This window comes from Metopolophium dirhodum, chromosome 3 (assembly GCF_019925205.1).
Source record: "Metopolophium dirhodum isolate CAU chromosome 3, ASM1992520v1, whole genome shotgun sequence".
Classification (NCBI taxonomy): domain Eukaryota; kingdom Metazoa; phylum Arthropoda; class Insecta; order Hemiptera; family Aphididae; genus Metopolophium; species Metopolophium dirhodum.
This window is the reverse complement of record NC_083562.1, coordinates 7542809-7686987: the sequence shown is the minus strand read 5'-3', so window position 1 is coordinate 7686987 and position 144179 is coordinate 7542809. Positions and strand designations below refer to the sequence as shown.

Sequence of the window (144179 nt, the reverse complement as noted above, 5' to 3'; positions counted from 1 at the left end):
AACAGAGTTTTTGTTCATTATACAAGCAATATAACAATCATGTATCAAATACATAATGCCTTTATTACTAATATAGAAAATAACTGTCACACATGTTTTAACTATATATAGTTTATTAGGCCTTATTTTTCCCATGTAAAAAAAAATAATAATAATTACAACTAATTTATTTATATGACTATTGTAAAAATTAACATTTATTTTAGATTTTCAGAAGGTATAGGATTATTAGTTTTATAAGGGTGTGTATTTTCTCGGTTTTAAATGGTAACATTTCTCTAAAAGTTTCTTTCTCGTCCATTAAGAAGTTGATACTATAACCTACATTAGAAAGATAATTTTGCGAATCCTCATAGTTTTGGTGGCAATTTAGATATGGTAAAAGATTGATAAATCCAAGAAAAAACCTTTAAACATTTAGGTTTGAAGTAGGTATAATTAATAATGTATTCAATATTCAAATAAATTATGTCTCCGTTTTTTTTTTTTGGCGAAAACAGCAAAAAAAAAAACTGTAATTTACTCTGATGTATAGAAAGTTTCAAGTTTCCAAGTGTACCTCATTATATAAGTAGGGTACTTTAATGGATGTGTTAAATTTGAATCCAACGATAACTCATTGTATAATAAGAAAAATGATTCTGAGCGGAGACGGTGTATATTATTATGTAAAGATATTTTATAATTTTTTCAAATTACTATAAGTAACTCTTCTATTAGTAATACCGTATATTTAAACTAATTTTGCCGTAAAAACATTATTTACAATAATGTTACTGTAGAATGGTGTGAGTGGATTCGTGATATTAATAGTTTCAAATCAGTCCAAATATTTTGGATATTATTAATAAAATATTATTTTCATTGTAGAAAATGGTTAAATAAATTACAGTAAAATGTTTCAAGGTTTTATATTTACAATTTATTTAATTAATACCTACAATATAACTAAAATCATTATTTCTTTTATTCTTTTCAATTTCGTAAAAAATTAACGTCAAATGCCTATAAAAATGTTGCATATATATTTTCAATACTTATGAGGAACCTTGTATTACATTTTAAAGCATTTTTACTAAGAAATCAAGTTTACCAAGTGCTTACATAAATATTTGTCGAAAATGTCAAGTCCCTATAGTCACTATAATAAATAGTTATTCTTTTTTGAATGACAACAGAGTCGATTTTGTTGATAACTACATGCATAGTGTTGCATATTAACATGCCCGTTTTCCGCCTTTGCAGCCATTTATTAAGAATGGTGCTACTAACAAATTTCTTACTTTTAAACTTCTCGAAAACTACGTTAACATTTTAAGATAAAAGCCTATTTTCTACTACAAAATGTGATGACAGTCACAAAACAAATGAAAAATAAAAAATCACATCACTGTGAATTCAATACATTCATAGGTCAAAATTTAAAACGGCGATGTAAGATCTAACTGTGAATATCGCTTATATTTTAACCAAATTTTGAACATTTTTAGTTAAGTTAAATCTACTCAAAATCTTTTTTTTTATAATTTAATGATTTTTTCATTTTTCTATTGTACTGGTCTACAATAATGTATAGACCTTTTAAATGTCCACTGAACTCCGCGTAGAGGTATCTCACGCTTTTTATATAATATGCAATACATACTTTATTATAATATCATATTAAATTTAAATAAACATCCATATTAGGTACTTACATATTTCCAATAAAAATTTAGCACTGTCTGATTCGTTTTAGCTAATAAATGTTTTCTAAAAATTTTTATAATTAAACATTCTAGATCATTGATTATATTATAGTTTTCTTTAATTTCTAATTTTTTTAAGGAACCTAAAAAATATTCATGAATAATTGACGTAACATACCTACCTACTTGCAACATATTATAACATTGTATGGGTACCGTGGTACCCATATATTCTAATGTATATATATGTTTATATATTTAATAAGACAATTGACTATATATGGCATGTGAAAACATATGTTACTTTCATTTTATTTTTTATATTACAACAGTCGGAACAATTAAATGCATTCTGTAAGTTCAATTTTAGTTTTCATATAGTTTTATGCGAATAAACATGGTGTTCAAATTAAAGTGATTGTACCTATTCATTTATTTAAATAAAAAAATATTTAAAAGTTGTCGAAATTGCAACGTTACTTTCTTGTGCAGAATATAATATTTCCTAATGCGTATTGCATTATTATTTTAAGTAAGTCGAGTATACACCATATACCATGAAAATATGAATGCATCTAGTATACGGTCTACAGCTCCACACGTTTTAAATTAATGATAAATTCCATTATACAATACTTTTTATATCAAAATGCTAAAATTGCACAATACGCATGCATTATGAATTATTAGTGGGTGACCAAAGAGAAAGTATGAAAAATAATCAAAACATATAATACAACTAACAAATAATGGAACAAATGAATATTCATAATATTGAAATTCAAATTGTTTTTATTATTATTTACCTCTGCATTTATTTAAATTTTTGGAATAGTAAAACTATAATGCAATACTCGAAATATAATAAAAAAAATGATTGACTAGGTATTGAACAAAGCGATGAATAAATTTAAATATACACACGTCCATATTTTATTACAGCGAGTTTTATTATTACATTTTTCATTGATTTCTTAGAGCTTAATATACCTACGTAATACACCTCTTGTAGCCTCTCATACACCAAGTAGTAGTAGATGTCATAGGCACGAGTATTTAATATTTTAATTATGGTAATTATTATGACTACCTACAGCGTGTATACCAATGTTTAATCAATTTTGTCTTTATGCTGTCATTGTGTATTTTTTTAAGATAATATATGATCACAGAGGATCCAGTTTTAAATGCCTACTATTTTAAATCACAGATAACTTTCCTCTAGGCTCTATAATGACCACCGCTGCAACATAATATTATAGGTAGGTCGAAGGTACACGATATAAACGAGCTTTGTGTAAGAGAGGGATACAACGTACAACACACCTCAAGTACCTCTTATACATAAATAATAATAATAATTTCTCGGGCGGTCACTTTAAGAATACTTATATATTATTATTTAATTTTCATTAGGCCGCCACAACTTCACTAATGACCCGGTTATGATTTAACCGGATTTAAAAACGAAACTGTGCAGTCCAATCGATTACGATTAATTCATGTTTGTAAACACTACCTAGGTACCTGCTGAAACACGAATACATTATTATTATTGTCATGCCATTCACATTTCATTTTTGTCAATCGATAAAAAACACATTAGTAAGTCTGTACTGTATGCATACAAACTGTCACCGCTGCTCTTGAGTTGCCCATAACGATATTATCATTCTACATATTCTGCAGCTTTATGTTATAAGGTTGCACTCCCACATATTATTATTACGGTAATAGTATTAAAAAAAAAACCTATTCTATATAATATAATATACTAGAGGTCTCTAGTATTATTATTGTTGTGATTATTATCGTGTTTATTATTAATATTATTTGACGTACATGTATATTATAATATTATATTCTTTAAACGTGAATACGGTGACTATAGATAGTAGCGCCTATACCTAAACCTATTTAGACTGTATGGAAATAAACATATTTTTACTGTATATATTTTTTTTAACGAAGGAAATTTGTCTATTTAATAATTTATTTCGACTTGTCATTTTAATCTTGAGCTATTACCGCCGAAATAAACGTATTCACGCTGCAGGGCGTGCCGGGCGTGCCACGGGTGCAATATAGGATTACCAAGATTTAGTCGATTTAGACCAAGGGCTCAGCTTACAAGTATAATACAGACAATTTATGGACATCAATTTATTTTGTAAACTTAATGTTTGAAATTAAAAGTCTTTATTTATATATTTTGTCCTAAGTCATAGTGTTAGGCACCTACATACGATATCATATTTAATAATATAATATATTATAAACATATTAGGTATGCATTCGAACAATGTGTTGTTCGAATGCATTCGAGTGATACAAAATCAATTTGAGAATTGTTATTTCTTTTCAAAGATATTATTCACTTATATAGGTTATAATATAATATTTGAAACTGCAACAAACTTTATTGGCCAAAAATATCAACAGACATAAAATAAATGGGTATTTACTTGTAGTTGGACGTTATTTTTCTGACCTAATCTAACCTAACCTTTCAAATAAAGTTGTATACTCGTTGTTACATTTATGTTAAATTATTTTTGTAAGTTATTAATTTGATGACACGACGTTACTTTTTATAACATCCTATATATGATGTACTGATATAGTCATACTCTATATTTTTCGAGGATTTTATCGCCATGTTAATTGTGTTAGCCTGCAAATTAGTTAACATAAGCAAATAAAACTGCGTGCGCGAGTTCTAATTTAATTTGTTACATTTGGTTTTTGTTAATTTGTGTAAATTTCCTTCATCACCGCACTATTCCTATCATACATCTTTAAAGTTCATAACGTTAATAAGAACCACCAGTGAGTTTTGAAAAGAACCCGATGGCATTTCGATGAGTGTATAATATATTGTTATCACCCTTTAGTATTCAACACGGTCGATATTCATCTCATATATGACATTAAACAGATTTGCATATATTCACACATCATAATATTATTAATCGAATATCATCCATACACTATACACTATACTATATTGTATACATAAATAAGCCTACTTTTTCGTTGTGATAATAATGCTTATGACTTAAGTTATAAAATATGCTTCAATTATACATTACAAACGTACAGAAAGTTCAAATTTAGAGATTGAAAATATAAGTTCTGGTAAACAAAAACAAACAATAGGAACTTATTCAGATTTATAAACTAATAAAACAAATAAATATTATATGTTTATGACAAATAAGTCCGCATTGTCGGAATAAAATATCTGATACTGTGATAGCCGATAGGTACGTTACGTAATCTGAACGTTAGTAAGTTGTATGATGAATCAAAAATGCAATATAGGTATCTAAAAATGAACGAGTATAAAGGGAATATTGAGTGATTTTTAAAGAGTGATGAATGCATGGAGTTCAACGGAGAGAGGACAGTCATTTTAAGACTCGACGAAGATCATAAATAACTACTTTCTTTGTAGTGGATTTAAAAAATAGAGGGGAGTAACACTTAACAAAACTTTTATAAAAAAAAGTGATGGTAATAACAAATTAGCCATAAACAAATTAAATCCACAATGATTGACGTAGGACACTAAACTAAAGAATATATATATATATGTATATATTTTAGATTCTGAGCGAAGCGATGAATGTATTGATTTTACAATGATGTGTGTTTTTTTTTATTTTTTTTTTTGTCTGTCATCACCTTTTAGGTCAGTAAAAAGCCTTGAATTTTCTTTAACAGTAACTTTTCTGATAGGAAAGTAAATATAGTTGGTACTTTGGAGGGTCAAAAGTATAAATTTTCGTTAAAAAGCGACATGAAAATAAAAAAAAAATTAAGGAAAAACGGGAATTTTTACGCAAAATCTGTTTTCGAGAAAATCGATTTTGGTTTTTGGTGTAACTCTAAAACAAATGACCGTAGGTACATGCAATTTTGACTGAATGTTTATATTAGCATTTTTTATACACCATAACATTTTCCAAATATTTTGACTTATTTTGAGCTATTTACAGACATTATCAGTTTCCATTTTTTTTAGTTTTTTTTTCTATAAATTTCAATAACATTTTATCTGGTGGGTAAAAAAGCTTGAAAATTTAATAGAAAGCTCCTAGGTTATTGTTTCAAAGGCTGATGAAAAATATTAAAAATCCTTGGTCACAGTTTTTATTTAAAAGCATTCAAAGTTCAAATATTGACAAAATACGGAAAAATCACGAAAATTAGCAAACTATTTTAAGTTGAGAATTCATAAAAATTTTTCGTTTTCAATCTATGATTTGAAATTGTAATACAAGATTATCCATAAGTTTATCTACCTTTATCAAAAAAAAAAAAATGTCTACAAGAAAGTCAAATTAAATTTTTATGAGCGTTTGAAATTCATATTGTTACAACATTTCACATTCACTCGATTTCTTGTGTAACGATTTTCTTATTTTGTTGTAATTAAAAAACGTATTACTGTAGATACTTGAAAATTTCACTGAATGTTAATATTAGCATTTTCTATACTCGATAAAATTTTGAAAATAATTTGACTCTTTGTGAGCTGTTTACTGTTTTTTTTTCTATAAATATCAATAACATTTTATTTGTTGGGTAGAAAAGCGTGAAAATTTTATGCAAGGCTCCTAATATATTGTTACAATAGTAGTTGAAAAATATTGAAAATACATAGGCACAATTTTTTTTTATAAGCATTTAAAATTCAAATTTAATATGTTATAATTATTTTGTAGTTAAAAATTTATAAAATGTTCAACTTTTGTAGCTAAGGATTGAAAATTTAAAACAAGGTTCCGCGTAAATAAGTAAATATATAAATTACTTTATTCATAATAATATCATCAAATATACTTAGTAATATCATAGGATGACTGACCGTTTTAGCTCAGAATCGTTTTTTTTATACAATGATACTATATCATTGAATTCAAATTTAACACCATCCATTACAGTGACCCACTTGTAACCAACTGTACAGCAAAGCAACATCCACTTACCCACCTTTTCGTAATTGCAGATAAGTGATAACATTTTCAGGTGGATTGTTTCAACACGAAGACAGGAGATTGCTGACGTGCAATCGTGTAATAGGGAAGAATATCCGACCAATAAGAATTTGAAGAGAGGGATTAATAATTATAAATTTAAATTAAATATGGATTAATTTTACTGTTTAATTTATTACTTTGAATTAACTATAGCTGTGCCTACTTAATAGTGTAGGTTTGGCGTGTAGAGAACCTAACATAACTTATTGTACAATGATACGAAATATGAGACAGACAAAGGAGAGAATGAGTGATGTGAATTAAGGGTGGATAGGTACTTGATTATATGCATAGAAATCGAAATATGGAGTCAGCTAGATGCTACCTGACTACATATAACATTTATATACAGAGCGATTTACCAATTATGCTCAGCCCCATTTTACTTCAATAATGCAGTTATTCAAAATCTGATTTTTGGTATTTTTAAATAGGTTTATTTAAAGACCATTTTGATTTTAAAATGTTGTGATTTTTTTTACCAGCTAAGGAGTACCATGTATTCTTGTGGATATTATTTTCATTTTTGAGAACCTCGCATTTCTACTGTAAATTATTTATTGGATAATTTTTCTAAAAATCTTGACGTATTAAAATAAAAACGGTTGATAGGTCCATGATAAAAAGTTATGAAGATATGAGGGCTGTGGGGATTTAAAATTTTTAGTAATTTATGTATATTAAACTATCAAAATATATAATTTGTAAAATGGTCCAAGTATACAAAATCCAATATGACATATATTATTTATTTTTGTAATATAATTTTTAAGGACTTTTATCTTTAGCATACACATTTAAATAACTTAGAAACTACTCGTTCGAATTTTGAATAAGGTACCTTTCTCAAAAAAAAATATCCACTAAATTATTTAGGGTAAAAAGGGGGGTTTTTATTTGAAAAAAATAAGTTTGATTCGCCATAGAACAGTTCTTAAACAGTAGAAAAAATCTCATAAACCTACATTTAAAAATTCCAAAAATCATTGTTTCAAAAATTGTTTATTAGAGGAAAATATGGTGGTAAACATGCTTGATGAATCATCATCCTGTATACATGTGTAAATGTGTTATACAAATCATTACCTATTGTTACATTTTAGACATATATTATTTACAATCATATTCATATGGACCCAGTGATTATAAATTCGATTAAACAAAAACGGTAATAATAGTAACTATAACTGATATAATTATAATTTCATTAAAATCCACAAAGAACAGTCGAACAGTATAATTACAGAGATAAGATACCAGTAGCACTGAAAAGTGTGCCAATTAATTTGTAACGAGGGTAATGAATTTGAATTCATTATCAATTATATTAAATTATATTTTGCCATAGCAAATAGCCAATTAGGTAGGTATCCCAATAAATTGGTAATTATATATTCGATATGCAGATTAATTTGTAATTTTATCTTGTTCGTCATTAGTTTGATTTCTTGAAATATAATTTTACGTGTGTCGAGTTAAATCCACTCCCCCCCCCCAATTCAAAATATTTCTAACCTTAATATTTTTAAATCTGTAATCAAATTTTTATATTTTTAACCCCTTTGTTACCTGGTTTTAATTGATTTCTACCATAGTCCTTGTCAATTTAATGAAATCGCTAATTACAATTTTTAACTTATCATACTCATTGTAACTATTTGTATCCGACTTTGCAGAATTTATTTTTAACTCTCATAGGTATATACTTATTATAATAACACACATTTTCGTGTATATCAAATAATATAAAATTATTGCACTGTTTGACAACATTTCTTACAATATTTAAATATATTATTGTAAAGTAAATATAAGCGGTAGGTAATATACAGCAATTTTCAAAAGATCATTTTATTTAATTATGTTTATAATATTGTTTTCAATCTAAAATGCAAGATTGTTTTATTGGAACTTACTTTGCACTCTGCTTAACTGATTTTTACAAACTTTTTGTTTAAGTATTTTAATACTTAGAACTTTTTCTGGTAAACACAATAGGACATTGTAATTTATTTTTAAATTTATACTTTAATATTGATCTTTTGTTAATGTCCACAATAAACTATATTATACTTCAATACTTTAAGAAAATAATTTAAGGAACAAAGTTTTATGTTTAATAAAAAGAAATGAAAAAGTAAAAAGAGAAAAATCGTATAGACTTCAGTGAATATATAATATATATTACGAGCATACGAGCTATCAATTTAAAATCTTAATTAGCATATTAAGTTGTAAGATTAAAAATATTTTTATACCCAACATTTATTTTTACTTTAAATTAATGTTACAATGAGGAAAAATGTATCTTAAATATACATTTTAATATTATTTTTTGTGATACTCTAAAGTTATTTAGATTAATAACAAAAATAACATCAAAATGAATAAATTGAATTAGTTTATTCAAAATATTTTTATAACAATCTTATTTTAGTTTAGAAATGTGTATAATAATTAGTAGGGGGACGGAGTGGACGTGTGGCCCAAGGAGTCGGTTGCGACGCGCACCGACGCCGGTTTGAACCCGGCCACGGGTGGCATTTTTCTTCGGGCAGTCACAGTGTCCGGAGAGAGATACCGCCATCCCCCACCCAGGCATGGCAGAAATCTACGGATGCCCAACTTGAAATTCTGCCAAACCTAAAAACGTGTTTCAACCAACCATTCCAACCGCCCCCTCCCCACCCCACTATAAAAACAACAAAACAGCTAATAGCCACTGTAATAAATGAATAACATAATAATAACTAATAATATATTAATTTATAATATACAAAAATATGTACACGAAACACATATATTAACACAGTTTTTTTTATGGATATTTTAAGTTCAAATTTAGACGAAATTAGAATTTAGATATTTAATCAAAGAATAACGATTTTAGTTATTTTGTTGTAATTTAAAAATCTTATTCTTGGGTACTTGACACTTTTAAAGTAAGTATATAATTATATTGTGTACACTATATACACATGGACATTTTCAAATGCAATATTTTTGACAAACATTATTTCAACCTAGATACTGCATTACTAATGTCTAATAGTAAAATAAATTACTTTAATATATCAATAATATTATAAAAGTAATATAGACCGACAGACTGTCTTCGTCTAGAATAGTGTTCGTATACCTACAATGATTTTATATCATTGAATTCTGTTATAATTTATAGTCTTATACATTTTTAACTTTAAAATAATTTAAATATTATTTTTATGATTATGCCAAATTAAAAAAAAATTGTAATTCAAATGTTTATAATAAAAGATTGTGACCATGTATTTTTGATAACTTTTATTACGATAAGAACGTGTTATGAGGAACCTTGTATAGACTTCTCAAGTTTATCAAGCCTATTATTACATCACACATAAATCGAAAAATACTAAACATTTCTAATGTTTATAAATCGTCCGAAAAGAACTTAAATATTTTTTTAAATTATATCATGTCTAGAAAATGATAGAGTAAATATTTGCTAAAAAATTCAAGTCTACAATTATTTTGTCTACAGATTTTGTCAAACACTGGATTTGGTTAAAAATTACCGTTTTTTTTGTTTTATTCAATAATTTTTGTAAATTCTAAAAATATTTTACTTTAAATTTCTCAAAATATACCAACTAGATTCATATTTCTACCAGAAACCGTCCTCAACATTTAAGATTGAAATATAAAATATACTGCTCCAAAAGTAGGTAAAAATCAATATTTATCGTTCCACTCAGAATCTACAATTGATTCCAAGTGTAATATATCGTTATGGTTTTGATGATTTTTTGTATAAAATAAAAATGACAAAAAATTGAATATAAAGAGGGAGATAGATATTTCAAGTGATGGTGCACGATTCAACTGTATGAAATGAATTGGAACTGCCGATTCAACTCGTCAGTCGCCACTTTTGTTATACTACACCTATTACCAAGTGTTTATAAAAACAATAAACATACGATATATTATAATATATTGTTTATACGTGTACCGAACATACATGTTATTATATTTATCCAACGGTGTTCTATAATAGTATATAAAGCCATGAACACTACCTACTTAGTAAATAATAAAGTGTAATATATAATTTATAAATAAATATAATGTAACATGATATATTATATTGTTATGTTATTAACAGTTTTTGAAAGTGTTTTTCGGTATAGGTTCCACATTATGGTGATCTAAACCACCTATAATGTTTTTTGGTTTGTTAATAAAAAAATAATTTATAGATAAACATTTTAGAAATCCTATCACCGTCAATCCGAGTACCTATAATGACTAATTGGTACATAATTGACATAATTACATTTCATTTATTCGTGAATAAAATAATAACTATGTTACTCAGAAAAAGCGTTCATCATATATTTTGGAAGTGATTTGTAAATTTTTAATAACACACCATGTAAACCATCATAATGTAAACATAAATAATAGTTGGTTTGTAAAAGTAGGCCAATATATCAGTAGCAACCAGCATATTTTGATATTCATAATTATATAATATGCATGCTAATATATACTTATACTGAGTTTCATGAACAATCACTAAGCATATTTTAATGAATCAGTGGTGAGCTAATGGTCCCTTAAACATGATTTAGTGTCCCATGATTGGTATACGTTACATTTTAGTGAACCATTAAATTAATCAATTTTTTGAGCGACCCGGTAATAAATTATAAATAAATACACTATTTATATAATTTTACATGCATTTTGGTTCATATTTTTCATAAGATGTTTGTTATGCTGTGTATTATTTTCCTGGTTCCTATTTCCTTTTTTTCTAAGGTTATGATCTGTTATTATAATTCTATACATGTACCGGTTTTTTCAGCAATAACAATTTTTTTTAATCATAAATTAAACATTTATTCGTATTTCGTTGTTTAGACACATTTAACTAAGAATAAATTGCAATAAGAAATAGTTGTTTTATGTATTTTAAATTTGTATTTCAAGTGTTTCTAGCTTGAAGGTCTGATGTACCTACATAAGGTGACCAAGTGATTATATAGTTATTATAGTACCAGTTATTGAGTATTTGAGTATAGTCTAACAAATTATGTACGTAATTTATTATATAAGTTGAACATTGGCCATTGGATATTTTATGGAAACTAAATTAATATATCTAAATAGTTATACATACGGAGTGATCAGAAACTAGTGTTACAAAGAGCTTACTAAACAATCAAAATTCTTAGGTCCCTAAATTGTAGTCACATATTCAATATTGTAACACCGATTTATGATCAGCCACCTCCCAAACCATGGACATAATATTGTCCATAGTAATATTTTTGATTTCACGTCATAAGTTAACCTAAACGAATGACATTGTCATTTATCGGAAACATAAAAAAAACACCTATACATTTTTAAAATTACAATTACCTACCCATATTTAATACAATTTGTTATATTGATTAGTAAACTAATATACAACCTTTCTCAGAACAGTATAATTTATTACTATATATGGTTATACACTTATAGCAATAAATATTTCATGTGATTCGCAAAACTTCTACAAAATAAAATAGAATCTAGCACGTAAACAATTCTCAAAAATAGATTGACGGTTCTATAAAATAACTTTAAGAATTATAGGCCAATAAGATAGAAATTATTGTACTTAAAAGTAAAAAAAAAAAACTTCAATTATTTTAATAGCGCTCAAGTTTCCTTTGGACAATTTACTAAAAATAAAAATATTTTGTCATTAGCGAATTATTATCTATATTGGTATGTATATATTTTCTCGTCGAGCGATTAATAAGTGTGTAATTATTATTATCGAAACGATTCCATAAAACGATCATTATATTATTATATTTTATCGTTATTAACTATTATCAATATTACCACGCAGTTAGAACCTGAGTAGTGAGTAGAAAATACGCACGGAGAAGTATATGCAATTAATATATTAATTGCCAATATTGGTTAATATAATCCGTTCATTTCAAACAAACAAATAATACGGGTTTTATTGCTAGGCATCAAACGGTTATTAAAATGTGAGAGTGCGTGAAATTCCAGCAAATATCAGGGACAAATGACCGCGTTATCACCTCTTGGGACCCGAATTCGTCTCTGGAAGTCGTGTTTTTATCATACGCATACGTAGTAATATATAACGATTGCCTATTTATGAATCCCATCATTTGCATATCGTTATACCAATGCTTAAACTATATGCATTTATCTGAGTTCCGAATTTTGAAGTGGATTGACGTACCTATACAGTTGCACGTAGGTCATATCATTTTATAGGTTTGTAGAATCCAAATAAAACCTTTATTCGCGCGATCACCTGCAAGTCTTTTAATGCCGGTAAAAAAATATTCCACAACTCTGTATCAAGTATAATAGTCATCTCAGATGGCCACCGATTTTCACTGGGTTCGGTCAGCACCACGTCCGCTAGGCAAATCCGTCGAATGTCGTCGAACTTTCGTATCCGCTTCGTGAGAGTGTGGCACTCGGCACGCGCTTTAGTCACGCCCATTGCCGCCGCCGCCGTCTGAGAGGTTACTCTTATATAGTTATAACTTACGGACACAGCAGTTATAGACCATATTTTTTTTCCGGCATTAAAATCCGACTCTGTGATCGCGCGAATCGAGGCGTTATTCGTATTCAACAAACACCTATAAAATACACTTGCACAGCTATACACGCACTAGCTACTCCGTAAGTCGTTGTGTGCATGCGACAACTATGTAGGTACCTATACGTATCGACGTACAATTTCATTCTTAGTAACAGCCGTAGAGGCGGCCATGCAGCAGTAAAAGGAACCTGTGAATATAATATCAGATGGATATCTTGAAGCGCCTCCCTCGGCTACCTGCAGCTTCTCGGGAAACGGACGACGCGTAGCACGAAAGTGATATTGTGGCTTGCGAATATATAAATATTTGCAAAACTCGTTTCGCCGAAATGTCGTCTACCGACACAACGCTTTCCGCCCTATCGAACGGTGACGTGAAAACTATTTGATCGGGAATTGTCGAGGATCAGTCGACGGCGATTTCCATCATTGAAACTGACCAACGGTGAATATATCGCGATTTCCCGCTCGTGAGTTATCTAAACTCGTTAATGTGTGCAGGGTAGATACTGTGACCGCGGTATTAAGTCTGTCACCCCGACCGTGGTTTAAATTCATCGGTCAACCACGGTAGTCCTCACGCCACATTGAATTCGGTAAATACTCGCGAGCGACGATTCCCGTCATCGGTCAGTCTTAATGGAGAACCGCCCGCACCATTCGTGTTATTTCAGCGTTGTCTGATTTTAAACGATTCTCGTCTCTCGATCAAACCGTTTTTGCGTTGTCCACTGCGATCATTTTGATAAGCAAATTAAATATGTGCACGATATTAACTGTGCGGATATATGCAGTGCGACGAAGTTGCCAACGAGTGTTGTGTATCTTTTATGTACGCGTATAATATATCGTGTTTAAAAACAATATAATATCAATATTATGTACCATAGTATGTAGTATTATATATTTTGCAAACAGCAGAATTTCCGGTCCAACGAAAGTGCGAAACTCGTCGATCGTCTTCCTTGGGATAAGGACGCATCGTCAAGGTAAGACAGACGTCATGCAACCTATATTATTATTCTCAGGCTCTTTGTGGGGATATCCGATATGGCGATAATATAGGCGTATAGCTATTCATTAGTTTCACTGAATATTTACTTTGTATATTGACGTTCTTTTGAGCATATTGTACCTATTTATATGTATATTATTATCATAATAATATTATGCGTGTTGCGTGCAAACTTAGTGACATTTTCAAAATCCAACTTAAACCTTGGTGAAATAGTCATGTTATGGCATCTTTCGTGGAGTTTTAGTGAATAATATATTGTATAAAAAAGAATTTAATGTATGTAAAAATTAGCATAAAAAGATATGAGCATGCTTTATAAATCATAAGTAACGATTGAAAGTATGTAAATATTGTAAATTGTACCTACATAAAAACGCTTGCCAAGTCAGGGATCGGCATGTAAACTTTCTTGATTTTTAATTTTTAGAAATTTATTAACTGATAATCACACTCATGCAGTCTAACAATTTAAAACCTGAAAAATGTCGGTGGAACAGCCCCACAAAAAATCATTTTCATTTTCATTTAGTGAGATAGATCTCCAAAACCGGAGAGCTGATTTCGTTGTTTGGGGTCTTGTTAGATTCACATTGGTTAGGAGAAGTGAATTGAGGATTTTTAGAACTTTATCTTTAATAGTTAATTTACTACAGAGTACAGAACATAAGAAAAAATTAAAACAAATTTTATTGGGCGTTTTTTGATATTTTTCAGCTTTACAGCTTTGTAGTGAATTAACGATTGGAGATAAAATCCTAAAAATCTTCACTGCACTTATCCTAGCCAATGTGAATCTAACAAGACCCCAAACAACAAAATCCGTTCTCCAGTTTTGGAAATCTACCTCGCTAAATAAAAATCTAGCGAAAAATAACTTTTTTTTTTATCTGTGAAAAATTAAAAAAATTTTAACTCCACATTTAGTATCTACTTGATAATCCCTTTTTAATGAGTTATCAACCTACTTTATAGTTATTATAGTTTAGGAGAAAAGTTAAAAAATATATATTTTGGGACTGTTCACGCCGACGTTTTTATGAATTCAAGTGGTTATACTGCTAGAGTGTGATATCAAATCCCTCTCATTAATATTTTATATTATAGCTAGCTAAATTACCCACCTACCCTTATCATTACTGTATTACATATTTATTATTTTCTTATTTAACACAAATTCTTGAAGTTTTTAAAATTCAGACTTTTTTCATTTCAATTACCATACTTACTTGATTAAAAATCAAGAAAGTAAAAAAGTATTAGTATTGGAACTATACAGAGGGGGAGTTACAAAGTTCAGTCCCCGATTTGGGACTATATTTATGGCTAAATTTCGTCCGATAAAACAGCTAGTTGATATTGGATTTGCCTATTGATATCTTATCTACCTACGTCATTTATTATACTATAACGATATGAAGTATGTAGGTACAGTCGTACAGGGTACTACAGGGTAGGTTGAGATGACTATATTTTTATACAAATCTAAATTATTGGCAGGTATAGTTAGCGCTGGATAAGTATAAAGTACACCTACCAGCCCACCAAGTTCTATGATTTGTAATGTTTGACTACAGCTACAGAACGTAATATGTATATACGATTTAATAATTTAAAATTTATTTTTTACTAATGTCTGTACTAACTAATTCCTCATAATCATATAAGAATACAATTACGACTAGAAACTCATAACCGGCTCATATATTGAGTGGCCTATCCGGGCCTGGGTGTAGACCTATAATATAATAATATAATAATATTATAATGAACTAGGTAGCTGAATATCCCAGGTTCACCCGTGTGCAGTTTTTTCTTGTGGAAAATCCTATATAATATACGCTATTTAGGTGTATCTCGGTTTGAGTGTATCTTTGCAGTTTTAGTCTACTTACCTAAGTTCACAGATAAATCAGCACTAGTATGCCTAGCTTTGTGAAATAATTTGACCTATAGATGGGCAACCACAAGTCGTGGATTGGATTTATCCCTTGGCCTATATTTTTAACATGGCTTAAGCTACTTACTCCCTTCACTTTTCTAACAACTCTAAAAATGATTTCCGAGATTTTCGTCAAATTCAATTCAGTAGTTTTCGGGTATATAAGGCACACACGTACATTTGGTTTTAAGATATAGTTTCTTTATTTGATGTCATAAACGCAACAATTTAATTCATGCTTGTACCTGATCTACTCAAGTAACCAATGGCGACCATTTATATTTAAAAAAAAAAATACTAATCTCTACTATTACTATTATAAACTGCAACCAATGGCTGCAACCATTTATAAATAAAAAAAAGTTTCAATTTCCACTGCGAATCTTAAGATCCCTGTTTTACTTCCTCTTTAAAATGCAAATATTGGAAAATCCTTTCGTATTGCACATCTAGAGCATTAGAGAAACCACTATTCCAAATTTCAGGTTTGTACCTACGTTTTGTAGTTTTTGAGATGTAGCTTATGAATGAGTGAGTGGTATTTGAATTTTATATTATATATGGATAAGAAAAATTCAATCATAATTATACTTTTTTTAGCGATTGGTTACGCCTAAAATAAAATTTGTATTTTAAGGTCAGTATACATACAAATTGCAATTGCGCTGTTTAGATTTTTGGTTAGTATACCAACAATTGCGTTGCATATACTTGAGGTATGTTTTTATAATATATTAGGTATATTATAAATTATGTATACTAACTATTATTGACGTTCATAATACAACAATAGAAAAAAATTACGAATAAATTGTTTTTATTAAATCTGAAAAATAGTTATATATTTACATATTATGAATACTTTTAATTATACAATAAAAATAAACTGAATATAAAATAAAATTATAATAGTGATTTGTTAATTATAATTATATATTTGTGTATATTATATAATATAATATACATACATACATATTATATATAATAATTATAATACTTATATTATATTATATATGTATATTATTAATGTTTATGTTCATTATATTTCAATAAAAATATTGTTATATATATAATATATATGTGCTATTAAATACAATTAATATTAGCTTAAAAATTACCGAGCGCAATTATTGGTATATCAACCCAGAAAATGACCGATCACAATTGGTATAAGTACGTAAAGGTAATTATAGGTAACATCTATCAAGGCCGTATTCAGAATTTTTTTCGGGGGGAGGGGGGTCTTGGGGGTCTGGAATCCCCCTCAAATACGGCCTTGAGTCATCTATAATCCATCGCAAAAATATGTTTTGTTCATATTGTTAAATTATGTTATAAAAAAAAATTCAACAAAGAAAAGGATACAGTATAATATATGATCGTATCGGTTAACACGCAGAAAATCTCAAGTCCCAGCTGAATTTCCTATGTTATTTTTGTGTATTATTTTGTACAACCAATGCGGTCAAACTACGCAGTCCCCACTTACTATAATATGATTTCTACTGTATGTTGTTTACTAAATCTCAACACGCAATATTAATCAATATATACACAACGTAAAAGGTATGTATTAATTAAATGTAAATATAACTTCAGTCTTCAATAAGTAAAACCATAACTATTAGAAAACAAGTTTGAATCATAATATATGAGTATTTATTTAAATTTTGTTTATTTAAACTGTATTTCTATAATAAATTAGTCTTGAAAATTGAATATGGGGCATCATTACTGTTACATATATTAACATATTAGCTTATAATAATAATTATTTATAAACGTTTGTGAGCATCAATTAGCATCAGTGGGCATCGTGGTGGACTTCTATAAATAGACAGTCCGGAAATTTCGAAGATCACACCACTGCACAAATCATTGAATTTTGGAAATCGCTGTCCGAAACACCTGTACGAATGTAGATGGTCGGGTTCGACTAGGACCACGGTGGCAGTCGTCTAGAATTATGCAACAGTATTACAATTTACAATATTATATTATTTGAAGGAATCGCACGTGCTCGGCTATGGACAGATGGCCTGAAGAATATTTTATACTAATATTCATTTACTATAGTAATAACGGCGTGGAGGTGTTTTCTATATGATCATTGTCCCTAGTATTTAAAATGAGGTGGTCATTTTTAAATACAATCGGATTTAAAACTAGGATTCAAAATAAATCGATTTTGAAATTATAATTTTAATTTCCAATATTTCAGTATGACAGGATCTATGATGAAGTTATAAATAATCGTAAGTATAGGTAATTCATAGACTATTATAGATATCAAAGTTAAACATTTTAAACTATTTAAAGTAAACCGTTTTAGTACCATATTATATTACAGTATATTGTATACCTACCTAACAACTTACTATATTATTGCTAATTTCAAAATGAAAGCGTTTTTTTATTATTAATTTTACTATCTATTTTACTTCTATAAAATATAAATTGAACATAATAATAAATTTATTTATTATTTAATTATAATATTATGATACCTACAGAATAAAATGTTTTTAAATTTTTAAGATATTACCTAAATAGTTGTTAGTTATTACTTATCAGTTATCACCAATCGTATAGCGCTAATATTATTAAGGTAAATATATAGCATACAGACCATACAGTGTCACACAATGATTTAATAATGTAAATTGTTTGATAATGGAGTTTTTATTACTCTCACCACTTTAAAATTGTTAATATTGGTGGAGCGATCTATAGGTACATCTTTGGCTTCGAGATCTATGGAAATTATCGAATTTTATTTAAACATGTCGTTCCTTATATAGATGTATGATCAAATACTTTTATAAATAAATAAATCTCTATTCTATTACTATATGTCAAGTTTACTTATATTCAGGACTTTGGAGGGGCATTTGTGTTTTGTACAGTTGTTGAAAGTTGAAACATATCTATGTAACACTTCAATGATATTGATATGTTGTTCAGTGATTTTGTTTTGTAAACGTCTAAAATATTTTAAAAATCCACGTTTCAAATTGTTAAGAAATCATGTCAAAAAGTTAAAGATAATTTTATTTATTTTCTATACAATACCTTAATTAAAAATACCATTTTGTAAAATATGTTTTAATATGTGGGTTTGAAAAAATTCGACCTTGGCCCACACCCGTTCAATAAACGCGTCTTAAAACAACTCTGAACCGCGTCGTCGCGTTTTATATACAAACTACAAAGGTTTAAATTAAATAGTTTCAAACCACATAATAATAATAATAATAATAAAACAATCTTGTTTTTCAAAACCACATTTTCATCAATTGCGTTCAAAGTCAAAAGGGAATGAACAAATAAAAAAAAACGGATAAAACAACAACAGCTTTATGTACAATAATGACGGTTAGCGGAGCACTACCTATAATAAATATACAGCATACATTATACATACTACCACGATATAGATAAAATTATATTGTCTTCTCTGAAGTCTGAACAGTGAACACCAGGGGCGGAGTGGCCGGTCTGAAAATGGGAATTTTCCAGATGGCCTGGACTATATTATGGCCTGGTCATTTTATATTAGATTTTATTTACAAAATTAGTAAATGCGTCAACAATGTTTTTGTATTAAAACTTTGAAACTATAAAATAAGATTTTGGAATGGGGGAGGGGGGGCAAAGCAAAAAAAACAGCAACTGTTCTATTACTTGATAAACGCAAAAAAATAAGAATAAACATTATAACATTAATATTGTCAATGTGAAACCAATTAAAAAGAGCTCCTATATGGCAATTTTTCAACAGTTGTATACCTACTGATTATTTGTAAAAATAAACGCCGAAACACGTTCAAAAATATATTTTTAAATTGAAATTGGGAGAATGATTGGAAACACAAGTTTAGGTACACATTTTTTCAGACACCAAAAATGAATGCAACGTTTGAGTACTTAACCTAACCTAGTTAGGGCTACGCCACTGCATTAGAAGTTATACAAAATAGCAAAATAGTGATTGAAACACTTTTATAGTTTTATAAAATTAAAAGTATAAATATTATTATAAATAAAATGAAATGTATTTATATAATTCTATTGAAATAGGTAAATATATAATTGGAGCGTTGCGAGAAACATTTTCTTGGTGATTTAATTGGTAAATTATGGGTGGCGTACTGGCCTGGATAAATTTCAATCTCCCGGCCTGAATTTTTTTCCCACTCCGCCCCTGGTGAACACACACAATAAATAGCGTCATTTAAATAATTGAATTTCGAGAGAAAATACTTCCAAATCGAACGATCCCCCGAACGTACTTATAATAATATGATAATAATATTATAATATATTATTATTAGTGACTATTATTGTGCACACCTGTTTTTGCGGTGTCACGACTCGCGATAAGTGTTACGCAGCACTCGTTCGAGACAATGACCGCGACGCGTGTACAGAGTAATATAAATAATATTATAATATTTTAATGGTCGACATCAAAGGTGAAAATCGGATTGATCAAATTGTAGAGATTTTTTGCAGTATTCGGTCTCCGCAGAGGTTTTCACAGGAAAAAAACATAATCACACAGTTTTATACACGCAGTGCTTGACTTGGAACATAAATATAGTAGAGGAACTCTGATGACACAAAAGAAATTTGCATTCCCAGCTAATTAATATACTTAATATAACCAATAACCATGGGGGCTTCACAGTTCACCCCTACCTCCTTTATTACACCCTTAAACATAATACCATGAACCAGCAATCATTTCATAACTAATTACACTTAAGTATACTTTAAAGGTTTCAGCCATAACGAGCGTAGGTAGGTAATTAGGTAGCTACTTTTGCAGGCATTTGAGGTAATATTGGTATTCTTAAAAAATATATCAATGACAAAGTAGGTAGGTACTTACCTATAGTTTTGAATATTTAAATTCAGTTATAGTTGTTAGTAATACTTATTAACTCTATATTCCTGTATTATAATATATTATTCAATATTTCATGAAGGCCTCTGGTGCCGATGCCATTTTGTCCTCAAAAATACACTCTGCGGGAATAACGTACCGCCTTGTAATTTGTAGAATCAAACAAATTTCATCATTTTTTTTTTTAATTGTTAGAGGGAAATATTCTACAGCCCGCATCGATCTCTGTTTTTCAATATTTTGTTTTCAAACTTTATAAAATGTCTAAAAAATTACAAGATAAAAAATCATTTTTTAATACAATTATTTGAAATAAAATACAAAATCAGAGATCGATGCGGGCTGTAGGAAGTCTTCTTCTTTTAGATCAAAAAATAGTCATCAAAATCCGACAACTCTACAAAGCTTGAGAGTTATTCCCGTAAAGTCATTTTTTTTTGATATAATACACCCTATCAACCCCCCCTCCTCCCCAAATAAGTATTGGGTAGTAGATCAGTGAGAAAGTTTTATAATTGAGGTGGCAACTAAAACATAAAATTTAATTTTCAAATCTTATAGAATTGTGGAAAATTTGAAAAACTGGCACCGGGACCCTTAAGCATATAAAAATCCGACTGTCGTTTATATTTACAAAATAAAAAATAAAAATAAATATATGATATAATATAATATTATATCTAATGTGTATATTTTTTGTCCAAAATAATTCCCGAATTCGAATTATAACAAGAAACATATTGTAAGGACTAAGCTGATTCCGCAGGAGATGCACAGCCTTTCGACTGAATTAACTAAATAGGAGCATTTCACATTATATATATAAACAAACAATTTTATTTATCTTAATTTGATAAACTCCATAAATATTCTATCTTTCATATTTTATACCTAACTTATAAAGTTATAACTTACTGTCTTACAAAGGCAATGGCCTTTTAGGACAAATATTTTTAGTTTTCTTGTCTTTTAACGTCCGTGCTTAAAAGGTTATGGATTCATTATACATAGGCGGAAATCCATTCAAATTTTAGAGGGCTGCCATTATTAACATCAATAGGAGTGGGGTGAGGGGGGTCAATCCCACACAGCTAAAAAAGGAGGGGGCTTAACAGACTTTTGGGGGGACTAAGTCCTTGTAAGCCTTTCCCGATCTCTGCCTATGTCCATCTACAACAGTACAACGTCTGCAACTATTATCAGTTATTATTTTATAGTTTATACCCAAATTGTACGTAATTATTACATAATTATCATGTACCACTCAATCAAATATCAATAATACCTACTTTCACACATTTTGTAAACAGTTTTTTTTTAATGTATCAACTTTTTGTAAAAAAATCTTAAATAAAGTAACGTACGTCCAGAATCGAAAAAAAAAGTAGGGGTACGCTAAAATATCTGAACATAATATTGCGATGAGGTACTCGTTCCTCCTACGCCCCCCTCCCCCCCCCCCCCAAAGTCAAGCACAGGATTCTTTCGGTGGTACACAACGGCGACGGCGGAGTTGACCCTGGCCGCGGACTTAGTAAGTGAAGAGGGGGAGGGGGGTCAGGGTTTCCCGCCAACTTTACGGTCGCGAACAGCCTGCTCGGAGTGTCTCGGCTGGCCGGCGACGTCGTCAGCTACGCGAGCTTTGCGCCGCCGCCGCGGGCGCGCCACCGTCGGACGCGCGGGCGGTCTGCTGTTCCGCGGAAGCCGTCGTCGCCGGCCGGCGCGCGACCGCTATTACGATACAATATCGTACGTGTAAACGACGCGCGTTACGTGACCGCGCGCGCAGATCACCGGTGACCGGCGGACGGACGATCGCGTGCGTCGTGTATGCGAGTCTCTCTCTCTGAGTACGCGTTCCGCGACCGCATGTGTCAGTGGTACTAATTGTGTGAGTGTGTGTTTGCCGCCGCGAATCCGTCGAGTGAACGTGCCTCGTCGTCGCAAGTTCGCGCGCGCCAAAGTTTCAACCGACGCCCTTTGTGATAAATTTAACCGTATTGTTTTTTTTTTTCATCTTTCCCTCCCCGCGCCCGGTTCGAAGCGGTTTATTTATCCGTTATCGTGGGTCCCGTCTTCCCTGTGCAACACCGTCAAATTTACAAAACACAATATTTATTAAACAGGCACAGTGACATATACCTATTCTACCTGCCTAAACTTACGCCTAACCGTCGCCCTCTATGCGGATAACATTCGTCTGCACGCGGATAATGAAAACCTCGGTAAGTCCAGAATTTCGAATCGTATGATGTATTTAATATTAATATTGTACATTTTTTTTTTCATTTTTATATTGTTTATTAGCTTGAAAAAATACAACGATAATATTATATACCTAATATTTCAAAACACTGATTTTATCGTGTCCAATGCGATTACGCAGACTAAAATATTATATTTTACTAATCATCGTATTGAGTTATTATATTATAAAGTCATAGACCGTATGCAATTTAGTATTATACTATTATATATACAATATAGTATACTGTCATACTCGCGGCTATTGGGTATATTAAACACGTAGTGTCGTCGCGTTATTTACTTAGGTAGGTACCTAATCAATTATTAATTTTTTTGAGTACCTACTATATAATATAGTAGGTACTATATATATTTTTTTTTTGTCAAATTTGAATTATGTTACTAGCAAGAATATTATTTTATATTTACTCGAAACTTTTTAGAATAGTGTCTTAAGTCAGATATATATAACTATTATTAGAGCCGTAATTCTGTTTTTTTTGCAATTTTAAAAAGCAATATTTGTACCACCCGTTTTTCTCCAATATTTTTTTGATATTAAATACACATCCTTAATCCTAGTATATTGCTATATGACATATAAGCAGTGTTCATTAATAATGTTGATTAAAGAACAAAAAATACTCAATTCAAAAAATGTGTTACTACTTACTCTGACCATATTATTATTTATTAATATAGGTGTTATTGCATTTTATTGCAAGTTCTTGTATTTTTATACGTTTCTCTTTACCAAAAAAGTAGATCCTACATTGCACAATAAATATAATATGTGCATTTATTGATACCATGTATACCAACAAAATATAAATTAAGAAAAATTAAGATAATATACACAATTGCTATTCAATACAGCGCTCTAAAATTTACATTGGCTATAATCCAATCACAGAAAGGTATACTCACATTTTCATACCATACTCTACTTAAATGTGGCCCCGGAGTTGAATCAATTTATAAATTATAAATTTTTTTTAAGGAAACACGGTTTACAAATCTTTTTAATCTTAAATTTTTTATTTGATTACCTATCATAAACTCATGTTAAATCCGACTTGAATTTCCTGGCAATAAGTAGTTTACGCAACTTTGGGTTCAAACAAATAGTTCAAGATGATCACTATCTGTGGAGTCGTATCCATATGTATTCCTTTTACTCGATGATGGTATTACTACATTAGTATAAAACACCAATAGTTATAAAACTCAAAACTTTATTCATAGCTTTTAATATCCATGACGTGTTTTAATTCCCAAATCTTATTTTTTGGTAATAAAACATTTAATGTTGGCTCAAAACATTAAACAAATCGTTAAAAAAAATCCAATAATAGAAATACGTAGAAATATATACCCAGAGTAATACCTATACCTAATAGCAATAATTTTAATTAAATGCTTAACATAAAATTTCTATATTAAGAAGATTAATTCCTTCTATAATTCCTTCCTTTCTGGTTTTCTATTAAATTACTATTGAATAATATTTGGCTAGACATATTATTTGGTATATTCACCTATAGGTACTTATTTATCTATTATTTACATTCTAATACATATATATAATAGGTATAATGATTTCATTTTAATCAAATTTTACTTATACCTACTTACCTGTAGGTATGTTATTCACTAATGAACTACAAATATATTTTCTAAAGATGTTATTTTATTTACATTTAAAATTTAAAATTTAAAAAATGACTATATTCAAAATCATTTTTACAATTATTATGATTGCGATGATTAATTATACAACCCTATCTTATTGTGACGAGGCAAGTGCTCTTAACGCCCGCACTGCACTCTGCAGTAGGCTTTATATTTTATATTTCATCCGTTGGTTCATAAAATAATTTAATTTCAGTATTTTCCGATTTAAATTACATACGAAAGTTAACATGGGTATTTTAGATTTTGATCGGGACCATCAACGAGAAAACTATAGATATATTGGTTTTTAAAATATTATATAGTTTGTTTTCTCAAGAAAAACGCTTGTTAGTTGTGGTAAATAATACAAATACTCTAAAAGTTCACAATTTAATGAACTTTTAACGTAGGCATAAATAATATTTTAGTTTTATTATAATTATAAGGTTCGTAAAAAAAATGTGCTGTTTAACTAAAAAAAGCTGCGATACAATTACTTAGTAATTTTATTGTATTAAATATGAATTTCTTAATAATTTGGAATTCTGATCCGTCACTGCAGAAATAAACTGAATAATTTACTGTATATTTAATAAAACCGTGAAAAAAATCGATGAAAATCATGTTCAATCACTGTTTAATTACTATAATAGTTTGTAAATCATTATAATATTCTACTTAAAAAAATTTTAAATTTTATAAAAATTAAATTAATTATTGAATATGTATTGGACATGGATTTAAATTGAATATGGATTATAATTTGTAAGTGATTTACTGTGGTAGTTTTTGTAACTTCCATGTAGTTTGTATGGTTCATATACCTATAAATATATTATACAAAAACGTCATGAAGAAATATCAAAAACACTATTTTCTTACGAAATCTTGATATTTTTTTTGATCATAATCTCTGAACTCTGTTTAATATCTTTGGTTGTATATTGCGAGATAAATATTGCATCTATTTCTATTACATATAGGCACTATAAACATTCTGTCATTCAGACAATGACTCATTCTATATTTCTTGATTAACAATACAGCAGCAGTATCTACCTATAAACTTAGTTGTTAAAAGTTTGTATTCGTTCTGATTTAACTTTAAATGAATGACTTATTTTATACTCATTATTTTATCCAATGTTATAGAGGAGGGTTCTATAACTGCTATACCTATTTTACATTAAACAATAAACATTTAATATCATTATAACTTATAATAACTTACAATATCTCACTTGTTTAATATTATAATAATTTGTACCTATCAATAAAAAAAATCTCGATTCAGCAGGAATCACATTGTAAATATGGAAACGACAAATTACAATGTTCAGTGGCGTAATTGGATAAAAATCTAGGGGAGGGGCAAAAAATTAACCTCCCGTTCAGCCGTTCCCGTAGTTATAATCGCGATTTCAAGATAATAACGTGTTCACAAATCACGGATAATAATAGTCACGAATAATGCAATTATTGCAATAACAGTAACACTGACAATACCTATGTCAACATAATATTATTCAACAAGAGAAACCTAAAGTAAATATAAACTTTTATAAAGTAATTTGAGGAAAAAAATATTTTAATATTATAATATTATGTTAACAGTCTTGTTAAGAATACTTTTTAAATGTGGATTATTTGGAGAGGCAAAATGATACTATTGCCCCCACAAACATTTCTGGGGGGGACAAGTACCCCCCCCCCCCCCGCAATTACGCCACTGACAATGTTGTATAGTTTTTAGCAACTAAAAAGTTTAGTGTGTCAAAATGAACGTTTGTATAACGAAGGATAATTTTTTTTTCTATTAATTATTAAGTAGTCCATAATATAAATATTGACGTTATCGAATTGCAAAGTATAGCTTAATGGGGTATATAACGATGGAAGTACCTATAGGTAGGTGACCACTATAGAGATGCTAATGATAAAATTGCATTGTATTTCACATTTTGCAATATTAACGGTCAAAAAGTCTATTTAATTAAAATCGAGATGCAAATAGACCTAAAATAGAGTTGATTGATTGCATGCAATTAATCAGATAATTTCCACTTTTAAATAATTAATAAGTGTTGGAATACATTACATTTATTTAAAAATATTAAGCATAGAATATGTTGGTATAGTTAAATAAATTATCGTAAATCATTCTATTTTCTTTTATTGTCAGTATTTCCAAAATGACAAACATACTATAGATAAATCGTATTATATAATTGTGATAGTAATATTTAAACTGACTAATTGTTGCAATTTCAATTTAAATGTTGAGAGGAAATTGTTATAGTCCGAACAATTATAAGACTGGTAGTAATTGGCAAATATTGAAATATGGATGGGTACATTTATTTTGATTTTCATATATTACCATAAATGTAATTATGGAGTAGAGGAAGGTTCCACCTGTTTTAATTAAACATTTTATTTTATAACTTCAGAATTATTTTGGGTAGTATCTAGATAATGAAGTTTAATTTTGAATAGAACATATGGAGTTGGACTAAAATAGTCTTTAACGATTCCAATTATTACAGATAGTTAACACATAAATATAAAAATAAAAATATGGAAAGGAAGACCATATATTATATTATTACGCAGTTTAATTATCTAATAACAATTATTGTCAAATAATCATTAAGACATAGCTCAAAATACTTCTTAAAATTATAGTTTTATTAGAATTTAGTGGACAGTCCCTCCTAGGGTTCTCTTACATAGTACTTAGTAGAATATTAGTGTCCACATATATACATAGTATATAATGTACTTACGTACTTCAATAAATTGATATACTCTTTTCAGGTTTTAGATTTATGTGTGTGTGTGAAGACATATTTTATAGTTGACAAAATGCTTTGATCTTTAAAATGGATCTAGTTGCTTTGGAGGGTCAAAAGTAAAATATTACTCGTACTTTTCTTAATAATCATGAAAACCTTTAAAAAATATACGGACAATTGAACTATATAATATTTACGTAAATCTAGTTTTCGACGAAATCGATTTTTAGTTGTACTTAATTCAAAAATGAATAATCTTATTTGCCTAAAATGTTCAGTAAATATTTATATTATCATTTTTTAGACATGGTACCTATAGTAAAATATTTTCTCTCATTTTTTTGAGCTAATTATAGGTATTTGAAATATTTTACTTATTTTAAGCAGTATAAAACATTGAGTTCAAATTTTGATAAAACTCAATAAATTACAAAAATGTTCAAATAATTTGATACCTAGTTAAAAGTGCATTTTAAATTAGAATAGCTAAGACTTGTATAATTCAAAGTTACTCATAATTTGTTTTTACAGCAATCTAAAATTATCAAAAATACATAATTGTACAATTTTATTTAATAGACATTTCAAGTTAAATTATATTTAATACAAATATTAGAATTTTAATTTTTAACAAATGTTCGTATTTATTTTTTGTTTATCCCGATTTTTGTGTTTACTAGTTCATTATTAATTAAATAGAAAACATCATATATAAAAAGAGTATTACATTTTACACCATCTTGTGTATATGCCATGTGGTTATTACAAAAATTACATTATTACTTATCAAGAAAACAAGAGACGAATGATACAGTGTCACGAACACCACACCGATTATTTTATAAAGTAGGTACTGAGAATTTTCAATTTTGACTTCCCAAAAGTACCAACTAAATCCAATTTTCTACCAGAAACTTCTTTCAAAATTGATGGTCAAAGCATTTTCTCAACTAAAAATATGTCTTTTACTCTTTTAAGATACAAAAAAAAAAACATCATCGAAAATCAATAAATTTATTGCTCCGCTCAGAATCTAGTAACAAGTTTTATTACTTTGTTGTATGTAATTCATAAAATATTATTCGTTGGAACTTGTCATTTTATCGTTACTACGTATATTATTACTAGGTATTATAAATGTATTATAATAATATAATAAACCTATATATTATATTTTTTTTTAGTAAAAATGAGTTGCAACCTATCGTATTACTAATACTTAAGGGAACAATAATTACTTAAAGTAATATAAATTAATTATGAAATATCATTGAAACAGCATCTATTTCAACTAATATATTAATGATTAATCATCGAATTAGAATATTTTAACAAATCCATAACAGTGATCAGACGTGATCTACTCGATTACGAGGTAGGAACCGCCCGATACAACAGAGTGACTTCCCCTTTTCATATTGCTTAATGAAATTGATTTAATAATTTGACTTTTTGATGGCGATACTTACAAGTTATTAAAAACGATAATTCAAATAATATTACATATCATAAATCGATAACCCATTTATGTTTAAAAAATAAAACTGAAGTGATATTTATTGTTTGTAGTAGCTAGTAAATAATACTTAATAGTAATACATAGTTGTCGTAAATTAATATTGTTAAAAATAATCGGTACCTATCTTACTGTGAATTTTATTTAATTTTAGCTATACTTCAAGATAGTGGAGTTTATGTGTACATTGTAAGTTTATTTAAATGCCAGTATATTTGGCTATTATACAAATCAATATTTTTAAGAACAAAATTATATTAATAATTGTTCTATTTTTTTAAGTTTTTTACATTTTTTATTGACAACATATATTTTTTAATTCATTTTCTGAAACATAATATTTTTCTAAGAATTTTGAACGAGTAGGTACCTAGTTAATTGTTTATAGGACATAGGTATTTAAAGTTTAGTGAAGTGGTGTAACAGCCAGTAGGTACCCCACAAAATGGTTGTTTACTATACCAATCATCTAAACTTTAAATAAGTATTTATAAGCTTGTAAGTTACAAGTTATAACTAATTAATAATCGTTCAAAATTTGAAATTACAATTCTCGTAAAAATAATATTTAGCTCCTGAATATAGGTAACATAAAAAATAAGTGTCACTCAAAAAAGTAAAAACTTAAAAATTGTAATGACAAAATTAGTTTTGTAATGACTTAAAAAATATATTAAAAAAATTGTTCATTTATTTGAGGCAATAAGTGTTTATTATGAACAGAAAACCCTGTACGTATGTATTTTCTATTTTAATTTAAAATGTATTATGGTTAAATGAAAGCTAAGAAATGATAAGACAATGTTTTTAAATGTTCTATTGAATATTTTGTACATAACAACTAACAAGTTGTCGGCATAAAAGGTCACCTATGTGGTTATGTACATTGTACATATTATAGTACCTTCTCATGTTTTGTAATTTTGATAAGATATGTGATATTAATATTACCTATTCATTATTAATATTTTAGACATTTTCAGGTTTTTGGTAAGTTCAGGTCGACCGACATTCCCTGTATTATAACAACAATTAATTTTAAAACACTTTTTGTGATATTGACAGATTTTCTAATGATTTAAATTTGCTTTGAATACTATAACTGCAGTATACTATACGTTTTTGGCTCTTATTACATTGTGTTGTTGACACCTGCAGTATACCAGAAATGTAATTTTATCTCTAAAAAACAACAACCGATTACTGATGGCGGGTAGGCTAGGTACTAGGTACTGTTTGTGTAGTGGCTTGTTATCTAAAAAAAACAATCCGATCTGTGCTTTATTTGTTTAGTGAGCAATTGGGAGACGCTTAATATTAAAACAATCTGAACATATTCAAACACCAACCGTATTTAATGTTTCGATCCAAAACTCGTCTAGCTATAGCCAAAGCAATTTTGCATATATCAAATAACTCCTTACCATCTCTCCAGTCCAAAATTGTGTAGCTAAAGCGTATTATAAACGATTCAAATTAAATAGGTATCCAAAATCAAATAGATCCTCTAATTAAAAGACTTGCATCTATACAATTAATATACTTTGATTAATAGCAAAAAAAAAAAAAAAAACTAAAAAGGCAGTGGTGTAGTAACCCGCTTACAAGTATGTATATAAGTACATGAGTACGTCATTGTTATACATTATATAATAATATAATAATAGATATGTAAATATTAAATAGCTATTCTATATAATATGTCAAAGTTCCTCCAATGGGAGTGTCTTTTTTCATTTACTATTATTTTTAATGAGATCACTCGAATTTGTTATGTCTTGGATTCGAAAATTATATTATATTAATTTTTTTATTTATTGATCGTTTTGTTGCTTCGTCGACATGGGCTATATATATTATGTTCAATTTGTTGTTGTACTGAACAATATTTGGTACAATTTATGCTTACATTTAGTTTAGGTGAATAATAAAATGCTATTATTAATCATCAAATTTATACTATGTAAGTACCTATGTTAGGTATTCATATATAAAGCGGCACATGTCAAAGACTAAAGAGTATTATAAATAACGACAATAATTATTTAAATAAATATATATTTATAAGTTATACATAATGTTATGTAATGTGTATAGTAAACAGTAAACAATGTAATACAATTGTGTCCCGAATTTTATAACATGATCGCTCTTGATTGAACACTAGAGGTCAATGAATCATTTATGGTATCATAACAATAACTTATACCAGCCATATATTTAGCCCCAAAACAAATTATTACTAAAATGATTACATTTTTTTTTGTTTAAAGAGTATGTCATATTTAGTATATTATGATTCTAAAATGTTTAGGAATCTACACATTTTAATATTCGGTATTTTATTTCGAGAACATTTACTATTCATTTATTGCATTGATATGTAATTTGGTAGAGGAAATTGGTCAATGGAAGAGAACCTATTTTATATTTAGGTACATAATAATAAGTATACTTAATTTTCGAATATTTAAATCTATTATGTTATTCAACAAGACGTGTTCTGTGGCGATACAAAGTTCTTTGGTCAATCTGGAAAAAAATATAATAATATATTGTACCTATTAATTTTATTACTCAAATTATAGTTCTGTACCTATTTACGTAAATGTTGCAATATGTATCTGCTTGTGTGTATGACGTGTTATGTTTTTTATTTCATGGTATTTAAAATTTAGATCAAGTGCTTATTGTATGGCTATACGGTATACATATTTAACAATTATTTCAGCCCGTATGTTATTGATAAAAAAAATTTAAGCCAATTTAAACGATTATTAATTTGTCAGAAAGCAATAAATTTAAATATGTAAATGCTTTATAGGTTATTCTGTTAATTAAACAATTATATGAATTTTAACAATATACATGTTATTATGGATAATTGCCTATTTTAACGTTTGTGAAATGAATCGTAATGAGTTTTATATACTTAAAAAGCTAATTTGTGTACAAATAATAACAAAATAACTAATTGGTTATAAATCGATGGGCCACAATCCTTTATAAAATATAAATATTTACTGCAGACTACAAAGTGATTTACCAAGCATGCTAGTCTTGTACCCACCTTTATATTCTTTAATCATGTAATTACACAAATTTTAACTGTTACAATTCTTACTATATGCTCAAAAACCATATTCTCAGATATTTAGATTTTGTATATCAATTCAGGATAGTGTACTGCGGCTATACAAATTTCTTTTTTCAAATGTCAACCACACTTAGTTACTGTACTTTTTAAACAAATAATTTTGTGAAAATGTCAATGTATTTAAATTAAAATTTGAGGAGTAGTATTTATAATTTATCAAACATGTATTAAGGATAATAGTCCTAAATAATAGATTTACATCAAATATATTAAATATAATATGTCATATTTAGTCTAGTAGGTACTTTTAATCTGTTGATATTAATTGATTTTATTTTCAAATCACCATAACCGATAGCCCCTATCCCCCTCATATATTTTAAACCTATTATCATGGACTTTAAACCTTAGGGATAAAATTTAATTACTCACAAACTACTCATTGAAATTTTGATTTATAAATTATACACACAAATATCCTAAAAAAATCATCTGCTCAACAATGTACAGTAAAAACATTTTAAACCAAGAAATTTTGTTTTGCCACAGAATTTTCCTTAAATAACATAATTAATTTAAGTGTTTGAAAATATGTTCATATAGTAATATACTCCAATTCCAATTCAGAATTTGAACAAACTAGTTAAATTAAACATTTGGTTGAGCGTAATAACTAATTCTTGAATTGTTATTTAAATAACATAATTAATTTAAGTGTTTGAAAATATGATCATAATATAGTAATATACTCCAATTCCAATTCAGAATTTGAACAAACTAGTTAAAATAAAAATTTAGTTGAGCGTACTAACTAATTCTTGAATTGTTATTTCAGTAATATTAATTTTTATCTAATTAAGTGAAAATGTGCATATAATAAACTAATTAATATAAGCATTAAGTACTATTAAGTAAAACAAAATAGCTATAAAAAAGATTAAACACTTCAATTCGCTCTTCTTTTAGTTAATAATCACGTCTTTTAAAATGTTACTAGTTATGATGGAACATCTAATTTAGATTTAAATAATATAATATTATATTATAAATTATAATGTTATATACTTAACAATTTGACGATGATTACAGCAATGAGTAAAATTGGAGATATAATATTACATTAATATACACATTCTTTAAATATCTAGTATCGATCTCATAGTTTTTTTATATTATAAAAATACGGTCGTCAAATGAAATTGTTTTTAGCAAGCACCATATTTATTTTCCCGTGAGTATCACAAATAATAATAATAGTAAAAAAAAAACTAGAAGAGAGAAAAAATAAGAAACTATTTAAATTTATGGTACCAAACCTTGAAAAGTGAACTCCGTTTTCTTTTTCTTATAGAATGCAATTTTCTGACACAAAATAATTTTAGAAAATATAAATTAATGGTACCTGTTCAAATGTTTTGAAAAACCAAAAAAATCTATAGATTTATATATAATATATATTTACTCAAATGTAGCCATAATACAATTTTACATAAGTATAATTATGGTAAAATACATGTAAGTTATAACACATACAGTTATTTTCTTTTACCTTTGTTATTTCAAATTATTTATTAAATGTACAGTATTTGAACATTAGCTACAACTCTATACATTAAGTATTATGCATATTTTTAATATTTTCCCAGTTTTAGTTGTATTTATCGAACAACTAAACTTTTCCAACTAAATCAAACAGTAACTATGATTTTTGCTTAAATTTACACAGAATTATTTTCCTGAAAATATGTACCTATGCATAATAAAAAACAATAGTTAATTTAGCTAAAATCATTTCAAGTTTAAAAGACCGATGTAATGTAATAAGTAATAACGTATATCTCCTCCGTTCTTCTAAATATCGAGGCCATTTTTTAAACTGTTTTAAATTAAAACCCTGTATATGTTTAAATACTGTTGTACTATTTAATTTTCATTAAGTTGAGTAAGACTCACCATAGTGGCTAATTAATTGGTATCTAAGTTTAATTCGTAATTGTTAAATATTTTTTTAAGGATTTATACAGTGATAATTACAACTCTATTAATTAAAATGACCAATCTTATTTTTAAAAACTATTGTCTCTAGTTTATGTGCACTTTGAAAATTGCAAAAAATGAAAATCGAAAGAGTATTATTAATATATAAAGTCTATTATTGTTTATATTTTATTTAATGGTATATAATGCAGTAGTGCAGTGTAAAGTTTCTCAAAAATGATATACTAAAGTTTATATTGATCAAAAAAATTATAAGTTGAGAATAATATAAATTTTATATTTTGGGTTAAAATATGAATTCATTTTTTTTTCACATTTGTAAATAAAACAAACGCAAATATGTTTCATGCATAAGAAGAAAAAACAATGCTTTCAATTGAATGAATATTTACAAACATTGAAATATGTTTTTGATATATTGTGTTATAACATTATCCATATAGATAAGCGAAATACGACGATAACAAATATTAATGTGGTCTATTCTTACTAAAGTCTGCTTTATAGTCTTACCGTATTACCGTATACAATTTACAACATAGATACACAATTTAATTTGGGTACGTGGAAAATGTAAGTATTAAATTGTGTCCCTAGAATATACTAGGGACATATACTATAACATATAATATACTATAACGATATACTATAATATATAATAATATATATATACTAGATTAATTATTTAAATGTAAATATAATGGTCTCACTTTATAATTATAATTTATATAACATATACTATTATGTACCTATAGTAGTTGTTTTATTTTTTTTTATTTTATTGTCTAGATTTAAAAAATAATAATCTATTGGTTATGCATGGGAAAAATATCCATATATTTCTATTTTCTCAGAGAGGTATTACTTTTGTTGATTATAGATAGTGGCCCATAAGTCACTATCATAAATTACAATTTATTTCCTATCCTTTTAGAACATACCTATTTGTGGTCATCGTTTTATTAATGATTTTAGTGCACTTAGATAACCTGGTAAGTTTCTATAATGTCTATTAAATAAATACGCAATACATAAAATAATAATGTTATCTCCATCGGCCCAGCTGCCTAGGTTTATTCTCCAAAAAATAAAATACTTATAAATTATAATGATGTAATACTGCAATAATGCATGTTACTGCAATTAATTGCTTTAAGATTCGAGATTAATAAAATATTTTTTATATGCTAATAAATAAGAGAACATATTTTTCAGTATTGTTATAAAATAACTGTTGATGCATCTTGTAAATTTAGTAGGTACCTAAATTTACACACAATAACCCAAATTAATAAGGATATTCTATATATTCTATAATATTTTATAAATATTTAATATAAAATATTTATTACCAACATTCATGCTTATTCGTGCTTAAAATAGTAGATATAACAATAAAAAAAATCGAGAAATTCGAGAAATTTGTTCTTCTATATACGAGTGATTCGGTAGGAGTGATCACTATAATGGACGTGTTAAATTAGAATTCAATAATAAACCTATATGCGAGTAAATGTCGCAAAAAGACTCTGCGTCGGCTTCAATTTCTAATGATATTTTATTATATATAGTTTAATATTTTTATTGCTACTATAGTAATTTATTTTTCTATTAGTAATACGGTAGGTTGAACTCATTTTTGCCAAAAACTAACTACTGCCGACGTCCTGTAGACCGGTGTGAGTAGATTTATGTAAAAATGAATCTAATGATTTTGAAAATTTCATTGTATCAAAGAAATAATAATATACGTAGAGGCAAAAAAATCCAATTCCCTATGAATGATATTTTTAGAAGTACAAAAAAAATAACAATTAAATAAATAACATCTATATATAATATTTCACTGAAGTATAAACTTAAAATTCATACAAAAAATTGTGCAATTAGTAGGTGTTCATAAGACAAACTTATAAGAAATTTTGTATTACATTTTCTAACCTTAGATATTAAAAATAAAAGTTATTTGTATTTTACAAATATACAATTTAATTTGAAAATGTCCGTGATTTTGAAGAATTTTGCAAAACGAACTTTATACACGCTTATATAATATAAGAGCTCTATGGTTTTAAGAATAAACATAATATTAATTACTTTTACATTATTCATTTTAAATGATCGGTACTTAATATTTTTTTTTGACTTTAATCTAAATTGAATAGTTAATTATGCTCATAAAAATATAAAGGTTAATCTTTTTGAACTTGATATCTATAAATCATGATTATATTGTGTACCTAAACAATGCTTAACAACGGTCGTTTTTAAATGCATTGCATGACTGCAACTTTACTGTTGTTGAATCTTGATTTTCAAATTAGAAATAAATAATTATTATTTATTATAGTTGTTGTCGACTGATAATCATAATATTATAGAATATTATTGATGACATCAATATCTGACGTTTTCATTCGTTGATCTTGATTGAATAATTATGTTAGTTAAAAACTTTTCTATTTTGTCACCTTTTATATAAAATAAAGAATGATTTTCCTAAAAACATTATAACTATATGCCCCCAATACCCCTCAATTGCGCTCAAAAACATAATTCAATTGCTATTTCTTACTTATATACCTATTACATTTTTAATTTTTAATAAAACAAAATATTTCAAAATTTTTCATTTTTAATAGATAATAATATAATGTATGTGACATAATACATCGTTTTTGACGTTTGCAAATAAATGCAATCTTAACATACATTTTATAGTGCATAATATTATGTTATAAATATTAACGATATTTAACGTTTCTGCAGTTCAATCTTGATCTTTACCGTTTACGTTACCTATATCTAAATATAGGCAGACTAAATCGTATAATATATACCTACGTAATGGTATATTCATCATAATAATATGGTGGCTATCATCATTGTTAATAATAACTGTCGTTATGAAATACTTGTGCACGTAATATCACGTACTTATTTAATAATGTATTCAGCTCATGTTTAAATTTAAAATACTTCCCTTTATATGATAGTAATATTCGTGTTTTACTAGTAATGTCTATATCAACGGATCTGACTTTAATAGTTATATATTATAGGGATACCGTAGACCTCTGTTAGATCTACTGTGATAACATAAATGAAGAACATAATAAATAAACCCACACGTCAAAGTCGTGAAACACATATAGGTAGGTTATAACCTAATATAACATATGAATATTATATTGGAATTGGTCAGAATTTAAAACACCTCACTATTTGTGTAGTGTTGTAATACCTACCTACTTTAGTACTTAACTTAAAAATGTTTTGGTGAAGTTTCATTTTTAATGAATATAGTTAATATTGCCCTGTTCATCATATTATACGAATGATAAAAAAAAAGGTAAAGGGAAAAAAGTACCTATTTTGAGTTTTTAAACTCATTACTCAAATATTTAGTATATTTAATATTTAAAATATATAAAAGTTATATACATATAAATAATGAAATGAAAACATGTCTGTTAATTGTTTTATAAATACATTTCGTGTGTGTACATTAAGTTAGTTAAACCAACAATAAATATTGTTCTGTAATACCTAACATTCTATTATTGTATTCATACATTTGTATAGGTATGTAAAATATACAATATACGTGTTTGTATTGTATTTGCAACTACCTATGTTCAACGTAGGTAATTGTTTATCAAATCATATTAATTAGTCAAGTTATATTAATTTTGAATTCCAAGAAAAGCTGTGAAATCACTATTACGGCTAAAAAGTGTGTACCAAAAGTTCGATATAGCCTCTCTAAAGTTAAATTAGACACAGATGTTCCGAGGGGTAATTTTTGGGATTCCTCCATATAGTTTTATAAAAAATTCACGAAAATACATCGAAAAACCACAACCTTGTGAGAAATCCATCGAGTGAACTAAGTTCAACTTCTACTGGAAAGGATCCTAGGGATTAAACTTAATTAAAATGTATTAAATTGTTTCGTATACCTATAGGTATCAATGGAGTTGGTGGAAGTAATATGATTTAAAGTACAAAAAAAGGAACCAAAAGTATGTAGATATTTACGCACTAAAAAGTAGGCACATAGGTATGCCCCAACTATTTCTAAATATACAAAATAACTTTAATAAAATAAATTTACAATTATGACTTGAACGGTGTTAATTAATAACATACGCGAAATGTTAAATATGTAGGCATACTAGGTATACGTCATATTATGAAAATTAAAGTTGTAATAAATATCATACTTTTATTAATATCATACAAAAATATACTGTTTTAAATTAATAATAGGTACTCTAAATCCGTGATTTTTTGAAAAAATTTAGAATAAAAATATGCAAAATATTTATTATAATATGCATTATATATTTTTATACATGGTCGTCAAAAATAAAATTTATTTTTTACAGTGGTAATGTGTCTTGAATCAAATTTGTATTTCAGTTATTTTAGAATTCAGAATAAAATTAAATAGGTTAAAATTATTTAATTACATTTGTTAATAACTATTTATTTTTTAGTATCAATTTAAATAATATCATTATTATTATTATTTATATTATTCACAGCGTTTTTATTTTACTAGCTACATATTTTGATGTGAATTAATTTGTTTTTGTATTAAGAAGTATTTAATTTGTTTCTAGATATTATCTTCACTCTTGATCAAAACACAATGTTAACTACCTAGTAATTACAAAAAAATAAGTAATAACCTAACTATAGGTCATGGTCTTTAATATCTTGGTTTTAAAGTGGTATTCATACGAGTAGGATTATACTGCTTGTTTATGTGTACTACAGTGTACCTACCTACACGGAGTCATGGAAAAGTTATAGCTGTTGTGTTACAACATGTCTTTTCACAATAGTATTTGCCGATTTTATAAAGTCAAGATAAATGGTTTTAGTAATCGGAAGTCCTTGCTATCATTCGTCTTTTGATTTGTCATGTTGAATAAAAAATAAATATCTATACCTATACACTATTATGTTTGTATTATATAGTAAATATTTAAATACTCTGTAAAAATACGTTTAAATTTCTTTTCATGATTTTTTCACTCAATAATAATTTATAATTTAATATAATAAAAATCAGGTAAGTGGATGTCGCTCTGCTGTTCAGTAGGTTACAAGTGGGTCACTGTATAATGGATTGTATTAAATTTGAATTCAATGATACCATATCATTGTATACGAAAAACAATTCTGAGCGGAGACGGTTTGTCAGTCTGGATATTTTATATTTGATTATAGCCTGTTAAATTAAATTAATATTATAAATTACAACAAAATAACTAAAATCGTTATTTTTATTTTTATTTTTAATCGTTTCTATGATGATAAACAAAGCGTTAAAAATTAAAATCCCATTTTTAGCGGCTTTTTGTAATTTATCTGTGGTTTTTCCCGTGTCATTAAAAAACTATTGAAAAAATCGAAAAATTACCTCTCAAAAGTACCATCTTGAGATCCAATTTGCTAAAATATAAGATATTATATGTTAAAATCGCAGCACTCCTTCTGGTAGAAATTTTGTATACAGGATAAAAAAATAATTAAAATAAACACCATTGTAAAACCACTAGATCCCTAACTCCGCTCAGAATCTAATAATAATATAACATTATATTTTTTTATATGATTTCAGGTTTTTAATTTAAACTTGGTTTGTTATTTTCCAACCAAAATATAGAGTTCATATATATTTAGTATTACATTTATTAGTAAGTTATTTAATAGATATACATTAAAAAGATATAATACCAATACGTTTATAATATTATCATAGAGATAGATAATTTATATTGAACGTTGATGATCCTACTTTTTCTGAAAGATAAATTGAATTCATAACATCTAATAACAATTTTTACAATTTTTGGCATCAAGTTTATTTTATAAAAAATTTTACAAATGCTTAGGTATTTTCTTTATTGGATGCTTGGTGTACTAGAAATTAATTTTTGATGATTTTATGTGCTTCTGTGCATTTAGGTATGGCAGTTGGTTACTATGTATTTGGTTATAAGATTGTATTCGCATGCAAGAATAGATTTTGCATCTGAATGAAAATCTTTGCAGGATGTTGGTGCTGATTCTTTGTTGATAAGGTATGACTGCATGAGTGAGGGTTGAGTCTTTCATATTTTCACCTGGGTTATAATTACGTACTTAATTTCTATATTCTTTTAATGCCAGAATGGAATTTATAATTTTTTTTTTTTAGATTCTGAGTGAATGTATTGATTTTACAATGATGTGTGTTTTTTTTTTTATTTTTTTATTTATTTTTTTAGGACAGTAAAAGTGCTTGGATTTTCTTCAATAGTAACTTTTCTGATAGGAAAGTGAATCTAGTTGGTACTTTGGGGGGTCAAAAGTAAAAATTTCCCAGTAGTTTTCACAAGCGACGTGAAAAACAAAAGAAAAATTAAGGAAAAACGGGAATTTTTACGCAAAATCTGTTTTCGAGAAAATCGATTTTGGTTTTTGGTGTAACTCTAAAACAAATGACCGTAGGGACATGCAATTTTGACTGAATGTTTATATTAGCATTTTCTATACACCATAAAATTTACAAAATATGTTGACTCTTTTTGAGCTGTTTACAGCCATTGTCAGTTTTCAATTTTTTTAGTTTTTTTTTCTATAAATATCAATAAAATTTTATCTGTTGAATAAAAAAGCTTGAAAATTTAATAGAAGGCTCCTAGGTTATTGTTTCAAAGGCAGATGAAAATAATTAAAAATCCTTTGTCACAGTTTTTATTTATAAGCATTTAAAGTTCAAATTTTGACAAAATACGGAAAAATCACGAAAAATAGCAAATTATTTTGAGTTGAGAATTCATAAAAATTTTTCTTTTTAAATCTAAGATTACTCATAAGTTTGTCTACCTCTATCAAAAAAAAAATGTCTACAAGAAACTTAAATTAAATTTTTATGAGCGTCTGAAATTTATATTTTTACATTTGATATTTATTCGATTTCTCATGTAACAATTTTCTTATTTTATTGTAATTAAAAAACGAATGACTGTAGATACTTGAAAATTTCACTGAATGTTTATATTAGCATTTTCTATACACCATAAAATGTTGAAAATATTTTGACTCTTTTTGAGCTGTTTACGGACATTGTCAGTTTTCAATTTTTTTAGTTTTTTTTTCTATAAATATCAATAAATTTTTATTTGTTGGGTAAAAAAGCGTGAAAATTTAATATAAGGCTCCTGATATATCGTTCTAATAGCAGTTGAAAAATATTAAAAATACATATGCACAATTTTTTTTTATAAGCATTTAAAGTTCAAATTTTGACAACATTTATCAAATTTATAATTTATTAATTATTTTGTAGTTAAAAATGTATAAAATGTTTAACTTTTATGGCTTAGGATTGAAAATTTAAAACAAGGCTCCACGTAAATAGGTTATATATAAATTACTTTATTCACAATAATATCATCAAATATACTTATTTCATAGGCTCCTATCATAGGCTGACTGACCGTTTTCGCTCAGAATCGTTTTTCTTATACAATGATATTATATCATTGAATTCAAATTTAACACCATCCATTACAGTGACCCACTTGTAACCTACTGTACAGCAGAGCGACATTCACTTATTCACCTTTTTTTTGTTGAATTTTATTTTTCTGAGTTTATTTGAAATAAATAGGCATGTAATTCAAATTGGTCTGCACACAATTCCATTTGTTTTGCTTTTAGAAAAATTGAGTGCCTCTGATGTTGCAGTTAAGTTTATTTTTGTTGAATAATGAGATGAGGTAGTTTCGTTGGCCATTAAGTTTACTTATTCATTTCCGCATAGCCCACCGTGAGGAGGGAAAACCCATGCCAATAAATTATGCTTAGTAAAAATGTGATGAATTATTTTTATTTTTGTACTTTATGTTCTTGTATACAACTATGCGGTCTACGAATCATAGTTTTCAACTATTATCAACTAAAAATATCTTACATTTTGACTATACTTACTTTACTACCTAACCTATTTTAAGCATTGCTTTGTGATTGAAAATATTGACCCTAGATTTCTAATAAACAATAACTTGTGTGATTTTTAAATAAAAATAACAATTAGGTACTAGACAGTATACACATAAAATAATTCGCTATTTTACTGGATTAATTAATTTCAACCACTTTATCTGTTAAATAAACAATCTACAGAATTAAATATGTATACCTCTCACTAATAATGTATATATTAATTAAATCACTGCAGCTAGTTTGAATCATATTTTATCATGGTGATTTTATTTATAGCTCTGTCCGTCATTTGCCGAGTGGAGAATTTTGAAGATTAGTTAAGTATACCATACTGATGGTGATCAAAATAATGGCTGGTGAATGAAAGAGCGAATGGGGTGCACATGGGTTGCGCGTCTAGTAGCAAAGACGTCTTCAAGTATCGACATAGAGCGATTGAAAAAAATAATACTGTTACATTGGACCGACTTTTACATGATCAAACAGGTATTTATTACTATTACTTCTATAAATATTAGGTACCTATATGGCTATATACATTAAACATATTTTATATTTAACATCTAAAAAATCCAAATGCAAACTACAACAGCATAATATAATGTAGCGTATTTAATGTGCAGGAAATAATATTATACAGAAACATGCGAGTACTAATATAATAAAATATATAGGTATTTTATAGTTAAAAAGATAAAGTAACTTAAACAATACTATCGTCATAATTTTTAACTTAATATGTGCTTAAATTCATTTATATAGGCAAAAACTATTGCTAATATAGTTTAAAAGAAATAAATAATTTTACAATAAGAATAACTTAGGTACATTTTAAACTATAAATATTAATAGTTTTTAAAGAATATTAAAAATTAAAAATATCCCAACGTGTAAAATATCCAATATTATTATACTCACTAAAAATGAATTGTAAGCTGAACCCAATAGCTACTAAATGCTGCCAAAGGTTCCTACAAGACAAAACATTTTAATAATGCACAACATAATATAAATGTATAACAAACTTTATAAAAGTGTCAACATGTTTTTCCTTAACAATTCCTTAAATGTACCTAATCAATAATATGAGAATAAATATTAATAACATTAATTACCTATCCAATCTACTTTATTTATTTTTTGCAATTCTTTTTTTTTTATGTTCAGAGATTCACTTTTTGAAAATTGTTAAATTTATAGGTAGTTAATTTTAAATACTTGCATATACTTTTTGTTAAACTTACAAAGATTATTTTTTCTATTATAATTTATAATTATTTGTGTTTAAAAACAACAATTTTAAAACTGAAAAATGTCTGAAGACAGGTTGAATTATTCATGGTCTTAAAGTACTCGATATGTAAATTTTGTTTTTCATTGTAGTTGTAATTTAATGATATTAGTTACTTACAAGTAATTCAAATTATTATTCATAATACCTATATTTTTTAAAATTTAAACAGATGTATATTTATTTTGAAGTATTTATATTTTATTGTATGATTGTATTACGTTTGTATTAAACTGAAAAGTAGTTAATAATAGATAATGAACACGACTACAAGAGAAATTAATCTTGAAATTTAACATAATAAATACAAGTAATTAGTGTTTTTACAATAGCGAGATGATTATTGTTTAGACCTAATATATTTAATGTACCTATTTATTTTTCTCCATCTTATACATAAAAAATAAATTGCATTTAATAATAAATTAATATTATTAATATATTACCTACTTTTAATTGCATTGTACAAATAACTCTTGAAGCTTAATGTATATTAAATAAATCTACAGACTTCATCGTTACTGACACAAAATAAATATTGAACTTTATCAATATTCACAAAAGTTTTAATTCAAAAACATATATTTCACATAATATGATGTTAGATAATCTATAAGATATTATACACATTATAAGGTATTAAAAATATAAATATTTGAAATTACTTAGGTATAGGTACTAATACTATTAATGAATAAGTAGGTAATTTAAATGTTACTTGTTATAAAAGTCATATTTGTTAGATTCAGAGCGAAGATAGAAATGTGTGAAGTCAATAAACTCATGATAACAAGGAATATTCCTATTGTTTCATATAGCTTATATGTTTTTATAAGGTATAGATAATTATTTGCCTACTGAATTTTAAACTTTAGTCCAGGAGTGCCCAACTACAGCCCGCATAAAATAAAAATTGAAAAACAAATTTAACGTAATTGTGAAATAAATAATATGAACGAATATTTTTTCTTTTCCTATTGCTTATCGTCAATTTCGGACATGAAAATGTGTTGAGGCGTATATCGTCGTTACGTCACCGTCGTTTAATAATTTAGAAATAATCGTATTTATCGTTTTGCTCGAACACTAATAGTTATCATTATCCATCCAGTCATCAGTAATCACCAATATCAATTTAGTTCTATTAACTAAAGTCTTAAAGGAAAAGTTTAAAATTCTTGTTCCTTCAAGAATTTTTTTTTGCCTTTAGCGTACAAAAAAGTTAGTCCTCATCATCACTACTTTAGTCTATTTAAAGATATTTTTGTAATTTTTGAATGTTTATAGTAAAACAATGACAATTTTTGCAAATCAATTTGGTATGATTTTTCTTTTAGATTTAAGCGTTATTCAGAAGACTATAACTACATGTTGATCAAACCTTTAATCTTACATTGACCAATTTGTATTGTTGAAATGTTATTAAAATTGGCTCCAAAAATGTGTAACATCTTCCATATTACCTAGGGGTTTGGGAAATACGAGATAAGGGAGTTTATACGCTTTCGAATCTTATATCATATGTACAAGACGCGTGGACTTAAAGCCTAATTAGCGTTTCATTCGCGATCATTGAGACAGTATACAGTATGGGCAACACATGGAACATGATTGTGGATTATCGCGTGGTTTAATCCTTTACACATACTAGGATGGTAGGGGGACATACGATAATCCACATGATGAATTAGTCCATAGACAAGATATGACTATAGTAACTATACCAACATATAATATATATAGTATGTACATTCGTATTATATATAAATAAAGTAAATTTACAGCGTATAGGATGATCCATTTAACATGTAATACCTCAATTGAATAATATGGGAAATAATATTTTTTAAATACTTTCAATTGTATACTTTTTAATGTGAACATATATTTTTTTTAATAACTTTAAATATTTAATGAATTTTTTTCATATGTTTTAAAAACGGTTTTTAATTATTAAATAAGAGCTCATCATGGGTGTTTTTTAATTCTAAAACAGAATATTTTTCTTTAAATTTGATTTATAAATATTTGAAATCGTACGAATTACTATCCCTACTTTTTTAAATTCATGTTGGAACATTATATTGATATAAAATGTTATGTGACTTGCTATTTTAAAAATAATTTAGATATTTTATACAATCAAATGTATTGAATGAAGTGTATCATCCTATATGTATAATATAAATATATAATGTAGTTTGTTGTGACGCAACTAAGACACTGAAATGACCTTGGACCGGGTAAATCACATTGACCGACTTATTAAACGGTTGAAGAGAGAAAGATAAAAAATAATACATAGGTAGTTTATAATGCAGTTGCCACAACAGGTAACAACGAAAACAAGGAGTGTTAAAAGGAACTAGGTCGTGAATTTTTAACGTTTTCCCTGGAACTTCACTTATCCAGGAATAATAATATTCTCGATGTATTAAAAAATCGGAAATGTTAAATATATTTTTGTATTAAATAAAAGCCTAAGAAATACCATATATGAGTAGCTAGTTTTTTTTAAACAAACATGTTTACTTATCTAGCATTAGTCATTACATATGATGCTGATATGTAATATAATATTATATACTGATATATATTTTTAATTGTAATAGTTTGTGTATAGTAAATCAAAAAATTAAAAAATCAAAATACATTTTTAACAGAAATAGGTTTACGTATACGTTTAAGATTTTATACAAAAAAAATTGCATGGTATGCTAAAGTTTGTAGGTACCTATGTTTTAATTGATTAAAGGTAATGTCTTTTTGTATTATATTTATAATGCATAAATGATAATATTAAATGTTTTATAAATATACCTACATTAATAATATATGTATAAGTAAAAGACTTATAAATTAAATTAATGATAATAACATTCGAAAAAATATATCTAAGTACGTTTTTAAACAATGACTACTTCAGTTACGATGCTATATATTTTATTGAATATTGAGTTATATGCTTATTTCAATGTATATCAAACGTTGACCGCATCTTCAGCTTTAAAAAATGATTTAAATGTTATAATTTAGTATTTACATTTTCAACATTTTCTAAGATAAATAGCTTGCAATCATAATATTTATTGTGGCCTTTAAACTCTTATTCTAATGTAACACAGATAAGTAACTGAAAAACAGTTTGTCCTAATATTTTTTTAACAAGACAACGCTATTCTTATTAATTATTAAATAATAGAAGATGCGATGTATTACTTTTCTATAGATTATCATATGATATGTTGTGAAATGAACCACCTTAAAAAGAATTTATTATTATTTAATTTCTCGTTGTGTCCATTCGTATACATATTTTGTAAATATTCCAATTGTTAAGCGTTTATTATAAATTTTTTGTTCTTTTTGCATATTTTATGAGTTATAACATAAACATTATAAAATTTTAAATGGAAATTGACAAATAACTTTTATTGTAATTTGTAGTTTTTTCATTTACTTTTAATATTTGTTGAATTTCGTAGGTATTACTATGGTGTTATAATAAATGTTGTTACTAATTATCCTGAAATATTAATTAATGAAGGGTATTTTTTGTGTGTTATATATTTTTTCCTATTTAGAGAAATTCATACTCAATCAATAATGTACACAGACAATTGCGTTTGAAAAACTTCATTTAAATGTAAATATGTGGATTTAATATCTCTAACTTTCTGAGTCATTTGAAAAACTAAAATTTAAACATTTTAATTATTCTATTGTAAATATTATGGTATAATGCTTTTCAAAAATTCACAAATTTCATCCCTGGGAATTTTCAAAGAAGGTACACAACTCTTTGTTTTTCCGTTTTGAAAAGACTTATAGGTACTTATTATTATTTTAATATGTGGCTTATTAAAAAATATGTCTGAATATTATTTAATTATGAGGATGCTACACCCACATGTGTTGTCTCCGTCTTACAAATTTAAAATATAGCAAAAACTGTCTTGCGCGGGTAAGAACCATTCAGTCTGTAATTCAAGTTAAGCAACCAAATGTTCAAACTAAAAAGAGGAGAACAGTAACTGTGCAACGTTGTTTTTAATTTTTCGATATCACAAATAAGAAAAAAGTTATTATTGTTTAAAATGTATTATTTTTTAAGTTTTTCAAATTTGAATAACTTTTTTTTTAGTTCTGATATCGAAAAAATAAAATTTAATCCAAAACATTGCACATTAAAAATATTTTCTTCTTTATAGTGTAAACATTTGGTTGCTTGGCTTGGCTTGAATTACAGCCTGAGTGGTTCTTTGTCGCGCAAAAGAGTTTTTACTATGTATTACATTTTTAAGACGGAGACAACATATGTGGGTGTAGGGCCTCTTAATATAGTTAGGCAATAGGCATAACTTATAAACAATGGTTGTTATTGGTAACGCAAGTTTTTTATATGATAAAAATATAGCAATCTAATTATTGATGGATCTTTTACAATTGTGGTAGCAGGAATCGAGGATATTCGAGAAGAAGTTAATGCAAATATACTATATACTAAATAGTATATTGGAGAAAAAAAATTAATAATTTGGATCTTTTAAAATTATTCAAGTTCCTTCTTAATTAGTTTTTAATGACAGTGGCCAATATGCTGAGAACCATTACTTCATACAGTCATGCGAGTACGGAAACATATTATAAGTACCATGTGTAACATCATATGTGAATATGATTTAATAATGTAATATTATAAAATACCATGATAAAATGCATTTATCTGAAGAGGAAAAAAAAATTTTAAGCTTAAAATATTAACAGCTTGCTAATTAAAATTCTGTAATAAAACAGACATGACTCATATATTATTATATATATCACAACAATAACACAAATTGATTTTATACAAAATGTTTACAGCCCTACTTATAGGTACGTAATCAAATTAATATATCAGTATTAAGTTATGTTTTATTTCTTAAATAATATGTTGTTATACCTACATAATTAACTGTTTTATACTACAATTAATAATTAATTATGCTGACCATAATAATGTAATTCTGTATAGGTAGGTACCTAATTAAAACAAATTATAAGCCCTTATAATTTAAAAAAACAATACAATTGTATGGTTTCTATATTATTAAATTATATTACTTAATACTTAGAACATTATTATTATAATATTATTCTGTGTAAAGATTTGAATTTAACATAGTGGTCTTTTTTGGTGGGAGCGGGGGTTGTCACCCGTGGCTAATACTGACACTAAAAGTAATATGCATCGACTGAGCTATTTATCTGTGGGCGTCACTTATAAGTATATATTTAATAGGTAATTAAAAGTTAAACACAATAATGCTGGGCTTATATACGTCTAAGTAGGTTGCATTTTCTTTACCTGTAGTTACCACTTTCGTTTTCAAGAATTTAATACGTATTATGTCTAAGTGAAAAGTACATACACATAACGTATCAACGTATCACATTTTATATCAAACAAAAATATATCTTCGGTTATAATAATATTTCTTTAGTTTTTTTACAACGATACAATTTGTATTTTACACTTCGAAAAATAATCCATAAAAGTATTTTCTAACATCCGAAGTATACCTATTATAATATTATGAACTGTCATTAGACTTTCGTTGTACATATTATACAACAACGGAATATAGGTTTACGTTAAATTATTATGAAATGTAAATTTATTTATAGCGTGTAGCTGATTTGGACAAGATATAAGTCGCATTAGTACCTATGGTTAAAGTTTGAATTGTGTTTTGTAGTGGGTTGGACTTAAAAACCTTCCTTGATATGATTTATTAAGAGTCTTGTTTCTCTGTAACGACATTTTTTTTTTATATGTTTGTAGGTATTTTATCATGAAAAGTAATATAATAAAATATGTAGATTCGTAAAAAATAGATATAGTAACTTTTCATAATAATGTCCATTTGCTCTCAATAAAATATTATGGATATCGCGTGTATGTACAAATACAATGCAATACTCATCTTCTCTTTTTTAGTGAAATCACAATATAATTAATCTCTTTAAAATTCTAATTGCATTATCAGAATATTATAATAATAATATTGATATTGCCATTATTTTTTTTTTTTATCGAAAGATGGCAAAAACTGGGTAGGTGTTTGCGGGTAGCTGGTGTCGAGTACGTGATGTGCCGTCAGTCGGATAGGCTTAAAACAAAACGTGCGCTGCTAATTCTTCCCCCCCAAAACGAGATTTCGCGTTTTTAGTATTATGGCTACGATAATGTTTGTTCTATTTTCGACGAACACGCATAGCGTGGGTGATATTAACAGTTGTGAATTCAGGATTTTGTTATACATTTAATTTCTACCTTTTCTACTATGTGACACATATATAATTGCAACTGAGTGGTTTTTTTGAGGGAGTGATTGTAAATTGCCTGAAATAATTTTTACAACAGTAAATTGCGAGGGAAAAAATTATCACACCCGCCGATAATGTAATAATGTATACTTAGTTAGTAAACAATGCAACAGTTTGATCTTCACATCAATAGGTAAATTGTATGAGATAGACGAAAAAAATCCAACGAGATGTGTCGATGAGTTGTAGAATTATAAAATGTTTACATTCTATTCAGCTTTTACGTATGTTCTATACAATTATATTATACTGTGGTGGATTAGCCGCGTCGTATTATTGCGTTCAATTTTCGTCGCTCCGGTAATTTATTCCCATATTTTTAATTTTAAGACATTTTTCTGTTCTGCTTTTTAGTGTGGCGTTCACGTTTTTTAGTGTACATATCCATTTTTCTTCACCGTTTGAAAGTTTGCCAGAACAACGATATTTTTATTCGATTTTAATGGTTATAATCTATACGTTTTCCTTGATAACTAAAAATTTCATCAAAGTTGGCTGTATCATATTTTAACATATATACGTACTACTTTAATACTGAAATTAAAATTAGCCAAGAAATGAAAATAGTTTCCCTGCACTGTTTACCACTAATTATAATGTATATCCTACTGATTAGATATTTATCTCACACGTAAAGTGAATCTCAAAATTGACATCTTTGGCGAAATTCACCGTTGTTTATTTTTTTGCATACATAAGTCTTACTCTCTACAGTTCTTTAAAAGTATAACAATTTGTAGTATCTCAATGGTTAAAATTGCAGTTAAGGGACACATATCATCAGTATAAATATAAAATACTATACTAACTACCGATAAGAAGTTCGTATTTGTCCGAGAATGGGTGCTGTTAATGGTAGTAGTATAGGGAATCGCATAAAGTGTCGGCAGGATGAAGACCCATCGCACACATTAACACAGAGTGTATTTTGTTAGATAATCACAATGTTTGGTGTAAAGTTAGTTATTTGGGTGAGGTCATCACAATGGAGAAACGCGTGTGTAATGGCCTCAGTAACTTTTCGCGTGGTACTGACAGTGTATACTGTGGTTGTAAAATTGGCAGATGGTGCTTTGGAGTATAATACATTTTTATGTGGTTTTCAGCGTTGATTTTTGTATAATTATAACAAAATAATTTTGTTTTTAAACTCTTATAAAATAGTAGGTATATGATCGGTTTTATTATTATTATTTGTGTAGTTTTGTAGTGAATTATAAATAGTATTGCGTGTTCACAAACATAATTTATGCTTAGATGTTTGCTAGTATACAAATATAACCAGATCAAAATTGTCTAAAAAGATAAAAAAAAAAAAAAAACTAGTCTTAGACTTACTTATTTTTGCAGTAATGGTCAGTAGTGAGATTTATGTGGATAGTGAATAATTGTGAATGTGATAATGTCAGACAAGTTGACATACCTTTTATATTATATTAACGCGTATTATATTTCAAGCAGACATAATATCTATTAGGTTTTTAAATTTCTTAAATTATTTTGTCTTGTACCTATGCTTTATAATCCATAGGCTTTATCAACATTATTACATTTTACTTTTTGATTCTAATAGTAACTTTTGTAATATTTTACATTGAAAAACATTTTGTTATTTGCTGATGAATAATCGTTGTATGTTTAATCACTAATGTTAAGAATATTGTCTCTACAGTGTACAGTTTATTGATTTATTAATGTAATACAATGTAATATGTGTTGTTAAAATAACATAAATCTTTAGAAGCTTGGAATATTAAAAAATGATTTGTCGATATTGTTGTATTGAATAATTAATATAAATTTAAAATTTAAATCACAATATTACAAACATATGTGATATAACTCTTGAATATAAGAAAATCAAACCACATTAAGAATTTACTGAATGCAAAATATTTAATTTTAACCTAAAAATTCGATTGAAAATAATAATTTGTCAAATGAGTAACTTTAACCTTATTTATTATATATTATATATTATATTATTTTATTAAATATATATTCGAATTCGTATTACGATTACAAAATAACAGTATTGTTTACAAGACAGTATTTAAATTTTTTAATATCACTGAAAAGTTAAGTTTACATATATTTTGTATATCACATACTGGCATACTGCATAAGTATCTTTCCAATCAAAGTTTTAATTCATTTTTATTTAATCAGTATACATTTTATCACGAGCACCATTTTATTCACCTGATTTCTAAATTATAACAATTATTATTGTGACCATTGTGCCTATTCTATATTTTCTTTGGGTTGTACGAGATGTATTGTGTATCCAGCTTATTTAATAGTTTAAATGTAAAAACCGGGGAAATTGCTCTTCTATATGGTATGCGTCGAGTGTACCTCGTCATTGAGTAGGTCACTGTAATGGATGTGTTAAATTTGAATTCAATGATAAATCATTGCATACGTAAAACGATTCTGAAAGATAGTCAGGTCATGGTCTAAGGATATTGTATTATATTATGTTTATACTGCATCTAGTAATATGGTAAGATGAACTTATTTTGAAAAAATATCGCATGTTATATTATAATGTTATTGTTATTGACTTAAAATGTTTCTATTCATATTTATCAATGACATTCTTCTTGGTTTAATCACTCCCAGAGAAACTATTATCCTAGATCACTATCTCGGAATTCCCTTTAGTTTCTCGAGGTATTATGTTTAGGTACATATTTATCGTAACTTACAAATTGCGACGAATTTTGTTATTTTACGTTTAAATACTAAATTTAACCAACATTTAAACTTCAAAAGCTCATAAAAATCTACGTAACTTCACGCTTAACTCTTTTGAATTCCGGTACCTAGTCTTGGGTATTAAAATTAAAAACGTTTTGAATAATTTCAGTAACAATCATAACTTTAAGGAACTTTGTATTACATTTTCAAACTTTTTTACCAACAAACAAATAAAAATGTCATCATTCATAAATCGAAAATATAAATAAAATATAAATCGGTTATATACAATAAAATTTTAAATATTTTGAAAATTATATCATGTCTAGTAAAATGCTTATATTATTACTGGGTGAACATTTAAAGTCTACGGTTATTAAAAATAAACTAAATTGTTACCGCCAAAAACTGGTTTTGCGTAAATATTTCCGTATTTTTCAATTAAAATTACCTATATGACATTTATTCTTTAATCCCTAAAAACTAGATAACTAGAATTATCCTCAAAGTTGATGATTGAATCATTTTTACTGATCTAAAAGAAAATGACAACCAGGCTCTATTCTGCTCAGAATTTTAAACAAGTAATTATTATGTTGACGTATACAATTTATTAAAACTATAATATAGTAATACGGTACTTAGTGAACGGTCGAAAAGGTTAAATGCTTAAATTATGTTTACTTTAAGTATAGGTACTGTAAAACACATTTATCGTTACATATTGCTATTTCTATATTATTATTCTAATTCAAACTATATTTTATGGTCCTATACTCTAAGTTTCTCGTTTAGATACCTACTGATATAATAGATGTAATACATCTAACCTAACTATTGTTTCCAATATTACAATTTATTTTAACTATAATTTTTATGTAATAATATATTCACTTTATAAATATTGTCTAGGTATATTATGTGTTAGAAATAATTCGATTACCATGGTAAGCAATCGTTTAATTGTTTAACACAATCATAATGCCCCTTAAGTTATTTTTAATGAATACAAAGGTACAAATGAAATATTGATTCAAATATTTGTAATTTTGTATGGTATATAACATAAAGTATCAAGAAAACATTTTGAAAATTGTTTAAATGATCTATTGTGGATAAAACTTAAATATAGTATTAACTATTTAGTTAAAATAATATGATGTGGTTTAATTTTGTTTTTATCTTTTTTTTTGAAATTGTTTGTAGCCAACACAGAAGTATGGAATGCGGAACATCCAGTGAGGGACAACGGCATATCTAATAGAAATAGAGTAAGTGTTATTAATTTTCTACATTTTTCTATACACAAGTTAATATATTTTTTAACAGAATTTTTTCCGGATAATTCTTAATTGTTCTAGCGTATTATTAATAATATTATATTTCTATTGTATCAATTGTAGATTATTGAAAATTACATACTTAAAATGTGTATTGTTCAATTTAATGTACAATTTTCATAATAACTATGAATAAAAATAAAACATAGTGATAGAAATGTATTACCACCTAACCTATTCCTGGAAAAAATCATATTGTATAAACTCCTAAAAGTTACGAAGTTTTGGTATTCAACAGGCGTCAATAATATAAGCTTACAAATAAATGAGTATAGGTACTTTATTACGTATACATATTTTATGTATGTATCTTGCTGTTTGTATAGTAATGGAAAAAAAACCAATAAAAGCTTAAAGGTTACAAATATTATGGTAAAAATATTGTATTTCTATTACTTGTATGCAAAAACGAGAGAGTATTTATACGTTTTATAGTACGAGTACTCACATTAATTTATTTAAAATATACATTTCACTTCATTAAATATAAAAATATAGCATTGGATAAACTATTCTATTTATTAGAGAAGTTATCAAGTTTAAAAAATAATTAAAAACAATGTTATACTGTTATATTGTATATATTTAATTGTTTCGTAATATTCGTATCATACACAAATCGTGTTTATTTATAGGGGTACTATTTATTCAATGAAATAGTTTAACAAACAAAAAGATATATTTATATTATTTTATGATTTCAAGTTCAAAATAAATTATTCTAAGCATCGGACTCTTTGTTTTAGAAAAACAAACTTTTATTTGTTTAGTATAATTCAAATTGTTTGATTCTGCTTTATCTTTATTTATGTTTTAAATATATAAATATTGAATACATAAAATAACTGAAAATGTTTCAGTTTTTAAGTTGTAGTTTGAGTTTTAGCTATTTCAGAACACTTCAGTTAATTTTCTTAACTGAATAATTTATATTTTCGAGTGTATGAAAATCAAGCATTTAAATATTCCTTTTTCTATTGATTATAGGTATATATTTTATAAAATATTTTATTTTACCAATTATGTTTTATCATTTTTACTTACTCAATCCATGTTATTATAATCAATGAAGGCATTATTGTAAATTATCCAAATCAAAATAAAACATTTCTTAGATATCTAAAAGGGGGAATGGGTGAAAGACCGGATGTCAAATGGTAGATGCATTGTTAATTAGAATATAAATATGCAAATCAAATGATTAAGTAATTTAATACTCTTATAATGTCAGATTGCATAAACGTCCATTAAATTAATAACTAATCCTTAAATATTTAACAGGCTCTTAAAAATCAAATAGTGTTTCGAGATCAGTCAATTTAATTTCCACGAGTTGAGAAATTGATTGAATTTTTGTTTTTATTTGTAGATAGTAGATACCTATCTCGCTATTGATTTTCTTTTCTCTTCAGGTCTTATAAAGAAAGCATTTTAAATTAAAATCATTAATATTATTACTTTGTTAACTTTGTCATAATACGTATTAATTTGAGGCAAATTTATAAATAACATTAAAATGTACCTATTAACAAAATTAAATTCCTTTTTTTTAGGTTATCTATATATATAAAAAATAATGTTTGTCTGTCTGTCCTTTATGCATTCCTAAACAGCCAGACCGATTTTGATGAATTTTTTTGTGTATGTTTGAGTGGTTCCTTGGATGATTTAGATTCCCAATTGGACCAGGTAGTTCCAATCCGGGGAGCTGCTCAAACAGGGATTTTGAGATTTATGATGGACATTTTTGTTTATAAATGGTTGCTATTGGTTGTAGGAGAAATAATAATTTGAAATCAGTATTTTTTTTTTGTATATTCATTGCAATGCAACTATGCAAGCATGCATCAAATCGAATTTTCGCACATTGCCTACCAAGGTGGCTGAATTGCACTATTATAGCCACTCATCTGCGTTATTTCTACTTGATATGTTGTCACACATTGTCCACGATCCGACATAGTCGGATTGCCTACCAGGGTGGCTGAGGTGCACTTACTGCTTCAAGTTACACCCAAAAGGAGTTGAACATCTAGTTCTAAATAAAATAATTTCACATTTTATGTTTAGGTACACTTTTGTGTAATATTATCTAATAATATTTAAATAGGTAAGTGTTCAACTTTTATGGTTGATTTGAAGATATTACTTAAAGTATACAGGTATCTATATAAAATAAAACTTCTTTCATTAGTATAATTGAATCGATTTTGAAAAAGGCTTGTACTATTTTTCAAGATTATCAATTTATCAATCTAAATAATATTGAATGATTTTAAACGAGATTAATTTTAGATTGTATTAATGTATTATATTGGACTATTGGAGTCTACAACGTATCTATGATGTGGGAACAATAATGTACCAAGTTCTCAATTTCCCTTGTGGATTTTTGGTATTACGTTTTTACCTCCTCTGGGAAACTTATATAGTCCGTCCATTCCTCACCATATTGGTATCGTAATCACATACCTGTAGATAAAACTTGAATTATCTTCTTCATAATACACTTTATTAGTTTTGAAACGTGACTTATCCGTATCAACATTTTAGATATTATGACCATTCTATTAAGGACAATAAGAAGTGAGTGTAACCAATGGGTGGGTATATATACAAATTTATATCAAACAAAGTGTGCAACATTGTTTTATTGTACTTATTTTTAAGCAATATTAAATATTGATATACCAACTATATTATAGTATTATACGATACATTTGGTTTTATGTCAATATTATTGAAGTAACAAATAAGGGGTTGTCTAAATATTATTTTAACCAAAACTATATCTTCAAGACATACATTAATAAAAGTAAATAATGATTTATATTAATTGTAATCCATTTTTATAATATTTAATAAGTTAGGTACCTGCGTCTTATATACTAACCAGTTATTTTATTGTTTATCAACTTTAAGTTGTTATTATTTATTATTATTATTATTATTATTATTATTATTATTAGTGTTTAAGTCTCGGTGTTATTATTATTATTATTATTATATATGTACATAATAACATTGATTCAAGAATATTATTTTAATAATATTGTATTTATTTTATATAAATTAAAATTGGATTTAAAAATGAATTGATTATAAGTTCTTGTTCATTATTGGTTGTTAAATAACATCCAACAAACTTACCTTTCATCTATACATAAACTATAAAGGGTAATATGATTGAATTTAACTTTACTTGTATTACTTTGTACGTAGAATGTGACGTAGGTATTCTAGTCTAGAAAATAGCAAATAACAGCTATTATTTTTGTTAATTATATTCTTTGAAATTTGATATCTTCTCATATTATATTTTTTAGGTTTTTATGAACGTGTCAAATATCAACATATTTATTTTAAAAGTAAATCAGAAAACATTTTATTTTATAACTATAGTCTATATGGTTCATTTTTTTTATGTATTTTATTTCTAAGTTACTTACGTCGACATCAATACACGAACAAAAACATTTTAATATTATTTTATCAGAAGTATAAAAATATAGTATTAATTTATATATTAATATTATAATATTATATCTATATTATTTCATGCATCCACTAAATTTATTTATTTGTATTAAGTTATTAAATATTAAGTTACTTGAAAATGTTAAAATGATTTTATTATTTTATTTTGATTCAATAAATTAAATAAATACATAATTTCAAGTGGTTATATTCTATTGCGTCTAAGTAGTAGTATAAGTATAAGTTAATCAATCGTAAATAACTGAAAGTAATATTGCCTTGAAAAACAGAACTTTGAAGTTTCTAACGAGTTTTGTCATCACTCAAACATTATTTAATATTGAATGAGCACAATTATTATAATGTTACACAATAATTAACAATATTTTTAAAAAGGCTTCTTGAAAAAAATATATTTTACGCTAAGTAATTTGTTTTACTAAATAAAAATATTGTTATATTTTTAAACAATATATAGGTACTAACTTTATATAATTATTTTATAAATTGTATTTTTTTTAATGACATTTTGGTACCTACCTTAAAACGAATAGATGTATTTTTCACGTATAATAATAATAAGCCCTTAAATAGATTTGAGAAAGTGAAAATCGCAATCTAAAGATGTGAGTTCGTTTTTTTTGATTAAATGTTGATCAAATAATAGAAATATCTTGAAAATGTAATCAAAAGTTTGGTGCAATTATACATAACTTTGAAAATTACTGTTCAACTGATAGAAAACCAATTAAAATTAAAATAAATTAAAATGTACTAAAATATGTTTGTCCGTAACACTTGCAAATTGCAATTTATTATTTAACTTAGCTTAAGGCTTCGAATGATAATAGTTTTTATTTATAATTTTTTTAAATATAATTTTTTAGTTACGGGATATCCTGCCAGAAATGTGGGACAACTGTTGTCGAAGAAGTGGTTCTGCGTCTGACTTGTCAAGGGACACAGTAGATGCATATTCACCAATAAACCGGAGTGATTCGCCACTAGCACAAGTAAATACAAAACCTATTAAAAAATAATAAGTACATTTTAATATTATTCATCATCTGTAAACGTTACAAACTCTAGTACTCTACATAAAATATCAATTTTGTCAAATAATGTGAATTCAGTCAGAACAATAATTTCCTCTTACTTGTTTATGTAATAAAAACTGTAATGCATTAAATCTTAATAATTATTTCACAAACACTTTTATTGGTATCTAAATACTTTGAAAATGTGAACAAATCATTTTTAGAACAATACTCAATAGGAACTTACTAAAATAACATCAAATAACTTATAAAAGTTTAGATTGTATCAATTCTGCTATCCTGTACAGTAAAATTTTGATTCAAGTTACCTAAAACTTGTTAATTGATTATCTTCTAAAAGTAATATTTTTATTTTCGTCCAACAGAGTTACTCAACTTACACCGTTTATTTATTTGAATATTTTTACTATTTACTATTTAAAATTTTACTATTTACATAGCATTATATATTATTATATATATACAAATAAATAAAATAAAAATAAAAATAAACACCTACCCCTTCACAAATTTCTTAACATTATTTTAAGACCCATTATCAATCTCTTTTAGACACGCATAAATTATCGGGTTTTCCCAACCTAGATTACATTACACCAACTGACAATGTCTGTAAACAGCTCAAAAAGAGTCAAAATATTTTTAAAATTGTATGCTGCATAGAAAATGAAAATATAAACATTCAGTAAAATTTTCATGTATCTACAGTTTTTCGTTTTTGAATAACAACAAAATAGCAAAATCGTTACATGAGAAATCGAGTGAATATTAAATGTTGTAAAAATATGAATTTCAAACGCTCATAAAAATTTAATTTGACTTTCTTGTAGACATTTTTTTGTTTGATAAAGGTAGACAAACTTATGGATAATCTTGTATTACATTTTCAAATCTTAGATTTAAAAAGAAAAATTTTTATGAATTCTCAACTTAAAGAGTTTGCTAATTTTCGTGATTTTTCTGTATTTTGTCAAGATTTGAACTTTAAATGCTTATAAATAAAAACTTTGACTAAGGATTTTAAATTTTTTTCATTTGCCTTTGAAACAATAACCTAGGAGCCTTCTATTAAATTTTTAAGCTTTATTACCCAACAGATAAAATTTTATTGATATTTATAGAAAAAAAAACTAAAAAAAATGGAAACTGATAATGTCTGTAAATAGCTCAAAATAAGTCAAAATATTTGGAAAATGTTTTGGTGTATAGAAAATGCTAATATAAACATTCAGTCAAAATTGCATGTACCTACGGTCATTTGTTTTAGAGTTGCACCAAAAACCAAAATCGATTTTCTCGGGAAAATTTTCCCGTTTTTCCTTAATTTTACCTTTGTTTTTCACATGTTTGAAAACTACTGAGAACCCCCGAAGTACCAACTATATTCACTTTCCTATCAGAAAAGTTACTGTTGAAGAAAATCCAAGCACTTTTACTGTCCTAAAAGGTGATGACAGACACGAAAAAAAAAAAAAAAAAAAAACACACACATCATTGTAAAATCAATACATTCATCGCTTCGCTCAGAATCTAAAACTGCTTTTGAATACATTTAAAAATTAAATTATAAACTTATTTATCCTAGACATGAACACTGATGGTGTTGGTAATAAAAATATTAAAAAAATGTAAAGTTAAATTGTAATACAACTCTGTATAATATGTTTATATAATTATATTTAAAATAATTAATTTATACGAACTCGTACATTTTGTAAAATACCTATATTATGTTAAATATTTCTGCGTATATTTAAAGCCAATCAAAAGCCATAATTGTTTTATCATCTGTTCATAAATCATTAAATAATTATAAATTATAAGCTTCAAGCAATATAACGATTATCCGTTGGTTTTCTTTTTACAAAAAAATATATATATATATATTGTTAATCGAATTACTTTGAGTATCGAATTTAATCGTACTGATTTTTTTTCTCTTAATTACTAACGTAGATTGGGATTTGTTGCCTTCTATTCGGTTTTCTGCAACTAAATACCGATATAAATTCGAACAGATTTAAACTACTATAAATCAATTAGTGTACCCATCAGATTGAAAAAAGCCCGTCCAAAAACGTTATCTTTTCGAAACCATCACAAACTACAATTATATCTTCATTCCTGCGTATGAAATAATAATCTACAGTTTAAAATATAAATGGGAAAACAATTTTAGATACTGAGTTGAGAGAACATATTTATCAACTTTACAATAATGTGCTTCATTTTTTTTGATATTTAATTTTTAGGAGCAGTAAAATGCTTCGACTTTTAGGGTGATTTTTGGTACTTAGTTGATACTTTTGTGTTCAAAAGCAAAATGTACCCATTACTTTTCAAAATAATCAGGTAAATTTAAAAAAAAATTATGGAAAAACGGGAATATTCACGCAACATTTTTTTTTTAAATATTAATCATAGGGACTTGAAACAGATATCTGTTAATGAACAATAATGGGACCAAAAATTATTAATCGCTTATACATTATTGGTCACCAGGATAATCGATCGTCATAAAATATTATATTATATTTCATATTCAAATTAAACAAATATTAATACAGACGTTATCCAGTTTTTTTATACTTAAAATTATTTTAAATATAAGATGATATTAATGTATAATAATATATTAATATTATATTCGATTAAATACCAAAAATATAAGAGGTATATTAATATTATTAAAGTTGAAGTTGGAAATTATAGAAGGAAGTTTACTTAATATCGCTTATTTATTTATAGATAAATAATTTATTATTATTATCTTATCATAGATGACATATTATATTTTTGAAATAGTTGTATTTTCATTCTACCTGGTCTTTGTACTTGCGTTAATACCTATTGTATTTCACACGATTAGTTGTTCTGTTCCAAACCATATAAGACTGTCCTTTTAAATGATTCTATACATTCAGTGGCGTGACGAAGGACTTTATTTGAGGCACGTGCCTCAGCTTAAAAGGTGGTGGGTGTCCTGGAGACAGGGGCATTTCACATATAGTAAATAATTTATTAAGTACACACTAAGATTAAGCCAATCATTCTCAGTTACCATTTAAGTAAATACGTAATTATTTATATAAGTATTTATAATTACTAATATAAATTATTGTGCCTCATAAGTTAATGAAGTTCGCCACGCCACTGTATACATTTCCATATAGTCAGATTGGATTATGAGTTCAGACTATAGATACAAATAGAAAGCCATTATGCTAACGTAATTAAACAAAATCGTTGATAGTTTAGCTTTAGACTATATAAATGGCAATGACGATCGTATAGATTATCGAATTTATCACCGGTTATAACAATGACTATTTTTGTGCCTATAATTTAATTCAGTTATATCTTATGTCGAGTTATATAGTTATACAACATTTAGCTAATAACTGGTGTGAGGCGAGTATTTTATAGTTCAATATTTTGTTCATTATACTGTACTATACCTGAAGTATTGACTTATAATAGTTAAAAGAAATAACATAAGATATAATACGAGTATTATAATAGATGCGATATTTTTCTACTAAAATTATTTCAACATTATAGTAGGTACCATATAAATAATGGAAAAAAAATTACCAAAAGTAATATAAATAAGTTATAAAATATCCTTAGAATAACATATATTTCTAAGGATTGTGATTTATCATTGAATGCAAACAAATATATCGATTACAGTGACGACCCACATGACGAGGAATACCCAAAAACTAACCTTACAGCAAATCGACTTCTCCGGACGTTTTTTTAAAATTAATATTCTAATAAAAGTATACATATTTTTCCTTTTTGTACAGTTTTAAACAAGTATTAACTAGGTACCTAAAATATTCAGACTATTTGCATCGTTTTAAAATAATTTGAGTACTAGTTATTAAGATAATGCATGATTATCATTACAAAGTGCATATTATACCATTAAAAATAACTATTAATTTAGAAGTACTTGTTTTTAATAATATATATATTATATACTCTTAATTATGATTTAAGCCATTTGTTTTTAATTCACTTATGTATTTACATCTCAATGCATTTAACTGTATTTTATATCATATAAAACGGTTTTTAAGATTATTGAGTCATTTCCTTCACTTGCACAACTTCATTGCATTTTTAATATAATTATATTGATTTTTAAAGTAAAAAAAAATGTTTGATGTTTAAATTGTTTTTTGGCAATATTTAGACAGTTCGATATGTCATTATGAGGATGTTAGCGCCCTGTTTGTTTTCTCTTTCTGGCCCACGCGCAAGATAGAAAAAAACGCATTTACGCAGAATAGTTTATCAATTTTTTTTTTATTTTAAAAGTCGAATACAAAGTAAAATAATAATAAAATATAAAACCGATATGTCATACTCTCAAATGTATAAGATAGCTCAAAAAACATAAAAACGATTTTAGGTGAAAGCGTTTAATCTATGTTGTGCATGTGCCTGAGAGAGAAAACAAATATTGCGCTGACATACTCTTAAGAAAATAGCTTTATACCATTCCCAATGATAAATCGTATAAATATTTATTTCAAGTGATTTCTACATTTCCATTTTAGCTAATTGAATAATCATAAAGATGAAATTGAAAATAATACTTTTGTTGTTATATTTGTTTAGACACCTGACAATTTTAACAACTTCATGTTTGGTTGTTCGAAATATATTCAAGATCTTCGTTCAAATTCTTCGTTAAAAAAGGTATGACGTTTAATAACATTAAATTTCAATTAAAATTTAATATTAAGTAGGTAATAAAATATCGATATAAATATATAATATAGGTACCATAATATAATTGATATCTACCTATATCTATATACCAGATACCTAGGTCCTATATTATAAACAGGCAATATTTATTTGTTTATAGTGGGTAATCTCTATAACTAGGTAGATACTGAACCGATTCCAACAATTATTTTACTAATAGAAAGCCATACAATCCTTAAGTAACTTAGTTCATAGTTAATCACTGAATTCAATCCATAAATGTTGACTTGCACATGAATTTTATTCCAATTAATGAAAATCAAAACATTTTTTTGTTTATACACATATAGGGTTACCATTGGTTACAGAAAAAAAATAGTTATTATGATTGGAAATATTTATTTTTTTCATAGAACTTGATAAAAATATAGTTGATGGTGATTTACTTGAAAATACCTTCTTTTTTCACGATAAATTATAATATGTCGCCTGTTCTACGCATAAACATATTATTTTGTACGTACTTATAAATTCTACTAACAATACGATAAAAAACACCGTTTTCCGCAAAGCTTTTGAAAATTGATTATTTTACAATATTAGGTTACCTATTTATTTATACTATTTATTATTTTTTTGTAAACTTTATATTGCGTATCAGTCGTATCAAAAACTCAAAGTATTCAAATTGATGTATACGCTGTGATTTTTAAATGTACACGATTAAATGTAATATCGCATGAAACGTGCACAGATACATTATTTTGGATGTATGTTTGTCGGGGAAAGGCTTCGAAACGGATGAATCCATTTTGATGGGGTTTTCACAGGTATTGTATTATGTAATGGAAAAAAGGATAACGATAGGTAGATATAATTTTAACCCGGGAGACCGTGAGTTTGTAGCTTATATTTTAGTACAGCTTGAACCACGTTCGAAAATATACCGATCGCGATATCCAATCCGACAAGGGTGGATTGAGCATCTTGCTCGAAATAGTTCACAAAGCAATTTACACGGACACCAAATTGCACGTGAACGCTAAATTTTATATTTTGTTCATTTTTTCCCCGGACGAAGTCGGGTATACAGATAGTATCTTACATTTATCTTTAACAAATTAAATGTAAAAATGAATTATAAATACTATAGTAAGCTATTAATGGTGGCTTAAAATTATTTTATTCTAAATCTCGTGATTAGAAGTTAAGAATAAACTATAACTTGAGTACAACAATACTATCTATTTTATTTTATATATAATCCCGAAACAGTTCCGTATGCTCGTCTATACTCTATAGTAGTCAAATACCTATGATCTATCGTGTATTAAACTATTATGTATTTATATGTATCATATTATACTAACATATTCAAACATAAGAACTTTCCACGTGCGATTTTTAAAACTCACGAATATTTTACATCCGTGCCATCTTTATCTTAATTAGTATAAATTTAAGAACATCATAAACGACAAAAAATAAGCTTATAACTGATAATTGTTTTTAAAAATAAATTAAATTACTAGTAGTCCACTTTATTTACAATTGTATTAGCTAGCTTTCACGAAATGACAAATTATTATAAAACCTACTGATATTTTTAAAAAAATGATGAGATATACAATTTAAATTATCGCAATATAAAAAAGCGAAATTAAAATAATAATTTTATTACACTTCAATTCTATTTTTCAACTTTTTTCTATTTTTTTTTTTTTCATATTATTCATCACTTTATTTTTTTTTTTTTATTGCCTAAAGTTATAATTTTAACTCTAACGAGTTAATGATTTCGGATGTTTGTCCATTTGTTTCCCCACATATCTCCTATGTTGTCTCATTTAAGAGTACAAAGCTCTATAATATAGAATTTTTGGATTTTAGTCTCTTAGATGGGCGGGTTTATTAGATGGGTATATCCTTTTGTATTGGTAGGTTAGGAGAGTGACTTAATTTCAACAACATTGATTCAGGTTGGACTTGACTGCGTAGATTTGAAGTGTCGATATTGAATAGTACCTATCGGTATGTGGCAATCACTCCAATTGGGTTGATCTGACAGTACTTTCGATGAATCTCATGATGTAGTTCTCCTGTAAATCCACTTTCTTGCAGTGCGCATTTCTGACCTAACGGGCGCACAGTATTTTGCTACACTGTACATCTAAAACTAGAGCGGAAGTATGAAGCACATTTGTGTGACAGCCCCAACTTGTGGCTGATAGCTTAGTAATAATGTTTTTGCGTGTCTTTAGTTTATCCTTATAGATACTGTTTGTTAAGTTTTGTATCGGCTCGCCATGTGTTGCTCTGAATTTTCGGTTGAATTGCATTTTCTCCAGAGTAAGATGGCTTTGCATTTAACGTCTTAAGCCATTTTAAGAAAAACGCCCCTAGCCCAAACCATATCATAGTACGAAGTTAAGTCCAGAATATATGGCTCGTGATGGATCTTCTTTAATATTCGGAGTTTTTATATATTTTTTTACTTGGGCTAAATTGATTATTCATACTTTTACTCGATATATTACAAAAAAATACTCTGTTGCGATTCGATAAGGATATGGTTTTCCTTAAAGGATAGGTCTTTTGTAGGTACCTTAGTAGCTTTTACTGTAATAGAGGTTTGGAATGGTGCCCGATCTCTTGTATCTATTATTCTGATATTCGGAATCCAACTATATATGTAGATAGTAACGTGTGTGTATGTGTATCAATTGGCCCAGAGTTATTCATTAAACAATATTATGTTGTATTAACCTTATGTTAATTTAACAATAAGCCAACATTTATATTTAGTAAAACTCGGAATTTTTTTTGTGGTGGTAGGAACTAAAGTAAAATAGACAGTGTCCCTTGCCATTAAATAGTTGAAGACCCACTGTAGTAGGTAGCTGGGTGTCTTTTTAATTCAAACCCAAACTGTTAATACTTAATATACTCCAATACTTACTATACCCTAGTCAGACAATATTTTTTTGTGCATAATCATATATTTTTAAGTGGCATAAAATCCCATACCTGGTTATTGTTACTATGATGATTAGGTACCTACATTTTGTATTTTTAATTTTTGAATACAAATTATTTTTATATTTAATATGTTTATTCTAAATTTAAACATTAAAATGTGATTTATAATATTTAAATAGATACTGGTAGTGACATCTAAAGATGATTCGGTATGGCAATCCATAGCAACTACAGCCAGAAATCTTGATTGGACTGTAAACCGTGTTACTAGTACGGAAGAAGCGTTGGAGTGTTTTCACAAGGGTAACGGAGTGCCAGCAGTAGCATTTGTTGACTGCAGATTTCAAAATGACAAGACTGTAGACGCGCATCAAATAGCAAGGTATGTGAAAATTACTAGCATTATATATCATTGGTTACACCCACAATGTCTGAAGAAATGTAGATATTTAAATAAGCATAACTAATTTTACGCAGAAACCTTTGAAATTATTTGTAGAGATTAGTCTTAATTAGTCTAAGTTTATAAGAATTGAACATAACGATATTAAAATATATTATCATAATATATTAATTAAGACGATTCTAAATAAGAAATTTAATTTTTAATCAAACGGGTAAAAGTACAATATTCATAATATAATTAAAGTTGTACCTTGAAAAATATGACTTGGCGTGTCATTTAATAAACCTACATAAAAATTAAGTCTTTAAAGCTTAAACAATGGTTGTTGAAATAATTAATTATAAACAGATTAAATATGACTCTTCGTAAAAAAAATAATATTATTGAATTTTATCAGATAAATACAATCGTTTGTAATAATTATAACTTATAAGTACCTATAACTATAACTTACAAGTTATGATATAAATTATCAAACGTATTTAATATAGTATTTAAATTTAATCTTGATAACAATCAACTGAAATAATTTTTTTTAATCTTATTTGTCTTTATTTTCTTATTATTCAATGCACGCATCAGTAAAATATTTGATAAACATAATGTATTGAATATAAACGACCTACCATTAAAATACAAAATATATAAGCCAACAATAAAAATAATAATCGTATTGGTTATAGTAGGAATGCATCATTTTGTAAAATAATATTCAATATAACGAGGAATAATTTATTTATAAATATGTTTTCTTTTATAACAAATAAAACAATTTACAAGCGTATAAAAACATTTTGAAGAGATGAGAGAGACGAGTTGAACCACTGTTATACATGAACGCCAAAATTACTGTTCACTTTCACTCAACCGTGTTTGTTGTTTCAAATAATGTTGTATAATACAAATTAATATACCTACCTCATTTAAATTTTAAATAGATTGTATAGTATTGTAGTCCAAACGAAGAAACATGTTTGAATGACTCTAACTTAATATAAGAAATGTATTAATTCTAATTTCTATGACAAATATTTATTGAATATTGATAGATTTTAATATTTTAATTTAATATAAATTTATTTTTCGTTAAGAATTATTATCAATAAAAAAATAAATAATATTGAAGGTATTGTATTTGATTAATTATAGTCAGAAATGATTGTGTTTTTATCCGTTTTTTTGTTTATATTATTTTAATATCTTCCATATCAATTATAAATATACTATTGACACCTACCCACTTCATTATAGATTCTCAGCGGAGCGAGGAATGTAGGTATTGGTTTTAAAATTTTATGTGTGTAGTATTTTTTTTTCTGTCTGTCATCACATTTTAGAGCAGAATATTTGCTCTAATCTTCAACTTTGATGTCGGTAAACAATTATAAAATTTACCACACAATACACAAAACATACTGCAAACTTCAATTTGTTGAAACTGCAATGAAGTTTGGTAGGTACATAATAAATCCAATGTATAAAATAAGTTTTGTTTATTAATGTCTAGTTAAACAGACTGTACTTATATGTACTAAATTATAATTTGTTAAAATATTTAATAACTACAACATATATATGTTACTCCGTATACCTAAAAAAAATATAATACTTATGCTATAATAATAAATTAATTAACATTTGAATTAATCATAAAATATTTTGCATTTTAAAAATATCTAAACGAATTGTTTTCCAGCAACATGTTGGATTTAAATTCATAAATATTTACGTTTTAATCAATATTATTTTTCCTTAAAATATAGTTGTCATCCCTTATTAGTTTAAATAAATCGAAATTGATTCATTAAGCGTGGTAAACCACCTTGTGTAATGCTAAATTATGATTTAGATATTCAAATTATGACTATCTGCGCTTGCAGCAGAATTTACACTTTGTGGATAATAATTTGATATCCTTAATAAGGAATAATAATTATATCAAAACTATAATCTATTATTGTGAAGTCAACTACTCCAGAACTACAAATATATTGAAACTAATATTATTATTTTATTTGGAAATGTCAAGAAGGCTGTGAAATTGCAATGTTAAGAAATATGATGTAGAGGAATTCCTAATGATCGCGTATCATGGCAACCCCGTCCTTTTTTGTATATATTTTTGGAACTTATAGTCACTCAGAAAATGTTAACACCATCTCTGACTTTACCTACAAGGTTTGTCACGTCTTAAGACCATCTCTAAATCATGCAATTTCGGTCCCAATTTATAGCCTTTTTCCAATATTCTTTGTTAGGCTACATCTTGTTTATAGCTGACACATGAACAATTTATAACATAGACAACCTAATGAAAAATCTAAAAATAGTTTTCAATACGAAAATCTAAATGAAAAATACTACAACAAATCCAAAGTCAACAAAAACTTCGTCTTCAATGACGAATAACACTGTTTGAATTCAAATTAGAGTACTTATAGCATTATTAGTAAAGAAATATTTCCAAAAGTTATTATATCTAAATCATCACCATTATACAAAATATTCAAATTAATATAAGCTTTAATAATTATTTAATCTTTAAAATCCTTTCACTATAAGTATAAGTACATACTACATCAAACATATATTAAATATTTATTTAGTTATTTTAAAACTTTGAAATGCACATTAATTTATTTGATAATTTGTTGTTAAATGTATCGCTATTCATTAATATTCTTTGAAAAATATTCATATATTTAAAATTTAATTTAATATAATTTATTGGTTGTAGTACCAATGAATTCAAAATAACGAATAATTTCTTCTTTGAGTGCTTTTAATTTTGATATTTTCTATCGCAACTTAAAAATGTACTATTTATGAAAACATCTCAATACCATTCTACAAGTTATTATCGTAGTAACAAGCAAATGCACTTTCATAAGTAATGAAAATTAAATTTTAGTTCCGGCCGATGTAAACTTACATTTATTGCTTTCTTTGACCATAAGAACTTATTTCTCTGAACTATTTACTCTTAAAAACCTAATTAAGTATAATTTAATAAATATATTATACTAAAATATTTTTGCTATAATATTAATTTCACACTTATGGTATTTTATTTGTTGATGAAATGTAAATAGTTATTTTGTCATGAAAAATTTAGTTAAAAATCATCATTTAAAAAAAATTTTTGTTAAAAATTACATTAAATAGAAAACAAATTAATTTTCACTTTAATAAAATAATAATGAAATCAACTGTATATTGTATATACGTATAATTTTAAAGAAAAACCTTATACAAAATACAGTTATTTAACCATAGTGTATATTTTATATATTCTATAATTAAATTAAAGAGTTGGTAAGACGTAAGAATATTAAATTTGAAAATTGTATAACGATCAATGATAAATAATTCAGTATATAGGTATGTAAAATAAAAAATAGTTTAAATTTAAATTATAATCATAATATAGTTTCTAATATGTATTAAATATGAATAAAAAAAAACATTAACTTATTGTTGTTTGTTGAAAAATGTATTCTATATGTTTTGTAGTGCAGTGGTATTTATTTAATTGGATATTTAATTATAAATTATATAAGTAACTATTAAGTTGACATAAAATAATAATATTAACTTTTATCACGGAAGAAAATGTTATTACGTCTCTTATTTTTTTCTATCAATTTGTATATTAGACTGCAATTCAATCTAATATTTTTAACATCGTGTATAACTTAAAGCTACAAATGTAAAATATGTACTTGACTATAATTGAATTCAAAAAATTAATAACTAGATTTAAAATAAATTATATGGACTTAATAATAATTACCTTATAGAAGGAAATAAATTATTTATATTGTGACATTTATAAAATAAAAACCTATTTTCATAGTCTGTTACAATCAATGTTTTGGTGTCTAAGATATTATTAAATATATATTTTGTAAAATACATATCAAATTTCCTGAGTTTAATTATGTTTTCTATGAATTTCAATTTAATTTTTATAATCGTTAGTTTAGTCATAGGCGAAACTCGGATAAGCATTGTGGGGACTCTCGCTTTCATTTTTTTAATTGTTTTAACTCGAACATAATATACATTCATATATTAATCTACAATAATTTTTGATGTTAACGTATAATGTCGATCCGTTGGAAGTTTTTATACAGAAGTGGTTTTGTGTTTCACTCTCAACTTTCAAGTACTAAACAAGCCTTAGAGGTGTTTAAAATTTTTAAACTAGTTTACCTACTTATAACACAGGTTATTCAATAATTTAATACATTGAAAAAACAATGAATACCTATAATATTTAATAGGTAAAAAAGATTACTTTTAAGTTCAAAAAACTATTGGCAAACTTTATGCAGTTTTGTACTTTTAATAATATAATATATTCATATACATATGTCGTTTTTTCGTTTTCATATTTCATAAGAAAATGGCTATAAGTTGTGGTGGGCTGGTAACTCGAGAAAAAATGATGCATTTTTAATTTCATCATAAAAAACTGATGGTATTATTAATTAATAAGCCATATAAAATATATTATGGTTAACCTAGAATAACACCGTTACTATTACACTGGTCTATTTCACGCTATAAAATGGCAGACGGTTTTAATAATTAGGCAATTACCTAGTGTAGATATTTGGGTAGATTAATTCTTTTATTTTTACATCAGATCTATTCTAATATTTAATACAGGTACAATCAGTGACATTCTCAGGGTTCTTCATTGGGGGGGGGGGGGGGGGATATACAAATTAATTGCCAAGTGGGCCCTAGGGAGGGAGGACATTTATCTCTAAAAAAAACCATGGATCCTCCACCCCCGTAAGGAACGCCCATGGGTATAATAATGTTTCAAAGAAATGTGTTAGCTTAAAAAAAATGTGATTGGTGACTTGGGGTAGCTACATCGTTGACTTACAATTTTTTATTTAGATATTAATTCGAAAACTAAATATATTTTCATTCCACCTATAATCTATTAATAATTGTTTTACTTGTATACATTAAAAAATAGCAATACTATAAAGTTACATGCATTATAAAAAATAAACAAAGATGGCGCAACATTAGGTTAGGTACTCATATTAATTGTTACTTATATTATTCAAATAATTTATCACTGATATCTATGTTATAAACATGTATATGATTATTTTCCGATAAATAATAATTGTTCGTAGTCTATATAAAATACCTGAAATCGTTTGATGTGTAGGTTTAGTTTACGATTGTTTTTCACATTTCACTGATTATCGAAACGTGTAATATATTATAGTATATTCTTAGTAAAATTGAAAAATAATATTGTACGATTTTAATAGTATATCAGATATCAACGTCTGGTTGAAATCAATATGCTTGTGAAATAGTTGGAAAATAAATTTATTAACGCGTTTAAATAATTTATTATTCGTTGTATTGTTTTATTAAATTTATTTTATTTATTCATCATCATTCATCAGCAAACACATTTGAGTTTAAGGAGAGATAATAATTGGACTAAACTAAAATATGTTTGGAAAATATCATATTTTTCTCATACTGGAAATTGCTTTAAATGATGGCAAATTTTTTATAGATCATAATCATGTTCATTACATTTAGATATTTGCAATTACAAATACGATTATAAAAAGAAAATCTAGTTATGTTCAGTGGCGGATACAAAGGGGGGGGGCGAAGGGGCGTTATATTATATATTATATAATTTAATTATCTATAATATATACCTAAATAATTTAATAACATGTTCTTTCTTTATTCTCTTTGTACTCAAAAACTATTGGATCATTTTCAATAAAAGTTATGTCAATAGATTCCTTGAGACACAGGGAAAGTTTGTAGATTTGGTTTTAAACCCCTATAGGCCGCTATGGGGCGGCTCACATATGAATTTTCTTTCTACCTACTAACAAAAAAAGGAATATTTTTGTATTTAGATATTGGGTAGCCATTGGTTACAGATAAAAAAGAACAATTGAGAATATTTCAACTGAAGAAAAACGAAAATGATAGATTGATAATTGATGATTTACAGGTAGTCTGCTAATACGGATATTTGTAGTTGGGTTATATCTAAATGGCGTTGATGCAAATCTGCAGTTTTTGATAAATCGACAGCTAATTATGCACACATATTATTTGGGATCTTTGTCATAAGATTAATATTATAGAAGCCACGGTTAACAGCTATTATATATAATAAGTATGCGAAGTTGCTGATGAGGCTTGTAGAATCAAAAAATACTCGACTGATTTTTACGATTCAAGAAAGGTTTAGATCATAAACTGAACCGGTTATTTTAGGGTAGCTTACCCTTATATTATTATAATATTAAAATTTAAAATCATTCGTTTCGCATATTCGTTTATTTCTGCTTGCAATCGGTTACACGTAAGAAAAAAAAAGTTACTTATTAGTTATTACTGTTCGCCGCAGGTAGATCGCCCATCTCGGTTTTAATTATTAAAACCCAGATGGGCGATCCATCTGCGGTGAACAGTAATAAGTTAAAACCGTTTTATATATCTCTAGGAAACGCTGGATAATACAATAATATATACATAAGTCATCTTCCGACAACCAATGTCAACGACAGATTTTGCTTTTCAAATCAGTAAAATATCTTTAACCAGTCAATAATATCGTGTGCTAGCTCGCTTAGATAAATGACAGATAGACAATTTCTATTGAATCAATCGATGTAGTGACTTCTAAATATAACTCAGTCGAAGAAATAAAAGTAAATAGAAAATTGTGGTTGAACGTTTCTGTAAATATGAAAACAAATTGCACGAGTACCACCTACTGTTCTATAATAGCAATATCGAAAACAAGGCGAAAACTTGTCTTCGGATGGATCTGATCACTAATTAAATCCTTTCATTCAACAGCCTTCAACGTCGTCTCAAATGAGAATATAATTACCTACTTTAATCGTTGTTTATGACAGAACCGGAGTATCGAACCTAGCGCTGCTGTGATGATTGCTAGTGCTGTTTTAGAAGACTATACTAGAGGTGTCTGATAATTTATCAAAATCCCAATAACAGTATACAGAAGCCATTTCTCTACCCTCCCACACTATATGTCAGTCTGTCTCTATCTGTTCTGTCTCTCTCGTTCACTCGGTTCCTCCCTCCTCGGCCTGGTCACGAAATGAATTCGTAACAGAAGACCCTTATTCTTATTCCTATTACTTATTAGGTAGTACAACATAATGATGATGACAACCATTGATAGCGACTTGGAACTCATTTTAGACAAAGGACTATTATGAATTTATTGAAAGGCTATCGACAATAATATTGCCTGCGATCGGCTTTTTGTGCGTGTCGCGACTCACGACCTCGTCTTCCAAAGCGATCGGGGGAGGGTATTATATAATGATCCTGTGCCGCCGTCGTTTCAATCGACATAACTCACGTCATCGGTATGTTTTTAATTATGGCACGTCTGAAACTTTCAAACTCTTCGGTTATTTATTACAAAATCACACAACTTCTACACGTTCTAGAAGACTAATATATCCCACCCTCCGCCGTTGTGGTAATGCGATGATGAAGCACCTACGGGAAGAATAAATTATCAGGTCCACTATCGTTACCTATTTGTAGTGCACTTTAATGCCACTACACAGTATAACTATATTATACTATGACTGTATAATGTTATACACGTACACGCATTATCAGTATTGTAATAAACTAATACATATGAACCTTCCCGACAATGCGTGTACGATTTTCCGAAATCCGGACAACCCAATGGAATGAAATATGGCCGACGATCCAAATGGATGGATGAAAATACTAATTTCGAACTTTTGTCATGTATTTACTGAGATGTTTCGGCACTGTTATTCTAAATACGCTCACGTGAATATAATAAACGGTATAAGGCTGAAAGTTAACGCAATGCATATATTTTAAATTATATTATATTGGTATAATTTTTTTTTAAATATTTAAGATATTTTTTTAATGGTCCAGATAGATACCATTACATTATCGGTTTTCAAAATTATTTTTCATACAAATAAAGTTGCATAATTTGCAACAAATAAAAATTTTGCGACAAATAAAAATAAGTACAAATTATATTGGCCAAATATTGGAAACAATTGTTCATAAAATATATGAATTATATTTTAAGTTAAAGATAATTCTGATTTTTAATTTTACTTCAGTTTTAACTATTTTGATACTTATCTACATTGATGTGTATAATTTATATCAAAAAATGAACGCTAACTACAAGATGACAGAAAATCAATGTTTTTGAGTGCGGTTATTTTATTTAAGCTAGTATCAATACCTATACTCCATAGACTCCTCTTGCTGTTTAAACAATTTTGTTAACATTTTTTTTGTTACCCACATAATATTTTTTATTTTTTAATCTTATAAATTATATAATAAATAATGATGAAATAATAAGTATAATTTTTTACAATTCCAATATACTGCAAAGTACCTACCTACTATTTATTTATTTAAATATTCTAATTAATCGACTATTTTAAGTTACCTATTAATTTATGTCTCGTGACTTATGAGTTACAATCGTAATTTTATTAATTTGTTTAAATATTAATTTATTTTTATCAAATACCGCACAAAATAACTTTTCAAGTTATAATTTAATTCCCACAAGGCTATATAAGTTTTAATTTTATTTAAGAATAAATTATTGAAAATACAATATCAGTCAGGAAAATTAGTAGGTACATAGAGATATTTTATTATAAATACTTCTAATATCTAAATATTCATGAATCTAATTGTTTAACAAGAGATAATTATATTCACATATATTTAATTTTTGTCGTGTTTTATTGTTTAAATTATTGTTAATGGTCAAGAGATCTTTAAAAGCTATGTAGTTATAAGAAGTGTATCAACATGTTATACTTATTAACTATAGTGATTAGTTATTTAGGTATCAAACTAAAATAAAATATACTTGATTTTAAATATTATTTGTAGGTATACAAATACATACTTCCTAAGTTAAATAAAACAATTTCCAATATGAGTACATGATTCAATTTACATTTTACATGATATTTATAATATTTATAGCTCTTGAATATATAATTAAGATATACATTTATAAAAATTGAATTTTAAATATACAAAAAAAAATGTAATAGCAGCTATTGTGTCAAATGTCAGTATAATTCCTTTAATGCTGATCCGTCTCGCTTCTCTTACCTTTTCGAAATATTTTTTATTAATTAAATTTTGAATATGAAAATAATAATACAATTTATACAGTTTCAAAATTATTTTTTTTAACAGGTGTACTTGCTTTTTATTTACGTGCAGTTTTTATACTGTTTTTTTGGATGTATTCTTAAAAACTACGTCAAATAATGTCTTTGTTCCAATTTCTAATGTAAAGAAATAATAAATAAAACTGAAAGAAAAGAATTCTTAGAAAATGTGTCACACAAAAAATATCAAAGTGTGACCTCAAAAGCTCTACTCACAATCCAAAAACTCACAACAGGAACCATGATTTTTTTGTATAACCTGCGGAATTAAAAAAATTAATTTAAATTTAAAACTATACACTGTGGAATAATATTTGTATGGAAAAATAATAATAGCTCTACCTCAGCCCAAAAACAATATTATATAATAACCAAGAGTTCTGTGAATAAATTAAGACACTATTCGTTGTTCAAACTATTTTGAACACTGATATTGTTCTATCTAGTAATTTAATTTGTAAGAAGGGTTAGTTACATTTAGCAAAAGATGTAGTGTAAATTGAAAAACCACTCAAGTGAACTTAATGAAAATGAGCCTCAGAAGTTAGATCTCAACTCTGTTCTAAGATGTTAGGGACTTATTCCTAACCCCAGTGAAAATATAATAAGTTTTCAGATGTTCTCATTATTTTCGATGTAGTTTATACTGGGTATAAAATTCACTTAATAAATGTTATATAAAATAATTGTTTGTTTATAGAATAATTCTCATAGTAAAAACTAAAAGCAATGAAACATTATAATAAAATGATCATGGATATTCAATAATTTACTCTATTATATAGCAGTAAAATTATTGAATAGGTACTAAATAATAAATATAAGACGAACAGTTAAAATTATTAATTAATTTATTATAATATAGCGATAACAGTAAAATCAACAAATTAGGTACCTAATTTTATACAATTTTTGTATTTATTTAACAAAATATAACGTCTATTTACTATTAATCTCGTTTTTTTTTTATGTAAAAAGTATAATATTTTGATTAGGTACTTTAAATTTTCAAGTAAAAACATTTATGAAGTACATATTTTCTTAAGAAAAATACTTTACCAAAAACTTTTATATTATTATATTTAAAAAATAATTGTTCATAAAAGCTTTTATTTTAAAATTAAGTTAAATGTTTGCATAACTAGATAACGTTTTAAACATCTTAATTAGGTTTTTATGCCTAACCTAACCTAAAACTGTGGCACTTAGTAACGCGATATTTCTCCTAGTCTTAAATAGTCTTGATCATAATTTTCTCTCAATCCCTCCCCATCGTCCGCTTAATTTACCTTATATAACAATCAAACGTGGCATATTATTTTTTACTGTCCGTTTCTTTCTTAAAAATACCAATCCATTTTACTCGCCTTTATAGTCTTAACTATATAATATAACTTATATTCTACTTCAGACTTATCCTGAATTCTCGGCCCCTCTCCTATTACCACTCGAATTATATATTTTATTCTTTAATCTGGCGTGGCTGAAATCATTTTGAACAAAAATAATGATATAATCATAATTATATTATTATGTTCCAGTTGAAAAAAAAACTTGACATAACCTTTAACAAAACTTTATAGTAATATTTTAAATAAAGGCTTATGGATAAATTAAAATTGTAAGAGGGTTTTATGCAAATTAGTGTATACTAAAAATAAAAATAAACTTAATGTCCATATATAAATATACTTAATTGGACTTTAAGAAAACACATCTAATGTAAACTACGAAAACAGAAAATCAATTTGACAATAAAATAATTTTAAAACGTTTTCATTTTATTTAAAAAGAGACCGAAACTGTTGAATGTGTAGAATAAAAAACAAAAAAACGTGATAACTAATAATAGGGTCCATGTATTCGATAAGTTCTATCACTCAAAATACGAGCATACAAAAAAATATAATATATTTTAATATTTATATCTTATTTAAAAATTAATATTTTGTGTAGTACCACTATTTATAATAAATATTTTATTAAGATGATGTAAATTAGTATTGAAATATCTTAACACCATTTCTACTTCGATTTCTAAAACTTCTCTCACGATAAACTATACCTCTGGGCTATATTATAAGTTAATATTTGGTGTGTTTATTTACTTTAAGGTTAGTTCAGAAATGGAATAGTCAGTTGAGGGACGAGTAGAAGAAGTCTCTGTATTTTGTATTTAGCATCCCTGTGGTTATTCTAAAAGAACAGCTTGGGGCTTCAGATCCCTTAAATCTCGAATCCTTGTTAATTCTCTGTTGACATTGACCTGACTGTTAATCTTAAGCTCCATGTGAGTGATTTAGTAAACAGTACTAATATTGTGTTTGGATTATGTAGATGATAATGACAAATATGTATCTATATTTTATCCACGCTATTAACAATTTATTCTATTTTACAATTATAATTATGAAAAGATTCTTGTTTTTTATGTTCATTTTCAAGTATATGATAAATATAGGGTTTTTTTTTTTAAAATTAGTTTTAGATATTAAACAAACCATTAAAAATTATTGAAAGAGATTTTATTTGCAAAATGTAATAAAATATAAACATTGATAATAAATACAATTTGAGTAAATGATTTTCTAAATTATCCTAAATTATTTGTCGATTCTTTTAGCGCATAATATTTTTAAAAGTTTATCGAACTATTTAAATAAAAAAAATTTTACTAGAAAATATTTAACTCCTGTTTTCTCATATATCATGTTAAAGTAAACCTACTGCGGCAATTTGTTTAAATCACATTATTCTGAATAATAATTCATATAAATATAAGTAATCCTATACGGAAAATAATTATTTTAATGTATAACTCGGTAATTAATTAAATAAATCAGTTTTATCCTGTAGGAAATATTATACAATGTATTTATTTAATACTCGAATATAAAATATGTGTTAAAAAACACTTTTAGGGTGCTACTAATGTACTGAATATAATAAATTAACAAAGTACCGAATTTCACTGGAATAAATTTCTGTCGAAAGTGAAGACAGCCTAAAAAGGAATCTCGGGGAGTGTTATCGTGGCACGGAAATCGAAAGAGGCGGTGTGCTGGCCTTAAGTTTATGCTTGTCACGGTAGATAAAGAACACTTGGGGCAACCCAACATCCTCGAGCAGACATTTGATTCACTTTTTACTAGTGTGCCTAATGATCCAAATATACTAGCATTATGTTACGACATGTTTTGCGGTTCATTCGCCACAGAGTAAATGATTTTAATCGTATTTTTCGCTCCATTGTACCCTAAGCGTTTGTAAAAATATCAGCCGACCAACGATAAATCTCTTTTACGCATTTATTAGTATGGCAGTATAATAAGACGTAAACAAACAAGAACAACTTAAATGCAGTTGTAATATTTATAGTATAATTATTATTACGCTAACCTCACTTAAGATAAATACATGCTTAAAAGCTTCAAGTATTTTTTTTATTATTTAAATACTACATTAAATGTGTGTTTTAATAGACCATTTGCTCTATTTTCTAAGCAATTTGATATAATTTATATTCATGCGTTATTTATTTTATTAAATTCTGTATACATTTTTCTGGATAACTTGTTTAATTGGTAACCAAATATATATATATATATATATATATTATATATATATTATGTAACACGACAACTACTTATGTGGAATTTCAAAGATGTACGATTTTTTTTTTTTTTTTGATGCAGGGGGGGGATTGTAAAACTGATCGTTGCTTCTTCGTTGGTTGATCCAAGTTGAATAACATTTTCAATGCAATACGATGTCAAACCAACAAAATTCGCTGAAAGTTTTCTACATTTCAAACGTATATACCTACCTACATTTGACATATTATACCGAAAATATTTTAATCAGCTCATACAACCATAAAGAATGTAAAACATTGATGTTATATACATATAGATAAATTATGAATTTTTTATAGGGTTAAAAGTTTCTGCATTTTAAATTGTACATCCATCTTAAAACAAGTAACTTTATACCACTTAATATATACACTGGGCTACGTACCAGCTAAAAAACTTCTGTTAGATTTTAATAACGTCATTTTCTTACTGGAAAATATAAAGTATACATCTTATGTATAAACAATAAGTATTTGTATTAGGAATTTAATATTTAGGAATTTAATATTTCCTTGTGTTAATTTTAAATAGGTAGGTATAGGTACTATAAGTATTGATTGAGTGTTGTTTTTTTTTTATTGTCCCTAGGTCGTTACGTTCGATTAAAAGGAATGCTCACGTTGTACTTGTCGCTTTAGTAAGGAAAAGGTAATCAATTTCTTTACACTTATACTGTAATTCGATGGGCAATGATGCGAAACCTCATTGGTTGATAAAGTATAACGTATTTGTTTTTTTTTCAGCCTTGTGTTGAGAAACGAAAAAGACGTTACGTCCATTTTAACCAGTGGATTTAATAAGGTAGGTGTTATTTTTTATTTTTATTCATTCGATTGTTAAATTTAATTGTACACGATAAAAATAAAAAACCATGCTTATAGAAACCCCATTTTTAAATACTCAACAAAATAATTTTACATAATCTTCTTTAATTTAATTATGATAATATTATATTGTATGTTGTTTTATATGCGTATGATAAGACGTAAGGGTTATTATTTTTCTTTTCTTAAAATATAATCTCATATACCTATATTAGGTATATGTTATTATTTATGATTCGTTGTTATACTTTCCCAATAAATTTAAATTCAAATGATTTCATTATTATTAATTATTACTACTTTTTTGTATTTTGTATTTTGTGTAAAATTGCCCAATTTTTCCTTTTGAAAACGTCTTTAGTTCTCTTTAGTTGGCTACAAATTACAATAATATAATATTTTACATTAGTTTTAAAAGGAATTTAATATATTAAATATTATAATATATCAATGGTTCAGAGATTTAAAATAATCTTAATATTTTAAAATGTAAAATACATAAATATTATTTTATTTAGATACTTACTGCTTTTAAATGTTTATATGATTTTAATTTTATATCTTTGTCATGATTTAATTATATTTACAGCGTTAAAGTAGTTAAACTCATAAAAGCAAATAACAATTTAATTAAATATTTTATGTTATATCAATAACCTCTGGAAATGCTTTATTAGCTTTTCGCTTGGATTATTTTTTGTTTTCTTGTATATGTAGATTGAACAGAGATAAAAATTACCATCCAGCTAAATTATTTGGTTAATATAGTAATTGAGTCATACACAAAACATTTAAAAAATCTGATTGGTTTTAATTTCTATTTTCATAATAAATTATAAAATATTTCAAAGATTGTCACTATATATTTTTGTAAGAATTTCTATAAATTCGAAAAACATTTCATATACAGTAAAATGACTTACATCTTGCGATTTCTAACACAACTATATAATATTTTTACTATTGAGTATTTTGAAATAAATTTTATTCATAACTCTAATTTGTTCATTAACAGAACCAACTTGTCTCTAAAACCAAAAATAATTATATCATTAAAAATCACAATAACTTTCGATATTGAAATAACCTGTATTAAATTTAAAAGTTCAAAAATGTGTCGACAAATACGCTGTTTAATGTTCGGTTTAGTTAAATATCATAAATTATTTTAGATATCGTTTTTAGATTCTGATCCAAAATTTTTTTCTTTTTCTGATTTTTTTTTTTTTTTTTGTTAGTAAGAAATTTTTATTTCTATTGATTTAAATTAATTATAAAGTATCGATTTGTTTGTTCGTTTCTAATAATAAATAGCAATATTTAACTAATTAATAATATTATGAAGATTCTTTTAATTATTTCCTTCGTCATTCGGATATTTTTATATGTAATTACTTCATTATTTTATAAGCTAAATTAAATTGGTTTGTTAGGGTTTTAAAAGGCTCTATATTTCTGTACTTCAATATATTTTAAAAGCTATTGTTGATACGCCCAGTGATTTTCGAAGGTTAATTTATTGACTGGGAAAAAGAAATACTGAAAAAGGATGTGTGCCATAAATAATGAAATAAAAAACGGAAATTTATAGTGAATCATATTTTCTATATATTGGTGTGATCTATGGTATAATTTATTAAGTATTTGCATTATTTTAAATTAATACATATACTATAGATCGTTCTCAGACTTTAATTTTTTTTTTTTAATTTTTAATTTATACTTTAATAATTTTGTAGATTATTATGCACTAAAATCATTTCTTCTTACTATATTTGATTAAGTTAAAAAAAATCCGTTTAAGTTTTACCTAGTTTTACCCCTAGTTGGATCTTTATTTAGTGATTTATGTCACAATATATACTTCCCAAGTTTTATTAATTTACTTACGAATAAAAATTAAATTTAAAATAAATCTAACGGCTTCAGATATTTTAGGTATTTTAACTGCTGACCCGAGAAGAAAATATTATGGTCATTTTGAACCTTTCAAAGAAGCAAAGATAACTCGTAACAATCAGAAACCTTCATTTAATTTTATTTCTTTTCGTTGTTTGATACAACGATAAAACAAATATCAACCAAGAAAAGTTATTTCAAAGGTTAAACCGTAAATTTAAAGGAAGTTTCCAAATATTGAAATACCATCCTGCAGTACCTAAATGTAATATTAGTATCATCAAACTGAAATTATTTATTTTCTTAGTATACGAACATTCTATTTTATATCTAAAAAAAAATTATTTTTGTTTAAAACTATTATTGTAATTTATTTAAAATTGATTAATACTATAGTATGACAATATTACGGTTTAAAAGTTTAAGATTTGTATAGAGCAACCATTCTGTTTTACCTTGTTCTAATTTAATACTTAATATTACTATAACAAATATGTCTGGAAGTTAGCTATTGTCTACAGCTATTGATTATATTTTATACGTAAAATATTCATAATTCGATGTTTCGTATTATTTGATTAATATGTTATGATGCTTTATGTATAATAAATAAGATTATGTATATTTGTATAATGTATATACGAGAACGTATTTAAATATAACATTACGTTTGATTAAATGTAGTAACAAAAACATTATTACAGATAATAGTAGAAACATGCAACAAAAACGTATGGATCAAAGAGTTGCAACAGCTAGAAAAAGAAGATGTGGCCATGCGATCAATGTTAGCACAGCAAGACGCAGTTTTAGCTGCACTGGACAAGACCAAAGACCTCGTCATCATTACCGACCTCAAACACAACATTCAAGTAAACATTCATCGAATAATTGAAAGATTAATTTTTTTGAACTTCGAACCCTTCTATTCTCTCTCTCTCTCTCTCTCTCTCTCTCTCTCTTGAGCTTTGCAAATGATCAATAACTTTGTTGCTTCGGTAAATATGCCGACGATGTACATAACATCCCTTGGGTGCATAACTTGTTTGTTTGCTTTTGGATCAGTGTTGTTCTAGGTAAACCGAGAAATGTGGACGAATAAAAAACGATTTGGGTGGGAGAGGCTTTAGGTAAAACTGCTAAATTAAATTACCTCATCCAAGCTCCCAATGACCGCATTACAAAAACACTTTGCTATTTAACATTTCCGGGCTGTTGTAATAGTAACGTTTTAAAATCCATTTTGTAAAATGAGGAAAACTCCAATTGACACCCATAATTAGGGTTCTAAATTTGAAATATTTCACTTGAAATTTCACTGTTCTTGAAATATTTCAATGAAATTATGAAAAATATTTTTTCTTCTTTTAAACGTGTTCGGTTATAGATTATTAGAAACATTAAATTGATTACACACTTAGAATTAAAAAAAAACATATTATTTTTGTTGATTTATTATTTTATATTTGTATATTCCATATTATATAGTGCCGAAAAATATTCCTGGCATTATTTTGAGATTAAAAATATTTTTTACATGAGTTTTAAAATATTGTTGTACCTATATCAGCGATCCAAAAGATAATGGTTTGTTATAAAGTTGATGTCAATTCCAACAATGAATGAAATAATAGTGTATTTTCAGTAATTATAAAGTGTACAAAAGTCGTATAATATGTGTGTATATGTGGCTGTGTGATGTGAAGGTGCTCTGGGCTCATTATTTAATACTTAGATCATATAGTTTATAATGACTATTATAGATTTGTTAAACAACTTATAAATTATATATAAATATGTTACATATTTTTTTTGTTTCATACACTAAACCAACTTTTAAAAATATTCACATAGAAGTTGACTTAATAAACTTTTAGGTATAACGAACATTTTATTTTTATTTTTTATCAAAATGAAATATTTCAAGAAAATAAATTTCATGAAATTTTAAAACCCTACCCATCATAATAATACATTTTTACGGCCACAAAATAAATATTTTTTATCTTATTCAAATAATAATAAAACGATGCAAACAAAAGACATAACTAACCAATCAAAGTTAAAACATTATGACTACCTACTCTTGTTTAATTAATATTTTATAAGTTTATAAGTATAAATAATTTGTATATAAAATAGTATTCTTACGAGTCGAAATATATATTGAAATGTTGACTCAACTAACTGACACCTGCTTATATGCTTGGTAAAAAATACATTATTATAACATTTAAAGGGAATATTGTGTATATTATTGTTATTCATTTTAAATTTATGTTAGGTAAATTCACGTTTCAATGTGTATTACCTACATTTACAATATTATGATTTACTTATAGTACTATGCTATATAAAATATTATACAAACTTCTTCCAATTAACCCAATTTTATTTGAAGAATAGTACTTTTCTAAAGTTTATAAACGCAAAAAATGTAGTCACACTATGTACATACACATTACACAATATGAATACTCAAAAACTTTTTAACAACATTCAACATTTTTTAATAAGAGCTGAAAAAATTTAAAATACAAATAATGATTTTTGTTCAATTTATTTTAATAATCAATTTCGAAAAAATAAACTATAATAGGATACACTTTAAATTGAAATAACATAAATATTGAATGTATTAGAAAATAAAATTGTAACCAGATATTTTACTAACTAGTAGAACAAAAGTTTGTATATTTAAACCAATTTTATTTGATGAAATAATAAAAGAATTTACCAAACTGTTAGCAGTATTTACTTTAACGTTTTCGAGAAGGTTCAACGATTTTGTTTGTACTCCTTTCGATATTGAAGTAGTACGACCACTTTTGTTCTCAAGGAAAAAATTCAATTTCCACCAATTTGTTCTGAACTGGTGTCAAAAAGAAAAATAATAATAATAATAATGTTTCATGTATTCTTGTTTGAACTTTTGTCTTATGGTAAGATTCAATGAGCCATAGTACATTGTGTAAATACTAAATATTTCGAAAAGCTGATCTTTAGAGTTACCAAACTGATTTTATTTCGATTTCAGACAACCACTTTGGACTGAAAATATTATTTTCAATATTAAAGTTCCTATCCACAGTTTCTTTTATCTATTTATCTGGTTTACATAAAAAAATATACGTGACAAATGCCATATTATATATTATAGTAGAACCAATATAAACTTGACTATTTTATATTTTCTCATAAGACCTAAGTACATAGAATACTCATTATCTCTTCATAATATTAATTTAGACAAATTAGTTATTACCTACTGTATAATTAAATAATAAATATAGACACCTGTATTGTGTACACTTTGGTAGTTGCGTAGGTAGGTATACCAATTTACATGTAAAATGTATATTTTAAAATATAACACAATATTATATTATTATTTATATGTTTATAAGTCATTTTTTAATAAAGATTGTATTAGTTATTTTAAAATAATAAAAAAATAACAATTACCAGAATTGTATTTTATTTAAAACCTTTTATTATAAAATATTCGTTAAATTTCCATAAGATTATTATTTCTTATATTATATTGTGCTGCCGTAATGAATAGGTAACTATGTAAAAATGTAATATTTTTTTTCCGTTCCATTTTCTTTTCCCCTCGGGTAATTATTGATGCATACACAACATTGTTGGTAGAAGTTATGTTTATCTATCTACTATGTAGGTGAATTGTATATAGTACATAATGTACCTATTAACATTTATCAAATTTAAAACATCATTTTATACTATTTTACTTCTTGTCAGTTGTCAATATCCTGTCATAGTTTTTCCAGTATATAAACTGTTTCATTATTATTAATATAAACATAAACTAAAATATGGTCAGTATACCTACATCGTATTAAATTCTGAAATGTAATTATATAATATTCAGAACTGTACACACAAATAATTTAAAAAACAATTTAATTTTCAATTAAGTTTTGTCTCGACAACAAGTTTTAGTAAAAAAAATTACCACTGTCATCTTGGAAGATAAACTAATAACATAAAAATAATACACCCAGAAATTCATATTTTTCGAATAATAATATCGACAGAAAAGAAAAAAATAATAATAAATGTATCACGCTTCATTTTACACCCGACCTATAAAATTATAACTACTTATGATATATTATAATTTACTCGAAATTGATTAACGCTAAACACACGTCATGTTCTGATCAAAAATAACAATAATAATATTTAAAATAAATTATATGATTACTATCATACTCTTAAATCTTTATAAATATAAAGTGTTTCATTTTTGTATTAATTATCAACGACATAAATGACAAATAATTTCTACCAAATAAAAATAAAAACTGTTATAGTGCCTTCTAATTTGGAAGGTAAACTACGTCAACGATAAAATTCCTATTTAAAAAAAATATATAGTATTAATTATTAAATTACTGATTATAGCACTTCTTATTTATTACACAAAAATTAAAATAATTGTTAGTAATTATTATGCTGCTGCTTTGTAAGTATACCTACCAGTTATATAATATATTTGTTTCGTGCCATAATACAGTGTCGCATTATTTTAATTTCAAAACGACAAAGTATCGTTTAATAAGTGGTGAATAGTATACTATTTGAATTTCGAATATTTAAATTACATGTTGTCATTTAATATATAACTATAATGTGAAATCATTATTAGGTGTTTAGTTATATTATAGTGTTTTAAACAATTTTCTTTTCAAACCTAAATGGATTTAAACGTGAAATATTGCATTCTAGTATACAATGGTCAATATCTATTTTGTGGTCCATCATTATTTTGTATCGTAAATGGAAAACGCTATTTTTCTTTTTTATCGCTAATACCACGCCAACGAAACAAATTCAAAATCCAATCAGGAAAACCTTATCCCGATAGAACCGTTCTAGGTTAATTCTCCATTTACTATTACGACTTATATGTACACAACTGTTTGCATATATAAAGGCTATTATTACAGCTATTTTACTGTTTCTCTAACCGTTTCATACCAATATATCACGTCATAATGCCGATGTTTAACCTTGCAGTACATGAATAAGTCGGGCTCGGTGATTTTGGGATATGCCGCCGAAGACGTGATAAACAAACCGCTGGCTGTATTCCACCAGCTGGGTGATATCGACCAAATTACCAAAAAGCTAGAGAAAAACATCGAATGGGATGGTAAAGTATCGTGGAAGTGCAAGAGCGGCGAACACGTGTACCTCCATTGCCGGGCTTCCCCGTTTCGACCGTTTGGCAAGTAAGTTTTCAAATTTAAAGTGTTAAAAATTACTCAAAGTGCATTTTCAAAATTAAGGATTTTTCAATCAAAAACTCAAGCAAATAATCCTTAAATAAATAAATATTATAACTTTCTAAATAAGAAAAAAAAATTAAAGAAACTCAATTTAAAAAGAAAACAATTTCTATTATTCTGTTTTAATTAATAAATATTATATTATACGTAAATACATTTTGTATATTACTACGAAACATAATTTATATTTCTTGTATTAATTTGATCATATTTCATAACAAATTTAAAATATATTTTTATTAAAAAAAATGTCCTTGTAAATAATGTTAACTTTACTGTAATTTTTATGTATTTTCTTAAAATTAAGAATTGGTAGAATCGAATGAATACGGTTTTCACATTACGTATCGGTATAGATATCGTTAAAAACAGAACGAACTGTAATTTTTTGGTTTTATTTGAATAACTCATAAGTGCTCATTAAAGGGTATTGGTTTTCAGAGAAACGACGAATTACATATACATACAAGAAAGCGTTGTAGATGTACATGGTTTTCCAAGAGGAAGTGTACCATCCATTCGTAAAGGATCATATGACCTCAAGTCTATTAACAGCGATGGTAAATAAATAAATCTATACATTATGGTTTATAAATTATAAGGTATAAATGTGACTTTTTCAAAACGATAAATGTACACGCAAACGTTTTCAAAGACATTATTTAAGCCTTCTGATTAATAATCTGTATATTTAAAAAAAAGATATCCTGACTGACTATTCAACGTACAGCCAAGACATAATAGCAAGAGACTTGACATTGTCATTGTACATTCGTACCACAATGTAGTGGTGTACTAAGAAAATATTAAAAGTAAACTACGATTTTAAAGATAGGTTCACACAGGGATATTATTTCGGGAAACGGAAATCCAATATATTTTGTATATCATTTATGTGTAATAATATTTGCCATTGGTTAGGCTAAATCAAATAATTGTGTAAAAAAATTGGAGTGACTGTACCTGTATAAATGTAAAATGAGTTTTTTTACTAAATGCTAATCTTAGAATAATTATTGGATCGATTTCAATAAAAGTAATATCAATAGATAGTTCCCATAGGTTACAGAAAATTAAATAGTTACTATGATTGGTTATAATTATTATTTTTATTCCATGGATAATTTAAGTTAATATAGGTGAGGATGTATTAGGAAAAACCTTGCATTTCACAAGGTTAATTACCAATTTGTCCCCTGTTCTAAAGTAGGCCGGGTTGATAAATTGGGTCCCGGAAAAAAGGTACTAGGTAGATTGAGTCCCGAAAATAAAATGCTAGAATGTTCATTCCATTTTTTTTAATATCTAATAATCATCTTTATTGGAAGTCAAATTTTATAATTATATTATATTATTTTATATTACATAATATTATGTTCTAAATTTATTATTTATTATTTTATACGGTATAAAATATTATGTTCTTGGTATAAATTGTATAAATAAAAAACCTTATGGTATAAACTATAAATTAAAAATGTTATAAATTATATAAATGGCTTAAATTAAAATATATGTGTTTATTATAATACTATGTTCTTGGTTAAAACTTAAATGATCTGGCCAAACAGGTAGGTAAGTGAGTTTTTTGTCCAGACCTAAATTACCAACTACTTTTTTTGCCCAGGACTCAACTTACCGCTTTCAAACTGTACCCAAATTATCGCGGACCCAATTTACTTAGCCCCAGGTAGGTACTCCTAAAAGTTTGAAACAAATAAAATTGTTGCCCAACATGTTTGTAAATTTGACTCTTTGTTATTGATATTTTTTTTACTTATCTTGCGTATCACAATATTTCAAAGTATTCAAATATTGATTTTCAGACATACACGATTAAATGTAACATTAAAATACACTCACAGAGATTGGCAGTCTGTCTGTCTACATGTCTGTTTATCCCAGAAAGGCTCCTAAACGGATGAATCGAATTTAACGGGTTTTCATAGCTTATATTGTAAAAACGAAAAACGATTGATGGATAGATTAATTTTAACCAGAGTGGGGTCGATTAATACAGCTATTGATATTAAAAAAGTTAAAATATCATGCTTTTTTTTTTAAGTCTATCCATGTATCACGTTTGTTTGTAAAGTTTTAAGTTTAAGTTCAAAATGATGAACGATTTTTATGTTAGTTTTATGAAGTTAAAATTATACTCAATTTGCAACTACATTAAACTCTAACTCAACATTATCCTTAACTCTTGAGCCTGAGGGGTTTCTGGTACAAAATATAAGCCAAAAAAAAAACATCAACAAGAAATTCAACATTATTTTGTACAACCATTAACCTCCCAGCTTAATTCAAAATCTAAAATACTATTTAATCATCATTATTATACATGGCGTTATCTAATTTAATATTTTAAAACAAACTCCCCTTTACATGAATTCACGAAAATCAGTCGACCAGAAACTCTACTATATAGATTAATAACATAAACTTTAACTTTTATAGAAATAATTCCGTCTGTTTCGTGATAATTAATAACAATTTTACGGAGACTGCTTAAATCTCTGCACAAGAACTTTCGTTACTCCTGTCATTAAAACATTTGTATAAATGTAATATATTATTCAACTAAATTATTATGAACTAAAAATAATATGAATAACATGAATTCGGTGGGTTAAAGTAATAATATTTATTGTTAATTTGAAGTAGATAAATATATGACTAAATAATCATGTTATACCTACAAGTGTATATTTTATAATTCTGTTTAAAACTACCAGGTAAATATATTGCATTCACAGTACCTACACATAAAACGCACATGGTTTGAAACATAACTTTTATCATGTTCAACTATCATTAATTAAATTTACACATAAATGTCGTCTGAACCCTTTTTACACAAAACCCCTTGATTATGACCAAACACTGTACCCATGTAATAGGCTAAAATTACTTTTTAAAGCATTTCTGTTTAGAGTTAAATATAATTTAATCGATCCATAATTTATATAATACTTATTGTGACCTTTTGGAAAGGTACATCAAAAAACATAATTGAAGAACGCTGTATAAACTTACGATATAAATGTTAAAATTCAAACCAATAAAAATTAAATTAATTTCGTGGCAGAAATTACTACTTAATTAATTATTACACCGTTTCTATAAAATAGGTGTTTTATATTTAGGTAATTATATAGAATCATATTTGCTTTAGATATTTCATCAACATGTAGTCAATATGGAGTTAGCTGGGTCTATTATTATAAAAGTTGTATTATTTCTGATTACATATCATTTATAAAAACCAAGTTTTATTATCTTTCCAGTCAATTAAATTTTTTGTAAATTCCATTTCGTACAAGAATGGACTATTATAATCGTTTTTGAAATGTCCAAATCTAATGTATATCATTTGTTCTTGGTATTTTATCAACACATTTTTCGAAAAGTTAAATCATAATAATTGAAAGATTAAAATTTGTTAGAATTTCGAAAAAATTGTTATAACTATGAGGAAAACTATCTGGAAAATACACAGACGTCAATGGTATAATTTGTATTGCCTGTTTTCAACGCCGCCAATCATTATTTTACGATTTCAATAATTGCATTAAAACAAATACAAATAATAATAATAATTTTGCAAATTAATAATAAACTCATACGTTTGTGGTTTGTTATACATAAATATGTGCATGTGCGAGTATTTAAAATTACAACTAAAATAATTTAATATGTATCCACCTTTATACAAAATATTTACAAAAAAGGGGGAAGTACGTAATCGTTCTGCTATACGTTAGGTGTAGAGTGTACCTCGTCGTTGAATAAGTCACTGTAGGTTATAAGTTTGTCAACCTTGAATTCAATAATAAATCATTACAAGCGAAAAACGATTCTGAGCGAAGACGATCCGTCAGTATATGAGTATGTTTAATATTTCTACTGTAGTTGTTTATTTTACTACTTAAAGGGCCTTGCTACTGCCGTCAATTTTAGCTGAAAAGACCTAAAGTATTGACAACATTAAAGTTAGTCAACGTTGTCCGATTTTGATTCTGAGAAAAAATTTGAACTCACTAGAAAATTGTCTATAGATCCTACGAAGCACTTTGTAAAAACTAAATTTTATATTATTGTGAACTGTAATTGAAAACTTGAAAATATAAACTTTTCGAATCATAATTAAAATTAAAATTAATATTAAAAACGGCAAATATTTCGTACGATCTACAGACATTTTTCTGCTGAATTCAAATATTTTTTCAGAATCAAAATCAGACTACGTTAACTAACTTTTATTTTGTCAAAACAAATGTATGTTTTTGTAAAATTCGTGTAGTGTAATTTATGTGGTTATCGAGTTATTGACATGTGCATGCGCGTACGAGAGACGATACCCGCATTTAATTTCACTCACACTAATAATCATTTACAAGTAAACATAGATCACGAGCGGCTATGACAAGATTAGAAATTGCCTAAATGTCACCCCTTAAATAATGACTGTAGCGAGGCCCCTTAATACAGTAGGTTAGATTAATTTTTTTCGAAAACATTGCATATTAAAATGTTATTATGTGTATTGTGTGTAAACTATAATAATATATATTAAAATTGTCAAGTGCCCAATAATAATATTTTTAAATTACAGCAATGTAATTAAAATTGTTATAGTTCTTCGTTAAAATATCAAATTTTGTCCACTATTTTTTAGATTATTTTGCTACAGTATTACCAATTTAAGTGAAACCTTGTAATACATTTTCAAATTTTAGGGATAAATATTAAACATCATATAAATTTATAAAGTCTAATTTTCAAATTTTCAAAATTCTTTAGAAACAAAAAAAATGCACATAATTTTAAAACCAATACATTCATCGCTCCGCTCAGAATCTAAAAACGATCGCTAAATTTGTGAAATCAATTTTTATCAATTCTAAACTTAATTTATTAGATTTTTCTATAATAGGCGCACAGTCAGCTCGAAGACAAAGTTTGGCAAAACTACATAACTTGCCACTTGAAGCGCCAATCACGAAAGTAATATCATTGATATGTACCGCTCAAGAAAACTCAAACGACCAAGTCGTACAAATTTTGGATAAGGTACGGGTTTTAGATTGATGACGCTTTATTATTGACGTACAATAAAAAATACAAATGATATAATATTATAGGTTGTTGATATATTGCGTGTCACTGAACTATACTCGTCACATTTAAAAACCGAAAATATCAAATACGATGATCCAGTTACGTCAGATTTAATCGGAGCTCTTATTACGGTACTGTTTTTCGACAAAATAATAACTGTGTTAACATTCATTGTAAATATATAATACTAGATAATATAACGATGTTTTATTTTATTTTAGCAAGGGCCTGTGCACGTGACATCCACTCGAAGAAGCTCTAATGATTCAGCGACTGTTAAGAGTCAGCCTTACGGTTTGGGTATTGCTAAAATGAATTTTATGACAAGTGTAACTCCTCAAATCAAAGAACTCTTAGACATGTCTCTGTATTGGGATTTCAACGTGTTTAAGCTTGAAGAACTTACTATGAAAAGGTGACGGATACTTAAAAGTTTTTAATTACCATGATAATTGATGATTGATAACTATTTTGGCCAACATTTTCATAAAATTCATTCGTTGATCATCTACTATTTACAAATCGAAATTTTTTTAAATTTTTTAAACTCGATTGCTGTAAAATATAACAATAAAGCCCCCCCCTTACCACCACCCCACCACTTAATGAATAAATAATAAATAAAACTTTTTCTTTTTAGTATATTTTATGTTAGCGATACAAGTAGCATGCAACCTAATACTTTTGCTAGGTGCATCATATTTGTCGTATTATATTTATTTTTTTCTATAAACATAAATAATAGGTATCAATAACATATTTTTGTACTTTATTTTCAATTTAAATAAAAAAAAAAAACATTAGTTATTCTTACTTTTAGGCCTTTGGTACATCTGGGAATGAATCTACTGACACACTTTGAAGTACACAAAACATTAGGTTGTGATGAACGAACATTGCACGCTTGGTTAACTGTGATAGAGGGTCATTATCACGCTAAAAATACTTACCACAACTCTACACACGCCGCTGATGTTCTTCAAGCGACCGCCATGTTTTTGGAAAAAGATCGCATAAAGAGGCTTTTGGATCAATTGGACGAGGCATGCTGTCTGATCGCCGCAATCACACACGACATTGATCATCCCGGAAAATCGAGGTTAGACCACACCAAAACCAAACTTAAACCATTTGGCAATGTGATGATATATTATTTTTTCATTAGCGCGTTCTTGTGTAATTCCCAAAACGATTTGGCTATCCTGTACAATGACATAAGCGTTTTGGAATCGCACCACGCCGCTTTAACGTTTAAGCTCACTACCAAGGACGAACGGTTGAACATTTTTAAAGGTACGTATTTTGGCTTATGTCCAAATTTAGTTTACTCAGAAAAATAAAAATGCATTTAGGTCTAGAAAAAGACACTTATAAAGTGGTGAGGCAGAACATTATCGACATGATATTGGCCACCGAGATGACAAAACATTTCGAACATTTAGCCAAATTCGTGAGCGTCTGTAACAAACCATCGACACTCGACGAAGCGCCCGTCGATGGATTAGTAAGTAGAACCAATAACACTACCAACGTCATATTTTACAACTGAATTATATGCCTTTACGATAATGAAATGCTAATACGATGAAATAATGTTAGACTCCTAGCGAAGTAAGTCCTGAGGTTATAATGCCTACCAGTGCCGAGGAAATAAATCTGGTGAAGAGAATGTTAATCAAATGCGCAGACGTCTCCAATCCGACTAGACCACTAAAGATGTGCGTGGAATGGGCCAAACGGATAGCCGAGGAATACTTTAATCAAGTATGAGAACGCTTCTTATATGTTAAAAATATATTCTTATTTAAAGAGAATATTGTGTGTAAAAACAAAGTATTTAAATATAATAATATATAGGTACCTAATGTCTTGGAACCTATATTGTACCCAAGTAAATTGGAACGTACATACCAACACGATAAATCCCAACCTCTGTTTTTGTGCGCACTGCGTAGTACCTACGACAAAATATCGCAACATAGCGTGCAATACGAAAATGAAAATGTGTAGCACGAATTTTAAGTGTGTAGCCATAAATTTCCTAGAAAATGTTTATAAATTCGCACCCCTCTCCTCTCCTACAAGTATGATTGATGCATATAAAAAATACAGTTCTAATTTTTTTCAAACATGAGCTGAAATATAATATTATATCCTCTTATATATTTATTATGTATGTATGTTTAATTAATTTAAAGTTATTTTTTTTATAAATTTTAATAGAACAATTTTTTCTTGGTAAAAACATAGGTGTATAATATAATATATTAAGATTAATTTTAAACTATTTAAAATATAATATACCACAATCCTATTCACATACTGTTCTGGAGTAGGTACGTCGGTATTGACTTCTTATTAGTGATACGAATAATATAATAATATTATGATACATTATTATAATAATTATAATAATATAATAAATGGTGTTATTATTATACTAATATAGTAGGTAGGTCGTAGGTAGTAGGTACCTAATATAAATAAATATTAAAATATTATTAAAAAATAATGGCACCCTTTACCACCCTATATTTTTTGTATAAAAAATTTAAAGAATATACAAAAGTTGTTGGTAAAAAAAAAACGTAATCCACAATACGTATTTTTAATGCATCACTTTATAAAAATTAAAAATCTTTCTAATGTGTGTTAATTTTTGATTTCAGACTGACGAAGAGAAACTCAATCATTTGCCAGTGGTGATGCCAATGTTTGACCGAGTGTCGTGTTCCATACCAAAATCGCAAATCGGCTTCATGGACTACATAATAAACGATATGTTTGAGACGTGGGACTGTAAGTACATAGGCGCAATCACATTTTATAGCATTAACATCAATGTTCAATAATTCTTAGAAATTATATAATGGATTTAAAATATTATACTTTACTACTTTATAATAATCAATAAAACAAGTGCTGTCGTTAAAATTAATTTTAAGGAAATTGTCTACTGCAATAAATTGCTATACTAAGGCTTTCTGATATATTTTATCTAAGTTGGTAACTAGACTGTTAATAGACGCATAATTATTATGTTTAATGTTATATTATATTATTGACTATTACAGTGAAAAGATTCAGAATAGCTATCAAAATAAAGAAAAAAAACATTTTTTTTTTAATCATTTAATTGATTTCTCAATTGTTATTTGTCCAACATTTTTTGGGCGGCCAAAGCACCCCATCTCCCCTATTTTCATTTATGAGTAGGTTTGATTATTTAAACGAATATTTCTATAGTTCAATACTTGTTAGAACACCTGTTATTGTATTTTCCAGCGTTCATAGACATGCCGGAGATGTTGTACTACATGAGGAGCAACTATCAATACTGGAAGGATCTGGAAGAAAAAGGAACGATCAGCATTAACGATATTTGCAAAATGATGACCACCACCTTGCCAAAGATACCAGAATCCAGTGGCAACCACTGAGAAAATTACTGTCGACGTTCTACAAACTGCTGAGTTCACCGTTGTACTGGACATAATATAGTCGACGGATAATAATATTTTTCAATCTATTGTCCGGTACGAAATTTGTCCGACGATCGATGTTACATAGTAGAAATATTGTTTTATAAGAATATATTTTACTTTTCGTATCCACAGAACATTTGAGTAAAAACAATAAATCTATGCAATATTTTATCTTTATGTATATAATATATACATATACTTCTATTTAACTAGTGTATATTGTATATACTATTACCTTCAAATTGAGCAGGTTATTTTTTATTATTATTATCATTATGATTATTGTTTTATCGTCTTTGATAAATTATGTAAGTTATACTTATACGCTATTTTCTGCGTTTTATTATAGAATATCTTCGGTTTACGTAAAATCGAATTTAAATACTATTCAGTGTTAATAAATTATTATTATACGTTATAATTTTTTTTAGCATACAGAATTTTCGCCAATACTTAAGGTACCTAAAATATTATCACGGTAAATATTATTTTTGTTACCATTAAGATTAACTAAAGACTATTAATATTATACTTTATATTACTTACTATGTTGTATTGTAAAAATATATATATATAAATACCATTATATTTACAAACATTTTGGGCGTATGTAATATGTGGTTGTTGACAAAAAAAGTTTAGATTTTTGTCTGTACATAACTAAGGTTTACAAATGAGATTTAGTCGATCGTGTACATTATGTTGCGTATCCAAACACCTTAGTCACTTAACATTTACTATTTACATCGTTATGAGTTTATGACATTATTTACATAATATTATACACATTAAAAATAACGTTATGAAACATAAATATTTTTCAATAATTCTGTCCACTCGTGTTGGCTTCAATTTTATTATATATCAAAATTCTGAGTATAAAAAAAGATTCAGATTATTATGTTATCTGCTATTACTGTTTTGTCAAATATACACGAGCCCCCTTCTCATCCATAATTCAAAAACACGAATTATCTCGCTAACCTTTTCTATTTTAAGTATTATTACATTTCAACAATGTACTTATTGTATTACAAATTTAAATTAGTAATACTACATTTAATATGTTATAATATATGTATTTACTATAATTATATTATAAATCCCATATGAGATATTTAACTAATTTATTGTATAGCTTTTGTACATAGTTATAAAGGCAAAGCCAAAATGTAAGTATTAAAATTAAAACAATTAAAAATATATTCTTATTGTTATCTTATACCGTGTAAATATTGGTGAAATAATTGTTCATTAAAACGCATGATCAAAGTTATTACCAGTTACCGCTTACCTATAGTCTATAATGCACAAGGAATATAATATTATAACATGGTATTTAAGGACTGGATGTACACTAAAACGATCAAGTTGTATTTTATCTAAATAAACTACTTAGTTAATTATAGTGACTTCACAATTATCTTATGTAGGTAGGTACGCATTGTACACAATATATATAATAAATAATAAGATAAACAACTTTTTTTTTGTTCAACAAAATATAATATTATTTTACATAATTGTAAGCTTTGAAATATTGTGTTTTAATAACTTTAGTATGAAAATAACTATATACACTATATCATTCTTCATTGTATACTTTATGATTAAAAGTCTAAAAATCTTACCAATACTATAAATTATTGCGTATTGATTTTGTATGTTTACAGACTATTACAGTATATTATAATTTTTCGTTAAAATGTATTGATTTTCCATTTGAAAATTAATATTTTATTTTTTAGTTACTGAGCAGTAGTGTTCAACACATTGTCATAATAACTGATTGGGAAACGAAAAATAAACAATAAGGTTTCTTAATATTCGAATTCCTATTGAAAGGCAATAAGACATCGATAGTTTAAGAATGTTAGGTACCTATACTCGGTTATAATAATAATTTACTATTTGTGCAATATTGTAAATTATACAGCAGAACATTATTATTTAATATTGTCAGTAGTAATTTTTCTTTAATATTATTGCAAACTTTGTCTTCTTCAAACAAGCAAATAAAATGTCGTTTGAATTTTTTTTTAAAATAGGTACTATTATAGTATGGTTATTGAATTTCTGAAATAGTATCTAACCATCCTGTTATACACATCGTGTTCAATGTGTGTGGGGTGTTGCATTTACAGTCAAATTCGTGTTTTGTAAATGTTAAGATAGATCATATAGATAATACTTCATGTCCATCGTTCACCGAAACATTTATTTTAGGATGCACTTAAGTACTATAATAATAACACAATATCATAAACAATAAAAATATATTTATTTTAGATTCAGCATAATTAGTTATATTATGAAAACATTATCTGTGTTACTGGTGGCGTATATAGGGGGGTAGGGGTTCATACCCCACCCACCCCCGAAATTTTTTGTTGGTACGGCACTCATACGAATTTTTTTAATCAATGTATCAACTAAAACCCAACAGCGCAACACGGGATAAAACAAAAATGAAAATTGCAGGCGAGGCGATGCGTATAAATAAAAATAGTATTTCTGTTGTTCACTTAATTTATATGAAATAGGTATTACTAGGTAATTAATATAATGACCGACCGTCTTGCGACTCGTGCGTCTTGATAGTCATAATATCTATACTAGTCTAGGGTGGTGCTTAAAATTCAACTTTTAAAATATAATTGTGGCACCTTGCCAATTTGTTCTATATGATATAAATGAGCTGTAGGAAAAGTTTCAGGTGTAATAATTAAGTTTTAAAGGTTAGGTTAGCTACCAGCAGATGAAATAATGCTACAATTTCGCTAAAAATAGGTATAGTCGATAATTTCTATAGACCTATAAAGATAACGAGAAACACATTATTTCGATAATATGGGCACAATATTATAATCGATAATTTCTATAGACTCATAAAGATAGGAAGAAACATATTTCACTACGGGTGTCTTGGTCACAAATTCATAATCAGTTTACATTGTCATCGTATTCGTGTTTAATGTTTGAAATTGTTGTAGCTTTTTATACTTATTTTGTGCTCAATTTATTTTTTTTAACGTTAATCTTGCAGTTACTATAGTTTATTAAACACGTCTATTATGGCAACTAGTATTAATACAGTGGTTTCGACGAGACAAACGACTGAAGTATGGTTGATCGGTCAGATGTCCCAAAATTTAATTAAAACTAAATTACCTTCAAAAAAAGAGCTAGAACTAGAGGAATTTCAACCAAGAGATGATTATAAAGAATTATTGAACCTATGTATTATTTTCTTGGGGGGAGTTCCTAAAAAATGTATACATTTTAGATCCCCTGGTGGACTTCATCGTGCTCGATGGATGGCAAAAGCCATATATTCCTTAAAGATATATTTATTTAGAGGACAATTTAAGCTGACGAAAAAAGAATATGTAGGAATTTGTGACATTTGTATTTTTACTGTAAGAATAAACATAAAAATTTTAATATTGGTTTCAAGCTGCTACGGCGATTTACTCACCTAGAAATGACCTACAACTATTAAAATATTTAAAGAAATACGAAGAAGTAAATGTAATGATTTCTAAAAAAGCTATGAAGAAATTCCTTGGCCATCTTTGGTACTTATCAGAAGAACTGATCGCATTCGCCTTTTTTGACGAAAATGTTTTTTCTGAAACAAAAAGAAACATGGTGGTTGCTATGAAAAATGAAGGAACGGAGCACCCAGTGAAACGCATAAGTTTGGAATCCGATATTGTTTTAAGAAAAAACTTAGAAGATTTTGTAACCGACAACACTTGCAAATTCTTTGACATATTAGGAATTTCTTCTCAGTTTTTTAATAAAGATGTCGACCATTGGGAAGAAAACGAAGATTATAAAAAAAAAAATGTTATTAATATTATGATTTTATTAATATTTTCTTAATATTAGAATTTTATTAATATGAAGATTTTACTTAATATTAGGATTTTCTTAGTATTAGGATTTTATTAATATTAGGATTTTCTTAATATTTTCTTAATATTAGGATTTTATTTTATTAATATTTTCTTAATATTAGGATTTTATTAATATTAGGATTTCATTAATATAAAGATTTTCTTAATATTTTCTTAATATTAGGATTTCATTAATTGTAACCGACAACACTCGCAAATTCTTTGACATATTAGGAATTTCTTATCAGTTTTTTAATAAAGATGTCAACCATTGGGATGAAGACGAAGATTATAAAAAAAGTAAAGCAATCGTTCAGTCAATGAGAGTTGTCAACGATATTGCAGAGAGAGGAGTGGATTTGATGGAGGAATATAACAAATTACACACCACAAATGAAGAACAAAAACAGTTCCTTTTGTTACTAATAAAACAGTTTAGGCAAAAATATCCAGACAGAAAAAAATCAACTTTAATATTATAATAATGTAAATACTTGTAGAATGTAATTATAACATAGCTAATTAAAATAATAATACCTACCTTATATGAAAAAATTATACTAGATAATAAAATATACAAACAATTAATTTTTTTCGAAATTTATCAATTTTCAATTCCTGGTAGCGACCTTTAAAAAAAATTCAAAAAAAAAAATTTTACATGTAATAGTATCTCCGAGGTAGGTATAAAATAATTACGAGGTGCCCTCAAATAAATTGAAGAAAAAAATTTATTTGCCCATATAAGCATCACCCTAATCTATACTATCTATAGTAATATATATCTAAATTCTATATATCTCAGTTCGTGGTATTGACTTTAACGGCCACTCAAATTCTCGATAATATACTTATTAGTTATTACGAGTTACGATCAGTAAGACGCGATGAACAGAATTTAGTTTGTTTTCTGACTGGTTGTTCCGGTATATTATTCAGTGCTCTGTGCGAGTCGCGTGTGTAATTGTGTATCATTTAATCATTACGAAAAATAATATTCTGTAACGATCCAACAATCCACGTCCCACGAGGTATTAAAAAGTTCTAATAAGCATCAACTATCAAGTACGACATCACAATCTTCATTACTACATTTTTTTAATAAAAAAAACCGCTGTGTCCGAGCGTAGTCATAGTGATGACATTCCTTGTTCATCAAATATTACGAATAACGCCGAAATTGAAAGTAATACTGATACAACTAATTTAACTGAAATGTATGATATTGGTTCATATATTAGTACAAGAATATCTGACGATAAGCTTAAGTATGATTTATTGAAAAAACCATGGCAGCCTCATACTTCATACAACTTTCCAGTAGTTTCAAAAAGAAAATTGAAATTTCAGTTATCTTGGATTACTCGTTTTTCCTGGTTAGTATATTCGAAAAAACTAGAAGGTGCGTTTTGTAAAATGTGTGTATTATTTTCAAATGAAACATCGGGAAAAGGTAACTCTGGAAAAGTCGGTGCATTAGTTAATAAACCATTTATTAACTGGAAAAATGCTCTCGAATGTTTTACAACGCATTCAAATGCTGACTATCATAAATTGTCAACGTTAAGAGCGGATGAGTTTGTTAAAATAATAGAAAATAAAACATTTGATGTAGCTACACAAGTAGATTCTTTTAAAAAAGCTCAAGTTATCGAAAATCGCTTAAAATTAATTCCAATAATAGAAGCTATTATTTTTTGCGGTCGTCTAGAGTTAGCAATGAGAGGTCACGACGATAGTGGGCCTATTTTTCATTGCGAAAAAGATAATAATGACGGTAACTTTCGAGCTTTGTTAAGATATCGAGCATTAAGTGGTGATTTAACACTAAAAAGACATTTGATGAATTCATCGGGGAAATCGTTTTACATTAGTCCCATAATTCAAAATGAAATAATACAAATATGCGGTTCTCTAATTCAAAAAGAAATTGTGTTGAAAGTAAACCAATCAAAATTTTTTTCTATTTTGGCTGATGAAACTTGTGATATATCTCGCATTGAACAAATGTCTTTGTGTGTAAGATATATTGATAATGGTTTTATTAGAGAAGACTTTTTAGAATTTGTTCCTATTTATGATGCTATAAAAAAAGTGGAAAAAGAACGGCACATACAATTATACGAGAAATCGGAAAACTAGGACTTAAAATAGAAAATTTAATCGGTCAAGGTTATGATGGGGCGAGTGCAATGAGTGGCTTGTATAGTGGTGTACAAAAGTATATTAGAGATGAAATACCACACGCGCTTTACGTTCACTGCCGCGGCTCATTCACTCAATTTAGCAATAGGAAAATCTTGTACCATTCCTGAAATACGAAATTGTATTGGTTCGGTCTCAACAATTATAAATTTCTTTCGAAAATCTTCAATGAGATCTGAGGTTTTAAAAGAATGTATAAAAAAACATGTTCCAAGTACCCAACAAAGTACCCTTATAAAAATGTGTGAAACACGTTGGGTAGATCGTCACGAAAGTATATTGAGATTCAAAGATTTATAGGAAGTTATAGCTTATGCATTACATAATCTCAAAAATAATCATAATATAGAAACATCACAACTAGCTTTTCAATTATCTAAGACTCGTCGCTCGTCTCAATTTATAATAGCATTATATGTCATAGAAAAACTTTTTGCCTTTACATTGCCATTATGTAATGCATTACAAAAAGTAAATAATGATTTATCTGAATGTTGTGAAAATGTTGAAAATTGTATACAAGTTGTATCTTCTATTCGTATAAATGCCGATAAAGAATTTCAAACATTGTTTTTAGAAGTCGAACAAAAATTGAATTTATGGGAAGAAACTATTCGAATACCTCGAATAACTGGGCGTCAATTGTCTCGTAGTAATACATCAGCTGAATCACCGGAACAGTATTATAAACGAACAATATTTATACCATTTATCGATTATATTAAAAATCAATTAATAGAACGATTTTCTAAACTCAACGAAATTATTTCTGTATTACAAAAGTTGATTCCAAATCTCCTCAACAAATTTAAACCTAGTTATAATGATTTTAAAAAATGTATAGACTTTTATAAACATGTTTTACCCAGTTACAATACATTTGAATCAGAATTAAAAGTATGGATAGAAAAATGGAAAAAAGTTCCTCAGAATGAGTTTCCAAAGTCTGCTATTGATACTTTCAGTAAGATATCCCCTGATTTTTTCCAAATATATGGTGCTTGATGTCAATATTAGTTACTTTACCGGTATCAACAGCATCATCGGAAAGATCATTTTCAAAGCTAAAAAGATTGAAGTCGTACTTAAGAAATAGTACAAGTGAAAATCGACCAACAGGATTAGCCCTCATGTCAATTCATCGCAGTATTTCAATAGACACTGAAGAAGTGATTAATAATTTTGCAAACCAACCTCCAAAATTGGATTTTTTGATTTGATTTGATTTATATAGGTAATATTCTAGTTTTTATAATTTGTTATTAAAATAAAGTTAATTTATAATAATACTTAAATACATTTTTTTTTTATAACCCCCCCCTCCCCCGAAATTAATTCCTATATACGCCACTGTGCGTTACTGTAAGGAGAACAAATACATTAATAAGTCATATTGTATGTAGGTAGATATTCATTTCTTATTTTTTTTAAAGTTTTTTTACACATTCAGTGCCTACTATCTGCATCAAACTATTGTTATTTATTGTTACCAAAGTTTCAGAACACTTTGTAAAACATGAACTGTTGATATTTAAAAAAACAAAAAAAAACCACAATTTAATACAGTAGGTACGTTGTCGGTTGTTATTGCGTATTTATAGTTATTAGCGAGTTTTAATTTGAAATCTATATTTGATCAACCAATTTCCTAATTAATATTTTTTATAATTTTAACAAGTTTGATATATTTAAACTGTAGGTCAGCTTACTTGAAGGTTCTTTATAAGTATATAACTATAATAACCTTAAAAGACGTTTTTTTTATTTTAATACAAATGTATCCATTGACATACTTCATATAACAAATCTCTATAATGCGGTATATATTATGTTTAAAATGCAATTTATAATTACAAATACTGAAAAAAAAATTATGAAAATTGTATTGGTTTCCCGAAATGTAGTTATGTGATATAACTTGTATCTGTGTCGAAGGCTGATAAAACTATGGGAAATGGACTGCACCATTTCTCTGTTTTTCGATGCTAAAAGAAATTTATCGAAGTGAAACTAACTAACATAAAGGCATATATGCCTATATATATTATTATATAGGTACATTGGTGATTTGTTTTGTTTTTGAATTGTCATATTATTTGTTTTAAAATTTGTCGAATAAGTTTCACAAAAATAGAAAGTTACCTTGAGTATAGCCTCGAAACAGTAATAGTTTTAAGTTAAATTATAAACTTTTTTTTTGATTTTTGACATAAAATGTGATAATAACTGTTGTACGTTACCTGTATAATAAACGAATTTACAATAACATATTTTATCATCACACAGTACTAACAACAACTAACAATAGGTAATTACTAATTACTGATAACCTTGCGTTATCTGTCGTAAATTATAAATTAAACTCAGTATTCACCGCTTGGAACTGACAAGCTTTAAAAAATCGATGTTTTCACTCGCGTTCATAACTATTGCAATCAAAACAAAATTGGTAAATCGATTGTTGTCGTTTTAATTTTAACTAAGATTTCATGAAAAAAATCGGGTTTACCTCGAAGAAAACAACTTTTGAAAAACTCATACTTTTTTTCCTGTTCACATTTTGTCGGTTTAACTTGAAAATTATAATAATATATTTATAATACGGATGGTGGACAAAATTATGAAAAAAAAATATTATACAACCGTTTCTCCGGTTAAAAAAAAAAATAACCTATGCGTTATTTCGATCATTACGGTTTTCATAGTACCTATTCCGAACGATGCAATTTCGTTTGAACACAATATTGTAATACTTTAACTACCTATATACTTTACGCGCCTAAGTGCATTATCTTGTATAAAATATTATATACCTAGGTAGATGTGCCGGAAAACGGACGGTATCGTGTCGCGTCGTCGGGGTCGATGCCGAACTAGGTCGAAACGATTTACCACGCCGAGACGCCGCGCTGCTAAAACGAGCAGCACCAGAAGACGTAAAATATAAATTACAATATATTATTATTTTTACTACGAGGGCCGCCGTGTATTAGATGGCCGCCGCCCGACCTAGTAACCCGATTCGACGGTGATCGCGACCACAAACGGAATATCGGAAGTGTACCTACACACAAGTTCCACCTATAACCTATGTCATATGCACAAGGTCAAGATACTTAGGTATTGTAACGACGACACGACTCCTGCAGCACCTATACTCCTGCAGTCGCTTCTGATCATGTCCCTGCTGCGGGTCATGTGGCTGTTGTCATCCATATAATATATAATTGGTGTATACTAATAATAATAATATGATACTATTCATATATAGCTGTAATAACGATGCCGGTAGGTATACTATGAATACTAATTTTCCGTCCTGTGTGTATGTATTATGTAATAATATGTATATTATAACGATCCGACAGCATCGGGTCACGATCTCAAACATATTACATAGGTATCAATCCGAAAAGAGTTTCGTGTGATTCGAAATAATGTATTCTATAAGGAAACGATTTATATAATTACCCTTCTCCCCGTGGCATGACCCCGTGGCCTGTAATAAAGCAACATGACGTGTTGTCGCAGTTTTCAAAAAAAAAAATGTCCCTTAAGTATATATTACAGGTACATATAATATTGCATACATGGTGAACTATGATGCAAGCCATCTTTTAAGGAGATTTTCCGGACACACAGTTAAGTCCAGTGAGCACACAAATCATTTTGCTAACCGCGTGTTCACTAGAATAAATGGTAAATTGTGGATACGAAAATATTGTAGATGCTTAAAATATATAATATATACATTACTTGTATAAATTATAAAAATATTATTTTTTAAGAAACAAAATTACTTTTCCATTAAAAAGCTTCAACAAGCAAATTTGTCATTGTAAATTGTATAATTTTTAAGGAGAACCAAGGTCCAATATGTCAGTATTTTTAATAGATATAATATACAACAACTAGATAGGAAGCTGTCTCCTTCTTATCATCGAAGTCGGTCGCCATTTACAAAGCAGGCAATGTTTACAAAATAATATTATCACAGTACATATGTATATGAATAAATGTAAACATTGCCTGCTTTATAAATGGCGGTCGACTTCAACATTGGTCACGACTGTAGTATAAAGACGGCTATCTAGTTGTTGCATACATCTATGGTATGTTTTACTTTATTAGCTCCCTATAGTTAGTGTAAAAAATAAGTTAAGAGTAATTGGGTTTTGTTTTTATTATTTTTCAAGTTTTTCTTTGTTGTATACCTACACTATAACTACTGTATTATAAACAATAAACCCATAGTAAAAATGTTGAATATTTTAAAAGTATGTAGGTAATGGGTATACGGTATAATATATGACATATATTATTATGATTAAACAAAATATACTTCCTTTATCGCGATCTTATAATTATTGTACATTTCAATATTTGTATGTTTATTTTAGATAGGTTATCATATATCATAGTGATTGTGCAACAGTGGTCAGCATGCTCATTCGACGAATAGAATCATTTACGTAACAAATTATAATATTATTACTTGGGTAATGATCTCGCTGGTATTGATGGGAGTGGGGGGGGGACCAACTGGGATAGGCAGTAGTGATAAGAGGGTAGGAGATGTATTTCTACTCTTAGAACTTTTTTTTAAGGGTATGGTGAGTAGACATGCAGTGGATACCCTTTAGTAGATGGCCTGTGCAGGAAAGTATAATATTATGGCTGAATGTGTGGAATTCTTCTATCATCTCTGAATAGTGAATACTGATAACTGACATGTAAATTATAAACGTTTGAATAACTATTTATTTTTATCAATTATGTATATAGTATTATCTAAAATGACATCATACGCGCATGACGTGTTATTGTCTCCGTCTTACAAACATACGACATGTCAACACAGCAAATTTCCGTTCAGCAGAACCAATTTTGTTTGGTTAGGTTTAATGGAGTACGTTGACCGGGATGACCTATTACCAAATTTAAAGTTAAGAATATTATCTATGTTTGTATGATATCTTATTTTTTAAACAAGTTTTATTGTCATTTTTAAATTGCAATATTTTACAAACTACTCATTACTCGTAAATACTATAAACTCACTATAATTTCATAACTCGTTTAAAAATTTAAATAAAAATTGAAAAAAAATAATGTTCTTACCTTTAAGTTTGATCATAGGCAAATTCACTATTATATTAAACCTAACTGGTTCTTCTAAGTTTCTGTACGTTGGTAAAACGGTGACAACAAAATATGCGGTTGTAACACGTTCTCTTGTTATTTTACCAATTTGATTTTTAATTAATAAAGACATTCAAAAATAATATTTTAACAAATCATTTTTGAACAAAACCCATATTATTTCTTTTGAAAACCTGTTGATCCGAAATAAAGCATAATATTATTCTATATTTATAATGAAACAATGTCCGGTATTACAGTAAATACATTAATATTTTTATTTTAGGTAACCAGGTATTATACCTAGCTATGATAGATACAAAATGTATCTAAATATAAAATAAGTATAATACAAAAGAAATGATTTAAATGAATAAAATATTATATTATATATTTATATTATATACATTGATAGGTATTTGGTTTATAGTTTTATAATGAATTAAAAAATAAATTGTTATTACTTATAAAATACTGAACATCAGCTGTTGCAGGATTTCTGAACTTTTGAAATAATTCGTTCGAACATCTATTGTTAGGTAGATGGCGCTGAGTATTCGTAAATCAGTACGTACATTGTACACTTCATTATAAATTATAATAGTCCATTGACAAATGATAAATAATTATATATTATTGTAGTGCGAATTATATTTTTTTTTTTTTTTTTTTTTTTTTTTTTTTTTTATTGAGTAACCCGCGGCAACATAGGCCATTGGGTGTGGGGAGGGTACTGTAGGTTTTATATTGGGTAGGTTTGGTAGGTTTTATATTGGGTAGGTTGGTACACGTGTGTGTTGTGTTTGGCAGAATTTCTAGTGGGGCACCCGTAGGTTTCTGCCGTGCCCCGGGGTGGGGGGATGGCGGCACTTGTTCTCCGGACACCGTGACTTGCACGGAGAAAAATGCCGCCCAGTGGTCGAGGATCGAACTCGGACCGGCTGTGCGAATTATATTATATTACCTTATAATTTATATCATATCATATATCTTCAAATAATCAAATGCTAATAGTTTTTATGACTTTGAGTCTTGAACTTCACAGACGTCTATAATATAATATAATCGGTATTAAAGGATTGAATAATTATTTATGAAAATATATTGAAAACGCGGATTTAAATCTACATATTAATATATTATTGTATATTACCCATACTGCTATACTTGATCCAAACTCAATAATTAATGTCAAATTAAAAAGGAGATACTTATGCTTAACCTTCAGGAAAATCAATTTTAGATTATATCCCTAAGGTGCACAAACACTAAGCATATATTAGTAAATTATATAAGTAACTAATTCCATTATTATTTCTGAATTTGCTTCTTATATCGATTACAACGTAACCGAACATGGTAATTTACCTATTTTATACAAAGTACCTACACAAAGGAAATATAATGATATGTGTCCGATTATATATTATAATTTGAGCTCTGACGACTGACAAAATAAAATACAAAATAGGTATCACAAAATACATCAGTTCTCATCGTAGTAAAAAATAATAAAATAATAAAACTTATAGAGAGTAATGAAACATTCCCAAAGCCCTTGTATTATATAGTATTTCGAAGTTGGGCTATTGACTTTTCAGTTTTCCCCGTATTAAGTATATAGGTACCTCTATTAGTAAGTTCTAGATATATTATTAATGCAAGTGGCGTATTATATTTGCTTATTTTGCGCCCGAGACATATTTTTTATTTCTATTTTCTTAGTCAACTTAAACCCTTAATAAGTTTTGAGCTTACACGCGTAATTTGTTTGAAACGTCCTAAACGTTCTCACTTATTTAGAGTACGTGCCAGCAATAGGCAGTTGTAACCCTGCGCGTCGCAACCCAAATCATAATATTATTGTCAATATTGAAATAAAGTTTTTTTATTAATAGTCATCATACGGGAACTTTTACATGATACGTACTCGCAAAATACTATGGAAAAAATTACAAACTTTGGTACCAATTATTATATGGTAGCTCCTATGATTTGAAGTTCTTTCAATTACGTATAATAATACTCTTTCAGCCCGGCTATATGTACTTACTTAAATTTACTCTTTTGAGCGCAAAGGGCTCAATGATTTTCTTCCCTTGTGTTATTTATACTGTACAAAAAGTTTTGGTGTGTTGAATATATGAATCATCGTCCCCTTTGAGACCACCATTGGTAAAATTGTGATTATGCTGATTATCATATCTATTACCGGTTGACTGAGCTTTTTTGTAATTATATTTTTGTGTCCGGTCTCTTATTTTATTATCATTGTCATTGATACAGAACACACTTATGGCTAGAGAAACACATTATAAATCAAATGTTGAGTTACCGTCATTGATTAGCTTATAAATTAGGAATTAATTCTTAAACGACTTGAACCATTTAAATTAATAAAAATAATAAGTAATATGTTTTTAATTTATTTGAAAATTCGAGATAAATTCACCAAATAAAAACTAACAACTTATTACAATTTTAATGTTATGGGTACAAAAAATGATTTACATAGATAATTTTCATCTGCAGACATTTTAAATATACGATCCATAGACTAGCCGAAATAGGGGTCCATGAAAAAGTAACAACAATTCAATTATTGCAACCTAACGGCGGCGATTAATAAGTTATGATGATTTTCACCCACCCACTTTGAACAAGATTTTAGCCGTGAGCCAGTGACGTAATTTGTGATGTTAACACAGTTGGTGGATATCCAACATCCATACGGTCTGAAATGAAATTATGCGTTTGTGTAGATATATTGTATACATTTACGCAGTACGCCCAATGTGATATGCCAATATTACAACGAGCATTTTTTAATATCTACGATGTCGTTAAAGATCAAAATTCCGTATAACTATAATAATTACATGCGCTTATTAATTGATTTTTGGATATAATAAATTCTCCTTTTAGATTCTGACGAAGGAGAGAAATGTGTTTGTCTTACGGCGATTCGTTATTTGTTTATTTTCAGTGTACAGTGTACACTTTTAGAAATCTAAAGTTTTAACTACTATTGGTACCTAGAATTTTCATCAGGGATGGCAAATCTATGGTACACGTGCCCAACATCGCGCGCGAAATATGTCGAGGTCACGTCAATATTTGGTTATATTTTATTCATCATTAAATCTATCAATAAATACATTTAAATCAAATTTTTTTACCCTGATCTAGACGGTACTTAAAAAATGTATTTTTTCGACTTTCTCCGTAGCTTATTTAAAAAAAAAAATCCATTATTATATAATCCGACTATTGAATATTTGTTGAAAAAATCTCAACAAACAAGTGCCATATTAACCGAACTCTATTCAAAACCATTTTACGTACCTAAAGGTACTTACCATCAAAAATGTTTTTAAATTTCAAACGTAGCTGAGAATACACCACTATTCTGAGCCAAGGTGAGCTATGTACCTGTTCTGCAATTCCGTCTGGTTTTTTTTATTCACACCTCGAATCATCTAACGATTGGTATCTAATAAATTTCTTTCTTGGTTCCAACTCTATGGCAGAGTTTGATTAGTAGTAAGATTTTGTTTTCTTTCTGTATCGAATTATAATTAAATCAATTTAAAATGTTAACATATGTTAAAATAATACTAACGATGCCTTTTGTATGGCCATATTAATTTAAACATTATAAACTATATAACTTATAATTTATATTATACACTGTGTGTCTGCGTGTACACGATCAATAGTTTCGTTCAAAAATTGTTGACTTTTTGACTTTTGAGTAAATTGAAACTTGCCAATTGGTTCTCTTTCTCAGAAGTCATAATAAATATTATATTTCAACCTCATTTTCTATAAATGTAACCCAAAATGTTGCTTTATTCGATTATAAAATGTTTAAAATAGATTCGCCGTGTATATAAATATTAAATATTGATCAGTGTTATAAAGTTGAACGTATTTGATCAAATGAAAATAAGTAACGTTTATTATAATTTCCCGTTGTAGTAACATGGAATTATAAATTGTCAGTTGAATCAGATTTCATGCTTGGAATTTTATCAAATTTTATTTATTTTACTTTCATACCAACTATAAACGACACGGTTAATACTTATTACTTAAGTTTGCATACCCAACTGTTTAGTACAATGTGTTAAATGTCAACATTACATTTAGGTACCACAGTGCCCTATATACAGTGCTAACGAAAGGGTTCAGTTGATACCCTTGCATTTTAGAGCAGGTGATGATCGTAGATACCGAGTTTTACCTATTATATTGATATGATATATTACAGCCATAATATACGATGGTCAGAGGGGTCTGTGCTAAGGCGAATATTGTCAGTGATGGTAGCCGCTGTAACACCCACAATTTGCGTCCCTATTTAGTTTTAAGTCTGTGCCACCGCACATAATATAATGCTTATATTAAATGTTTAATGGGGAAATGACATATTATTCGTTGAGTAGACACTATAGACACACACTACAACACGTATTAGTAATAATGCACAGGCAGTTATATAATGATACACCTAATCGACTTAAACTTACATTAATTTATGCTAAAACACTTTTTATGAACAACAGTAAAATAAAAATGCGTATGCGTTTTGTTTGCACAGTAATTATACAGATTATATTATATTATGTAATGTCGATAATTGCGACGTTTTAAGACTGAGAAGTGTTGGGAAAAATGGCATAGGACTACGTGATGCCTCAAAATATCGTTTCGTTTAAGAAACATAATAGATCGTAATATCTATTCTGTTCATCGTATAATACTATATACCTATAATACTATATAGCTATTACAGTATTACCTATATATAGCTACACCTTAAGTGAAACCAACCGTCAGGTTGGTTTAAAAAATATGCTGACGAAATGCTTTATGATTATTAATATTTGGTTGCAAATCGCGGTGTTGTCTACAGCATAGGCATGAGGCACGACTGTAGTTCATTTAAACATGTAAATAATAAAAATATATTACACAAAAGACAAACGCCGCCGTTCAATGTCATCTGTGAATATTGCTTTATTATATTTCTCATCAATAGGTTTTTCATACAAATGGGATTTTTGAAATTACCATTAGTATCTACATCTGTTCGTCACCACTGTTTACACATTAATCGGAACGGTCGGAACTAGTCAGAAGTGGGCAGTGCTTACCAAGTATATTGTACCTACATTAGGTATCTGGTATGCCTATCATAATATAATTAGGTTATGATATTAGGGGAAAAAATCCGAATAAACTGGGAAAAAGTGCGCGACGCTAAGAAACACCGTTGCCGAGTTATACAAATCGAGCATAATATATTCTGAACATCTCAAACGTCAAAGGTTATCTACACTAGGTGAGTATTACTGGTGACAGGGCTTTTTAAGAATCAACAGTTTTAATAGTATGATAATATAGTAGACCTGGCTCTGATGAACAATTATCATTGCTTTAGACGATGGTTTTCGTTGTATATCACTGGTGCAATCGATTGGTTGTGCGATGGACATTTTTCTTTGAGCTCCGAATATTTTTTTACAATTATACGTTATGTTATAATGGTGGAAAAAGACGTATTTGTGACCGCCGTTTCTTGTTAATTAAATTGAATACGTATTATATATATATACGTCATAAATCAAAGCAAGAACGACTTAAAACGCACCCCGAAAATTGTAGACAACTATAATAGACAAGTGTGATGCGTATTTTTACATAAAACATTTGTGGTTTGGTTTACTGTATGTTCCTATAGGTACTTCTGAATATTGTGATTGTATACACAGTGAGCAAATTAACTCTGCCACCGTTCCCCCAATAGGCTATAAGTATATTCTATAATGCTTAATATAACATACATTTTTTTATACTCGATTATAGGTACTTTGCAAGGACGTGAACGCAATTAACCTACATACTATTGTATTACTATATGTATTTGAATTTGTTTTTTGGCAACGTTCATCCAAAGTTTAGAATACATACGTATATATTTATAGAGCTAAGTGTCCACATTTAGGTACCCCAAAGTCTGATTTAAATTTTGTCGAAAAAAATGAATGTTTCGTCGGATCAACGACAACGAACTAATAAACTACCGACGACGGTGACGTTTCGATTTATTATTGATATTCGACGTTTTCTTTATAATTTTTTTTTATTGATCCGTGGAAAACTCGATGGATCGAATAACAAACAATGCCGTATTATAGACGTTTGGGCAATAATTAATCATTTTACTCAGAATATAAAGAAGGACGACCGCTAAGCGGAAATTACAATTGAGTTTATTACCAGACACACCAAGGTTGGTAATTACTAATTAGTAACAACTTTTATAATACATCTATTATTATACATTTTTAAATAACAATAACACCAAACTTCTATTCACTGTGGAAAATCATTAAATATAATATAGTATTAACTGTTAGTCGCCGGTCGCGTAGTGATATATTTGTAGGTACTCCATAAAGACTATTTTGAACATGGTTGTCAATAGAGACAATGTATGTAAATTATATTAATAATAGTGTCTAGATATCGAGGTTAGGCTTCCGGTTGAAAGCAATACCGTTTCTCAGATGCACACATATTATCATTCGCGTTTATAATAGGACTTTCTCGATTATGTTGTTAAATACTATACGAGAACGGAGAGAGTTAAAACCAATTCATCGTATGTGCATTGTAGATTCTCGAGGAAGTCATGAACCTATACCGTAGCCTATGTACCGTATGATCGAATTTTGGTTTTTCGTTTGAAATTTGAGCAAACATTAGTTTGAACTATCATTTAAAAAAAAAAAAAAATCATTTCTATACTGCAGCCCAGCGCGGTGGACGTCAATAATGGAATTTGAGTGTGCGCTGTGCACCCTCTCTCCGCCCAACAACAATAAACTATTTTAGATTCTATAACAGGGACTCGTCGGGGAGCATCATTTCAGGATGACGCATAATTTTGAATATAGTTTGTTTTTGAGTGAAACTGAAATAATCGTAACAGGGATACATACAATCGAGCGTATCTGCTTTTACTCTGAACAACTTGTGAATAACTGACCTAACCTAGTTTCACACGGGATTGCTTATCGAATGCAATAATATTGTCACATTTCATTTCAAAGCAATAACACACCTGCGTTAAGTGCCGTTGTGCCGAAATGATTACGTAAATCGAGCGAATAAGGCGCCTATAAACATTATAAAATCCAATTAAGACCTTGGTAAAACACTAAATTATACTCGTAAAAGTATGACGATTGACGAACTTCTATTTTTTATACTTTACAGACGGACGCGTTTGCGCATGCGTCCTGAAATTTGCCATTATAATAATAATATATCCGCTGTACATGCAGGAGCGTATTCGGGGGAGGAGTTCAATATAAGCATTTCCCCCCGCCCATGATCTTGTTTTTGCAAAATAATACATGTATAATGTGTATAATTACATGGAGCTACTCCACCCTGAAAATGTATCGATCTTGTGTATAGAAACGCCACTGATATATTATTTAAAATTGGTATTGAAAATCGATCAACATATAATATGCAGAAATGCAGTCAGTTTTAATTTACCACTAGCCAAACTCAAAGCTTATGCCAAGAACAATCAAATATGTTTATATATGTACGATGTATACAGGGAACGTTAGGGAACCCAAATTCTTAGCCAGTTCAAATTTCTTACAGCCATTGTCGCACTAGTTTTTAAACCAACACTAGTAAATATTAGTAAAACATCAAAATATAAAACAAACAATCTGTATAAATATAATTAGGTACACTGCATTATTGATTAAAAAAAAAGGATGATTAATTTCATTTTTATTACTGCGATGAATCGATTATATTTTTTTCATCGGTTTAAGATCCCTTGTCAGTTTTGAATCGTACAAGTGTACAAAGTGGATGCGATTATGCTAGGTAAATTGTCTAAATTTTAGAGTTAGTCGATATTTCATTGACATCAGTTCTTTTGATTTTCAATACAGAGGACGGAACACGTAAACGTGCGAATGATTCTAGCGCGTAGTTTGGATAGAGCCCGGCCGAAAAAAAAACGCCACTTAGGCCGCTAGGATCATCCGCACGTTTTCATGGCTCGTACTATAGCAATATATTCAAGAGACAATGTAAATTCTTAAAATAAAAATTGATTCTGAGAATGCCAATCTTTGATCATTATAAAATACACTTATGAATATTATTGACACGTATGTACTAACACGTATGGGTAGATGACGTACCAACAACATATTATATATTTACGTAAATTATATTCATGGTAAATTAAAAAAGGCCAAAAATAAAAATTATATTTTGAATAGAATTTGTAAAAAAAAATTGATAAAATTGGAATACAAAGCATATTTTATATAACATATTAACATTTTGTTTTTTTTTTATTTAAGTATATATACCAATGACCAATACCTATACAGAAGTTTGTATTTTCACAGGACATTCCTTAAATAGTACAAAAAATCTCAACAACTTGAAAATATGCTGTTCAAGTATATTTAAAAATTCCAAAAATCAGATTAAAATCATTATTGAAAAAACAAAGGATTGGTGAACAACTCTGTACAGAGTACAGACATTTTCAATTTTCAATTTTTTTTTTTTTTTTTTATATTTCTATAAGTATTGTTACAAAAATGGTTGTTCCGTCAAAAAGTTTTAAAATTGCATACAAAGTTATTTATTATTTGATATCAATCAAACGAAGAAGAATGATTTCAGTTATTTTGTTGAAATTCAAAAATATTATTCGTGGGTAGGTACTTAATACTTTTAACGTGTATTATTATTATATTTTATGCACACGATGACATTTTTCACTGTATTGCAGTTTTCAGCTTTTCCGTTTTCAATTTTCAATTATTTAAAAATACCGTATTACTAATAGTAAAATGAAGAACTTTATGAACAATACAAATTAAATTAATAATATAAGCTAACACACCTTCGCTCAAAGTCTTTTTTAGTACCTATATGCAATGATTTATCATTGAGTTCAAATTTAACACATATACCTACATTACGGTGACTTACTCAATGACGAGGTAAACTCTACACTTGTTATAATTTTTATACAGCAGAGTTGTTATCCGTTTCCCCAGTATTTTTCGTTTGCCTAATCGTTAAGAAATAATTAAGAAAAAAATTGGACAATTTGTACCTTTGACTCTCCCCCCCCTCCCCTCCCCCCCCCCCCAACACGGACCAGCTAGATTGGCCTTGAGAAAATATATTGAAGTTGAAGCATTTTTTCTACTCTAAAATGTATCCGCAGACACAAAAAAAAACACGTCATTGTAAAATCAATACATTCATTGCTCCGCTCAGAATCTTAAATAAACATTTAACTTTTAAATTTTCATACTTGTCTAGGAAGGACATATATAAATTCAAAAGTTACTAGTATCTACGGAATTACGGTACAAGTTAATTGAAAAACACGTTTGGTGTTCTGACTGTTGAAAATAAAGTAGGTTAATTTTAAGTAATTACATTTATATAACACATTATACATAAACGTGTAAAACAATTATACACAACACTATTATAGTTATTCAATAGGCACTAACAACGCGATAGAAAATTTACCTAAATGTATAGTTATCTATAAGTATAACAATGATGACAGTAATATAATATCAATACTGTTATTTATAACACACACTTTGACTTATCCAAAAAATATTTAAACAAAAATATATAGAAAAAAGTGTACACATTAATAACGAATTCGTATATTATGAGGCATAACAAACAATATACATTTTATAGTTAGGCAGTAAATTTCACTATTATTGCAATATCAGTATTTTTTTTAATAACAATAGAAATGGGTCGTTTTCATATACTTGATATTTTCAATGCCAAATAATAAATTAAACATGATGGTATTCGTAGTAGTATATGTGACGATGTGTGTAAAAAACTACTGTCATGAACATGATTACTAAATATTTAGTTTCGAATGAATCTAATTAGATGGTATATTTTTTTTTTTGTAATTTAGTTGGACACTTTTGGACGGTTGGACTTAATACCCCCCTATACTATATTGATATCCTTTATGAGCATATCATTAACTGTTCGACATTACAAGTGACCATTCTTTAAGTATAAAAATAAAAGTTTTATTAGTTATAGATCTGGATATGTAAACCTGTATGTATACAAAATATTTAATTTTTGTTTTCTTTAGCAATATTGATGGAATATTGAATTAATATTAAGTTATGTAGTGCGCGTAAAATATATAAGTATAGGACCGCAACGATTCAGTACTGGGAACAAAATATAGGTGTCTACAAAGAGATTTTCGAATTGGAAAACTTATTACTTAACGTCCAAATCATTAACACGTGTGTTTGCATAATACGTATATATAGTATATTATACTTACACCTCCCACGAATATTTACTAATTTAAACTTTTGGGTGATAATATTATGAAAATGGCATGTGCATTATTCGACCATTTTTAATTTGTAGATATTCGTATAGTAGGGCACATCGTTACATAAAATATACGAATGACTGAAGGTGTACACTGCACATGACGAATACCTAACAATGTATGAATTTACAAAAATATATTGTTACACACTTACTGAATCACAGAAATTCGTATTTGTTATCAATAGTTTGACTTTTATCAATCACAATATAATAATCATACGGATGCCGGTACAGTGGATTAATAAATAATACATTACTAGTTTCGAAAAACTTTAACACATTAAAATATTTTACCACGTCAGATAACAGTGTCTTGTTAGAACGCCAGTTTTATATTATATAACAATATAACATGGTGTATATATCATTATAGTTCTACGCACTTTGACATAGAAAGCGTTTACACTGCAGTTGGGTTATATTCTCGATTTTAAAATGATAATAAATAATTAGCAGTTACCTGCACGGTATACATACATTATGAGCTAAACAGGTATCAACTTTTAGTCGGATGAAATTATAAAAACATTTTTGTTACACAATCTGACATTCACTAATTTTATAAAATATACCAGACAATGTATAACACAAACGCACCGTTGAATTTTTTTTTTTTTTGTTTTCTCATAATAACTTACTAGAATTAGAGCAACACTATGGTCAGTGATATAAAAATATAATAATAACCAATGGTAGTATACATAAGAGTATTACCACTTAGAGGGATCTCGGTACAATATTTGCTTTATTTCTCGGACCAACGTGCAACATAGATAAAATTCATTCGCGTAAAATCGTTTTTTTTTTATGGTTTTTGAGTAATTGTAGAGCAAAATCACCTATTACAAAAATTATACAGAGCATAATATTTTTGAGGGTTTGGCACTTTGGTCCTCTGTACACTTTTATTTTATTATTATTATTTGACTTTAAAAATGTTTTTGTAAAATTTAAACGGTTATTCAATTGTATTGAGATAATATTTAGACAAATCGATGTGTAATAGGTACCCTAAAAAAGAATATTCTCCATAATTTTATGTACTGGGTGATTTTACTCTAAGATAACTAAAAAACAAAATGATTTTGAATAAATGTCTTTTGTCCATGTTATGTGTGAGTCAGGGAGAGAAAACAAACAGTGTGCTGACATCCACTTAATAAATAATTAACTACTTGCAGACAAAAATATACTTAAAAGGTCACACGTTACACAAAACTTAACTTTGTACTTATCTATACTTGTTAGTTTGTCTTGAAAACAATAAATATTAAATAGTATAACATATATTTATTATTTACAGTCATGTACACTTTGAAGTAAATCCATAATTTTCATACATCTCACTTTTATAATAACACACACCTTTTAGGTATTATGAACGTTTTTTTTAATCGACTGTAAATAAATGTACTTTTTTTATATCATTTAGAAAAGAAAAAATATTCAATATGTACACAAAATTACGCACAAGTGTCGATAAGCATGTTACAAAAAAGTAAAAAGGTAGAACAATTTGAGGTGAATCTTCTATAAAAATTTCGAATGTTAACTAGGGGAAAGAAAAACTCTTATGCATTTCTAACTGAAAAATAATTTAAACATTTTCGAATCGATGAATCTTGTCAAAATTCAAACTTTAAATACATATAAAAAATAATTGTGACTATGTGTCTTTAATACTTATGAACTTCCACTAAAGAAACTTATGAGGAACATCACATTAAATTTTCAAGTTTTTTTCTTAAGTGATAAAGTTTTTATCGATTATAATTTAAAACAAATTTACAACATTTGAAAAAATTTCTCAAGGCTATAAATAGCTCAAAAAGAGACAAAATAATTTGAACATTTTACCATCTATTGAAAATAGTAATTTTAACATTTGGTGAAAATTTCAAGTGTCTACGGATGTTAGTTTTTGATTTTTCAAAAATTGGTTTTACGTAAAAATGACCATTTTTTTTTATTTTCCCAACGCTGTCTAAAAATACCTCTCAAAAGTACCAGCTAGATTCACTTTTCTATCACAAAAGTAGCTGATGTCGAAAGTCAATTTTAATTCATGGTTACTGCACGTAGTTAATACTTAAATACACAAACAAATCATAAATTACAATAAATTATACAAATACATTTTAAACCTATAATATGTTATTATTTATTATATTATCTTAAAAAAAATTATACAATAATAAAACAAATAATAGGGAAATTATTTAAAATACCTATGTTAAATTATTAATTACAGGTTAGGTACTTAGGTTACATAGTACTTTCAACTTGATAATGGGTAAAAATATAGAATTAGATTGTAATAAAAATGTTATAATAAAATGTATTATTTACTAGGTAAGTTAAGATAACAACAATATTGTTATTATACCATTTTGATCAAAACTACTACAATGCACTTAAGTATAATTTTTTAAAGGGAAATGCATTGTTTTCGATAAAATAAGTGGTGGTGTGGAATATTAAAATTAAAAAAGTAAAAAATTTCATCACACACCTCCTCCCCTCCCCGTAACCCACAATAACTACGACCACTGTAGTAGTACCTGCAGTGTAGGACCTAATCAAGGCCGTTGGCCACTGGATAATATCGAATTAAGTTTAATATTAACACCAATAACTAATATAACAATAAATAATAATAATATTATAATTTAATATAAATTCTAAGTACTGTAATGACTATACCTATGTTGTGCGAATTACCTGCAACTTATTTGAACCGACGAACATCGGTGGTGAAGAATAAACGATAAAGGAATTGACGTTGGCGTTTTAGATCTTAAAAGCGGTGGGCGAGTTGAGAGTTCTATATATAATAATATGTTTGTACCGACAATATATTGTTGTGCGATTATACCGTACAAGGAGATTTTCTTCGGCGTTCAATTCGCTATAATCTGCGACAACTAGTTTGGGCGAACAAATATTTTTTACTCTTCTACGACCGCCCGACGACTGCGATGGTCACTCCGGTACTCAAAACATATCGGAATTTTCCGTTAATCGCGAATAATCTTTTCTATCGGTATGTATATAGAGGTTATTTCGACGGGGGGGGGGGGGGGTTCGTGATGATGACGCAAACATTAGATAAATGTCTACCGACGTAAAGACCATGAATTATATTTTTAATCGAAAAGTGCGTGTGACAAAATCGGCCTGCACAATCCCCATGACAAAACCATTCGATCGCCACTATATAGCCGTTATTTGTGTTAACAATATGATCTTGTTGTTTTATCTTAGATTTTCATTGATTCAATAGATGTTTTTCGTTCCGCGTACAATATAATATCGTCGAATGACATCTAAAATGCGCTCGGAAAACATAATACCTACCTACGTAAATTGATAATTTATATTTTGTGTGATAACAGGTCGTGTGCAGGTTAACAATTAGTCAACAGGCAGTCAACATTATCTCCAGCGGGCATGATGCTACCGCACATCTCTGCAGAGGTGTTCAATAAACATTATATAGCAGTATTAACGTATTGCACTGCATATTATATTATTTTATTTATTTACAATATAACCTTGAATTGAAATCTCGCCGCAAAGTACGACGACATGCCGTCAGGTGTACAAGCAATATAGTTATATACTTACAATAATAATATAATATATTATGAAAGGCGAATCGTATGAGTTTCATCGCGACGACATGCTGTTGTGACATTCGAGGGAATTGCGTCCAGTCGTTTCCAAACCTCAGCATCAATGTACATATTATATTTTATTCGTACTTTTTTTTCGTAATAATTTTAAATTATTATTTTTTACCCCGATCTCCGGACTGAACAATCCCACCCGCAATAATGGTTTTTTTCATACAAATCTATAGACGAGATAACGTGAAATGGGTCGTATTATTTTTGTTTTAAACAATGATTTATTAATTTTTTTTCCTGCAGGATTTCGCGTGTGGCGATTTCTACACAATTGTAATTTATGCCGCAGCTACAATTTCAAACGTGAACTCGAGCACTTTTCAAATACGAGAAGCATTTGTCAATCAGCCCAGAACTGCCACACGGATGTTCCGTATATATATATTATAATATTGCGCCAACCGCAACAAAATATACTGTCACAACGCGGATGTGTTCGTTTTGAATTATTCGGCCGAATAACAACAATATTTTTTTTTTTAAAGTCGCCGTGTATTTACGATACATTTTGATAATGACTATCGATTACGAACATTTATTAAATTTATTATTACCTATACAGTGTATTGTTTGAACTGCAGGTACGGTTCGGTATTGCATACCTACAGTGTAACGCGATGCTCTATTCGAAGGACCAGAAAAAACTTAAATATTAGTTAGTACATATAATGGGTTTGTTTTTGTGTTAAAAATACAGTTTAAGCTGTTTAAAGCAAATTATAATATAATATTCGCCAGTTTTTTTTTAAACTGTGTACCTGCTCTTGGAGAACAACTAATGCGCATAGTGTTTTGAAGGTGGTGAACAGTTAATCTTGAACGATATTTATTCTTTAAAAAACGTCATTTTGGAAAACGAAGTTTCACATATGTATATGTGGAGCCAAAGTACATCAAAATACCACATAAAGATACATCAAAATATATCTAGGAACACCAGCATTATAAATAATATTCTTGGCGGTCCAGTTATTTCACCTCCACGGGCCACCTATTGCCGACTCCTGCTATAGGTAGGTTAGGTAGCTAGGTTAGAAATTACTATAGGAATATCGGGAGATAGTGAATCTCGTTTTTAATTTTTACCTTTTTCATAGCTCGAGTGAATCTTATCGACAAATTATACTCAATTGCTGCCCGAGTGCGTTCTCGGTCCGCAGCTGTGGCCTATATAGTCATATAGAGGTAGGTTATTTTGGATAAACTAATCGGCTAAAAACTTTTAAGATACAGGTCCGACAAATGACGATCGTCTATGATAGTTCAAATGTAAACAATTAATATAAGATATCAGTACACTCGCCCTAACTTGTAAAAAATGGCCTTAAGCCAAAATAATGAAATAAATAATAGCAATAACCAAGGATTTCAGCCAGTTCACCTCCACGTGTCTCGTGGTGCACCCTAGGTAACTCTAAATGAACTGGAACGCACTCGGGCCACGTCAAAAAATTCTCGGGACGTACTCGGAACATTAAATAAGGATCATTTCGGGACACTCTCGGGAAACTCGCGAGTATCGAGTATACCGTCGACGAAACTTTTTCGCATAATAATGTTGAATCCAGGTCAATTGCCACCCGCGACCATTTGCCACCCGTCGGATTTTAAGGATAGCGGACAGTTGCCACCTGCAGCGGACAATTACCACCCACAATATAACTACTATGACAAGGATGTCATGTGGCTTTACGTTAAGCTCTTTTTTTTTTTTTTAATTTCAGTAACTAGTAAGATCAAGTTGAAGAAACTTGTATTTCATTTTCAAACCTTATGTATTAACATTAATTATATTATGAATTTTTATATCGAAAATGGATTTAAAAGTCTTAATATTACTTAAGATCCGATAAACAACTTTTTAAATTTTTTATCCGAAAAAGCCTAGTTATAGTTGTTGAATACTATACAAAAAGTATGGGTACAACATTTGTATCAAATTGTTTGTTATCAAATTTTGATAAATAAAGTTGTTTAAATTGTTATTGCTTTAGTATAAGATCTAAACAAAACAAGACACGAGGAATCCTATTTTATTTAAGAAATCCATATCGAGTAATTAGATCGATTAGCATTCGCCATTCAATACGTTAGAATGAAAAAAAGTCTTTCGAATCTCTTTAAGTGTTATTTTTTCCTATTCTTCTATAGTGGCTATATTGACCGAATACCAATGATGTTGAAATCTTTATTACTTCGTTCAACGTTGTTTCCAATTCCAATAGTCAACTTTATTATACGATTGTAAAATATTTCGTTAAAATATTGTATACAATAATTTGCAGATAATGAATTTTCAAGTAAGAATTAATATCCGTCACTATTCAAATTCCAAAATCGACTTCAACGAACGACCTATGGAAAACATCATGCAGTATAGATTCTACACTTAGGTGTCCATCATAATACTATACCTGTCCGTCTGAAAAAAAATAATACGTCTATAGTCATTAATAGGTAGTAGGCACCTATACGTCGTAATATAATAACGATTCATTAACCTCCGCAACGGATCGCGATGACGTAGTATGTCGATAACGTTTTGACGTCTATAATAGTAATGAGAATATGTACGGCGGTGACGGAAGACAAGTCAAATACTTTAGCCTTATACGTACACGTAATAATGTATTGATATGTAAGTATATATTATAAATATGATATGAAAATAATTTTTAAAAAAACAATAATAAAAATAATAATATGCATAAAATTATGTGTACGGTATGTGATGAAAATATGGTGTAACCGTGTAGCTACCATCATAGCCTATAAGGTAACCGTTACCTATTTTAGAGGACTATAATAATTATCACACGATAGCAGGAAACGTGTCATTTCCCGTCACATCGGATTTGTTTGGCAGCTTTTTTGAATCCATCGATTCCGTATAGATAACCAAGGGATGGGTAAGATATTATCAGATATTATAGGTACATTTTTAGTGATTGGATTTTAAGAAGCTGAGGTGAGCTATCACGGCGCGGTAACCATAGAAGCTATAAGTTATAAATTGTCAGATTGATAATTTACCTCAGTTAGCTGCCATTCCGACCACAGAGCCGCCTTGCTCGAAGTTTTAGTTTTAGGTCGACATGTCGCATGTCCTGTTTGACCTATGCCGACCCATTCCTTTATTATCCATGTACCACGGTTCACCGTTTGACTCATAAGACGTACCTAGTTTAAATGTTAACTGTTTTCTGTTATTAATTATTATTATCATATTGTGTATCATTCCGGCTCCGACCGCGGGTCACACGGTTCAGGGGAGAAATTTTTTTCTCCCGATTCAGTCGCCGCCGCGGACAATTCATAATAATTTATCAATATTATTCGCAAACCGTAATGATAATATTGATTATGCCTAACGTCAAAAACTCGAAATCTGTTGAAACCAATACAGACTCGTACGTTATAGTGTGTAAGTTAATACATTTAAATACTTTACATAATCTATACTTATATGGCAGGCGACTACCGCATTATACCACGACGTGTAGGCGCGTGCGCCCGAAGCGACGTAACGCATACAATGTGCATAGTTGGCCGATCGTTCCCTTCGTGCAATGTTACAGATTTACATCCTCGACGGTTGTATGTAACATAACAACATGTTGGTAATAAAATAATTCGTCGTGATATTACTATATATATTTTAATAATAAAAATAATATCGTATATTTTCAGTTTGTCCCAAATGCCGCAGACCAAATTTAATATTTGAACAATTTATATCGGCTCGTCGACAATCAACCTAAATAAATAAAAACCAGTGGAATCTCTGCCGCTCAATCATTACCGCGATAGCCGGCATGGCATATTGGCATCGTCGCGGCGCAAACCGTACATAATATTATTCTTACTTATTATTGCCCCCCCCACCGGGTTACACTGTGTATAATACTATTATTATTATTATATGTGTGTGATGTGTGATGTGTCGTAATAATTGTCCGTCGTGTGTGTACGGGCGGCGGTTGTAAATATACTAAATTGTAATAAACTGTAATAACCACGTCAGTACGTCACACTCTGCTTATTGCAGTGATGGAAATCTCAATTTTCAGCATGTCATTTAAGTCTATTATTACGCATTTACGCACGACTATACTCGCATTTATGTAGATGCGATGTGTTGAACTATCGTCGGATCGTACGCAATGAATAACAATATGTTAATGCATTAGGTACCTATATTATAATATTGTGTTGTTCGCGTACATATTATTTCGTTTTATTCGACGGTCTGACCTCTTGAGAGGTTTTTCGATATTCGATATAATATTATTTTCAGTTGATTTTGATTACCCGCGATTACAGTCCGTTGCATATTTTACATCGGATTTTTGATTTTTTTCGTTTCTACGTGGTTGGTACCTATATACTACCGGCCCAAGCGACAACTCAATCGATAAATTTTGATTATTTTTTTCGTCTAGTATAACATCTAATAATTATTGTTCGTGACAAATAATTATAGATAACGACGGACTATATCGAACTATATAGAAATCAGAATATTGACAACTTCCGCTCCATGCAAAGGGTCGAAAATCATCGGATACTGCATGATAACATGACATACGTGTATTCCTTTTATTATCACCGAGAAGAACCTAGGCGGCGCCTATTATACAAACATTACAAAACGCAGAGAATGACTAACATTATTCGTGGAAACTGATATTACAATACCTATACTAATAATGCAACATAATAGGTACCGCAATAACACTATAGTGAACAATAATAATAATATCGTACATTGAACACCATTATTGTTTATTAATTATTAGTTATTACATTATATATTATTATAAAACAGGAATTATTTCGTTTTTTCTACTTCTCGCGAAACGACATTTCTCATAATATTAATACGATTTAAAATTTTTACCGACAACGCCGGCATGCTTAATAATATTATGGTGTTGGAATATTTTTCAGTTCTGTCGAATGTACCCGAAATGGCAGGAACTCGATGAATCCGACGACGGCAACTACGGTGCTGATGTGTACTTAGGGTATGACGTTGTGGTATGTGCTACGGTTTAGAGTAGGTACCTGGTACCTGTACATATATTTTAGACTATAATACACTATTATTTATTACAGCACCGTAACGGTTCGTACACTCATGCCCCGTGATGCTATTACACCATATTATTATTATTTAATACCGCCGATCCGAATAAACTAATGTGCAGTAGGAGCACCTACGCGCGGACGGCTACAGCAAACGACTTTTGATTTTATCGAAAATTTGTTTTCCCGTGGACTGCGTCGCAGCCAAAATACCTACATTGTAATAATATTATTGTGACGTCGTACATGATATCATTATTCATTACAAGCCACCGGACACCGATCGAAGCATGAAAAAAAGTAAAAAAAACTGTTCCTACCGGGAGCGCAGAAGCGATAATACGGCGCACTCTGTGAGAGCAAGCGGACGTTACCATGTATAATGTATATAGCTGCAATAATAATATTATTATTATTATTATTATTACGCCTGTCGGTCGCTACATGCCATAGGTCCGCTACTTTCATAATATTTTATGGGAGGAATATAATATGATATTTTATATCGCAATGGACGATGGTAAATATAATGCTTGGTGAAACACAAACATGAAACGATTTTTTATTTTCAAAAACACCTGTCATCGGGTTTGAACGTAATTAATAATTGTTAATAATTACAATATTATACTGCAGTATATACTCTGCATTGTATTCCATCTACCTAATACCTAGTATACCTATACCTAAATATTATAATACCGTATTCATGAATAATATGTCGATTATTACTTAGTTTAGTACCTAGGTGGCTATAGGTACTATAGGTAGGTGCTATTATTGTAATATATATATATTTATTAACTATGAATATTGAAAATACAATTTATAATCAAATGTTATTTAATTAAAATATATAAAGAATACATATTATACTAGTTGTATACTTGTATAGTTGTATCTACACTTGTACAGCACTAGTCATTGAACAACATTTGATATTATGTTCGTTCACTCTGAATTTTAAACCGATCCAAACAATAATTTTAAATATCTGGCAATTGTTCACTTCAAAACACACGAATAAATATTTTAAACAAAATTTATTATTTCATTTAAAATGAGACAATGACTGATTAGGTACCTGATTTTAATCATTAAGCTTATTAGTTATTATTAATAATTCTATTGGAATAACAACAATAAACAATTTGATAAAATGTCCTTAACGACCGTACCCATCTATTCAAAACTATTATGACCTCCACTTCTATAATTAGGTTTTGGAACAGTATTCAAATTGTTAATTTGCAATTGAAAAAAAATGCATTTATAGATACTAAACGCTTAAATAATATCAAAACATAGTGCAATTATGTACCTTTTTTTGGAAATGTTATTATTGTCATTTTTTTAAAAATAGGTACATTTTTCCAGCGGAAATATTCGGGTTTAGGATAATAACGAATTATATAAAACAAAAATAAAAGTTACCTAGCTATGATAATTTTTATCGATGTACATTTTTTGAAATATTATGTAATGTACCTATAAATGTATAAAATATTATTAAATCGAAACTATTTTTTTTTTGTAAGCAGTAAATTCTATTTAAAAAAAAATATGTCGCAAGACTTAATGTTTTTATTCAATAAAAGACACAGTTAGAATATCTTGTTTTTTTCACATAATATGATTATCATTAACACATCGCACATGCGCAAAGCGTTATACAACAATATAATATTATTATATAGCTCAAACCTCAAACGTTTTTGATATAATTATTTTCATGTGATTATATTATAAATTAATATCAAGTTTGTCGACTATAAGGACGTAAGATAGTGTGCAGTGAGGCTAGTGAGCGTATATTAATCTAAAAGTAATTAAATAATTATTGATTCAATGAAATCTATATTTTCTTATATAACCGAATTTTCTCATTACTTTAGAATAATAGAATATCCTTAAAAATATGTTGTGGTATATTGCTTAAGTTACGTTCAAAAAAATCATATTGACAACTACCTATAGTTGTTGTTATATATATTATGCTTATTAGTTATTAGTCATATCATACAATTAAATGATATTATCACAACGTTGAATAGGGATAATAGGGTGAAAACACGACAACAAATTGAGTAGTACATACATCGATGTACATTGCACATGGGATAACTGAATAAGTGTCTTCCAATCTGACATTAACATAAGGTTAGGTTGGAAAAAATATTACTTTTGAATTATTAAATTTAAAAAAAAAAAAAACATTTTTATGTTATTGCTTGCGGTTGTGAATTGAATATTATTATTGATATGAAAAAAGAGCAGGCATGTTAACAAAATGACTAATTCATTACTAGGAAACTGTTTTTAGTTTCTTACAAATGGTTCATATTCACGTGTTATGCCGGTTTTTTTTTATCAAACGTCGTTTTCTTGTCGTGTTAAAACAAAATTATAATTATACCTATCATTCATGACTACACTGAATTAATGACATAACCTATACACCTATGGTTTTAAATTAATGAAAAGAAACTCGTTCTTGAATAATTATGCATAAAAAACGGATATTTGGACGCTACTTATTTTTAAACATTTTATTTGTAAATAAAATTTGAGAGCAAATTCTTATTTTTATAAGTAGAAAAACTGGGTCGTTATTGTATATAGTGACCTCAATACACCTGCTCTCGATGGTAGGGTAATGGTATCGCATATGGATAGGGTTGCAGTGGTTATAGGTATATGAGTCCTGCTCTCCCGCAGACAGCACTATTCAATGCGTATGGTTTCTTTATTCAATGTCTATAACAATAGGTTGTGTTTTATATACATTCAGTTAATATTTTTTTCATCAAATTCCTTATTTCAGAATAAGGGTCATGTGGGATCTTAAACACGGCCCTATACTCATATTATGTAAGGAACTAAGAACTTAGTTAATATTTTACTAAATTATTTATAAGGTTAGTCGGTGCATATAATAATATGTACTATAGGTACCATACTATATCATAATATAATGTATTTTAAAAGGTATATGTTTTTATAATAAAATCCATTCAACAAAATTAATAGGTACCTATGCTACCTACTATACGAAATGTAATTTCAAGTATCACTAAGATAATTTATAAAACAATCAATTTATATGGTACATACATTTTTAATTTTTAAACATGTACATTTTAATGACTTTCACACCTAAGTCTCTATGATGTTTTGTTATTTAATATTAAAAATGAAATTTGTCAATTCTACCTATGTCATAATATAATATATATTATGTTCGTGTTTTTAATTGTAAGCTCTTCAAAAATAAAGATTACTTCTAAAATTATACCGGTTATACGTTTTTTTTTAAAAATTATATTGTTATTATGTTGGTTTTAGTTGGTATAGTTGGTAACTTTAATACTAATTTAAATAAATAATATTGAAGTATATTACAATTTTACTTACTAAATTGTATTGTGTATAGTAAAAATTAATAATCGTAATGATAAAAAGTTTTAATTCTATACAAATTATATTTTTTTCATCACATAAAAATAACTAAAATCGTTATTTTTCGTTTGATTACCAAATTTTATAAAAGTTTGAGTTTTAAATATCAATAAAAAAAATTGAATGTATCTTTAAGATTTTTAAGTCGATGTAAGAAAAACTATTCTATTTACAAGTTAAGTTATTAAAAATGATAATTGTATTAAGTTTTATAACTACTAAACTACATAAATATTTTACATATTTTCTAGATTTTGACGCGAATTTCATAAAAATATTAACTTTAAACGCTATTATAAACAAAAATGTAACTATATGTATTTTCGGTATTTAATATTTATCAATTGCAATATAAACATATAAGGAAGCTATTGTATTAAATTTTTAATTTTTTTCTTACTCACAAACTAAAGTTTTACCACTACTTATCATTTATAAATCGAAATAAAACTAAAAAAGTAGAAAATTTAAAATGTCGTCTATAAAATATATGAAATAATACAAAAAGAAACGAAATAATGTCTAGAAAATGATATTATAAATATTTGATGAAAAAATCAAGTCTGCGATTAATCATTTTTGAAGTTTATTATAACCAAATAACAAAATCAGTTTTGTTAATCAGACATCAAAATTTAAAAAATACACATCACTATTCACTGTATAAAACTAATTCATTAATAAAACTAAAAAACACGGTAACACCAATATATTCATTGGTCTGTTCAAAATTGAATAGTATCTCTTGTATCTTTTCGAAAATGTAAAATGAATAACTTTGTATCTAGTATTTAGAAGCAAAAATTGATGAATATATAAATACCTTGTATCTAGATACTTTTTTTTTGAAGTTGTTCTCCCATCTATTATTTATCTATTATTTTATTGTATTCATATCCTATTCAAATATTTCCAATTTCTTAAATATTTATTTAAATTATTCTAGTTTATAACATATACCTACCTAGTATCATAAAATGTGTGTAACATTATTAATTGTGGATATATGATTTTTTTATTTTATAAAATATGCTCAATTATATTTTTGTTTTGGATTGCAATTTTAATTGTTGAACAATTTTACACAGTAATGCAATTTGAGTTTAGAAGAAGACTTTTTAAAAATTGAATTATTAGTCATTACTCATTAATTATTATTTGAACTAAAATTGTAATTTATATTAAAATTTGTTTTGTTTTCGCCATGTAGGTATTTGTTATTAACATAAATAACTATGATATTTGTATGCATATGCAGCGTTCTCTAAATATAATTGCATGTCAGGCTTAAAACAAGCATCACTGACCCAAACAATTGTATAGCGTTTGAAAAAAAATCATTTAAATAAATATAAAAGTTTTTATTGAATTTCTTCTACACGAAATAATTTTTGAGTTTATTATAGACTATAGTTATTATTTGGTAAATCCGTCTAATGAATTCATAAATGATAACTACAAAATACAAATCTTAAATCCTTAATAAAACGTTGAACAGTCTTAAAGAAAATGTATACTGAAACGGATGTTTAAATTCTGTCCCCCTGTTATAAACCAAACTCATACACACCTATATAATAAGTGGAAGGATTTATGAGTTAATTTAAAACGGGAATAATATTATGTTTAAGTCCTGTAGTAATAAACTCATTTGAGATATGACTATGTGAGCAGTATATTATAATGTCAGCGTTATTTATTTTTTTAATGTTGGCTTAACCACATCCGCATTATTATGGAAATTATTCAAATAGGTCATCAGTTTACCCTAAAAAAAAAACAATAATAATAATAATAGTCATAAGAACAATAAACATATGTTCATTTAGGATTACTTTTATCGTTTGGTTACCATTTTTTTTTAAAAAGATGATATATCAGTTCCTTTATAACAACCCTTTGTACTTTGTAGGCGTACCAACTACTGCTATGTGTAAGTAACTAAAACAATATAGACTTAATTTTAAAATAATATAATAAACCATTGTTATTAATAGAAATATTTAGGAGGTTATTCTTATAGTATTATGCAATTTTAGTTTTTATTCATTCTAGTGTGTTAAGTCTGAATGGTTATTGATTTGCAGTAATATGGGATGGGTAAAAAGACAATTTTGATTTTTATTGTTATTTGTTGGTAAAAATGTCTAACAAATAATGATATATTAATATCGTATCACTATCATCAATAAACTTATTAAAATATATATGCAGCGTAACGCATACGATTATAGGACACAGTACATAACGACATAACGTACCGTTCATATTATGTAGGACCTACCTATATTGCCTACGCAATAGGTATAAATATTATTTTTTCAATGTAAGCTAAATCAGCTGGAAAAATGGAAAAATGTAAGACATAGCCGGTATAGGAATATAATATAATTCTTAAGTATTTAAATATTTTAGATCAAAGAAATGTATTAGTTACAATTAATTATAAGGTATAATTAATATAAATATATGTTTAATTTTTACACGTAGATTTAAATGATTTAATTATATATTTTATTTGTATGCGTTTTAATTTTTTTGATTTTATATGGAGATTTATACCTGTATTTTATTTTAACTGGAACGCTTACTTCATTTGACTATTTTTATTGATTATAACAATATTTTTTATAAATATTCAAATCAAGCAATATACCTAAAATTTGACGTTGACAAAAAAAACGTGTATTTTAATTTATAATTATACATTTTCCCAGCTTCGCCGTTCGGACCAGTCATTAAACAAACAATTTTCATAACAATTAATTCATTGATATACGTGTATTTTAATTATTTCCAAAAGATTTTAGAAAATAATAATGAGCAATCACAGTGCTCGTATAATAGTTGTTGTAGCGTCCTAATCGTTTTTCGTCCGTCGTCATTATCTTTAGTAATTCTTGTTTACTATTTTGACACCAACGAAACGAAGGCCTTGTTCTCTTATTTTTCGAGTTTTATGCAACATCATTTCCATATCGTTTGTTATTTTAGTATTTTACCAACGCACAAAGTAATAATAATATTATATTATTATCAATTGTGCGAATAATAGGATGGCATTGACTTAAATGATTTCCAAAATATATAGAAACATTATACGCTTTTGTCACTTGTTTCTTTTCTGTGTGTTGTTTTAATCGCTTACAATGTTGTAAATAATATCACGTCTACTAAAGATCGATATAAGACCATCCGTACGAACTGTGAAAATGCACTTTACGCGTATCTTGGCAATGTCCTGTCTGTCGTAGAATATCGTTTGTGTCCGTAAAAAATATAATAATAGTACTTATCTATATTGTACAAGATAATATTATGAAATTTTGTTTTTTTTTTTAATTTTCAATCCGTAGATTGGCTTACAATAAAATGATCCCTTCAAAATCCCTTGCATATGTCCTTATCCTTAAGTTTTCTGTACAAGTCCACTCTTGCATCTTTGATTATTTAGATAGTTATATAACATGTTCTTGGCCTTCTTCTTCTTCTACATGTTTCCCTTCTATCATAGAATCCTGAATCATATCTTCTAGTGAGAAGTTCGCATCGTTGTGTCTAAACGTATGACCTATCATATGCCATAGTCTCGATGTCATTCTGTTTAGCAAAGATCATTTTTATTTTACTAAATCCAACACTTCTTATTGTTCGTCTTCACATTTCTGTCCTTTTTTCTCCAGTACCATATCTCTACAGTCTAGAACCTCTAGCATGTTTTCGCCATTTTTGTTTAACGTCCATGTTTCACTACCTTAACATAATGCTAAACTCCATACATACGTTTTAATTAAACGTTTTCTTGTTGTAATACTCTCCTATATTATAATTTCAGTTTAAATTTTCAAATTAAATTTTAGTTTTCGTTTATATTATTATGATTGGGTATTCAATTGGTTTACCTACTTATATTTATTATTTATATTTCACAGCATGTTTTCCAATGTTAATTTAATTATAAAATATTATATTAAGCTAGCTGTCGTCAATTAAATTAATTACAAACTGAACATATTTATGAAAAAAAAAAAATACCAGACGGTTAAAATAATAATAAATAAATAAATAATTAATATAATATGTCATATTATTAAGTGCATACTATATTTTTAACGAATCGATTAATGACCGACCTAGCGACCAAATAACAGCACACATATTATATCGGATCAAATGAGCACTGATGAAATTGCGTACGTTGTAATACCTATAATATCGGTGCCTATAATCTATAATATAAATTATAATATGATATTATCATATTATGATATACGTATTATATTATGATTGTAAACCCAGATAGAGCCCGTGGTTGGCGGCAGTAATTATTCTTATTATTCTTGTTTGATATCGTTTAGTTTATATCTTTAGTATATTTCTCTATTTTTATTTTTCGTATTCACTTCATTGGAATCGCACGCTAATTAGACGCGTAGTTTCGTCGAGCCTTCGTAAAATGTTGTAAATCGTACTTATAGAAATTCTGCTGGCCGCGGTTATATTATTAATGACCGTTGGAACGATTACCATAACGCAGGCCAGGTAATTTCCCACGTACTAAAATTATATTAAAATAACAGTAATATTATAGTGTATAATACTCTTGTGTGCCTATATATTATTATGACTCTGGAGTTCGTCACCGCCACGATCGCTAACGATTTTCCCGATAATTCTAGTGGTCGTCGTGGTGGGGGAGGGGGCGATTATCATAATACTATGATAATGTTGTGATGCCTATGATTACAGAATTGAATAATGAATATCATAGAGAAAAAATGGATTCCTACTTTGTGGGGTTGGTATGAAAATACGATATAATATTGTGCATATAGATACGCTGACGGCAACGATTAATTGATAATGTCACAAGTGTTTTCCGTTCGCGTTTCTCTGTAGTACGCAAATGCGCAGTAATATTACCAAACATAATGTTTGAAAATTATTACTAATGTAGGTAATCGTTATCAAAACAAAATAATAACGAATATTAATATCACAGATTATATAATAATAATAATAACAATAATAATATAATCTGTGATTTAAAATATTTATATTGACGGTTTGCGAGCCAAATGTTACTAACACCAGCTAATTACTGTGGTGTCATGAAAAAATAATTTCCAACACATAATATATTCACGATGCATAATATTATGGCGTAGGTATCTGGTATACAATATTTACGTACCTGCAATTATATAGGTATACCTATTTTAATTATTGACTGGCCCGGTAAAATTGTAAAATTATTGGCCTGCCTATAATAGCTCACATATCCGAAAAAGGCTGAACAATTGTCTCTGCAGTATTTATATTATACTTAATAGATAATATAATATGTATAAAAAATGCAATAGATTTTTTGTGCAAGTGTTTGTTCGCCGTCATGAGAGTTTTAGGAGTATTACAGGATACGTACTGTGATGGTCTGAGTCGTAAGACTCTTTGTTGTTGTTGTGTTGGATCCAAGTCCGTGGTTCCCCAGACGCCTTCTGATGTCTCGAGTTTTACACGGAACTTGTTCCATAAGGTTTTTCAATTCATTCAATACACGGCCAATAATATTATATTGATACAATACAATTTATCGTGAATCGGGCCCTTTCAAGTCCAAACTCAATCGTTATTGTTTATTTACAATTTTTTTTTTTAGTATTCTATTTTTCAGCTCGTTCGTATATAATATGTGTGTGAGTGCGCCAAACGCGACGACATGCGTTTTTATGACTTACCTACCAGAGTTTTACCGTATAACCGCGACCTCGAATACAGTCGCACACCACGTACATGAAATATATTAAAATGAACAATGTATATAGGTACAACACATTATATATTATATTCAATATTGATGTGTATAAGTATGCTACGAGCTGATGAGTATTATATTTTGCTCTATCACCAGAATAATTTGGCCGAGATTATTAATCTTATAACACTCATCTCTGTATAATACTGCAGAAACAGAAGCTATATTATTATATAGAGATCACTCTGGTCTCTGAGGCCTATATGCATTGTCATCAGAGCCGTGCCAAGGGGGGGGGGGGGGGTGGTGGTGGAGGCAAATGGGGAAAGCGTCCTATGCTGGAAAAAGTTGTAACATTTATTTAAGGGTTACTAATGTTTAAATAATTATGTGTGTTTAATAGGGGTGCCAAATATTATTGCCCCGGGGCACCAATGAAAGTTAGCACGGCACTGATTATCATTAGTATAATATAGTACATATAGGTAATAATATATGGTATTAAATATACATATTATGTATTATGTATTGTATTTATAATAATATGTTCGTATAACCGTATTGGTGGCTGCAAACGTGCATATTATGATGCGTATTGTTGTCATATTCACTATTTAAAATAATAATAATCGTAGGTACCTAACATAGTCGGCCGGAACAGTATTCGTCATTCGTGGCAATATGAGAGTCGCGTCGGACTGACACGGCGTGAGACGTTCGGGTATCATTATTATGACAGAAAACTTCCATAGGTATTGCCGTATTTCAGGAATATATTATGATATGTTATAATCTTAGCATTGTGCTGTAAATTAAAATTCGAAATTGAATGGATTTGCGAGACACTTGTTTCAAAATGTTATTGGCTTTACTTTAATTTATCCAGGGAAATTAGTTTGGTTTGTATAGTTCATTTATTTGGTTTTTAGTTTCTGCGTGCGTAATCGACTTTATTAGTAGTGACATTGGAAGGGGCTGTTTAGAAAGTTGCATATTTGCGTATCGTTTCTGCTTCTTCGGGATGGATTAATATCGTAATGAGGCTGAGGGATATCTGCAATGTGATTACTAAAAAGGGCGGCTTTTTCTTCATCGGATATACCTAGCTAAAGAATTGGTGGTGTGATTTCTTTTCTTTGAGTTATTTATTATGTTACTAAGTAGTCAGTTTTAGGGCATAGCAATGCTATATTTTGGAATAATTGTTGAGATATATATTTGAATAGTTATTTTTTGAGTCGATGTGTTATTGAATGCATGTTTGTCATTGGGTACCTTGTTTATTACATCTTACCGTGTTAGCACTACATTTCTCAGCTATTAAACGTTTAATACAAGTGTGGGGAATGGGGATCCATATTCCATAATACAATGATATTGTTTGTGATTTACGTTTGTCCAAGATATTGATATAGATTCTTGGATTTATGTCACAAAGTATTGAGCTCCGTATCTAAGTCATCTTTTCATTTTAGTTTGATGTTCTGCAGTTCCATCATTTTTTAAAAAAAAAAGAAACTGTAGCTAACTTCTCAATAACTGTTGTGCACTTGTGCCACTAACGAGTAAAGAAGAATGGATGGCTTCTTATTCACAATACCAACGCCTGTTTAGTATATTTTACTATTTCGGGTTTCTTGTTGCGGACGCTTTGCAGGCTGCAAAGATAGGTATGCCTACTTTGACTCACCAACTCGCCGTAAAAATGTAAGGCTGTGTGCACGGGTTCAAAACCCACCGTGTAGTGTCGTGTTACATGGGTAACAAAATGTTGGTAACACGTTACCCCAAAGTTGAATATAATATATTCCACTCTACACTATGCGTTTGGTGTACTTACTCGCCGTAGTGTGGACCCAGATTCAAACTCGAAAGACGTTCCGTGTACCTACCTTTATATTGTATTCTACCATATTATACGTATATGGTCGTGGTACATGCCGTGCGCTGTAGGTATAGTCAAATAATAATTAATAATACGCGAACGAGTCTCGGGCTGTAAAACACATCACACGTCATAATATACGACTCGTCTCGGGCCTTGTTTATGAACGTATATTATATTTTATTTACACGCGTGGAAATGTTATTAAGTATTGTATCCATCGCCAGCGACGACGACGCATAATATAGTATAATCATTGTATGGTGTTATATTGTGTTATCGATTTTAACCAACCTCGTTTGACTCGGTTTTATTTGCATTGAAACACATAATATACGATATACCTATACAATACTATATACCGTATTGAAATGACCTCACGTCCTCACCGCTCGAGCTAAGACCGTGAATTGTTTTGTTTTTCGCTACTGTTGAACTGTTTGTGTGTCGGAAATTCTCGCGCGCGCGTGTGTGTGTGTATTATTGTAACATAATATAATAATATTAATGATATTTTAGTGTTGTGGCCGGCGAAGACGATCATATAGTTTGCGACGTTTGTCGAAAATACGTCGTATTTTGTACACGACAGAAAAAAAACAAGCAAACCTGGTAGTTGTGTGCTTTGTATAGTCTAGAGTTGAATAAGATGTTTAATTTGTAGGTAACATGTTACCAACATTTTATTACCTATGTATTAAATACATGAAATATGACACGATGTAGTGTGAACCAAGCGTGTCTTTTCAGTTTTTTAATATTGTTGGTGCCGAAATGTTATAGTAGGCAAATCATTACCAAGTCACAATATACTCGATATAGACATATTATAGTGAGACTTGGGTAGTATTCCGAATACAGTATTTGGAATACATTTTTTTTAAAGTATTCAAGTATTCAATACAGTATTTTGAATACTTTTTACAAGTATTCTGAGTACAGTATTCGGAATACTTTTTTTCTTATATAGGTATACTTTTATAAATTAATAATAATTACACAATATTAACTATATTAATTTGAATATAACTTATAACTAATAGATAGCCAAATAGGTGTGTATTATCGAGATTATAATAATGTTCATTTATAAACACAGAATTGAAAAAATAATATTTTTGCTATTGAAATCTAAATCTACTAAAAAAAGTATTCGAAAAATATTTGGAATACTTTTTGTGAAGTATTCCAAATACTTAGGAATATTATTATCATAAAGTATTCGAATACATATTCTGAATACTTTATTTTTATGTATTCGGATTTCGGAATATGTATTTGAAATACTTTAAAAAAGTATTTTACCCAAGTCTGCATATAGTCATGGTTTATTGTACATAAACCTATCTACCTGTAGTTGTAGGCTAAGTATGCGATAATATTTAAAATTCTAACAACTATTGGAATGACATTTTTAGATTTTATTTTTATTTATTGATGACAAATTATAAATTGTTGTGATTATCTTTTATCACGATTTAACGCGATTAGGACCTTTTAGTTAGTTTTCTGTACAGTAAGTTGTAGTCAGTAGAAACAAAAACCTTGTGCCATGGACAGTGTTATCGTATCATTATTATATTTTATTCTTTATAGTAAAATATATATATATATATATATATATATGTATCACTTGTTATTGTACTGACTACAACTGTTATCAATTTTCTCTTAGCAGGTACAGTTGGACAATAATTATTGATGGACCACGGCAAAAACGTATTAAATAAAAAATACTCAATATCATAATAGGTATTATATTAAAACACGTCATGTCGGCGATATGATTTGATTTGAAAGAAGGCGTTTTTTTACAAGACGTGTCCAAATTCACACACCGCCTGCGGTCGTACCTCAAACGACGCGGCTGATGGACTGCAGTGAACCTATAATAATAATAATATCGGTAAAACCTGGTTAACACTACACCGGTGCCGTGCCGCGTTCCTTTTAACATAGGTAATAAAATGTTGGTAACGCGTCAACTACGTCAAGTCGACGATATTACGCATTCAACTCTACATTATACGACACGGATTACGTCGTGTCCGGCCCATGTCTCATTCGGCCGCGACAATCCGGCACGTGGAGGCCCCAAGTTCACTGCTGTAGGTTGCTGCGTGCGACACCGTGCCGTGCGTGCGCGTGCGTTTTTGACAGAGTAAATGCGCACCGTATGAATTCCGAGTAACGTGTGTCGCGTGATGGTTTTCCTCGATGACGTCCGCTCGCCGATAATATAATAATAATAATAATAATAATAATATTACATTATTACACGATAACATTCACGCAAACGAATATTGTGCGTAATTAAAACCAATAATTATCACGTAGCCGTCGACAGTCATTCGGGTATACGACGTTTATAATTGATATTATGTAAATCGTCTTTATTATAATATAAGAGTATAATAATAATAATAATTTGAAAAAAAAAAAAAACAAAGTACAATTGAATGTTGGACCATCATATTATATAGACATTATATTATATATGACGAATTTAATTAATTTTTTCTTCGTAATGTACGTACGACGTATATTATACAACTCTTTGCATATTTTTTTTTTACTTGACATACATATATTAATTATTATAATACTTTGTATCACGATTGTGGTGAATTCGTTTAAACCCCTAGTTTTTTGCACACCGAGTACAACTCCGTTGTTTGTACATCGTATATTTTGAGCTGTGGTGATTATTTCGAAACGTTAATAATATTAACATAATATATACATAATATATTGTATACACCTTTATAACCTATAGCTACTCCAATGGTGTCGATTTACTTGAAATTCAATTCCACCAATTGACAAACACCGTGTTCAACGAGTTGGTCCATATAGTATTGGTGCGTTGTAGTTATGCACTTATATACGTGTGAAATTATAACCATATTATTTATATTTGATATGCATCGTTATAATATACGGACCGACTGTCCGGGTATCGTTAAAACGCCAATAAAACATTTTTCTAGAACATTATAATGTAGGTACCCTGTGTAGATACAGAGATATATTATACTGTTGTATACTGGAGATATATAATCACCTCGGACATGGCTGGTAAAGTAAAATAATAAATACAATTTATCGCATTCGTGTAATTTGCGAGTTGCAGGCTTACGTTAAAAATCGAGATGTTCATTTGATATTACAAATAATGGGCAATGGCAGTATTATTCTAGAATTGTAATAATAATAATAATAATCATAGAAATAAACTTGCACAGTTGTATACATCGTAATGATAATAATTAAATAATGTTATTTAGGTCATTTGTGAGTAAACAAAAACACAAATTTAGTTCTTTAAATTATCGTACCTAGTTGAATTAGATATCCTCAAAAAGAAACGCGTGGAACTTAATTATTATTTGTGTAGGTACACCTACCTTTAATATAAAACAGTATAATATCAAAAGTTTTTATAATTTATTTTAGTGTACTCTTTTGTGTAATTATTATTATACATCTGTAAATATATCATAAATACGTTAAGACAATCTGAAAATGCATATAAAATAATAATAAATTGTATAATTTGATTTGTATTTAGCTTTTTAAACACAAGTTGTATAAGATGAATCTTTTAACAAGTTTTATTATCAAAAAAAATGTTTATTCATTTAAGATTCTGAGAGATTTTCATCATCAATATATTTTCTATAAGGAAGTAAATCAATATAGAAGATACATTGGAAAGTCAAAAATTAAAAATGTCCCAGTACTTTTCATAATGATAAGGAATAACAAAAAAAATTGAGGAAAACTGGAATTCTTGAGTAAAACAAGTTTTTGACAAAATTGATTTTCTCATTTCTTAGCAATTCAAAAACAAAACTCGTAGATACTTTAAATTTTCAAAATATTTTGACTCGAGCTATTTATAGATATTTTACATTTTCAATTTATTTTAATGTTAATATTTTGATATCGATAAAAACATTTATGTTCAGTCACACTACATGACACATTAAAATTTAATATAAGGTTCACAACGAGTTGTTGTTACTGGAATTAAAAACAAAAGTTAATCGTAAATCTTCAATCATTTTTTATGAGTGTGAAATTTAAAATTTTTTTACAAAACTGTATATAATACACGCGTAAAATAACGATTTCTTATTTTGTTGTAGTTGTACTTTGTCATTCAAAAACGAATAACCGTAGAGGTTTGAATTTTTCACCAAATGTTTAAATTAGCATTTTCTATATATGATATAATTTTCTAAATATTTTGGTTCTTTTTTATCTATTTATAGACATTTTCTATTTTTTTTTTCAATAAATATCTTTTAAAAAAAATTGACTTGGACATTTAATTCAAGGTTTCTCATAATATGTTAGCATAGCTATTTAAAAATATTAAAGATACCAGCATAAAAGCAATTTTTTTTTTATAATCATTTGCAATTGTTATTATTTTATATATTGACGAATTTAGATATTTAAACGAATAGTAAAAATGTTGACTAGTTTGCTGTAATTCAGAAATATTATTCGCGAGGATCAACTTTCTTGGATGATATTATGTGAGACAGCTCCCCCCTTATCGGCCATTACAAATCAATGTTTGTAAAAATATAATGCATATAATATAATGCCTCGACTCTTCTCAGGCCTGCTGTATCCAGGGACGAGGCTTGGTGGACTTCAGCACAAATCCCCGCGGATTTGGGGTGCCACAGTTTTGTAATAATAATTATTTAACGGTGCCTAAATACAGGAAAAAATGTATTTAATTTAAATTTACCAAATTTTTTTTTGTCATCATTTTATTTTCAACTAAATAATCGGTGTTCTAGCCACTATTTGCTGTAAAATATAATATAGGGGTTCGACGTGTACGGTTGATGGTAGGCACTGAACTCTATATACAGTATCAACAATAATATTATGTCGAATGCGTTACTAAATATACACGACACACGTGGGTCGGGAATTGTGCGTCAAAAGTCATAATAGTAATATCAATGGTGGTCAACGAATTATTGTACGTCAAAAACAATTATCATCATTATGATGTTTGGACGCAGTACAACGGCCAGTGAATATTTAATGTTGACACATAATGACACCTCACAAATGTAAAAGTACCTACTCACATTTTTGGTAGAGACTATAATAATAATTATAGTTATATATTTTGTTATTATTAATCAGAAAATGGTGTTATCGTTTTCTACGAACTCAAAAATGGAAAAATTATTTGATAATCACTCAATGTATCATTAACGTCCCAACAATTTATACCAACAATTAAATAATGTGATTATATAAATTATAAGTATATAACTATTTACGTCCATATGAAGGCTTCCTAAAAGGATGTCGACTATCGATGTCTTCAAATCCGAGAAGTCGATTCCTATATGGGCTGAATAGGTATTTTATAAGTGAATTACTATTGGATAAATCGGTCAAAAAAAAATTAAGTCATTATAAAATTTATCTGATTTAATAAATTAAAATTTGATTTTATAATGTTTATGTCACAACTTACACTTAGGTAAATTGATCTTTTCATGCAAAGTTGTCCATTTCACGAAGTGTAAACCAATTTTTCACACTTTGTGAAATACAAAAATATTTCATGAAATGGTCATTCCAATTTGACAACGGCTGTGTAACATTTCATGCTGGGTACGGGGTACCTTAAAAATAAGCTCATGCTTTTGTTCTACAAGTACTTTTATGTATACAATTTAGGAACCCCTGACTTCCTGATACAACTTTACGACTTTAATAGTTTCACGCAAATAGTTATAGGTATCGATTGTTAAATAATTCAATAATATCTCTACATTCACCTGGATTTCTGAAATGTGCTGATTTTATATGATGCTGATCAAATATCGTATTCAAGTATATTATATTATAGTCGGTATATAGATTTTAGTGATATTGTTCAAGTTGTATTAGGAGGTTAGGGGTTCCTAAGTTGCTTGTGTAAGAGTCTATTTCAATCTAAACGATGTGCGTGTAGGTATTGTACTACACTACTACATAGTATAAAATGTCACAACCGTAAACATCACCTTGCATAAAATGCTTTAAATATAATATATAAATTAAAATAAATTACTGTATACAGTGCACCTAT

The 144179-nt window shown here is 27.8% G+C and overlaps 1 protein-coding gene across 3 annotated transcripts; it reads left to right on the top strand.

Moving 5' to 3' along the window:
• The first annotated feature begins 22962 nt into the window (after positions 1-22962).
• On the top strand, positions 22963-97089 carry LOC132941270 (high affinity cAMP-specific and IBMX-insensitive 3',5'-cyclic phosphodiesterase 8). Of its 3 annotated transcripts, none has more exons than XM_061009251.1 (20): positions 22963-23458; positions 42844-43053; positions 54140-54204; positions 58638-58763; positions 63441-63521; positions 66692-66894; positions 80402-80461; positions 80557-80614; positions 83241-83408; positions 87583-87797; positions 88296-88414; positions 92794-92930; positions 93002-93109; positions 93200-93393; positions 93799-94077; positions 94144-94271; positions 94331-94482; positions 94578-94742; positions 95648-95777; positions 96264-97089. In XM_061009251.1, the coding sequence occupies exons 2-20, from the start codon at positions 42951-42953 to the stop codon at positions 96416-96418; spliced, it is 2646 nt and encodes an 881-aa protein (XP_060865234.1). In that variant the 5' UTR covers positions 22963-23458; positions 42844-42950; the 3' UTR covers positions 96419-97089. The 3 variants fall into 3 exon arrangements, with proteins under 3 accessions (XP_060865234.1, XP_060865233.1, XP_060865235.1); XM_061009250.1 differs by having other exon boundaries at positions 92779-92930; XM_061009252.1 differs by lacking the exon at positions 42844-43053 and having other exon boundaries at positions 92779-92930.
• Positions 97090-144179: the final 47090 nt, after the last annotated feature.

Excerpts from the sequence above, each read along its gene's own strand:
- LOC132941270 (XM_061009250.1), top strand. The coding sequence starts at position 42,951 with ATGGGTTGCGCGTCTAGTAGCAAAGACGTCTTCAAGTATCGACATAGA. Across the intron at positions 58,764-63,440 it reads GTGATTCGCCACTAGCACAA|ACACCTGACAATTTTAACAA; the intron begins GTAAATACAAAA and ends ATATTTGTTTAG. Across the intron at positions 94,272-94,330 it reads ACGGTTGAACATTTTTAAAG|GTCTAGAAAAAGACACTTAT; the intron begins GTACGTATTTTG and ends AAATGCATTTAG.